Source organism: Equus quagga, chromosome 11, assembly GCF_021613505.1.
Source record: "Equus quagga isolate Etosha38 chromosome 11, UCLA_HA_Equagga_1.0, whole genome shotgun sequence".
Classification (NCBI taxonomy): Eukaryota; Metazoa; Chordata; class Mammalia; order Perissodactyla; family Equidae; genus Equus; species Equus quagga.
In genome coordinates, this window is record NC_060277.1 from 98,518,583 (window position 1) to 98,657,371 (window position 138,789).

At 37.7% G+C, this 138,789-nt stretch overlaps 1 protein-coding gene and 1 non-coding gene across 2 annotated transcripts; both read right to left on the reverse strand.

Annotated features, from left to right (window-relative positions):
- Positions 1-1,423: 1,423 nt before the first annotated feature.
- NSF (N-ethylmaleimide sensitive factor, vesicle fusing ATPase) lies at positions 1,424-114,183 on the reverse strand. Its single transcript, XM_046676850.1, has 20 exons — positions 114,101-114,183; positions 111,936-112,035; positions 109,138-109,177; positions 103,507-103,673; positions 100,575-100,682; positions 100,016-100,091; positions 97,245-97,400; positions 67,055-67,254; positions 53,222-53,387; positions 52,151-52,225; positions 51,777-51,964; positions 43,555-43,650; positions 39,937-40,093; positions 36,491-36,624; positions 25,731-25,797; positions 22,779-22,858; positions 6,992-7,126; positions 5,289-5,402; positions 2,047-2,102; positions 1,424-1,595 (listed from the first exon to the last, which is right to left on the reverse strand). Exons 1-20 carry the CDS (start codon positions 114,181-114,183, stop codon positions 1,550-1,552), a joined length of 2,244 nt encoding a protein of 747 aa, XP_046532806.1. The 3' UTR covers positions 1,424-1,549.
- Positions 57,290-57,392, reverse strand: LOC124248008 (small nucleolar RNA U13). The gene has a single exon (XR_006890894.1). It is a non-coding gene; the product is annotated as a small nucleolar RNA U13 (small nucleolar RNA).
- Positions 114,184-138,789: the final 24,606 nt, after the last annotated feature.

Consider the following 138,789-nt stretch of genomic DNA (forward strand, 5'->3'; position numbering starts at 1 on the left):
CATATGTTGTTTTGCACCAAATAGTGGTCTACAGAATGTTTTCAAGTATATGTACTCTTTATTGCATTCCTTCATTTGCATTAAACAATATAATATTTATATTTTTCAATATAGTTTTAGACAAAACACAAAGACATTAACCTCATTTAACAAGAGACATAAATTAATACAATGTTTGCTTTTGTGGGAAGGGAAAAGATCTAAAATAGATAAGGGAATCCAGGACACTGGTCACCAGGAATCACAGAATTTCACAATACAATCCACTGTTTAAAAAGCCACAAAATAAGCTAGGGATGAAAACCCAAAACAAAGTCAACACGACATCGAAGTCTACCAAAAATATACAGATAGCAAGACCTGGAGATAATTTGCCTTCTACCATGGGGACAAATGACAATGCTACCCCCAAGTGCCCCTGCGGCAATAAGCCTGGCGGGTGGCGGTAAGCACCTTCAGGCGGCTTCCGAGGGCCTGTCCTCGCCTGTTCAGCAGCAGTGGGGAGAGTGGCATGCTCCCTAAATCTCACCACCAAACACGGTGACCTAGTCAAACTCCCTCTAACTCAGTCCTGAGACAAACCACCCACCTCCTCCCCTTTGAAGCAGCATGGAGAGGCTAAAGGAAACGTGTGAAATGCATTGGAATGGACGTTAAAGGACCAAGGGGACAGGGCTAGAAAGAGGTTTATTTTTTCTGTAGAATAGTGTTTTATTTAGATGCTAGATAGTACAGATCATTTAAAATAAAGGAAGGATGCACTCTAAGTAAGCCATTAAGTTAAGGAAAAAAGAAAAGTGGTGATACTAACATGCTTTTAATATTATACTAAGGAATTGACCCATTTAGAGTTGGACACTAATTAGTGCTGAGAAGTGGTAATGATTAGCATATCTTTTACGACAGAGCAAATTAGTTACATTAAGGGGATGTCACAGCCACCAGTTACGATCTGACTTTTTCTTAAGAAAGATCTCCTGATTGAAACTTGGACACATGTCTGAAAATGACGGAGAAGAGCATCTTAGAAATTCAAAGCCCTGTTTCTTCAGGCAAAGGTAATAGACAGTTTTCTGGGAGAACTTCTAACCAAATACCCAGTTCTCTTTAGAGTCAGCATAGGGAAGTTGGGCGATAACCCTCTGAAGCCATGCCCTTGCTCACTCACTGTTCCTCATTTACACGTAGAAAGTCTCCCTTCTAACAGGTCAAGTGTTGTTTTGCAACATCATCACGATTATTGAGAGGTTTCTGGGTGGTAGTGGTCGTGGCGGGGAGCTTAAAACGTGTAGTGTTCACAAGTACAGTATGTCTCCCACACTGAAAGACCGAGGAGGAAGGAATCACCTTAGCTTGCAAGGAAAGGTAAGCACAGCGCTCTAAAGCAAATTTGCACCTTCCACAAAACAGCAGAATATCTCAATAAGCGTAAGGAAGGAAGTTTTATTGCACTAATCATGCAGAGTGAGCACGTGGTGAAGGTCATCCAGTATCTTGAATAAATCGAGGGAAGATCTCAAGCCATCTTCACCTTGGTCATTTCCCTTGGTCACTGTGTGTTTGCAAACAGTCCATTTTCAAAGTCAAGGGGGCTACTGAAAAAGAAATATCCAAAACACAAAAAAGACAGTTGAAGGTCTGCAAAAAGTCATTCATCACAAAAATCACTAAAAGCTTCTTAATGGTTTTTCTACATTTTTCACTATGCATTTTGCTATTAGATGAGCATTTCACAAAAGAAAATGGTCAGCTCCATGCATTCAAAAGCAGGTTCCAATAAATATGTACCATTGAGTTTTTTCCTGCATTGTGACAAGGAAGTTTTGCGAAGCAGGGCAGGGAGAGCAAACCAACAGTACAACCAATTTCCTTGCTTGGTCTCTCAGACCTACAACACAGCGAAGAATTCTAATAAATGGAAGCAAAGTTGTCCAAGAAAGGTTGACAATTCAAATTTATATGCACTGTCTAGCAAGTCTTAGAACAGGCCCTGGGACTCAAGAGAGGCAAGTCTGGCTGACGGTCTTAAGTGTTGCATGTACTTACGCTCCTTCTTCTCTTAAGAGGGCCAAGAATTTTCTCACACGGTATTCAGGATCCATCTAAATACATCAGAAGAAATACAGACGACGTGTTAACGGTGTCTTCTAATAACTATGTGCTCACTGCATGCCGAGGAAACGCTCAGCTTCCTGCTTCTCTCAGCACTCTGCTGAGTCACAGAAGTGTGTTACCTGCTCCTTGACCAGTATTCAGAGACACAGCAAAGGAGATTGCATCATTCAAGGGAAGTGACGGGGATTTTCTAGCACAGGGAATCACTGTGCATGAGGTTCCAAATGACCCAGCTGGCCATTCGCAGGCACCTTAGCCGAGTGCTCCCTTGGCTAACGCTATGTGAGGAGGCAGCAGGCCTGAGAGGACCAGTGTGAGACCAGATGTGGCCATTCACTGGGGTTCAAATGGCATCCAATTCATAGGACTCATCTAAGGTATAAAAGTGAGACCAGGGGCTGGCACTGTGGCCTAGTGGTTAAGTTTGGCGTGCTCCGCTTTGGCAGCCCAGGTTCAGTTCCCAGGCACAGACCTATACCACTTGTCTGCAGCCGTGCTGTGGCAGCGACCCACATACAAAACAGAGGAAGACTGGCACAGATGTTAGCTCAGGACAAATGTTCCTCAGCAAAAAAAAAAAAAAAAAGTGAGACTAAACTTGAAGAAACCAATTGAGGTTGATTAAATGACTAAAAAGTAGCTTGTTAGCTCTTTATGATAGACAATTTAGCTTTTTTTCACCTTGGCCTGTCTTGCATAGTTTCTTCTTTGCAATTAACAAAAAAAATTGTGCTGAAACTGAAAAAACGAACTATGGGGCTGACTCTCTGACATGATCTCTGGATAATCCAGGTCTCCTGTAACTGAGACAGGGACACGAGTCTAACAAACAACAAGAGAGTTCTGGCTCAGGTCATTATTATCACTATTCATTTTCATTTTATATTCGTATCTATACTAATTTGTTTAATTATATTTTATTCTCATTGGTCCACTAGAGATGTAAAGTTATCTAAAAAATGATCATTAAAAGCATCTTTAATTCTTTAAGATGAACTTTTATTGTAAGAAACACACCTAACTTTTAAAAAATGTTCCCGGGCAGGAGCGTGTTTCCCGGGAGGGAACTCCCTGCCCTCCAGGAAGAGCTTCCGGAGGCTCGGCGCAGCTGCGGGTACAGGCGCAACCAGACTGCCTTCTCCAGCCACTTTTTTTTTTAAGATTTCTTCTCTTCTATGTCAGAAAAATATTGGACAGAAATTTCAAATGCATCAAAGTTAGGAGGCCAGACTACAAAGGACTAAGAAAAAGTGTGGATAGCTAACAAGGAAACATTTTCCCTCTTTGGGAATAGAATTACATATGAATCAATTGTCAAGTTCTTTAGAAAAAATGGAACTGGCTGGAGCTCAGCTGTAGTCAGTACTTGCAGGTCTTTGCCCATTAAATATATTTAATATGTGTGAGCAACGACTTACTGACTTGCCTGTAGCTATGGAATTAAAAGTCAAGAGAAAGGGAGGAAAAAAGTAATCTAGATAAATGACTTTATTCCCTCAGGTGACATCCAGTCAGAGCAGATCCTCGGCACTGTGCAAGTTTTAACAGAATCGTATATAGTGAACAGAGAGGTAACATGACTTATATTCTGCTAAACTACATGCCTCTTCACTTAGGCTCAGTCTCTCTAAGGCAGATCTAAAGAGAATTCACTCAGCTGCACGAAATCCATTTGACATGCAGGGGTTCAAACTCAGAGGCCTATGAAGTGTCAGTTGCTGAAGATGAGGCCTGAGTGCCCCACTCTCACTTTCTCCCCACACATACGAGGCATTAGCTTGATCACTGACCTGCGGGCAACAAAGGGAGAGGAAGGGGTAGGGACTGGGGAAAAAAACCCACATGGTTTCTTCTATGCAATTATTGAAAAAAAGTTGTGCTGAAGCTAAAAAAATGAAGAGTAGAGATGACTATCTAACAGATTTATCTTTTTCCAAGGAAAGAGCCAATACATCTGTATACGCACCTTTACTAAGAATAAGACTAAGCAAAGTGATTAGTCTGTAATGTTAATTTACTGCTTATAATGGAAAATAAATAAATTGGCTTAAAAATAGTCCAGCTGAAAGTTCAACAGATTAAACTTTAGGTTTCTGAAAGCCACAGTTTTATTTTAAAATAAATTTACCAGCAAAGATTAAAAAGCATTCACTTTACGTTACCAATTTGTTATTGGTCCAAAGCCTATTTCAGATGTAAGGGTAAAACTTAAACTTCACCTCTGCCAGCACTGCTCACACTGACCTGATCGAATGGTAGGACTGAGCAGTAACACGCAGTGCTTAGAATGCAGCCAGTCTGTCCACCAAGACCTGGGATAGACTCATTCAACCAAAGTCTACCGAGCACCCTACTATGTGTCCGGCTCAGTTCCGGGGCTGTGGATTCAATGTGAGTGAGATCAAGGTCCTGAACTCACAGGGCTGGGTAGGGATACATTTATTATCTAACTAGTATGTCAGGTAAGGACAAGAAGGTACAGGATGGGCACATGGAGGGGTGGAGTTCCCAAAAGAGGAAAGGTAAGTTGCCAGGAGACGTGAGAAAGTCCCAGAAAGTTTCATCTGTCTTTGCCCAGGCAGCAGCCTGGGGCTCAGTTTTCTATGTGATCCTGGATGCTTCAACTCTACAACAGTTTGCATGAAATTCCCAGGAGCCCAGCCAGGAGAAAATATACAGAGCTGAAGTCTAATCTGTGCCACTCAGTAACCTGTCCCTTCACACCGTTTCCCGGCCCCTTTCGGCGTGTGTGCAGCAGCTTCCTCACCTCTTGATGGACAACACCATCCCCCTCCATCAATAACTGTCTGTGACCATGGATAACTCACCGACAACCTGTGGGCATTCAGTACCCTCGTCTCTAAAGAGGGGGCAGCAGGACAACTGCCCTCTGAAGTCCTTTCTAGTTCTAAGATCTAGTGACTCCCTAAATTAATACTTAAAGCAACTTTATAATTTTTTCTTCTATTTTTGAATTTTAAGAAGTGGGAAAGAAAAGTACCAGTAAGTTATTGTTTGATCTCAGAAGCAGGCTACTAATATCAACTTGAGTTCGGAAATAATATAAGAGAATTATAACAAATTAATTAAAATCTTAGCAAAGGAAATAGAAAACTTCTTGGTATATCATGAAACTTCTATGTCTGAATCACATGGAGAAGGGTGCAGCTTACCTGTAGGGACATCTCAATCAACATCAGTAGCTTCTTGATTCCTATCCAGACCTTCCTCCCCTTGACTTGCTGTGCAATCGTGGTACGTTCCTTATCCTTGAAGTTGCCCAAAAGCTACAAAAACAATAAAAATCATGAAAGGACTTTTATGTAAGTGCATCAACATTGGTTGATTCTCCCATTTATCTCTACAGGAACAGTGATAAGAACTACCTGACTGGTTCAAGTTGACAGAATTCCCTCATATTTTGAAATTCAACCTGACCTTTCTAAACCCATTACGTGGGACTATGAAAGTGAAAGCTGGTATCCTAAACCCTGTTTCCTAGAGACCTGCATTAGAATTTAGAGAGATATTTGCTGGGGGGAAAGCAACAGCTCCAATCCATAATAAATATCAGTTGAAATTTTTAACATTCCTTTCTAGGAACAATCTGTACATGTCAAAGCCGACTACATTTAATTCTTTACCCGAGCCCAGCACAAATGCTGTTCAAATGGGTAACCTGGAGACGTTTATCATATAGGTAATTTCTATGTTGTTGGGAGTGGGCCCCGATTGTATGGGTCTTGAGGATTTTAGGAAGCCTTCACCACCGCTGAACAAGTCACTAGATAATATTTTCTAACAGATCTCGTTAACTCATTTGTGTACATTGATAATTAATCAAGTTTAATGAAGGAGACATATATATACATATTTTTTAAATTAAAGACTTTGTCATCCTTAAAAAAATTTAAGAAAACATTTCCATAATGTGAACTTTTTTTTTTTTTTTTAAAGATTTTATTTTTTCCTTTTTCTCCCCAAAGCCCCCCGGTACATAGTTGTATATTCTTCGTTGTGTGTCCATCTAGTTGTGGCATGTGGGACGCTGCCTCAGCGTGGCTTGATGAGCAGTGTCATGTCCGCGCCCAGGATTCGAACCAACGAAACACTGGGCCGCCTGCAGCGGAGCGCGCGAACTTAACCGCTCGGCCACGGGGCCAGCCCCCCATAATATGAACTTTTTAATAAAGCGATTCCTTGGGGCCGGCCCTATGGCTGAGTGGTTAAGTTCGAGCTCTCCGCTTCGGCGGCCCAGGGTTTCGCTGGTTCGAATCCTGGGCGTGGACACGGCACCGCTCATCAGGCCACGCTGAGGCGGCGTCCCACATGCCACAACTAGAGGGACCCACAACAAAAAAATATACAATTATCTACTAGGGGGGCTTTGGGGAGAAAAAGGAAAAATAAAATCTTTAAAAATAAATAAATAAATAAAGCAATTCCTTTTATTTCTGTAGCTTTTTTGAAGCGTCTAAGGTTTTAATCATTGTTCCAATTATTAAATGCAAGTAAATGTGCTGAAAGCTACTATGAATGACCGAATTTTCTATATTTTGATTACTTTACCCTCCCCACCCCCCATTTCAAGTTTCTGGTGCACGTAATCTATATGCATTACTCATCCTGGGCATAGAGTAACACAGACAATCTGGCAGGTTGTACGCTGCCTACACTGAGGAGTGGGAAATTAATTCACTCTCACTTATATTCATCTCTAATTCCTGGAAACAACTGAAGGCATACCCTAGGTCCCATATTCTAGGTTAACATAGAAACTAAACGTGAGGTGTGATGTCTGTGGCACCCCTTAGCGTCATTGCCAGCCTCAATTCCTTTCTTATAAACAGTGTGTAATCCATTAACTCATTTTCACCTCCAAAGCCTCCAGCAGCTGCTCTCCTGTGGCAATGTTGGGCACGTGAATGGTGGTGCTGAAAGCGTTAAGCATTTCCATCTCCTGAAGGACATCTTTGCGGCTAGTGGTCCCAATGATAAGAAGCTTGCGGCCCTGATGAGAGGGAGAAAACCTGTTAAAACACATGGGGTAGGGCTGATTGGGAAACTAGAGGAAGCCTGAGCACTATCCATGTATTTAATCACAGAAATGCAAATGATCAGGCAAAAGAGAAGGAAAAAATTAAGAATTTTCCTCTTAAAATTCTAAAAAAATGTATCAACATGATTCAGAAAGAGCAACACTTTCTTCTCACTCACATCAATAAAAGAACGGATTAGTAAATCAGGGAGACATGGACCCAGAGGAGGATACCTCAGTATATGTTTGTAATTCATTTTTCACAGCCAACGTGGTATATGTATGGTGGCAACTAGGAACAAAAAAGGAGGTGAATGGATGCAAAGTCTGTATCATCCACTTAGCAAGGCTTTAGTATGCATTTTAGAGGGAATAGGGTAATGATAATAGTTTACATTTATGCAACACAACTGTGAAAGGCATGGTGCTAAGCACTTTGCATAATTGTGTCATTTAATATCTTTAAATTTCATTTTTATTTTTAACCCAAAAATATACAAAAATGATTAAAAACTATAGCAGGCCTGTACCACTATTCCTGATGCACCCTCTCCAGAAGCAACCATTTTCAACTCTCTCAGCTTTTCTTCTTGTACTTACTACCTTATCTTTAAACAACAAGCTTACAGTGCTATTTTTAGATTTGTGTTTTCAGCTTACATATTATTTACTGACTTCCTATTATGGAAGATGGGGACTTAGTATTAATTTTGCACTTAGCCCCCCATATGTTCCTTTCCTCAGCCTTCCAACAGTTATTTCATTGTCTGGGGTTAATATATTCAGTATTTATTATAATTAAATAATTATGATTTACAGCTAAGCCAAACAGTAGTGTACTATTAAATTTCCTTTCTTGGGCAACGTTTTGTTTTTATTAGAGTTAACAACTGCCATTTTCCCCCTTTGCTTATTTTACCAGGTACTTATCACAAGTTCATCCCCAAACAAACACAACCATAAATATTCTTTCAATATGTTCAAACATGTTAGAGAATTAAAAAAAAGAAAAAACAAACAAACAAAAAAACACCTAACTTTAAAAAAACCCCTCTCCTGGAGTCCCCTGTCCTCAGAGCTCAAGGTGAGCTGACTGCTCTCTAGGCCTGCTGCCCAGCTGGAGTTCTGGAACTTTCCTCTCTCCTCTTAGATCCCCTGTATCCCAGCCTTCCCTTTTCTTCATCTGTTCCCTCTTTTCTGTGGTGCGTATACTTCAAAAGCTTCCTAAGAAAGGGCATATGGGAGGCAAAAATGTAAAGATGTTGAATTTCTGGAAATGCCTTCACTGCACCCTTAATATTGGACACTCCAGCTCTACTCGATGGTTCGGCTGGGTGTCAACAGCAAGCTTAGAAATGATTCTCCCCTCAGAATCTGGAAGGCATGGCTCTGCTTTCAATTTTCAATGTTGCTGGCTAGAAGACTGGTGCCATTCTGACTTTCTGATTCTTTGCTTCTAACTCGTTTTTTTAAAATATAATTTTTACGGAATCTTTGTTTATCCCTTTGTTCTGTAATTTCAGACTTACATATGTCGAGATGAGTCTTCTTTATTCATTTTGCTGGCACTAGATAGGTCCTTTCTAAACTGGAAACTTCAATCATTCAGTTCTAGAAAGTTATCTTGGATTATTTCTTTGAGATTTCCTTCCATTTATTTTCTGGTTTTCCCCCTATCCTGAACCTCCTTTCATTGGATACTGGCCTATTAAGACTAATCTTCTCATTTTCTCTTTTTTTCCTCCTGGTTTTTATTTCTTTCTCTTCGTAACATTTTTAAAATTAGCATCAACTTTGTCTTCCAACCTTTGTATTAACTTCTCTCTATAATATATATATTTTTTTATTTCTAAGAGCTCTTTCTTGTTTCTTGAATGTTTCTTTTTTATCATTGTATCTTCTTATATTTGATGGGTACAGTACTTTATTTTAGATCTCTGTGAATATTACAACATTACAGATTTTTAAAAATATTTTCTTCTGTTCTCCGCTTTCTGTTTCCTTTCTTTTTCCTAATTGTTCACTGGAGGCTTTCCTCAAGTGTCTGGTGATTGTTGGATGACTATTCATATTTAAGAGTTAAACTGATGACTGGCAGTTCTGAGTCTGTGGGCATCACTGTAGGATGATCAGATACGACTGGGCTGATTGTTAGGGGTCCCTCAAAGGTCAGCATGTGTAAATTTCTCCCAGAGGAGAATCTTCCAATCTCCTTCCTGAGGGCTACAAAGCCTAGTTTCCAGCATACTGGGAGTTGATGGGGGAAGGGGTCTGGGTACCTCACCATTCAATACGGGGACTTCACGTTCTCCTCTTTGTAGTACGGTACCTCTTTAGATCAATCTCTCACTTAATGTTCATTATAATCCTGAGAATTAAGTACTAGTATTATCTCTATTTTACTTATGAAGCTATTGAGTCTCACAGATATAAGTAATTTGTTCAAGGTCAAATAACTAATCATGATGGAGCCAGGAATGGAAACCTGATCCAGAATCCTTTCTTCAACCATTTAAAAAAATGTTTACTTGGAAAATGGAAGAGGAGTAAATTTGAAACTTATGTCACTAGATTTATGATACAGTCATTCCACAGATAAGCCTTTAATACAATCATTAAGCCTATTCACAGATCTTAGAAACTCAGGATGCTAAAATAACTGAGGAAATAAAAAATATTATTATGTGGAAATTAAAATAAATGCAGGAAAAGATTTTAAGAAATTGAAGATCAGATGCCAAAACAATTTCAATTTGGGTTTTGTAAATATTACACCTGTCAATAAGGCATGTTAGCCTTTCTCAATTTTACTCGTTTTTGTCCATCAACTGTGCCAATAATGGATAATGAACCAACATAAACAAAGGCATACCAAAGGAATGCCTTTTGGTATAATCAGTGATTGATATATCAGATGATTGTGCAAAGACAATGGGATAGAAGTGTACCTGTGAAGTATACTGACTAAAGGATAATCATTATTACTCTTCAATAAATCAACTAGCTAAAAATCAAACACATTATCAGCAGACCTTTACCAAGTTGCTAGATGAATATGGAATAGGCCTTGTATGAAGAGAGAGATGGATACAAAAGAGATCATTACAAGACAGTATGGAATGGTGGAGGTATTACGGACAGGATGTCATGGTAGAGGGAAGAGATATGTGGCGGAGAGAGCATCTGTCTCTGGGAGAGAGATACCTGAACTCAGCCTTAAGGAATGACTAGGCTGACTGGGCAGATGAAGGGGAAGGACATTCCAAGCCAGAAGGATCAGAAACACAGAAGTCCCAAAGCAAAACAACAACAACAAAACTGGGGTGTGGAGTAATTACGAACACATAAAGACATACAAACTTCTACTAAAACAAAAAAGTTTGACACTCCAAATATTTCTCAACACTAAATTCTAGTGGTACACTTAGGACATATCCCTGAAGGCTAACACATACCAAAGGCCATGCAGGCTGGCACATCCTCACTACATTTAAAGGTAACTGTTACTTCTCTTTTTTCTTAGGTTTTTAATGTTCCATAGCCCATAATTCAAACTCCTTCATCTTGCTCCTCTCTCATGGAGGACAGTGGTGGCCCTAGAAGAATGGCACTGAGGAAGAAACTTCTTACTCATTGCAGAAAGCTGGAATTACCATTTTCCTAGTGAAATTTTCTCTTACGTTGAGAGTGACTATGCTCGTCAGAGTGTTGAAAGACTGGGAAATGCAGTGCAACTTATAATGAAGGGGATAATTTATGTTTTGCTTTTCTTCTTGTTTTACAAGACTGCAAACACTGCAGAGAGGTCATGACCCAGGCAAGTTCAGGACTTGACTTGTAAAGCATCATCTTTAAAAAAACACCAAAAAACATGACCAAATAATTAAATTGTGCTGGGTCACTTTGTATATTAATTAGTGGTAATGCTCATGAGGAAGTTTTATCATGAAAAAACAGATCTGAATGTATTAACATAAACCACATTGGAGAGCATTCTGGAGGAAAAGCTGCTAGCAGTATAAAATAGGAAGGCCAGCTTTAAAAATAAATGTAGAGCTCAATCCAAGAGGGAAAATCTAACTTGTTAACGTGTGGCTGCTAGTCTTAAGTCTATAGCGCCGAAACATGCCCCTTGATGGAAAGAGAAAAGGTCGAGTGATAACTTATTTGGGGAAAAAAACTGTTCCCAGCATACTCTTTACTGAGATTTGTTAGTCCTGTTGCAATAAAGAAAAGGCCTACATAAAATGACTATCTGCCAATTGGATTATGATAAACATTGTTCCAAGGTTAAATAAGTACTAGTTAACTAATTCTTAGTACCATAAGAAGCAACTCAGGTGAAAACATTACCATGAAAAAGGCAGGGCTCAGTCAGGTGTTGATCCTTCAAAAAAACACTTCTTTACATGAGGAAGAATGAGCCAAGTACTAAGCAGTATCTAAGCCTTTTGCCACACAAAGGACTAACCAGATAATCCACACCCTTTCATAGGTCCTGCCCATTGATTGGCCCCAATAAACTGATTTGTAACAAAAGTTCATGTGGAAGAAAGCTTTTTTTCTTAAATAAAAATGCCACCAATATAATACTGCAGTGAAATGGAAGGCCTGATTTTAACCTGTGAACAAAAGTAAAGTCAGTTATGCAGTAAAGAAAGGCCATTCTTTCCATATCATTCAATGCTGAGCAAGTGTAATACACTCTTGGTAAGAAGAATTAACTGTGAACAATTGGAAACCCTGAAATGGATTAAGAGGTGAGTTTAAAAGTGCAAATCAAAACTGCTGTGTGCTGGAGGCCTTAAACTTTATTTCCTGATTGTTAGAATTTGAGGTTTTTATAAATGAGTGAAAAATTTCAGAACATTAGGAAATTATAAACCTGGTAAATAAAAGATAGATTAGTTGATCACACCATTAACAAGAATTTACTCTGTTCAGGTACTTACGGAATTATGAGATTTGGTTTGTGCCTTCAAAGTGATTACAATTTAGCAGGGAAGGGCAAACAAACATTCACGGACCACTACTAAGTAATACATCAGCAAATACAAACTCATCATGGCTGAGGGGACTGTGTCCCTGGGGACAGTCACGTTGGAGTGGGGTCGTCTAGGAAGATTCCTGTACTACTGTAGAGACACTGACAAAGAGGAGGCCCTGGAGGAGGGAGCGGTCTCTAATGCTACTAAATCCTACGTGGGTGGTGGAGGCAGCTGAGTCCGGGCACGAAGGGCTGAAACAAAGTCTTTTTAGAGAGATGAGGAGTGGGCAGCCAAGAAAAGGAAGACTCAGAATGCTAAACTAAGGAAGGAGATTTAGTATAAAAAGCAACAGGAAACTAAAGAAGGTTCTTGAGGAGGAAGAGCTGTGATGAAGAGAAAGATGATCCCAGCAGCTACATGCAGGCTGGCCTGTGGCCTCGAGAAAGCCGCTGCACTACGACATGCCAGCTCTAAGAGTGAGCAGGCCCAGGAAGGATCTGTGCCCTTCACCAACACCTCACACACCTGGCATCCTTTTCGATGCAAGCCCAGGGCTGGCAGAAAGCAGACACAAGCCTCCTGATGGACAGGCGGCTTGGTGCCATAGAAAAGCACAGGTTCCACTATTCACAGCTGTGTGATTTGGGCTAGGTTATTTAACTGCTCAGCACCTGTCTCCTCCTCAACCATAAAAATGGGATTAAAAATCCTAGTACCTGTGAGAGGAGAGCATGAGGTGAAGAATGCTTCGGGGTTGGGGGCTTTGCCGTCACTGTCAGAGGAGGCAAGAATAAAAGGAAGTGAGAGCTTGAACAGAGCCTGAAAAATCGTCCTCTGCCTAGGATGTCAGGAACCCATAACATTAGGTCTTGTGGGCGAGTGGTGGGGCACCTGAGAATTCCCCTCTTCCCCACAACAACACAGGGCACTGGCAGCACACGGTACGGAGAGAGGGCATTCTCCCAGAGGACCAAGATTCACTCTGTGTCAGGGGAAGATGCGAACTCCAATCTTCAGCCTAACGAGGGTTGCAGTGAGGCCTGAAGCTAAAGATCAAACACCCCCTGAGAAGGAGTCATGGCAGCAGTGAGAGCGAGGGGCCTCAGTCGGAGGCAGTGACTTCTGAGGGAGAAATCAGTTCAGGGCAGACGGTGCAAGGAAGCTTTCTTGCTAAGAGATGTTTTAGTCCACCACTTATCCTAGCTTCATTCTTGAAATGGGAACAATTTCTCATACTTTTACTTAGTTTGTATTACTCAATACAGGTATTTTAAAAATTCTACCTACCATAGCGCCTGTACAACTTACCCCTGCCTTTATTTGCAAGTCTGAATCTTGTTTCTAGCCTGTCAACTCCTTGGGGGTAGGAGCCATATTTTATTCATCTATGTCCTGTCAGTTCTTAGACAGCATGCCTGGCACACAGAAGATACTCCTACGTTCCCTCTGCCTAGAATGCTCTTCCCTTATCTATCCACACGGTTCCTTCCCTCCAAGTCAAGGCTTTGCTTGAGTGTCGCCTTTCCACAAGGCCTACACAACCCCTCCACAAGCGCATCTAAAACTGCACCCCTCTTCATCTTCCTGTATCCTGCTCTTCCCCCCCGACAGTATGGATCACTTTTTAACATACTACATGCCTTACGCATTTACTGTCTTTACTTCTTTGTTGTATTTATTGCTGGCCTTACATCAACAAGGACAGGATTTCTGTCTGTTTGGCTTTATTGATGTATCCAGGGCTAGCACAGTGCCTTATACCTAGTGAGAAGTTAATAAATTTATGTTGAATGAATGAATGGTGATCTCAGTGTAGGTTTCAAGGGTAGCAGATCACTCCTTCCTTTTACATTCTCTCTTCTGGTCCTAGAAAAATGCAAAAAGTGTTCAACGGGAAAATAACTATCTACCCATTTCAGAGTCTTCATATCTGAGCCCCAAGTGTTGAATGGTATGATAAGTTTTAATGGAAATAGAATAAATGGCATGTATGCTTCATTCACAATATAAGTAGATGCAAAGGCTGTCATGTCTCTTTCTTTTATTTAATCAGTTGATCAATAGTCAAGCTATTGATTGGATAATACAGATTTCACTAACAGAGACCAGACCTTACATTAAATCAGCCTTAAAAGAAAAAGCAAGGTTAGAAAAATATCTTACACATAGACAAGCTTAGATGCAAAGGTCGATTGATTTAACTCTGTCAAGCAGCAAGTTAGTTGTGAAGGATTGGAATTAAAGAATTTTGACAGTTACACTACTAAGTTGAAAACAAAACACCTGCAAACACATTAAGTTTCAATTTTTTTCCTGATTATAAAGTAATAAATGCTTATTGTAGAAAATTTATAAAATACAGAAAACAATAAAGCAGAAATCACCTATCTACCATCTAAGATCAGTTGTCTTTAAAGATGGAGAAATAATAGAACTCGCTTTTACTTTTATTTTTAGTTTCATTCTTCAAAGATTTTCCTTTTTTGTGTATGTTTTCAAATGAACAGCGTCTTACAGAATAATAGATGTAGGAAAGCACTGGGAGGATGAGCTCCATTTTTTTACTGGTAGGGGAATGTGTTCAGAAAGTTTAGAGGCCACTGGTATAAAGGCAATCACAATAAACAATTTTGGCATACTTCCTCCAGTCCTTTTTTCCTTATAACTGAAATCATAAGTGAAAACACTATGAGAAAAATTAAGGATTAAGTGAATGGTGATTTAATAGTTATGCAGGCTGCTTCAGACATAGGCCCCGTTTGTACACAAAATGGGTCACTAGCTGGGTGGCCACAAAGCTTTTCACCTCCCTGCTGTCCTCCCTTCCCATTATTACTCTTCTTGCTCCGGAAACAGGCCCCCTCTTCCGCTTGCTCCAGGGCTGGCGAAGGCAAGGTCTGCAGGAGCAAGATGGCTGGCAGCTAGGGGAAAAGGAAGCTGCTTTGCTCTTTCCTGCTAACATTTCTAGGGCTGGTTTCTTCAGCAGCAGCCACCTGGAGCCTAGCTCCTTTGGTATGGGTTGGTTACTCTGTTGGTTTTACATATTTTTTGTGCAAGGAAAGACAGAGGTTTTTTCAAGTGGGTAACAGACTAATAATTGAGTCATGCTTTGCAGTTTACAAAGAACTACAATCAACACATCTTATTTCTCACAACTATATATTCCTATTGCTCCTATTTTACAAGTGAGAAAATCAAAACTCAGAGTTAAGTGACTGGATTCAAAGTCAAGTCTTCTAAGCCCTGAACTCTTATTTACACTGCCAATGCCCATTCTATGTGTAGTTAAGACCCACCAGCTTCAAAATATCCATTCAACAAATATTATCATCTCCATAGCCTAAATGGGTTTTAAAAAAGAAAAAGAAAAGAAAAGAAAACAGGCGGAGCTAGGCACATTGTCTGAAGCTTTCCCTGTGCAAAGCACTCTTTCCATTGCCCAATGTGAGGGATAAGTAGGATTGTTGACACGAATATGCGGTTACAGTCAAGCTGTGACTTAAAAGGATGAAGGCCTGGTTCCGTCTGTATTCCAGTTACTATCAGGAATACTGACGGCTTGGTCTGGACCCTCCGTAAGGTTCCCCTTATTGGTTCTTATCCAACAGCTGTTACGCCACGTAGTATAAGCCCCTAGGAAATCACCAGAGATCTGTGTACTAGTTTCAGGGACAAGAAGGTAGGAGAGAAGCTGTGAAATGCTGTTCTGTTGCACAAGAAGTGAGGAGAAAATGGGACTTTAGTCACCAGCAACAGGTGGCTGCAGGGAAAAAGGCAGTAGGTGGGCCAGTCCCTGGAGGCTGAGGACAGTGTAATGGGGAGTGTCCTTGGGGATCTCACAATGGCCAGAAGCCCTGGCCCTCCCTCTACTCCTTACCCTGAAGACCTCTGAAATTCCTGTCTCTCCTTCATTCTCCCTTTTCTAAGAGGGATCTACAATCCCCAAAGCAGGGTATCTGTCTTACTTGGGATGTAGGAAGCTTCTAAATTTCAGCAAATAGCAGACAGGGAAGCAGGGTGTCCCTATTTCTTTTTCCAGTATTGCAAATGAGGGAAGCTGTGCTTGGGCTTTCCAAGTTGGAACTCTGAACTCACTTTCTAAAGAAATATGCTATCGATAGTAGTTACATTCTTTAAATTTCCTATCTTACAAGCTAAAAAGGTTCTGTGGACTATCTAAAGGCCCCAAGCAATGGGAATATTCAAATGATGCAGGACAAACATTCATTCCCTCTTTGAAGATCTTAGGATAGGACTCCACAAACTCATTCTTTATAAACAGCATTCTCTGTGAACGGTGGCACACTCTTACTTTTCAGTACTCCATGCTTTTCACAATAAGGCATTAATACCTTCTATCTGTGTAGTCTACAGGTTTACAGGGAACTTATGTTACAGAGAACTTCAGTCGGGCCTCAATGGGGTAGGTAAGGCAGGAGGAAATATCTCCATTTTACAGATGAAGAAATAGACACAAAGATATTAAGGGACTAGTTCAAGGCTATGAAGCCAGCAGATGTCTAAGCTACAACTCAAACTCATTCTGATTCCAAGTCCAATATGAAGAATTAAGTCTTGCAGACAGGGTTCTCACAACTATATTCATGGCCCCATGGTATACTATGATACTATAATCAACACTTTTCTAGCACTGATGTCATGTCAAAGTAATGTATTCAAGGCAATGGGGCTAAAAGACATTCTGGCAGTGAGAGAATATTTTATCTCAGCACCATTAACATTTCTCTGATGATTAAAATTTAGATATTTAATTTTGAGTTATCTGAAAATGGTACATATACATATGTATATCTTATACAATTTTTTATTCTTAATACATATTACAGATGTGCTCTACCAAAAAACAAAACAAAAAATACCCCTATTTTGAAGACGTGGTTTTATTCAGCAGATATTTATAGGAATGTTTTATAAAAGGACTCACCAAGTTTTTCACTGTTTTTTGATGTATTTGAAATTGTCCTACATATATATGTATTACATATATATATTTATTTGATTTATATAGAACTTCCTGAGACAATCTACTATTAAGCAAAGTACACTTAATAGAGAATTTTATAAAATATAGTAGCCATCTAATAAATGGGAAAATTGGGGCACTAAACTGTCAATCATCATACAGTTTTTTTTCAGTAAAGAAGTCCAATGCAAAAGTCATCAGTGATTGCAATGAATGTGTCTGGCAAAATGACTAAACCTCTTTCCTAAAGTGGTTATATATCTTATTGAGTCATATTGTAGTCATTAGCCAGAGTTAATTTTGAACAGACAGATGGAGAGATACTCATGTTTAGGCCTGCATGATTTGGAGTCTCTTCCATTATCTGCTTATTTCGCTAAAGCAACCCAAAGCCTGAAGAGTTGCTTAATGTTACCAAGACTTCCTAATAACACACCTGAAGTAAGACTGCACTAAGATGTCGTATAAGAACTACATAAAAAGCAATCTTGTCTAGAGACTGACGAGGTTAAAATGAAACCCATGGAGAAACAAGTATGTCTCCCTGACTCCCCACCAGGAGTTTACTAACGGTTTCTTATTGGTTCACACGTTACACCCTTCTCGGCTCTGAACCCTGCTTCTCTCTCATTAGGTAATATTCCTAGGTGCCAGAGCAGTGAGGAAGTTATTTTTTCAATAACTTTATACTTTAGCTAAAACTCTTAAGAACTGTTAGGTCTGAGTTCTACGTCAGTAATATTGCCATGAATTTGTAGTGATCTTTCGTAAGAGTTTACAGTTTCCAAAGAGTTTTTGAACGGATATGCTGCAAATGAATGACAGGGAGACTAAGATACCAATTCTTGTCAGTGCTTGGGAAGACTGGGTGGTCCCAGGGGAGGCTGCACCTCTGGCCAGCTGTGAATGGCCTCATCCATTTGCCCAAGTACATCATGAGATGTTACCATTTTCTATACGCCACGCCATGAAAAAGGCTGGGAAGCACTGAACTGAAAAAGGAATGGTTCTCCATAAATTAAAAGGCTATTGTGGTACATAGAGATGAGCTTTTCCAGTTTGATTCCCCAAAGTCAAAAAGCCAAGTAAACTCAGCACTAAAGCAGCCAGGCTGACGGGCGCAACTGCTCTCACACTTGCTGAGGAAACTGGGAAGTCACGTCACTTTACAGCCTGAGGAGTTCCTTTCCACGCACTTTATTTTGTCTCCCAAAAAGAAAAAAGAAGGCACCAGAAGAGACCTATGAGGAAGAGAATCATGCCGCTGGTGCTGCGGGTTGCAGGAAGATTTACCTGGCCTTACCGCTTTACTCCTGCTTCCTCCTTGACATTAAGACTAGGGCTTTCATCTTCCTGATCTTGAAAAGCACATTCCCCTCAACTTCCATAAATCTGCAAAACTTGAAAAGAGCCCCAGTGTCATCAAGTAAAAGAGACGGCTTTAGGAATCTCACTGGAAGGAGGGGAGTCTTCAAGCCTCTCACTGCTAAGCCGGACATTTCCTAACACTGGACAAATTGTACGTCCAGCTCAGGGAGGGTGAACTGCAGTGGTCTTTTACCCTCCAAGCCAATTGTTAGCTTTTCACAGGAATCAGCAGGGAAGCACATGTGAAACCTCTGTGGTGACGGTGAGCACCCCCACGCCTTGTGTGACTCTGCATGTAGATGAAGCGGCCTGGGAGCTTTCTTAGCTGCTGCTGCTGAGTTCTCAGAGCAGCCCTTTTCTCCGGCGTGGCTCCCTGCTGGGACAGCCCTTTTCAATTTTTCTATCCCCCCTCGATCTCTTCTCCTGCAGAACACAGGGAAACTTGATTGAAATAAAGACCTAGGGAACATGTTTTATTTTCTCCTGTTCAATCCATTTTAGAAAAGCTTTTAATTGGTTTTAAAAAGATGCTAAACAAAATGTGATGATGTTTTTCAGTCTGCATGAACTACAGATACCACTTTTTATACTTTCAAAGGGCTAATAAATCAATCATGAAATTAACTCTCCAGCTAAATTTAAAGCAAATCCACTGAATAACAGGTTCATTAAAAATCTATGCATTTACTTAGAAAAATTTAAAATTCAAAGAAAATTATCCTAGTAACTGAAATCTGACTTGAATTTTTAGTCCTACACTGAAAATCCAAGACCAAAGTAATCACAAAGGGAAAAAAGGAAGGCTTGTGAACCAGTTTTAATAAGCCAATTTTCAACGAGGGAGGGGAGTGGGGGAGGGGGAGAAGTAGAAAAGAGAATATCTTGATACCTAACAACGTGGTGCCCCTGAAGGGACTCTTTTATTTGAGCATGTGCACACATGCACACACAATTTTTCTGGGTGAAAGCTGGAATTACAACAAACGCAAAATTAAGGATTCTGCGACTGATATGATTACTGTATTGTATACAAGCACAGTTCCTCTTTTTAAAGAAAAACTCCTATAACTTTTCTGTTTTCTTGACAGCGATAAAATAATAGCTTTCTACCAGTCTAGGCAACTCTATATCATTCAGATTCATATACTTTTAATATTTACTTGAAACATCTGAAAAACCTACAGGATGATTGTTTGGTAAAGTGAATGCTTCTACTTTAGAATGACAAATATTCTTGACACTGGATCAGCCTGAAAATTTTCCCAAAAGAATACAAATTATTTTAAAAACCAAGGTGATACAGAGAAAGCATATTTTTATTTTGTTAAATATATGCCAATTAGAAATATTTCAACCATTACTTTCTTCTGCCGCTGATTCATACATACAGCAGATCATCTAGCTGTCCAGGTCAGTCACCAAATTCTGATTCATGACAGAATCAGAATTTTCTTTTAAGAGAATCCCTGCCATTTCCAATCACTAAGGCAACCAGATCTCTCTTTTACTTCTTACATATTCCTGTATTCTTCCTTTTCAGTTCTTAGAGAAATTTGTTCCAAATCCCTTTTTAATGATCCAATGCCTGCTTCTAAGGTTTCTCCCAAGCAGGGTCTGGTGTCTGGGATGCTCACTCCTTCCTTCCAGCTCTCCATATAACCTTTCTTTCAGCATTTCAGTAGCTTCTGAAATCACTGTGATTTTGGGGGTGTTTCATTGAGGTATAATTTACATAACACATAATTTACTCATTTAAAGTGTACAATTCAATGGCTTTTAGTATATTCATAGGTATGTGCAACCATCACCACAATCAATTTTAGAATATTTTCATCAACCCAGAAGGAAACTCCACACCCCTTAGCAGTCACCTCTCATTCTCCCCATCCACCTCTCCCAGTCTAGGCAACCACTAATCTACTTTCTTTCTCTACTGGGGCAGTTCTGGACGTTTGCTATAAATAGAATCACATAATACGTACTCTTTTATGTCTGGCTTCTTTCCCCTAGCATGATTTTAAGGTTTGTCTATGTTATGGCATGTATCAGTACTTCATTTCTTTTCATTTCTGAATAATATGTTGTATGTATACACCACATTTTATCTGATGAACATTTGGGTTGTTTCCACTTTTTGGTTATTATGAATAAGGCTGCTCTGAACATTCACGTATAAGCTTTTGTGTGGACATACATTTCCATTTCTTTTGGGTATCTATCTAGAAGTAGAACTGCTGGGTCATATGGTAACTCTGTCTTTAATCTTTTGAGGAACTGCTGGACGGTTTGCAAAAGCTGCACAATTTTTATATTCTCACCAGCACTGTCTAAGGATTCCAATTTCTCCATTTGCATGCCAACGCTTGTTATTATCTGATTTTTTGATTATAGCCATCCAAGTGGGTATGAAGTGATATCTCATTGGGGCTTTAACTTGCATTTCCCTGATGCCTCATGATGCTAAGTATCTTTTCATGTGCTCATTGGCCATTAAAACTTTACATATTTTTGAATCTTTTCAACCTAATTATACCTTGCCAAATTAAAACTACAGCAATACTAAAATACTTAATCCCACCAAAACGAGAGGATACTCAAAAAATCTATTTTTTTGAATAAGTGATATATATATATTTTCCAAATAAATTATTGATGAAATACTATATATAAATTGCCGTGTCAGATGCTGTAAGATTTAAAAGCATAAGATAATGTTGCTTTCCTCGAGAATCTTACAATCATTTGCACAAAATAGCAACAGTTATTCCTAAGTGTTTAATCAAAATGTTGCAGGTCATTTGTTAACATATTCTCTTTATTTCTATTAGTATCCATTTTGGATTACAAATAATTCTCAGCTAGGGGACGTCTCTCTGTTTAAATCAATGTGTATAGTATTTAACAATGAAAAGGACAAGCAGTTTAAAAAATACCATTGAAAAATTATTTTTTCCTCTCCCAAATGACTTTAAGCAGAAATTCTTTTTACCTAAAAAACTGATTACAAGAAATAAATTTAAATGCCTGGAAAAAGTCTCCCAATCTAAGAAATTTTAAAATGCCGATTTCATAAACAAAGGAATTTTTTGCATGTGATATATATAGATACTGGGGTTATTTATTTTTGCTCCAGCAACTTTAGATATATCTATTTAGATATTTATTAAAGTAATCAGTGAAGGGAAAGATATGCTCACTTCTCTAACTTTAGTCTTAGTACAAGCTAAAACTCCAATTACTGGGAATGATAGTTTATGGAAAGGTGATTAAAAAAATCCTTTCTCAGCGCATATACGTAGTAAAGTTTCAAGGTTGTTGTAGGTCATGTTTCTTTTCACTATCCTAAAAATACAGAAAAACGAAGAAAGAAAAACCCTAGAAAATCAAGACGAGTCCTTTACCTTTAGGTCTGACAACACACACATATAATCTTAACTGTTAAATTAAAACTTAGATTCACCAGCTTAACATTAAATATTTTCCATACAGCTTAGTATCTTTAACTCCAAATATGAGACTCCCATACAGACACTAGAAGGTCTTCAAGTTAGTACTCAAGCCCTTTGTATCTGCCTTTGATTGGCATTTCTTCAATGTGACAGTACACAGAATCAATCATGAGAAAATGTGTCTTGTGTCATAGCCAAACATGCTCTGGCAGCCTCTACATAATTAATATATTTAACCAACTCTCACAGGTTAGTTTTAAATGTGGTAAGCTATCAAAATCCCCAGTCTCCAATAGCCATATCAATAAAAATGCAACCACATGAACCAAGATCCTGGCTATAAACTCACTCCTCAAAAATGCTACATGACACAAGAGAAATAACTCAAGTTCATCTGTAAAAATTAAAAAGAAAAACCAAAAATATCCCTCTGCCTACAGGAAATAAATTTCCCCAAATACAAATTCTTAGGAAAACCTACGAAATGATAAATGAAACAAATGGGAACATGTAATTAATCTCTTCTACATTAATATCATAATTTCTCATGGAAGATGGAGGGGGTAGGGATGTGGAGAATTGTGGGGAACTTATAAAACAGCAAAACAGAATACTCATTGGAACTGTGGGATTTGAGATCTTCAGAAAAGGAATGAAAACCTCTGATTGTTAAGAAAATCATCTCTCTTAAGACAGAAGGCCAGACCAAATGACCTTTCAAACTCCTTTCGACAACAGAATTTTATGTTTATGATAACCTGCTTATTTAGAGAATGCACCATTACATGCAATTTACTGGAAAAAATCTGTGAAAATGTTCCTTATGTTATTTTTACCTGAGGAGGTGCCTTTTTCAGTAACACTAGGAGAGCCTGTAACACCAGATTAGAAAACCGAGGGCCAATAGGGACATAATCTGGAAGAGAAACATTGCTATGTTTAGGGATTTGATACATGTATTTCAAACATTCAGATTTTTCTGCATGAAGAGTAAACACAGTCCTAAATAACAGTCATGTAACTAATGATAATTAGCAAAAATATCTCCAATAACTTAAATGCTTAAAATATTATATATGAACTCTCATCTGTAAACTTTTTAAAAAGCTTTAAATATCCATTTTGAGTTCATGTAGACATTTTGTCTGATATTCAGAGATAGTTGTGGTTTTTTAGGAAGGAAAACACCCCAGGTGTATTTACTAAGCATTTCCAAGACATTACTGCAAACCACAACAATGTAGTAAGTACACAGGCAACAAACCATGATACTAGAAAATGGGTAGAGGGGAAAATGGCAAGTAATAACAATGCATGTAAGGCGCTGCAGTATAACTGAAATGATGGTGGAGCCACTAAGATTGGTCCTCAGATGGTGAAGAACAGAGAACTTCCCACCTCTTAAACTTGTACCAATCCTTCAAGAATCAGCACCAATGCCACTCCTTAGCTTTCTCTGCATACTGCATACGCACCTTGCCCTGTGCCTGGAGCTACCTTCAGGCATTAGCCCTTTGAAGATCCTTCCCTTTGCTGAATATCCAGAACACATGGCATATTCTACTTTGCATTAATTTTTGCCAATACATGTTATAACGACAGCCAGCATCTTACTTATTTTTCTGAGACCCTAATAATTCTAGCACAGTAGTAAGGGCTCAGAATATGCTTGTTGAATAAATGAACAAACAAGTACAGATAATAACTATTCATACAAGTGAAAATATACTCAGAGGGCACACATTCCTGACATAGTAGTGTTGCTATGACCACACATCTCAATTGTGTTTAGATAAAGGAATTTACACAGAGCTATGAGTATGTGTCTAAAAGCTTTTAAAGAAATAATCCTATAAACTGGGCTGAAATGTATCAAAAATAGCAGACCAAAAACCCAGGTCACTAAATAAAACTATCAATTTAAGAAGACCTCACAGATACACTGCTTTGCTTTATAACAGACATTACCTTAGGAAACAGGAAAATAAATACATAACAGAGGACCTAAAGCAAGTCTGAAGATCATGGGGAAAATGCAGTAAGAACGGTTAACTTGAAATCACTACTACACCATTCTGGACAGCTCAAGGAAGAAGGGATTAAACACGTGTTTGGTAGTACTTTCAGATGTCCATTAAGCAACCAGATGGGTTCCACTTCAACAGAGTTTATTACAGCATCCTGAGCCATTGTTACAATGAATTTGTTCCAAATTTACCTAATTTTTGCAAGGAAATAAAATGTAAGAGTAACAACACTTTGCTGCATTTACTTGTAGATTACATCTTATGAGCTGAGTGCAGGAGCTGTCTTATTCATCTTTATATCCTGTGCATGTAAACGTAGGAGATGTTTAATAAATATATACACATATATTTTTTTGTGAGGGAGAGTCACCCTGAGCTAACATCTGTTGCCAATCCTCTTCTTTTGCTTGAGGAATATTAGCCCTGAGCTAACATCTGTGCCAAGCTTCCTCTGCTTTGCCTGTGGGATGCCTCCACAGCACAGCTGATGAGTGGAGTAGGTCTGCACCTGGGATCCGAACCTGCGAACCCCCGGCCACAGAAGCACAGTGCATAGAACTTTAACAACTCGGCCCCAGGGCCAGCCCCCTTTAATAAATATTTTTAAAGATTACTATAGAGCCCTTTTAACTTTTAGAATGTTTTCAACATTGTTATCCCATTTTTGTGGGAAAAGTAAGGGAATACAGTCTTTGTTTTATAAGAGCAGAAACTGAGATACAAAGAGGTTACGACTTCTGCTCCAAGTATCATAGCTAACCTGTAGATCTCACTCTGATCCTAAACCTTCTTTCATTAGTTCTGTCAAAGTTCGCAAGTAGAACTCCTGAGCTACAAGCAGCTCAGAGGTACTAAACAGTAAATATGTCCATCAACAAAAATTACTAATCATCTGAGGCCTGCCCAGTGGCTGAGCGGGTGGGTTCCTGAGCTACACTTCAGCAGCCTGGGGTTTCACCAGCTCGGATTGTGGGCGCGGACCCAGCACCGCTTATTAAGCTGTGTTGAGGCAGTGTCCCACATAGCACAACTAGAAGGACCTACAACTAAAATATACAACTATGTATATGTACTGGGGGGCTTTGGAGAGAAAGAAAGAAAAAAAAGATTGGCAACAAATTTTAGCTCAGGTGCCAATCTTTAAAAAAAAAAAATTACTAATCATTTATTATGAACAGGGAGCTCTGTGGAAGATACAAAATAATATAAGACATGGGCCCTTACAAGAAAGCAGTTTATGATGGAGTTACAGTCATAAGGCATATTTAAAATGAATAACATCATTGACTTCAGATATGAGATAATATTATATTTCTTTTTTTTTTTTAAAGATTTTATTTTTCCTTTTTCTCCCAAAGCCCCCCAGTACATAGTTGTGTGTGTGTTTTGTTTTTGAGGAAGATTAGCCCCGAGCTAACTGCTGCCAATCCTCCGTTTTTTTGCTGAGGAAGACTGGCCCTGAGCCCATCCATGCCCATCTTCCTCTACTTTACATGTGGGACACCTACCACAGCATGGCGTGTGAAGCAGTGCCACGTCCATACCCGGGATCCAAACCAGCAAACCCTGGGCCGCCGAAGCAGAACGTGCGCACTTAACCACTGCACCACTGGGCCGGCCCTGTTACAGTTCTTTGTAAGACAAAGAAAGATATTTCTATTGCCCTATAGTTTATAAATACCCGTTACTTTTCTCTTGTGATTTTTGAGACATTAGCTGTAATCTGGCAAAGACAGTACAATGGCAAATGTTATGACTCACCAAGCAGTCTCTCAATGTCATCCACAACCACACAACTGAGCTGGGATTTGTATGCATCATCAAAAATCTGGAAGAAAGCAAAACCATCTATTATCTCACTGCTCTCCCTAATTATGGCAATTTCCAAGGAGATAAAATTTAGTTAATTCTTGAGCAATGCCTAAACAAAGCATAGTAAAACACCGATATTTCAGACTACACTAAATTAGAATTTCATAATAGCATTTTAGAACTAAAAGGGTCCTTGCAATCTAAAAATGAGGAGATTGAGGCCAAAAGCAGTTAAATGACTTGCCCAAGTTCACACAACTGGATCATGGCTGAACAAGGAGCAGAGTGATGCTGTTTTCAGCCCCAAGAGCTGAATGTGTCACACCTGGGCATGCTGAGGATCAGCTGGTCATTCATTAATCAGTTGACAAATCTCATCAAGTTTAACACAATGCTCTCTCCTATCTACGCCAGGAGTATGAGCTCAGTGTTGTGACTCAAGAGTTAGACGGAGCCACAAGGGATGTGTAGAATAAAATTGGATGTCATTTTATTATCTGTAAGAATTATGGTTCTGTTAAGCAGGAATAACACTGAAAGAACAGAATCCTGTCAACTCAAATCAGACCATATCGGTCAAAGTGTTTACAAAAGAATTAAAGTTGGGTATAAAGGATCAAATAGATATGGTTCTACCTTTAGAACCAGAAAAAAGATAATAGTATACTGTCTTATGACAGCCAAAGAAATGCAAATTAAAGCAAGCAGTGAAAGAAGTTGTTATATCCTGACAAGAATGTAGCAGTTTCAAGCCAGAGAGAATTAGTTTATGAATAAGTTGAATATAAGTGCCCAAGGCCCTGAGACCAGTCTTTTTTGTAAATGTTGGGGGTTCCCATTCCAGCATCTATAATTGGGGTTCAGTGCATCCCACTGGTGTCATCTGTAAGAATTAATTCCTGCAATCTGGCTGAATCTCTCTGGTTAAGTAAACTCAGTGCACCAAGATGATAACCACCCCTCTCATCTTGCTTGGGGTGGCATAATATTCCTTAGTGGGTATCTTTTAACTACAGAAGATTAAGAATTAGGTATAGAAATAAAGTAAATCAAATCTACAATATTAATATTTTTCACACCAAGTTTAAAGATAACCTGTGTATACTTGGTCTTTAAAGTATTTGTAACAATTAAAAAATTTTACCATATTAGATTAATAGATTAGCCTTGCTAGTTCAATTTAAAATATGTAATTGGATAATTAATTTTGATAAATTTTTATGTTGGAAGGTAAAAGATAACTTTAATAGCCTTGCAAATGGTAAAGATAATCTAAGATTCACTACATGTATATTATTAGTTTTAATTTATTATTAGATGTAATTATAGATTTACTTTGAAACTCAGAAAGTTTTGTTTGTTAGACAAACAAGTGAAGTACTTCAAAGAGCAAATATTTTAAACGTGTAAATACAGCTTAAAATATTTAAAGAAATTTAATTAAGTTGTAAAAGTCCCCTTTTAAGTAACTGCTAAACTTTACTAGACTTACAAACAGAATAAGAGATGCAAGTCAACTTTTTTAAAGTTTAAGTTTTCTTTTGTGTTGAAAAACTAGGTCATAAAATACCTAATTTTAGACCTCAAGTTAGCTACACATGGTCTTTTCTATGCTCAGAGATGCAAACAAAAATAAGAACAAAAGCAAAACAAAACAACAACTTGTGTTGACAATGTAGATAGTGAGCTCTTCCCAATACACTGTATGTTCTTTAAGGTAGGAATTGTCTTCCTCAGTGTTACGTTTTCAGGGTCTGATACCTCACTGGTGCTTAATAAACGTTTGCTGTATGCAAGCATGAAAGAATGCACGCGTGAAAGAATGTCTCTGTTGCTTTTCTTCGCACCATCCCCTTGACCTCTCAGTCTTCCCCTAACACTGTATCAGAATCCCAGCTACTCTTTCACCCTTAGCTATGCGTCTCTCCAATGAACTGGGGGAGATTAAAAACTTTATTCATGTTATCTCCAGTACTCAGCACAGAACAGTATTTAGTAATGATATTTGCTTAATGGATTCAATAGTTGCAACAACACAAATTCCAATTCCACCTCACCCTGAGTCACTTGCCTCTCTTCTCCTTTGGTGTAGCATCTTTTATATTATGTATATATTACGGATTCATTGTATTTGTCCCTGTATTATACTAGATTGTAAGCTCTTTGAAGTACTGTATTATTTATCTCTATATCCTCACATCACTTAATGTAATGCCGTACCAGAAAGTAATCAATAAATAATTACTGAAAGAATAAATTTAAGCATTTTAAATTCAAGTAGAAATAAAAAGTGAGTAGTTGGAGATGTGTGATTGTAGTCAGGTATGGAGATCACCCTAAGGGCAGGGAATGCTGGAACCATGAGAGGGGATGAGATCTCCGAGGGGAAACAGTAGGGGTAGAAGGATAAAGGCTAAGCACTGAATCTTGGAGTGTTGCTCTATTTATTCATTCAACAAATATTTTTTAATTCCTATTATGTGTCAAGCATTAACGAAGGCAATGGAGAGAATAATGAATAAGGGAAATATGATCCTACCTTCACAAAACTAAGAATGGGGGAAAGCAGGTCACATGCAGCTATAATAAAGCATAACATTATTAAGCTAGAGGAAATACAAAATGGCATGGTGGTATACAGCAAGAGAGCTGTGGTAGTCATTGGGGATTCCCATACACATCCTGGTTCTCTTTCTGGCACACGGTAGGATTGTACTTCCCTACCCCCTCTTAAATTAGGGATAACTATGGGGCTTGCCTTGATTAATGAAATCTGAGTGGAAATTTATCATCTTCTGAAAGGAGCTTTAAGAGTCACTGCAAGATTCACCATATTTCTTTTACTCTTGGCTATTGTGGAATCACATATGAGATGGAGCCTCTATTATCTATTAGCTTGAGTCTCTGAGAAACTATAATGAGCAGAGCTCCCTCTCTGAGCCATGATGGACTTGTACTGTGAGCAAGAAATAAACTTTGTTGTGTTAAACCACTGAGATTTTGGGGTTGTTCACTATGCGGCATAATTTAGCCTATCCTGACGTAGGGGCTTACGGAGTCAACGAAGGTCTCCTAAATTTAGGGGGTGACCTTTAAGCTGAGACCTGAAGGATGAACAACCATTGGAAAAGAGGGAAGAAAGTATTTTAAGCAGAGAGTACTGAATATTAGGAGGCACAGAAATGAGAAAATTCAGGAGCACTGCAGGAATGGACATATAATCAAGAAGAATTAAAGTGAAGAGGTGTCATTGTCGGCGTAGTGTGTGTGGGGAGTGCTGGGTGAGAGATGAAGCAGAAGAGAAGCAGAAGAGACAATGGAAAAGTTTGGAAGAAGGCCCACTGTGGTTCTTTGCTATTTTTTGAAAACTAGGCCAATAGAGCAGCCAATATGGTATCCTATAAACAGGTGATTTTAAGGAGTCACTGAAATTAATGCTTTGCTCTTCAAAACATTTTTCAGACTTCTCCTAAGGGCTCTGATGCAAGCACGTTAATCCTGTCTGCCAGGCTGTGACATCGTGGGTGAAAAGTCCCAGGAGCCCAGGACATTCCGGATGGGCTACTTGCAGTAGTCCTACATTTTCCCATCAGCCCTTCTCCCTTCTCAAAACAGTATGGGGACCTTACTGAGGACACTGCTGGGGTCTCAATTGAGGGTAAATCGGTATGTAGTCTCACCAACTTCTCTCAGATACTGTGATTCAGGAAGCATTACAAATCACAGTTGATTGCACGGGCTACCTATAACATTTTAGAAGAAAAACACATTTAATGTAAATTAATTTAATGTAAAGTAGTTTTTTTTCACAGACAGCTCTTAATGTACTAATTACCATCAAGGAGAGAGGAGCACTCACAGCTAACTCTCTTAACAACATACTAACCACGAAAAAGGCTGTGCAATTCCAGTTGTAACTTGACCAGTTTCAGTTGACCAGTCAACTGAAACTCTTTGGCACAGCAACTGCTCTAATTTAAATACACACACCCCTTTCACTTCTTACACACACATTCTTTTCCTTATCTAGTCACTAGTGGAATATAAGGTCATCACTCTTCCCCGGGACCCATGTTTTCTGCTAGTCCACTCAGCCCTTCCATTCTTGGCTTCCTCGCCAAAGCCCCAACAGAATATTCACTAAGAAGATACTCAGAGTTGACTGGCAAGTATATGAAATTAGCTGCCAGACCATAATCTAACGGAGATATTTACATACTGAACAAGGAAGTTCTTCCACAACTTTAGGTTAACACAAAAAGGAGAGATACTAGAAGGAAAGATGCAGAAAAAGTAAAATTGTACAAACTGCCCAGCTAGAATACAACAACTGAAGTGCCAAACTTGCCATCAGTAAGAGCTCACAGCAGACATGCCGAGCCTGCTCCAGATCGAATCATGCCAAAACAACAGTTAGCCAGCTGGGCTGAACCTGCGGCTAATGGGTGTATCCTGCAGGCTCTTCAAGAAAAATAATTTCAATTCTGGTCCTCTCATTTAGTAACATGAAAATATGATGCTCAAGCCTTTTCTTGCTAGAGAGGTAGTCAATAGGAGCTAATAGAAGTTATCATGCAAACCAGGACACCTGAAAGGGGAGAGCTGCTGATAATCATGCTGGAACAACAGGTGAAAACCAGGATCGCACAAAGCAAATTGGAGTGTATGGTCATCCAAGTTTTATCCAGGAGTTTCCCGTAGAGCAGGTAAAATTATCAGCATAAAAATACAAGGTCTTAAGACTCAGGTGAGAAATCTGAAAGACAAGGCTAAAGAAAAAGAATGGGAAGAACTGAAGAGAGAAAAAATGTGGAAGAGAGTGGCATCGGTCAATACGGAAATAATGAGAGTTCTATTCTAGAAGACGAAGACTATTTCTAGAAAACACAGAATTCCATAGTCCATTTCTAGATATGGACATGAGATTGTCATCATTAAACTCTGGTACCACTTTTCTTGCGTGCAAAGGTAGACAGTGGGTTGTAAGAGACAACTCAGAATGTGGGGAGCCTGGGTTCAAGGCCAGAGCATCCTGGCTGCACTCTGTAAGCCTGTAGGTGTGGGGCTCCTGCCACAGAGGGCTTAGGGCAGGTCTGAATATAGTCCTCAAGGACGCTGCAAGCTCTCAGCGCACAGAGCCCACTCCTGGCATCTTCAGACAAGCTGGGAGCCACCTGTGTGTAGGGGCGGGGCAGCAGCTGCAGACTCTGGAGTCTACATGAATACAAATGGGAACACGCCAGCATTAGCTCCATGTTAATCCCAGCCTTTCAGAATCACAAACCACAGCAAAGCATGTTCTAAGGAGGTTCTGTCCTCCATTTTCTATAACCTCTTTAGTGTTCTGAAGTAAGTGAAGCCAAATTCCCTGCTTCTTTAAGGGCTGAAAGAGTTCATCTCAGTTCTGAAGTGGTTGGCATGAAGTACCCAGTTAGTGGGAATCTGATGACAGTAGGAATCTGATGACTTAGAAAATCCCTAATGTAGTAAATCTGTCAGCAATTAGTTGAAAGCATACTCTAATCATATTTGGTAGCATATAAAAACCTAAATGAGCAAATTCAAATCGGTGCTATCACTAATAATCTCTAGTTTCTAAAAATAACCTGGGAGTAGACCAAGCAAACATTAGCTGTCTTCTAATGAAAGTGCCTCAGGAAGTGGACCTAAACTCTTGGCAAAGCACTAAAGCTTCTTGGAATGACCTTAAAATCCCTTATTTGTTCTCCCTGCTTTTCAGGAAAAATTCTTACATTTTTCACTTAACATGAGCCACAGAGTTGGGTATTATTAATAATATAAAAAGTCACAAGGTCTGAAAGTTCTATTAAAGATCTCTACCATCCTCCTTTGTGTGCCAAACAGACAGGAACGTCAAAAGATAAAGTGTATTAAACAAAACAAAAGGCATGTCCTCCCCACCCCCCGCCACACAGGGCCTGTAGTCACTTCCGGAGTGTCCACTCAGCTCAGTTAATACACGTACAAACTTCAACAAATCAGCTACATGATATATTAGGATGTTAACCCCAAACATCCAAATTCTGTTGCTTGGTAACTGCTGTCAAAAGATCCAATTTCCAGCTCTGCTCTTTGTATGGACTAAACCATGAAAAGAGGAGGATTAGGCACCATGATTCTGTTCTGTGCAGACTACAATTTGCAGTGGGATTTACAGGAGGATATTCAAAGAAGATTATTTCTTTCTTACAAAGCTAGCGGAAAGGAAATTCTTTTTCCATTAATTTTCAGTCCTTTAAAAACAAGCCTATATTATGTTATTAATGGGTATAGTTTTATAAATCACTGATATTTTTACTTAATTCGGTTCAAACAATTTAGTCACATTAGATTGTTCTATTTCATCTCTGCATTGATTGTGTACTCAGAAAGCATCAAGATTAGGTAATTATTTAAAATCAAATTCTACTGCTTTGTTTATTTGTTTATTTAATGCCATTAATAGAACTAGTAAAATAGACTTTTTAAAAAACCATAGATGCAAAAATGGATAAGGAAATGAAAATTTTAAATTAGAATGAAGTTGGGGAAACAAACATAAATGAGGGAGAAGAGGAAGATCTCCAAATACTTCAAATATCTTAATGGAACATATGGTACCCCCCCAGAATGCAAGGGTAATGCCTCACACAGACTTTGGCAGTGCAGAGGAGTTTATCTATGGAGAAGGATTTATTAAGCAAATAAGAAAAGTACAAGGTGAATTTTAAATTAATTGAGAATAAACTACTTTCATATATATATATATATATATATATACACACACACATATATTTTTTAGAAGATTTTATTTTTCATTTTTCTCCCCAAAGCCCCCAGTACATAGTTGTATATTTTTAGTTGTGGGTCCTTCTAGTTGTGGCATGAGGGACGCCACCTCAGCATGGCTTGATGAGTGGTGCCATGTCCTTGCCCAGGATCAGAACCTGTGAAACCCCGGGCCACTGAAGTGGAGCGTGCAAACTTAACCACTTGGCCACAGGGCCAACCCCATACTTTCATATACTTTAGCACTATCTATATGTGAACAAAAAGCAATAGCTTAATTACAATTAATTCTTAGATACTCATTAAAACAAGACTAATGACCCCTCCACTGACAAAAACTCTTACCTCATAGTTTAAGTAACAAAGTGGGCTATAAAGATATTCTATGAATTAACTATTCAGACCACCTCTCTTCAACAAAAATTAATGTTATAATATTTTTGAGTTTCATGAACTATTGCCATTACAAAATGTTTTGAAAATTCTTTAAAATCGAGCATTTAGTAGTCATTAAAATGTAGCTGAAGAAATAATTAAATACCCATCTTTTACCTATCAAACTGGCAAAAAATATTTTAATAACATCAAGGGTGGGTGAGAGTCCAAAGAAACCGACACTCTCAAATGATGGGTTCGCAAGCATAAATTGGTACAAGTCTCTCAAGAGGTGGGCTTTATAAAACATTAGTATTTTTACATAAGAGTTTTGATAGCAATATTTATTAAAATATTAATATTTTTACCTTAGCAACCCCAATTCTGAGAATTTATCCTGAGGAAATACCCAGAAATGTATGTACAATAATAATGATAAGTAAAAATAGACATTACACAATATTTATTGAGCATATATTATATCCCAAGGCACTGTGTGATACTTTATATAAATTTTTATTTCATTTAATTCTCATAACAACCCTATGAGACTGCTATTAATATTATCTTCATTTTATAGATGAGAAAACAGAGGATTATAGGTTAAGTGACTGATCTGTGTGCTGGAGCTGGGATTCAAGTTCAGATCTATTTGAAACCTAAGCCTAAATTCTCCACCAGTAAAATATGATGCTACTCTAAGAAAAATCTAAAAAGAAAATGAGGGCAGTAATTCCCCTAGTTTGGGGGTTCTACAGAATATTATTTATAATTGTGAAGAAACCTGGAAACAACCTAAATGTTCAACAAGAAGAAAATGTTTAAATGGATATTATATAGCTATTAATTTAACATAACATTGAGATAAATTTTAATGACGCTGAAAAAAGTTCATAATATATTAAATGAAAAAAGCAGGTTTAAAACAGTATGTCGAATGTGATCCCCAACGCATAATGTGTGTGTATGTGTGTCTGAGTAGAGAAAAAAATCGAAGGACAAATATGAACTCCTTATTTTCTTCTATGTTCTTTTCTGTAGTTTCTAAATTATTTTTGTAATTAGGAAAAGCTACACTTTGGGGTGGATGGTGGGTGAGAAGCCTTTAAAAGGAAAGAAATGTCCTCTCCACGATGATAAAAAATTATAAATTATTTATACTCTGAAAAAAAAAAAAAGAAAATATCTTCTTCCCATCCTCATAGTAAAAATGAAGGGCAGAGAACAGTGGTGGGAGGTAGATGAGAACTGCTGAAGAATGGCATTTATATTCCACTTCCAAAAGCAACCTGGAAGACTTCGCACCTTTAGACTGGTTTGAACCCTCAGGCTTTTGTCAACCTATCATTAGGCAACAATGTGAAAAATATTTGCAGGGAAAGATTTTGCAATATTTCTAATATATTTCTAAGACAACTATGCTTCATTCTTTGTTCTGTACTTTAGTTACAGGGAATAATATTTTTTCCCCAAGGAAAACCAAAAAGTCTAATATGAATTTATTACATTGTTGAAGCAGAAAGAATTTTTGTAACTTTAAGGGTGCATGGATGATCCAGACAGTGAATCACGAATCGAAACAATTTTGAATAAGTTTGTACAGACATTTATTTTTATATTCCTTAGGGTTCTACTCATCTAAACTCTACCTTGAAAGGCTTCAACAATTTAAAGATTAAATCATAAGTTATTAAGCCATTAATTTAACCATTTAAGCCTCTAAAATCAGCACATATTACCTTCCCCCCTCAAGTCAATTTGCAAGAGATTAAAATAATAAAAATGATAATATCTCACACTTACAAAGCAGCTTTGATCTGCAGGAGACTAAACTAGTTTTTAAAACTTTATAGAAAAACTAGGACCATCCACCCACATCTCCGAGTACATCTGAGGTAGAAGCTGGCAGCTGGCGAAAAGCAGTGGAGTAATTTGCCATCTGCACAGAAGACTACTACTTTTGAACAAGTACAAGGAATAGATGGAGTTAGAAAAATGCAAACAGAACTGGCTGTTTAATTAAATGGTAAGTTCAATGGCCACAGATGCCAAGGGCTATTATTTAAATTTTCACCGGAGGAAGTGGCTTTAAGGATTCCCTTTAGAGGGCAAAAACCAAAGAATAGCAACCCCTACCTACTTTAGGGAAGTCACTGGTCCTAGAGATTCTGTCCAGATTTTCCTGGGAAGGACAGATACTACTGGTTTCACCTCAGACACAGAATGCACTGACTATGATATTTAAGTTCTTTTTGTGTCTCCTTCTCTTTCATACTCAATTTCAAAGATCCTTACACAGAATATTTATCGTGACGTCTCAGTGTGTAGGGCTGGAATCCTGCTCCACGCTCTGCATCCTCCATCCATTTCAAGTACCCCACACAATTTTCTGCCACCTGCATAAGCAAGAGACTAACTTCTCAAAGATATTTTTTTAGAGTCTGCTTCTTTTTAAATATATTTTTCCTTTCAGTCTCTTCCCCAAAGAAAAACTGAAGTAATTCTATGCTACATCTTCAAAGTGAGGGCCCAGCTGGAAGGTAAAAGAGCACCTGAGCTGTCTTCACTAGGGAGCTCTCCAAATTCTCAAGATTCTCTCCCTGATTCTGATTTTCCCACATCTCTTTAACTCATAGTCACTTCTTATCTATAAAAGATCAAGCATGAAAAAAAGCACTGAAATAAAAGAAATTCTTCAATTAGATATACAAAATAATTTCTTCACTGTTTGGGAGTATAGAAAATTAGAGTATCAATGGCAATACTGCCTACTAAGTGAGCTGAACGGCCACTGGGATCAGGAGTCTTCATCATTGACTCTTGTTGTCGTTTAAAAAGCAGCCACCTACTATCCTAGATGCCTTAACATGGCACTTGCTTCAACCTAAAGAGATGGACCAGATGATCTTGGAGTCCTGTCAGCTCTAGGAATCTATTCTACGTTGCTCTAACTTTCAGCGATGGTTCAAAGCAGCCATATTGAGAAGGTGACAGATGGCACTTGGAGAAAGGAAGGAGGATGAGGACTGCACTAAGTCACCATTATCTAATACACCACATTCCTTTTGTAGGAGTTTTGGGGGATATCTTTCCAATGATATGCCTCTGTTCTTTCCCAAACTATACAGTCAACTTAACTGACCCCAAACAGTTTGACTCTGTACATTGATGAAAGAACTTAAAAAAAAAAAAAATCCTAAATGAATTTGCTCCACTCTACTCACTCTTAACTAAGACCCTTCTTTTAATCAAGTTGATACAAACTTAAGAAATGAAAACTAATTCTAATATGTACTAAACAAAGCATAATTTGGAAGATAAAGATAGTCTGATAAAAATGTATTACAAAGTCAAATATATCTGAAACAGTCACTGTTTCTCCCCAAATTGTGCTGATAATTTAGTTCCACTTGAGAAGAACATAGTTGCTATGGCTTGTGTGTGTGTTTATATATATACACATACAAAGATAGATAGATATGTACATGTGTACACACACACATCTAAGAGATAGAAAATTAAAATGAAAGTAAAAATCTTGATACCTTCTTCATGGCCTGACACTTGGCTGTCTCAGAAAAGCCAATCATCTTATCAGGAGAACAGATCTTGATGAAGGGGAAGTTGGATTCCTCTGCAATCTTCGCAGCTAAAGCCGTCTTCCCACTGTGAGGAGGGCCTGCATAAAGACATGAGCAAGTCAGGGGAAAAAAGCCAACCTAAGCAAAGGGGAATAAAACAAGTTTAAACTTTCATCCACAATGTACTGAGGTTTCAACTAGTTGCTCATTAACATTTCCTGACACAATTTCATGCAGACGTGTTTTCTCTTATTTATTAGCAACTAAACTTAATGAACTGATTAGCATTTCTCAAAAGTATGATGAAATACATTCCTTCTTTCTTTCTCACACAGCCTTAATCTTTCAAACTTCTGGCTAAATATATAAAATGCAAGGGTTTTGCTTCTTAAAGAAAGAGAATGCATTCAAATGCATATCAGTACTTATATTATTAATTCCATCAAATCGTTTGTCTAACAAAAAAAATACAATCTTCTTAGATGATTTTGGGGGCAGGGAAAAACTGCCTTATAGAAGCAAGTGTGGCTTAAAAAGCTAGAATTCCTGGGGCTGGCCCGGTGGCGCAGTGGTTAAGTTCGCATGTTCTGCTTCTCGGCGGCCCGGGGTTCGCTGGTTTGGATCCCGGGTGCAGACATGGCACCGCTTGGCAAAAGCCATGCTGTGGTAGGTGTCCCACGTATAAAGTAGAGGAAGATGGCCATGGATGTTAGCTCAGGGCCAGTCTTCCTCAGCAAAAAGAGGAGGATTGGCAGCAGATGTTAGCTCAGGGCTGATCATCCTCAGCAAAAAGAGGAAGACTGGCAGCAGATGTTAGCTCAGGGCTGATCTTCCTCAAAAAATAAATAAATAAAAAAAGCTAGAATTCTAAAGACTCAAGCCTTCTCACAAAGGTAACCAAATCTAAAAACTTGTCTGTATTTAGACATCTCCTCCTTTTTTACTTCTGTGTAATGGAAGATGTGACCTCTTCCATCCATAAACCAACCAATTCTTCCTTCCCATCTTCTTAGGAACCTGACATTATTGATTGTACCCCTCCCCTATATGTTCCATCTCTTCCTCTTTCTTGAAGGCTTTCTTACAGCATTTAACCATACTCTAGTCTACCTGACAGGTTAATAAACAAAACAAAAAAAACTCCTGGATTTCACACCCCTCAACACTACTCTTTCCTCTCCCTTCAAAATGGAACTTCCCTAAATAATATGCTGGCTGCCTTCACTCTTTCCATCCGTCTTCAAACAAACCCCATGGCTTCCATTCCCATTTGATGGAACAGGCTCCTCACAGGGTCACCAATGACCTCCATGTCACCAAATCCAACACACACTGTATCTGTTGGCCTCTTAGGGATATCTGATACAACTGGTAGCCTTCCTCTTCCTTTAAATACTTTTCTTTTCTTGGCTTCTGAGGTAGCACATTCTCTTTTCTCCTTCTTACCTCTCTGGTTACTGTTGCTCAGTCTCCTTCGTCAACTCTTCCTGCTCTACTTCGTCCTTAAATGTTAACACACCTCAGAGATCAGCTCTAGGCCTCCTCTTCTTCTCAACCTACCACCTTTTTGTAAGTGACTCCTCCACTCCCAGGAATTCAGCAACAGTCTATATACTGACAACTCATAAATGGCTATTGCCAGCCAGACCTCTCTTCTGAGCAACAGACCCACATGACCAATGGGCTACTCAACATTTCCATCCAATTATCCTATAGGAACCCTGAACTCAACATGTCCAAAAGTGATCTCATGATCTTGCTTCCCGAAATCTGCTTAACCACTAGTATTCCCAATCTTAGTTAGTAGAAACCTGGGGATCATGTTTGATACCTCTTCCCATACTCAATCTAGTTACTTAATATTTCTAAGCTTCAGCTTCCCCATCTACAAAACAGGGATAACAGCAGCATCTACCCTCACTGGATTGAAGTGGGTTTTAAATGAGATAATATGTGTAGAGTGTTAGTAGAGTGACTGGCAAAATAAGAGTTCAAAGAATGTTAGCTTAATTATGTTTAGTAATTAATTAATAATAATTTTAAAGTCTCTTTTACTCTACCTGCTAAACATTTCTCAAAATGGTCTACTTATTTTCATCTCCACTCCCACTATGTTACTTCAAATCAAAATTAGCTCTCACCAAGACTAATGCAACTGCTTCTAACCATTGGTCTCTCCCGTATCTTTTTTGCCTCTTCAGTCCAATCTCTATCACAAAGCAGTCATGATGTTTTGAAAATACAAATCTGATCACGTCACTTCACTGCTTAAAACCCTACAAATGGCTTCCCATTGCTCCTCAGACAGAGTCTAAATCATTAACATGGTCTACAAGGCTTTGCATGAACTGACTCTTGTCCACTTCTTCAGTCTCAGGTCTAGCCAATCTCCCTTTCTGTTTCAATATCCTTCGTGCCCAGGGCTTTTTCACATGTTGGTCCGTCTTTCCCAGTTACTTTGCCTGGACAGCTTCTCCTCATCCTTTGGGTCTTGGCTTAATGTGTTTCTCTCAAGGAGCCCTCATCCCCAGACCTTTGGAAGGGGTGGGATTCCCTTGTCATGTGGACCCACTGTACTCTTCTGTTGTTGTACTAATCATAATTGTAAATAAATAATTTGTGAATAGAATGTTCTTCCCTTTTAGTTTATTTGGTAAAATCCTAACTGATCCTTCAAAGTCTCAATTAAACACCTCCTCCAGCTTTCCTTGGCCACCCCCAGGCAAAATGATTTGCATTCACACACACCTCCACACACATACACCATAGTTAGGAATTTGTTTACATATCTTTTTTCAAAACCAGATTGAACTCTGTGAATGTCTTTGTATTCTCAGCAACTAGTTCAATGCCTAAAACATAGTAAGTACTCAGTGAATATTTATTTAATGGAATCGAGTACTATGTATGTGGTATCATTCAGTCTACTAAGTAACACAGAAATTTAGATAACAATCCTATAAGAAAACTAGTTGCTGTTAGTTATCAGTAACATTTTACCCCAGGAAAATTTTAATTTGTGCACAATATTGGTGTGTAAACTGGATTACTATTTTCAGATCATGAACAGGTTTAGAACAGAAAATAATTCATGTTTTTGGAATGTGCTAAATGGCTTTATAAAAGTGCTGCTTTTTTTTTAAAGATTTTATTTTTTCCTTTTTCTCCCCAAAGCCCCCCAGTACATAGTTGTATATTCTTCGCTGTGGGTCCTTCTAGTTGTGGCATGTGGGATGCTGCCTCAGCGTGGTTTGATGAGCAGTGTCATGTCCGCACCCAGGATTCGAACCAACGAAACACTGGCCGCCTGCAGCGGAGCGCACGAACTTAACCACTCAGCCACGGAGCCAGGCCCCAAAAGTGCTGTTTTTTTAAAAAACTTTTAATGCCATCTTGTCATTCTTTCTCACCTTCCAAAAGGACGCTAACCAATGGAGTACGGTCACTGTTTTTAGTCTGCTGAACCAGCAGCTCCCCATCGTCTAGAACTCGAGTAACTGGATCACCCCATTTGATGATACCATTCATAATGTAACTTGCATAATCCTCTTGGTTTGTGCCAAATGCCTATGGAGGAAAAGGATAGTTTAAAGCATTTCGAGCATTACTTTTAAAAACTAAAATATTTAAAGATATAAAAGATGAGTAATAATTCCTACAGGCTAAAAGTGTAATATCCCATATTAATGTAAAAAGCCTGACAAGCCAAAAATAAAAGCTGTTTTACAATTTCTCATTTAACTTTTTACCCACTGGGGGTGGGGGCTGCTTTGGGTGACTTAATGGAATAAAGCAATAGATTCTAGGCTCAGATTCTACTAAAGGCCAAGCCCTTGTAATCCCTGAGAAAGGGTAGGTTCCAGTGTGCTTGTTTCTGTAAACAGTAAGCAGGTTGTGGTCCTCTGTTAAGCACAAAGAGAAAAAGAGATTACGGATTTAGAAATTAGAAACAGTTGGCTCAGCAGACAAAGATACTGTTCTAACACTGACTGTACGTGTCATGGATTAAAATGGGAATATGAAATGGTAATGAGGAAATCTTGGTATGGTATCTTGAAATGGTAATGAGGAGGTCTACATCAGCTTGGTGGTAGGTTTGAAATGGCACCAAAAACATTAAGTAAATAAGTGGCACCAAGGTGAGCATATATGTGTAAATACAAGATTTAGAATGAGGTAGAAATGAGCAGCTGTAATAAAAGATTTAAGGGTTAGAAAAAGGAAATAAAAGCAATTATTATATATAATAATTTTATTTGTGCTCACTATATATTGGAGCTTAAATCACATCCCTCTTAATTTTCAACTTCTAATCTTAAATTGTAACTCCCAACAAACCAGCTGCTAAAAGTAGTCAGTAACGTTAGTACTTAGTTACTTAACTGAATTGTATTTTCATAAGGTTTACAGGAGAATAAATGAGTAGGAAAATACAACCCAATGTAACATAGCAGTCACATATCTTGAGAATTTCAAACTTTTAAAAATTATCACATCCCTCAAAAAGTCAATTTTTCATTACGTGACATACGGAATAATTGTAACAGTTCTCTAGAAGCTGCACCTCACAGAAAGTCATTCTTTGTAATACTTTCTCTAAACAGTATACAGTGGTCTCACTACTCTATTACTTTGCCACCAAATCATTTTTCAGACCACTCTCTGGTCCTTCCATACATTAGTCCTTTGATTCTTGAGTACAGAGGAAAGTCCTATTCCCTGGTCTGGATATGGTAAATTCAGTGGTCCTGTAAAAAGTTATAAAGGAGGAGCCTAATAAATACTGGTTGAATGGCTGTTGTAGGAAATATGTAGATTGGCTGGCTTTTGTCTTTAATTATTTCAGGTATACACTCTAAGCCTCCCAGCAGCAGCTTTAAGATGCCTGAACCAGGAAACAGTGACCCTACCAGGCTACACAATATGTATGAATCTTCCCTATTTATCCTGTCATTTCATTTTTAGACCCTTGGAATAAATAAAATAAGTTATTACTTACTTAAGTTATTTTAGTTTCCCCTTCCTCGAAGCCAAATTATTATTTATTTACTTGATTTAATTTTTTTGAGGTAACATGGATTTATAACATTATATAAATTTCAGGCGTACACCACTGTATCTCGACTTCTGTGTAAACTATATTGTGTTCACCAGCAAAAGTCTAGTTTCCATCCGTCACCATATGTAGCCCTGTACCCCTTTCACCCTCCCTCTACCCCTTTCCTCTCTGGTAACCACCAATCTGTCTCTGTATCTATGTGTTTATTTGTTGTTGTTGTTGTTATTTATCTTCTACATATGAATGAAATTACATGGCATTTGTCTTTCTCTGACTTATTTTGCTGAGCATAATACCCTCAAGGTCTATCCATATTGTCTCAAATTATTTGTCATTAGAAAATCTTGGAATAGATCAGTTAGACTGGGCTCTAATATTTTGGTAACTCTTACAAATGACAACAGCAAAAGATTAAACCATTTCCATTTGAAAGTAACTATTCTATATTTCAAAGTCACAATAGTCATAAAGTAGACAGGGCTAAAACAAATCGATTTTTGTCTTTAAAGGAGATACTGGCAACAAATAATTATTGTCAAGAATATATATAGAACTTATACATATCAAATAAAAATAAAGAATAAACAATACAACAGAAAAACAGGCAAGAGACATGAACAGCATTTCAGAGGACACTCATATGGCCATTAAGCATATGGAAAAAAGCTTAACTTCATAAGTAATCAGTGAAATGCAAATCCAGACCAAAATGAGATCCCATTTTACATCCAACTTAAGGGGAAAAATTAAGTCTAACAATAAGTGTCAGTTCTAGAGGACGCAGAGTAACAGGATCTCTTTTACATTTGGGGACAGTGTTTATTGATTCAACACTGGGAAAGCAGTTTGAAATTCTTCAGTCTGAAGCTGGACATTCATATACCCAACAACTCAGCAATTTTATTCCTAAATATATATCTAAGAGAAACTCGTTCAAGAATGTTTATAGCAGCATTTATTTGTAATAACAAAAAACTGGTAACATTCCAAATGCCCAATGATAGGAAAATAGATAAATTGTGGTAGTCACACAATGGAATGCTACTAAGCAATGAAAATGAAAGATGTACAGCTACAGGAAATCATTTGGATGACTCAGTAATAAAATATGTAATAAAATAGCAAGTCCCAGAAAATTACATACACCATATCTTATTCTAGACACCTTGTGGACTAATGACAACAGTGTGTCAAGAACTGAAGATTAAGATTAATCCAATTCTGTACACCCGAGGTCCATTTAGGAAAGAAAAACAAACATACACAGCTCTTTAAGAGGCCCTTCTACAATTTGTTTTTGTACTGATATAGGACTCCAAACAATGGTTACTCAAACATTAGTGGTTGTTTTTATAGGAAAATGGGTTAATGAACGTAAACTGTATTCTAAAGTTCCAACTATGACTGTTGAGGTTTGAGTACATTTTAAGAAAACTGACATCTTTTTCTTAAAGGCCACCTAGGATTGTGAAGAGTCTTAGAAATTATAGCAGTTAGAAGAACTAGAGGTATTGAGAAAGAAAAAGGCATGCTGTAGAAGTGGTTGAGGAAAGAAAGAGAGAAATGAGAGTTAACTTTAAATATCATAATAACTAACATATGGAGGATGGATGAATTAGGATGAATTTAGGTTTCCATAGCTTCAGACTGTATAAGAACTAATGAGAAAACTAATTTGAGTTCAATATAAAGAACTAATAATTAGAAAGTCTCAAAATTGAATGGTCTGCCTTATAAGATGGTGACTTTCCTATCATGAGAAATATTTCAGTAAGTATTGGTTAGTTACTGCCATCAGAGTTACTGTACAGATGTTTCTTATATTGGACACTTCCAATACTGAGATTTTCTGATTTTTTAAAACTACATATGATATAACCTTCCATAATACTAGGTGAGATGGCACTTATTTTTCTCCTGAATTATTATTGGTTTTTTGGCTTATACATCACTCAATATTCATACTCACTGGTTTGATATCATTCTCCAAAGAAGCAAGGAAGTCTCCTCTTGTCACCTGCAGGCTCTCTGCTTTCTCCATGTCCACTTCCACTTTAGTACTGGCCTAATTAGAAATGAAAACAAAATCTAAGGACTTCCAAGATTTAAGCATATCTTCAGCCGAGGAAATAACACCTGAAGACTTAAAAAGCATAATTTTGCAGACAAAAAACATCTCTCCCAAATTCACAAACATATATTCTCTTTGCCTGAACAACTGCACTTCTATGAACTTATCCCATAAATATATTCACAAATGTACGCAAAGTTACATGTACCAGGATATTGGAATAGCAAAAGACTGGAAGCAAATTAAATGTCCAGCAAGAGAGTACCAGTTAAGTAAATTATGACACATCTGTACCAAAGAACATTGGACGGCCATTTTTTCAAAATGAGGCAAAAGGAGGAGAAAATACATGCAGACGGTCTCTTAAGAACAGTGGTTCTCATCCTTGGCTGCACATCAGAATATCCTCTCGAGCCTTTAGAGCTTATTTAGGTGCCCAGCCCCACTCCCTTCAGGATTTTGATATAACAAGTCCAGCAGAGGGTCCGGACACTTATATTTTTATAAAATGCTGCAGGTAATTCTGATGCTCCATCAGGTTCGAGGACCATTACTCTAGGAGACTAAGGATCTAAAACTTTCACTTGTATTCATACTTTGTACTTGAGAATCGATGTGCCAGCTGCAAATATTCTGCTACTGCACCTGGCGCTAACACTCAGAACAGACATCTGGAGAAGCATCAAGGCTTTTATCAGCACTTGGAGCTGCCTGGACCTGATGAGTGATTGAGACACCAACACATTTTTTAATGCGAGTGGGCTCACTCCCAATACCATAAGGCAAGTGAGTCTAATTTTTAAAATGGTACTTTAGTTTCCTAAAAAGTAGCTTAAAAAAATCTGACTACAAAACAAAAGTATGTTAAGCAATATCAACCTTCCATCGATTATTATAAAACATGAGTCATGTTCCTTTAGGAACAGACTGCTGAGACAAACAAAATAGACATTTTTTTAAAAGTCAGCCTTATGGGATAACAATAACTGTGTCAGGAAACTGGATCAAGATGGCAAACAGAACACATTTATTTATCTTCCTTCCTGTCCCAAATTTCAAGAAATGACAGAAAGTGAGAGAGAAAAGTTAAAAAGCATGGAAGATATATCCAGAAGTTTTAACACTGATCTAAGAGGAGTCTCAGAAGGAGAAAAGAGAAAGAATGATAAAGAAAAAACAATAAGACAGAAGAAAAAAATTTTTCCACTGCTAAAGAAAGGTATGTCTTTGCAGTTTAAAGTGTTCAATGAATGCCAATGAGGCTAAATGAAAAGAAACCCACATCTGTCTAGACACACTGTTGTAAACTTTCTGAGCACCAAAGATAAAGAGAAAGTCCAAGAATATTTTTGAGAGACAAAAACAGGTTACCCTGCAAAGGAACCAGAGGAAATCTGGCATGGTACCTCTCATGGTAACACTAGAAACTAGAAGACAGACGTAACCATGTCTTCAAAAATACATCTGGCTATTTCTACCCTAGAAAATGATTCTCATATGTACACAGGGAGCACAGGCGAGCATTTTCCTAACAGTATTATGCACTGTTCTAGGCGCTAGAGACATACCTGCAAGTAAAACAAAGTTCCTGCCCTTATGGATCTCACATTTTAAATTATGTTGTAATATTCTAGAATACTATGCATTTGTCCAAAATAGTGAAGACTTAAATATACTAATATGGAAAACTATCCAAGACAAATTGTCAAGGGAAAAATATAAATTGCAGTACAATTCCATTGATGTTTTTGTTTTTTAAAGCACATATGTATATGAATGAAAATGTGAAGGAAACAGACTATAAAGGTATATCCCAACTGCTGGTGACCTCTGGAGAGGGAAAGGCAAAGGGTGTCAGCAAAGGTCTTTCCCACTTTTCCCAATATACTTTAGAATCCTTGAGTCTTCTACAAAGAGAATGTGTTCATGTATGATTTCTATATTTTTAAAAAGAAAGTTAACAAGTAACATTTAAATAGACAAAATATTCTACCTACATAAAGAGACAATTAGCATTTAAATTCTTAATAGGGCTTTCATTGGCACATATTAGCCATTCAATAAATATTAATCACATGTATTTGACATTTCTAAGTAAAAAAAAAAAAAAAAAAAAGGAAATGGTGTTACAGGAAACACACAAACTCCACGAAAGAATTATGATGCTCTGTTCTTAATATATAAATTTCTACAGTGCTTTGCAGTTTATAAAGTATGTTTATATATATTAGCTCCTTTTATCATACCCATTATCAATCACTTTATCTGTATATAAGCCTGGAAGTTTTTTTAAATTAAGAATAAGGGTAATTTAATTAAGGGTAGATATACGATTTAGTTTTCCAGGTAATCTTATATAAAGATTTTAAAGTCTGATTAAAACTTTTTGACACATCTAAAAGGTGTAAACTCTCAGGTGAAAGTGAAGTGAGCTCTGACAGAATCATATTAAAACCCCAATGAAGCTACCTGCCTCACCTCTCTATACAGCCCTAAGCTTTTACTATAACTTTTTTTGTATTTTGATTTCCTCTTATAGTGAAACTGAAATCAAATGATAAAAACATATAGCAATATGAAGGGAAAATCTTGTCTATATTTCAGTGTTTGCCAAAAAATATGACAGATTTCAGGACTGAAGCTGGTGTGAAACTTGTCTTTTTACTATCAGGAAAGGACTCATTCAATGAATTAAAAGTGAATTATGATGGGGGCTGGCCCCGTGGCCGAGTGGTTAAGTTCGCGCGCTCCGCTGCAGGCGGCCCACTGTTTCGTTGGTTCGAATCCTGGGCGCGGACATGGCACTGCTCGTCAGACCACACTGAGGCAGCGTCCCACATGCCACAACTAGAAGGACCCACAACGAAGAGTGTGCAACTATGTACTGGGGGGCTTTGGGGAGAAAAAGGAAAAAAATAAAATCTTTTTAAAAAAAAAAGTGAATTATGATGGCTGGGGGAGAGTTATTTTACAATAAATTGATTTTAGGCACTCCAGGAATTTTAGAAATTAGCTAATTATAAACAATCAATATTACAATTGTAAATTATTCCTGTCTATTCATTAAAATATGTTTTCTAAGGACTTCTCTTAACTTTTTACTATTTTATCAAAATCATAAAATCTTAAAAAATCTACAATTCTCAATTTTTGCTCATTCAGAAACCTTTTCTCATTTGTCTGAATTAGTGCAATTTTTTCATTTTATTTATAATGGCTAATCAATATAGAAGAGGCAACATCTTTCACCTTATACCTGCAGAAACTAATAAACTTGTATTTCAACACCAGCAAATATCAAGTGGTCACCCTTAAATTTCATAACCTTTTAAATCTGACCTTTCAAAGTTCTTATCATTCCTCTTAAATTAAGGGTAGAATGACTTTAATCAATCAAAATTCTATACAAATAAGAAATAATTTTATTGAAATTCTGCAAACATAAATCAGAGCTTTGATTCAGCTGTCAAGTATTTGTGTGTGGGTCCTCAATTTATTTCCTTATAATAGGTTAGAGTAGAAGAAATTTGGGTTATGAATCTTTTCTACCTGAAGCAGAAATTCCTTTCAAGATAAAAACAACCAAATGTCACATGAATTTTAGTTGACCACAAACATGGGCTCAAGTACAAATGACATGAACATCAGGTGTTTATGACTGGATTTTTCCACTTGTCTCAGAAAACCTGAAAAAACAGTTTCACAGGGAAGACTAGTTTAGTCCACTGGACTCTGTTTAAGCCTACGTCTTTTAAAAAGGAAGCAAAATAATACTAATAGTGGCTTTTTATAATACAAAGAAAGAGCATCATAACAAACAGTTGAATGTTGGGTATAAGTTCCTTAAAAATTTTAAATCTTAAGTTTCAAATTACATACTTATTCATCAATCTCTACTACTAAAACTATGAACATCTACAGCAATGGGAACTCTAAAACTGTATGCCTTTTGTTCACCGGATGAGGAGTCTTGCTGGGAAAACAGTGTTTAAAGACCTCCTGACAGGGGCTGGCCCGGTGGCTGAGTGGTTAAGTTCGCGCGCTCCGCTGCAGGCGGCCCAGTGTTTCGTCGGTTCGAATCCTGGGCGCGGACATGGCACTGCTCGTCAGACCACGCTGAGGCAGAGTCCCACATGCCACAACTAGAGGAACCCACAACGAAGAATACACAACTATGTACCGGGGGGCTTTGGGGAGAAAAAGGAAAAAATAATAAAAAATCTTAAAAAAAAAAGTTAGTGATCAACTAACTACATTTTAAAGACCTCCTGACAATGCAGTTTTTAAAAATGCAGAAAAGGAAATAAATGTTAGTACTATTTCTTTTTGGGGGGTGAAGCTAGTTTCTTAGACATCTTTCCTTTATATGTACAGAGTCCCTTGCATTAGGTATTCCACAGATACTGTAAAAAATAAAGTTATTTGGTATAAAAGGAGTTGATCACAAGTCAATATGCATCACCTGAAGTTTAAATTAAAGATAATTCAACCACACGGAAAAAGTGAGGAAAATAATGTCCACTATTTGCACTACTTCTTACTTGCAAATTTGAAAGATAATATATTCTGCACAGTGGTAATTAATATTTTAGCTTTATAATTAAAAAAATTATAACTGCAAATAGTCAACAAAGGTCAGAAACTGAAAAGTCAGATGTTGAAAAGGATGTCTATGGTATCCTCTCAAATCAGCCAATAATAACAAAAATGGAAATGACTAACATTTATATAGTTTGTAAGGTACTTCCACGTACAGTATTTGATTTCATTTTCACAAAAACCTGATGAAATAGGTAGTTATTTCCCCTTGACAGATCAGAAACAAAAAAGTGAAATAACTGTAATGCATAACCACCCTTTGTGACTATAAAATCCATGATCTTTCCACCATTCCTCACTGCCTCATGTGTAGATAAACCCAATACATGCTTAAAGAAAGCAGGTTTCTTAGTGAGACAATGGCTTAGAGGCATTTTGGGATAAGATTATGGTGGTAAAGATGACAAATGACTAAATAAGAGAAAAATCTGGTGGCTAATGCATTTGAAAAATCTGATAACTAATAAACTTTTGTGGATTATATCAAGAGCACTGATGTGGTCTGAAGTGAAAGATTAGGATGGTGGGGAGCAATTTTCACACCATTTACACAATTTCTTTTTTGAAGTCGCCATCACTTCTTACTAAGACATTTCTCATGGCAAGGAGAAAGAATGAATGAATGAAATGAGTGGATCCATTCTCTAAAGCATCCAATACTATATTCTCATACTACCCAGATCTTTGGCATTCTTTCTTTTTTTATGCAGCAGTACTAGTAGCCTCCTCCCACTGGGTATCCAGTATTTTAAAGAGGTTTTTCTTACCATACTGTCCAAAGTGGCTTCCTCCAGTATGGCACTTTTGAGGTAGAACAAAGTCACTTCTAGTATGTAGGGAATTTATGACCTATGAATACAGTTTGATTCAGAAACGTCTATCAGTTTACTAATTTAAAAAATATTCACTAACCATCTACCATGTTCTCAGCATTTAGACTTATTTGAGATACTGTGGGAGATTCAGAGATGAATAAGACACAGACTTAAAGGCTACAACAGGGGTTGACTAACTTTTTCTCTGAAGGGCCAGACAGTAAATATTTAGGCTTTGTGGGTCATGCAGCAGGCTCTGCAAATATACTCAACTCTGCCACTGTAGCACGAAAGAAGCCATTGACAACATGTAAATGAATGGGTGCGGTTGTGTTCCAAAAATAAATTTATAAAAATAAAAGTAAAATAAAAAAATAAAATAAATAAATAATAAAGTAAATAAATTCATGGGGTAGAGCAGCTCTTGGTTTAGACTCTTGACTGTTGGTTTAGAGCCACTGATAGGAGGTACCCAAACAACTAGGACATACTCAACCTAATGGTTCAGCTTTTATTATTTCCTGCACGACTTGTTATACTACACGAACTGTTGTATCCCCTCTCTTGCGTCGCCAGCTCCACTCCCCTAAATACTCCACTCGATACAGCTGCCAGAGCGAGCTTATGTTTTAACACTGTCGCTGCTATTCTTAAAACTCTTCAATGGCTTAGCACTACTCACAGAAAAGAAGTCCATACTTCTTCAAACAGTATAAAAGCCTCTTTGTGTTCCATCCCTCTTTAGTCTCCTGACTTATCCCCCACAATGTCTCTCTCTACCTCCCCTCCCCTACCTTTTATGTTGAAGCAATACTGAATACCCTAACACACCATGCTATTCTGTGTCTGTGTTCCTTAGCGTATGTTTTTCCTTCTACTTAAAATGCCCTACCCCACCAAGAGGTACATCTACCCAGAAATTCCCCTGTTTGTCTCTGCTGACAAGCTGACCACATCCGACACATTTTCACTTCCTTACCTTGCATATACTTTCTATGACTGCATGTGGAGGATTAGACTGCGAGCTGCTCAAGGACAGGCAATTGACTCCTTTGCAGTTGTAGCATTAACCCCTAGCATAGTGTCTGGCATATAGTAAGTGCTAAATAAATACATTTGCAACCAAAGTCAACTGAAGGTATCATAAATGATACTTAACCGTTTCAAGGAGAAAGAGAACACATCATTCTCAAACGGGAGAATCAGAAAAAGTTTGAAGAAAGTAGCAGCATATGAACCAGATATTGAAAAGATATGTAAACACAGAGAGTAAAGGCTCTCAGTGAAGTGCGGGAAAAAAAATAGCAACAGCAGAGAAGTGAAAAAATAAGCTAATATCTGATGACCGGTGACTATTTCACTTTGGCTAAAGTGTATGGAGCACAATCGGGAACACATCTTGAAAGGCCAGTTTACAGTAAGATCAAAGAGGACCTTAAAGACCAGGCTAAGAAGTTTATACTTTGTTCTGTAGACAATGGTGAGTCACTGAAAGTTTCTTAAGGGTAGAATGGTATGAAATAGGAAGACTGATCAAACAGAAGGTAGGTAATGGCAATGAGAAATGAAAGATACTACCAACACAGAACAGGCAAAATTTGGCAAATAACTTGATGTAGGACACAGCAGAGTGGTAGGAATCAAAGAGAATCCTGAAATTTTAAGCCTGGGAAATTGGGATAAACAAGGAGATAGGAGCAGGAAGGAAACGGGGGGGGGAAAAAAGACAGAAAGAAATAGCAAGTTTTGTTTTGGAATATTAAATCCGAGACCCGATAAAACATCCAGGTGGAGGTGTTTAGTATACATCTGAAAGTGGGAGAAAGATGCTCTCAAGAGATGAGATGGGGGCCGGCCCTGTGGCTGAGTGGTTGCGTTCTCGCGCTCCACTTCCGTGGCCCAGGGTTTTGCCAGTTTGGATCCTGGGCGTGGACATGGCACTGCTCATCCAGTCACACTGAGGCGGCGTCCCACATACCACATCTAGAAGGACTCACAACTGAAAACATACAACTACGTACCGGGGGGCTTTGGGAAGAAAACGGAAAAATAAAATCTTAAAAAAAAAAAAAAAGATGAGACAAATTTCTGGGAGTCATCTATCTACGGGTGAAACCTGAAGAGAAGAAGGAATGGTAAAGGGTCAAATGCACTTTATCAAGCTTTATTTACCAAAATAAAAGTATCCTGGTATGTATTTCTACCACAGTATCAATCACATTATTGTACTAATTTGCAAACATGTCCATTTCCCTGACTCTGAATTCCTTGAAGGAAGAGGTCTGTTTTATTATCTTTGTGTCTCCAGCTTAATACCTTGAAAACAGCAGGTATTTTTGCTGAATGAAGCAGCCCCCATAGTTCTAGCATGTAGAAAATCTAACTTTCTATGACATGTTACAACTCCACACGATAAGACTTAAGAAAATTCTGCAAAATCTTCATCTTCACATGTCTGTTATCAGATGGTGGCAACTTAAGGTAGATGTGTCAGAAGTTACCATGGGGCAGATGACACCATTACCTTTTTTCTGGTTACTCTGAAGATTTAGCAGTTGACAGTTAAATTCCTATTTCTTTTACCATGTCTCTTCGTCAAAAGTTAGCATTACCCTAGCCCTTGGTATGCTTGAATGGGAAGAGAAAGAATACTGGCAGAGATTTACAGGGCTGCAGACTCCTCATCTGTTGGTTGCTCTTACTGACCTTTATGTGTCTGTTCATAGCAGTGGACTGTGCTGCTCGCACCAGACCCTCCAGTTCAGCACCGCTGAAATTCTTGGTCTCTACAGCCAGCTCTTTAATGTCTACGTCAGCAGAGAGTAACTGATGCCCTCTCATCCTTGCTGTGTGGATGTGAAGGATCTGTAGTCGGCCTTTCTCATCTGGTAAGCCTGATAAAATTGAAAATAAAATGGAGATTATTCTAATCCTAATGCTTCTCTTATAGGTACTGAAGCATGTAAACATCTGCGTCTCATGATATACAACTTTTCTAACAACATTAAGTTATATGACTTTGCTCCTGCTAATGAACTCTAAACATGCCCGCGCGCCCCCTCAGTGACAGATCTGCTTACCTATCTCCATTTTAACTTCCAGTCTTCCAGGTCGAAGGAGAGCCTCATCTATCAGATCTGGTCTGTTGGTCATTCCTGAGCATGGATGTTAAACCAAAACAACATACCAATGATCAGAGTTCAAAAATAACATAAAATGTCCCTTAAGTATATGTAAGAATAGTAATTTCCCTGATAAGCTAAGAGGACATTTTATAAAAGTCAGTAGAAATGGAAATAGAAAAGTCAATAGAAAACCAATTATTCTCAAATAAAAACAACATTTGTTCTTTTTTTTGTTTCTACATGGGACTTGATCATTTTTTTATTAATTCATTTTTTTCAGATGCACATCATAATATATTTCGAATTCTGTTGGATTGCATCATGTTCACCACCTCCCCTCACGTGTGAGCCTAATCATCACTTTTGCCCACCTTCCTCCCCCACATCATTCGTTCTTGATCTGTTCTAACGAGAATACCTAGAGACTTTGCTTTAGAATTTCACTACTGTACAAGCCAATGAAACATAAATGTAATGCAAACTTCAAGTATTTAAAAAGAAGATTTAAGGTTCAGAGAGGGTAGGTAACCTGTCAAAGCGAGAGAGAGGCAATGTGAACATGATCTGTCTGATCCCAAAGCCCCTTCCCTTTCTCGTAGGCCAATGGTTTTCAACCTTCACAGACACAAGAAGTTTCATGTTTTTTTTTTTTTCAAAAGCCATGTTAAGAAAAGCTCAGTACATAAAACAGCTAAAAGAAGAAGTTATAATCGGATGCGTGATCTGAAGCTCACTCCTCGGCCCTCAGAGACCCTGGAGGCCTACAGGACCAGACTGAAAACCACGCATCACATCGTGCTGCCTTTTCATCTGTGAGCTATAAGCTTAAAGCCATAGTCACTAAAACCCATCTTCTATTTGTTCTATTAAGGTTAGACGTTAAAATAGTCAAACTCTTTAATATCACTTGATTCTAATTTGGAAACATTGGCAAAATAGTGTAACTACAACCTACATAGATCTTAATTCAGAACCTCTGTGTCTAATGTTCTTGAAATCATAGTAGTTTTCTTAAAGCAAACATACCAATGACTAAGATGTTGTTCAGCTGCTCTACCCCATCAATTTTGGACAGTAACTGGTTGACGACAGTGTCATGAACTCCTGTGCTACCAGCCATGCTCCCTCTCTGCTTGCAGATGGCATCAATTTCATCAAAGATGATGATGTGCAAACCACTGTTCGCACCAAGCTAATAAGGGAAAAAATTATATTAAAGGTCATAATTTGAATATATTATTAAACAAACTAATCAAAAAAGCAAAACAAAGCTTTCCACAGATTGACTTTGCTCCATTTTGACTAATAAATATATCAAGTATAACCACAGTTGTTGCCCTCTCAAAGGTGTTGGAACTGCATTCTCAGAATTCTGGAAACTGAAAAGGCATTCCAGAACCTCATATCTAATAACCATAAAACAAAAATACATGTTATGTGCTGATGAAAGTGAAGAGGCCATCAAATAACTAACTGTTCATTTACATACATTTCTTATTTCACTATTTGAAAGAACTCTTGCACTTATCAGATCCATTTCTTAAGTCAGTGAATGGCAACTCCCTCCCATTTTCCCTGAGTTTTGGTGAAAGGACTGCCCTAGAATCAGTAGGTTTAACATTTGTTTGTCATATTATACAGCTAAATGGTAAGTCCATCCAGAGATCAACTGGGAATTGGGCAAATGCGGGAAGGAAATGAATCTGATTCATATTTAGTTATATCATATGGAAAGATTACTTCTTAACAGTAAAGTGAGAACAGAGAGACAGTTTATAAAAAGAACACAGTGGAGGGGGTGCTGTTTCTTCTGCCTCATGATTTCTGTTTTAGTTTATTGGATATAGAGTCATCATTAAAAGAAATTAGTTTACATATTTTGAACCTTTAATAGAGGCAAATACTTTTAAAGGCTAATAATTCACTAGGTTAAGTTAACATGGACCTTCTAACAATTTAGATAATGAAGTCTCTTCTTAGGAACCAAAGGGGGAAGTGCACTCTATAAATTTTCTTTTTTATTAATAACAAAGAACATTAGGGATTTACAAAACAAAACAGGTGAAAATGAACATAACCTAAGTATGACAACATACGGATAAATGATGGGCATAGTGAGATTCAGGATTATATATGGTTGGTATTCATTAAAACTCTGGCAAGGATATAATCTTTTTTTAAAAGAGTCTTTTTTTTCACTTTATTATAAAAGTATTACATGTTTACTGAGCAAAAGTTGTAAAACAAATAGAAATAAGCCAAAAATGTATTATACTCCATAAAGATAAATGCTGTTAATATTCCGCAGATTTATTTCTGTACTTTTAATTTATTTTACTTAAAAAACTCTCCACATCTTATATTCTCTTGAACACTGTTATTTGAAAACAATTTAAAATTGTTATTTTCGTTTCTAATTACAAAATACATGATCATTAGAGAAAATTTGGAAAAATACCAAAAAACGTAAAGAAATCAGTCACCCAAAATTCAACTAGCTAGAAACAACTAATATTATTAACTTGATGCTATCTAAATAGCTTGTATCCTCTTGTTCAGTCCAGATATTATCTTAAATGCTTTCCCATGCCTATAAATACAACTATACACTACGGTTTTTAATGGCTCCATAATACCTCCTTGTGTGACTGATTTCACAGTTTAACTCCCCTACTGCACAGCAATTCCTTACTTTCAAATATTCAAGAATGTCTAAGTTTTTAGTATTATATATGTTGTTGCAACGAACATTTTTATACTCAAATCCTTGACAATATATATGATTACCTCCTGAAGGCAAATTGTTAGGTTAAAAGGTATGTTGAGTATTTTAAGGCCCTTGAAATAAGCTGTCAAATACTTTTCCAGAAAGGTTTTATACTTTATTTCTCACCACAGTATATGACAGTGCATATCTTGATATATCTTCACAATGAATATTAGAAAAATTTAAAAAATAATTTCCAACTTGATAGATGAACAATGGTATTTTTAAATTATTTTTAAAAGGTATTTGTCTAATTACTGAAGAGACTGGCACTTTTTTAAATCATATTTTTTACCATTGGTAATTTTTCTTTTATTAATTGTTCATATCCTCTGCACATTTTTCTGCTAGGATTTAAGAAATTTTCTTATGGATTTATAAAATAATTACTTATATATTATTAAACTTGTTTTAAATATTTTATCCCAGTTTGCCATTTGTCTTTTATTTATGGTAGATTTTTGATAAATGGAAGGGTTTTTAAAATTGTGTTTTTACCATTTAAATAGCCAACATTATCAATTTTTATTTTTATGATGTTTTCCACTACTTTTACCCTTAAAACCCTCCCCCATTACAGACACTGATGGTCACCTATATTTTCTTCTCTTTCAAATTTTTACTTTACATGTAATTGTTTAATCTATCTGGAGTTTATTTTTACAAGTAAAGTAAGAATCCAAGTAATTTTCCTTCAAATAGTTAACTAACTGACCCAATCCAGTTGACTAAATTATCCTTTCTTCATTGATTGAGATGGCACTTTTTTCAGGCTTTATATTTTTATGTATGCTAGATTATTACCAGTTTTGACTGGAATTAGATTAAATCTCTGAATTAGTTTAGGAAGTACTAATATCTTTATAACATCTTCAGTTCTTAAGAATATGTCTCTCCAATTAGTCAAGTCCTTTATGTCTCCCAATAAAGTTTTGTAGTTTCTGTCATATAAATTTCTTCATAAAGATTCTTAAGTATTTATGTTTTTTGTTTGCAACTGTGAATGGAATTTTTCCATTATATTTCAGAAACAATATGTATGAAGAAACTGTATTAATTTTTGTATATTTATTTCATATCTGGCTACTTTACTCTCTTATTTATAACATCTAAGATTTTTTAGTTGATTCTTTTGAATTTTCTAGGTTCACAATCATATCGTCTACAAATAGAACTTTGTGTCCTCCTTACTAACAGGTGTACTTGTTTTTGTGTGTGAGAATTTCTTCCTGAACAAAGACATACAGAAGGAGAGAGACAGGGCCTAACAGATAAGAATTTAGAAGCATGGAGGGTCACCTGAACAAAAGGCTCAGAGGCAATCAGGGTCCTATAATAGGGATAATAAACAGAACTTACAGTACTATCACAACAGGGAATAAAATCCAGAAGCAGGCCTTTCTATTGAAACAGAGAAGATCACCAAAGGATTTGCAAAAGGAGAATGCTCTTTATGTAAGATGATTTTAATCCTGACTTTAGGATGAACAAGGAGAAGTATGGAGTTGGAAGGTAAGTGAGAAATAATGGTACATAAATGAGGTAAACAGAATCTGTAAGAGAGTTTTTACATACTGTGTAAAACTACGTAGAGGGTGACCAACTATGATCCCATTCATACGACTTTCTCAAAAAGACAAAACCATAGGGATGGAAAACAGGTAAGTAGTTACCAGGAATTATTAGCAAAGGAGAATGACCATAAAGGGACAACATGGGGGAATTTTGGGGGGTGAGGTAAACGTTCTGTATCTAGATTTTGGTGGTGGTTACATGAATCTATACATGTGTTAAAATTCATAAAATTGTACACCAAAAAGTCAGTTTTACTTCTTAATAAGTAAAAAAACAGACAAAATATCTTATAATACTTACACTCTATTATGCATATTTGGATTATTGTTCATTCTTTAATGCAATTCTATGCAAGATGATAGTCATGTGTTCATCAAAGTTTCTAAAATTTAGGGGTTTTTTTAATGAACATTACATACAAATTGTTCTCCTTCTACAAATGTTTTAAAATCTAAATTCAAATCTGAAAAAAATTAACAATTTCTCAATATCATATTTATTGAACAGATGTCTGATCTGTTCAATAATCAGCTTGCTGCTTAAAAAAAATTCAACACCAAAAACTATTCATCTTTCTATCTGTAGAAAAGACTGAGAATGAGGAATCAGAACTACAACCTTAGCTTTGCAAACATATCTATATAGTAGGATATTAATTCTTGCCATCTTCAGTCCAAAACAAGGACATTCCTGTTTGCAACTGAAAAACTGTGAGATTCTACATTATTTTTATTATTATTTTTTCCCTTTCATGTCAGATGGGTAATGTGCCGATGTTGTCACAATGGCTGAGGGGGGCACATCTCACACAATAGTGTGAATCCCCATCATCACGCTTATGAACTACAAAAGGATCTACGTTATTTTTAAAAGACATTTTAATTCAAGGTTGTCTACCAATACAGCATGAAACAAAAAGCTGCTATAATGTATGAATTTTGCTGTGAATGTGCCTTATGTTGCCACTGGAGTCACGACTTCCTTCTCAGTCCAACCTCAAAAATCATCTATGTGGAAGGGAAGCCAGAGACAATAACAACACTGTGTTTGATTAAATGATCACAGGAGCAATCTGTCCTAAACATAATTCAGTACAATTCTGGCCTTTTCAGAACCTTACTAATCTCGTGACCTGTCATCAAGTCCCTTCCTCCAACCTAGTCAGTACAATAACATCAATTTTTACAGGCGTCTTACTTAAATAAAGGCAAGTTCTTATAGCAATAAATTAGGAATTAGGTAAGGAGGATGTCAAGATTAATGTTCACAGATTAACATAGCTGAATCATCAATAAACCCTTTCCCAAAGAGTTTAAATTTCCACAATGCAAGCTTCTTCAGTTCACTGGCTTCTAGCTCTGCAAAGTCTTCCCCCATAGAAACAGAGCTGATGCTGTTGAGCCCCTGGCAACAGCCTTCAAAACAGCTGTTCTATATTTAACTAGTGTGACCTATATGCAAGTGTTCATCTCTGTTAGCCTGGACTGTCCAGAATCATAGAGGTGATGCTTGTCTTTATTATGCAACACATAAAACCTTCCACGGGGTCGTTAGCTGAATATATCAAGCTACTTCTGGATGTAAGGATTGAGAAAGGTGTAACTGCAAAGACTGGCTATGATTAATATCTACCTAGAAAGTCTCTGCCAACTCAGTTTTATCATTAATAGTGTCATATTTAAACTGTTTGCAAGTTTAAAGACAGCACCAAAGACATCTTTGCAGCCATGTGGAAACTATCACAACAGATTTTATAAAATGCTTCGTTATAGGGCATTGTAGCTCACCCGCACCTAGTGTTTAATCCTCAGTATACCATTAGGGTCCATTAGACACAACTTCACTTTTTACGTTTCTCTGTTGAGCACTTTTAACTGTTTATAAAGATAGATATCTCAAGAGTTTTTTCTTTCTTAGAAGTCTTCCACAGAACAGAAAGGAAAATATATTTTAAAAAATAGAATAAAACTCATTCTAACTTGCAATTACCATATGGGTCCACTGGATCTTTTTTATAGATCTAAGATCTATTATGCTATTTCAATATTCTAGAAATTACGTCATCATTACTCATCAATTATTCCCAACAATGCTAAGATTAAAATAATAAGAAAATGCAAGAATGATGAAATTGCTTAGAAGAATGATGCAATAGTGAAATAAATATCACTATGACATCATCCTTCAGTTTTCTTATTGTGTTGCCCAAAGTTCTGTCTCACCTTTCAAGAAGGTATAAAAGAAGTCTGGAGACACCATCTACTTTTGCCTGATTCGAGCTTTAATTGAACACAATTGAGAAGTCAGATTTTTTAATTTCCTGGCCATAATGGCAAAGAAAACAAAATTGACAGAGGAAGATATTTCACAATTATTAGATGAATCCAAAGTTAAATGCAAAGCATGAGATAGCAGCACTTGAGACTAATGAAGATGGTGAAATTTATCATTATAAGTAAAATCTCAGACTATGTGCCTTCAGATGATGCTATCTTACATAAATTTTCTCAAATTCAAGAATGAATGAAAAATATATTTCTAAGGACAAAAAGAAAATAGAGCATTTTTATACAATTACTTATTCAACAAAAAGTCTTCATTGTACAATACTTTGTGACAAGAAACTAGGCCATCTCATTTTTCTAAAAGGACACACGACAGTATTCTTTCATGTTTTTATTTCACTTGTGCATCAAAATTTCCTTGATATAGTTTTTAAGTTAGACAGGTGCTGAAGGCTGGTATCAAAGAGATGACCAGAAGAAACAGATGATAAAGACATTAAAAAATTTGATTGACTATTCTAAAAAGTATATATAAATCTAAAAATAAAAAAATGTTTTGCAATTATGGAGCTTTTTGTGACCATCCTCTCTTCAACAAAATTATGAGCCAAGGATTTAAAAAAAATTCTTCAAGTATTGTGTCTTGACAACGCAAGCATAAGAAGAGGAACCAGGGGCCTGGCCCCATGGCCAAATGGTTGAGGGTGTGCACTCTGCTTCGGCGGCCCAGGGTTTTGCAGGTTGGGATCCTGGGCACCAGCTTAGCACCACTCATCAAGCCATGCTGAGGCGGCGTCCCACACACTATAACTAGAAGGACCTACAATTAAAATATACAACTATGTACCGGGAGACTTCGGGGGGAAGAAGAAGAAAAAGACTGGCAATAGATATTAGCTCAGGGCCAATCTTAAAAAAATTAAAAAAAAAAAAAAAAAAAAAAGAACCAGAGGCAATGATAAGCTAGAATGTATTACAGATGTATTTGAAATTTAGAATAAGTATGTTCAAGTTCATGCATGACAAGTGATGAACAGTTAGTTACATTCAGAGGTTTCTGCTAATTTTGGTTATATATATGTGTGTATATATATGTTTATGTATATATGTGTGTGTGTGTGTCTGTTTAAAACCGGGAAAATATGAAATAAAAATTGTTTGCTATATTTAAGCTCTTATTAAATAATTGCATAGTCTTTCACTTCCTTTTATTCTTACATTCGTAAATTATTTGTAAAATAACTTTAAAGTAATTTTTAAAGAGAGTTCTTTCAACCCAGATAGTAAATGGTGATGACTATTTTTCTTGGTATACTGTATGTTAAAAAGATACTCGAGGCAGGAAATATTGTAGTATTAAGGATGACCTGTAAAACTGAACTGCTTCTGGGACTGTCTGAAGAGTTGAGATCGGTTATTAGACTTGCACCAATCCAACAGGAAGCATGCCTGCTAGAACCCATGTGGCTGAGATGGCCGAGACTGGAACATGAACAAGAACTTAACGGGATGCAAGGAAGCAGGGGAGAAAACTACCTTGTGTAAAACTGAACCAATTAAGCACCCAAGAGCAGACTTGAAGCATTAAAAGGGTTGTTATAATGGCAATGTTTAAAATTTATTTTTACCGTCAACAAAACTATGAAAAAGTAGGAAATGACAGGGTAAATTAGATTTAGTTAAGCTTACTAGATTAATATATATATTTGATGTTATTATGTTTCTGAGTGTTACTCATATTGATCCATGTAAATCTGTTGTTCATTTTAATGTTTGTAAGATATACCATTTCCTACTGAGGAAGAATCAAGATGTTTCTACTTTTTCCCCATTACAAATAGTGCAGCAATCAACATCCTGGTACACGTCATTTTATGCACAAGTGCAAGAGTATTTCTCCAGGGTTGCTGTCTTGAAGTAGAACTCATAGGTCATGGGGTTTGGGCATCTTCATTTTTGTAAGATGATGTCAAATTAATCCATAAGATATCACCCACTTGGTATCTTCTTCTAATTTATACATGCTATGATTAGTAATGTACATGAGGCCCTGTTTCTCCACAACTTTTACTGTTACTAGTCTTTGTAAATTTTACCAGGTTGTTTATAAAACAATGTCTCCTATCATGCATTTTCCTGAGCATCTTTTCATTTGCTTATCTTCAGTTGGAGTCTTCCTCTGAAAACCGCCTGTTCACATCCTTTGTCAGTTTTTTTTTTAAATTGTGTTTGTGTTTTTCTTACTTATTACAGAGAATTTACTATAGAAGATGCCAATTCTTTGTGGATTATATGCTTTGCAAATATCTTCTCTAGTTTAAGAGATTTGTATTTAGTGTAATTTGTAAGACAGAATTTTCTTTATATTAATGTAGCCAAATTAATATTTTTATCTTTTATGGATTTGATTTCTATATCTTAATAAAGAAATTCTTCCCTAGAGTCAATTCTTAAAAGATTTTTGCTTACTTTTCTTCTAAAAATGTTTTCTCTTGTAAGTTTTAGTTTTGTTTTTTGCAAATCCACTTTGCAATTCTGTATGATATGAGATAGGGACTGCATTTTATCTTTTTCCAAACAGAGAGCCAAAGATGAAATGGCTTATTCTTCCCCCTCTGATTGGCAACCTCACTTTTCATATAGCAAGCTCTTTCTGTGCTCTATTCTGTTTCCTTGGTCTGTTTTTGTGAGTATATATTATTGTTCTCATTTACGACAGCTTTCCAGTAAGTCTCGATATCTGATAAAATAAGTCTTCATTATTCTTCAGAATTTTCATGGCTCTTCAAGAATCAAAAAAAAAATCAGAATCAAGCTGTCAAATTTCAAAAAAAAACCCTGTTAGACTTGATTGGAAAAGCACTGAATTTACAGATTGATATCAGCAGGAACTGTCATTTTTATGATATTGTGAGTATTCCCACACATGAACATGTTCTATCTTACCGTTTATTAGCTCTTGAAAAATATTTTCAAAAATGTTTATAATTTTCTCCTTTAATTTTCCTATTCAATTTAATCCTAGGTACTTATCATTCTGACTGCTGTAAGTGAATTTTTTTTTAAGTTACATTTTCAGTATCTTCACATTTTCTTTGAGTCTTATGATTCCTTTCTCGCCTTTTAAAGTATTTGAGTTTTCTTTATTCCTTCCCCAGTTCCTCCTCATGCTTTCGGAAAGCTTGAGAGTTATACACAATTTTCACATACACATTTGACAAAGTTTTATGTTAATTAACATTACCATCTTCTTTCCAAATAACACAAGGATCTCACATGGATTTAATCCACTTCCCATATGTTTTGTTCCATATTTTAGTTCTATCCTTAAAAAAAACCCATATTTATCATTATCCTTGTTGTTTTATACAGTGAATGCTTATTAAATTTACCTTTGTTAAACTTTGGGAAGTATGGCACACATAGAGGGAGAGTTCACAAAATGTGAATGCATGCCTCAATGAATTGACTTGAAATTAACATTCACATAACCATAATGAGAAACAGAACAGTGTCAGCTTCCTGGGGACGCCTCCTCACAACCCTTCCCCAACACCCCTCCCCAACCATTCCCCATGGGCAACCACAGTCTGATTTTTACAGTAATTCTCACTTTCTTTTATAGCTTACCAACTAAGTATGCATCATTAAACACTATACTTTAGTTGAACTTTATAGAAATGGAATCATACAGTATGTATTCCTTCTTGTCTGGTTTCTTTTCCTCAGTATTTAGCTGTGAGATTCACAACTGTGTATAACCATAGTCTGTTTATTTTTATTACTGTGTAGAACTCCACTGTATATTTATATGACAATTTATCCATTTACTGGATATAAAATTCTAAGTTGACACTTATTCTCTTTTAGCTCCTAAAAAATGGCATGGAACTGATTTCTGGTTTCCATCATTCCTGTTGAGAAGACAGTTGCCAGCTAACTGTTACTTATTTTAAAGTAATCCTTCTTTTTTCTCTAGCTGCTTTTAAGATTTTTCTCTTTGTTTTCAGTTTTCAGCAGTTTAACAATGATATCTGTAGGTGTAGACTTCTTTGCTATTTCTCTTGCTTAAGGTTCACTGTACTTCTGGAATCTAGGAATTGCTGTTCTTCATCAGTTTTAGAAAGAAAGTTCTAAACTCTTTTCTCTTCAAATATTGCTTTTGCCTCATCTTCTTTCTCCTGACTTTCTGGAACTTTAAATACATACACTAGACCTTCTCAAAGTATTTTTCCTGTCTCTTCATTCCTTTCATCCTTTGTTTCTGGTTATCTTCACCTAACATCTTCAGTTCACTAATTCTCTCTGTGGATGTGTCTAATCTGCTGCTTAAATCCATGCACTTGAGTTAATTTCAGTTACTGAATTTCTCATTTCTGGAATTTCCACTTGATATTTTTTTAACAGTTTCGGTGCTCTGACAAAATTCTCAATCTTGTCTCAATTTTATCTCCTTGAACATGTAGGGGATTGGAAGTGGCCACCCCAAGATATGTCTCTTTGGCATGATGATTATTTCGGGCTGGTTACTTTTAAAAACTGCAGACATGAAAGAGACTCTGACAAGTAGAAGTTACCCTTTGTAAGAGATATTTATATTTCTAAGGGAAATCTCCATCTGTAAAGGTGTCTCCTTCTTTGTACCAGGAAGAAGGGGGGATAACCTTATCTCTAAATACTCTTATCAATGCTGAAGGCAAGGACTTAAATCTGCATAATAACCTTACTCTTGCTTCCTGTACTTTTCTGGTAATCTCCCACAACTGACTCCCCCCAACCTTAACATCCTCCTTTGCAGCTGAAGATGGTATTTAAGAGGAGAACCTCCACCATTTTGGTGAGTTGCTCAGTATTCCTGAGTCTCTCCCATGTATACATATTATAAAGCTTTGTTTAATTTTCTCCTGTTATTCCATCTCATGTGAATTTAATTTGTAGCCCAGCCAGAAGGAACTCAAGTGGGTACAGGAAATGTCTTCCTCCCTTACAAACATGATAAGCACAGTTATTTTAAAAGTCTGTATCTGAGAATTCCAATATCTGAAGGCCCAATTTCTATTATCTTTTGTTTCTCTTTGTTCATGTTGTTTATGTCTTTGTGCATCTGATTGCTTTTGTTTATAAATAAGACACTACATTTGCAAACTACAGGAATAATCTGTGGCCCTGCACAGTATTACCTTTCTCCAGGAGGGATCTACAATTCTGCCAGATGTCTGTGGGCACCAATCTAATTTTAGAGAATGATATGACTCAAAGCCGACCTGCAGCCTCTGGAAGAGCATGTCTAGTTTAGTTAACCCTTGCTCCTATGGTGCAGCCCTTCAGGGTCTCAACTCAAAATGAGGCATGTTCATCAGGTATCTCTTCTCTGTGGGCCATGGGCTCTAATCTCTGTCCCGCTTAGGCCCACTAGCCTGTCAAAACGGCTGCATAGCTGTTTAGCAGCTCCCTCCAGAAAAGCCTAATATCTCCAGAGGAACACTGACCCCATACACTAGGACCTTTTTTTCTGGGACCCCGTTCTCCTCCTAGATCTTGTAAGCTCTTTGAAGCCTTCAAGCAAAAAATTTTAAAACACTTTGTTGAGCTTTTCTGATAGTCTTCAGTGGCAGGCACGATTCAATTTACCCCATCTGCTACTACCAGAAGTAGAAGTCCCAGATTTTACCTTTGGTTTCAACAGTTCCATTGCTCATCATTGTTTCTTGCATCCACTGTTTCCTTCTGGGTTCAATTTCCTTCAGTCTCAAGTACATCCTGCATCACAATCTTCCAGCAAACACCTGTGACTAGTTAATTCTACTAGCCTCTGCCTGAAGAGATGTCTTTATTTCACTCTTATTCCTGAATGAGAATTGAGCTGGGTATAAAACTTTAAGTTGACAGCTATTTTCACTTAGCCCTGTGGAGATATTACTCTACTATTTTCTATTATCTCTTGCTCTTGTTGAAAAGTTTGCTGTCAATGTAACGGCATCTCTTTGTTTGTCATCATCACTTCTTTTTTGCTGATATTAAGATGTTTCTCTTTTTTCTTTGGCATTCTCCAGTTTCACTACAAAGGGTCCAGATATAAATTAATTTTTACTTATCCTATTTGGGCTCATAGTGACCTGAATCTGAGTATTTATGTTTTTTATCAATTCTAGAAAATTCTCAGCCATTCTTTCTTTGAATATTGCCTCTATACTATTCTTTCTATTTGGACTTCCCATTTTAACTCTGTTATCTCAACTTCTCTTGCATATTTTCCATCTCTTTATCTCTCTGTGCTAAATTCTGAATGATTTCTAATCTGTTGTTTTGTTTATAATTTGTTTATCATTTCTCTCTTCGGCTGAAACTTATTAGCTTATTTAAAGTTTAACCTAGTTGCTGACCTTTAAGTTTTGAGGTCTACATTTTCCATTTCTTGAAGTTATTTTAGCTTTCCCTCTGAGAATCTCTTGGGGCCAGGACTGTTGTAGTATCCCTTGGGGTTTCCTTATATCTGACAACCTGATGGTATCATTAGCCCAGGATTAATTTTTAAATTAATTTCTCAGCTTCAGAGCCCCACACCACATAGGTGGGTGTGTGTGTGTATAATTTTTTTTTCCACATCCTAAATAGCATGAGTCAAGGATCCAGGGTTTAGAATTCCCATGGGAGATGCCCCAGCTTCTACTCCAGAACCCAGGCAGATAGTTAAATGTTTTTGTTATTTCTCTGTGTTGGTAGGCAGATATTTTCCAGTCTACTCTTTTCATTGAGGACACAATCCCTTTGAAGGTTCCAGTTCCTAGTCTATACGTTAAATGGGTTCAAGAGATCACTTTCTACCCCCTAGTGGATGCTAAAACCTAAACTCATATACTACCAAAACCAAAAGCTGTAGCTCAGATCTTTACCACTGTAATTTCCAGTTTCCTTTTCACTTCTGGAGATTTCCTTTTCTTTCCTGAGAGCTCAATTATGCATTTACAATGATTTTAGTTATATTTTACCCAGCATTTGAAAGTGTAGCAGAAGAAAGGTTTTTAGGCTACCTAGTCTACTGTATTGCCAGAACCAGGAATCCTATGGCATTGTTTTTAAACTTTGTGTCAATGAAATAAATGTTAATATTAGTTAAGGTTCTCCAGGGAAACAGAGCCAATAAGATGGAGATATATATATACATATATATAGCTCTATATGGATAAAACCAATTGGTCACCTAAAAATGGATATCTAGACATACAGCTACATAGATCTATCTAACTATATATAGAGATTGATTGATTGATTGATTATAAGGAACTGGCTAACACAATCATGGGGCTGACAAGTCCCAAGGTCTGCAGTCAGCAAGCTGGAGACCCAGGAGAGCCAATGGTGTAGTTCCAGTCCAAAAACCTGTAAGCTCAAGATCCAGGCAGAACTAATGTTTCAGTTTGAGTCTGAAGGCAGGAAAAAACTGAGATCTCAGCTCAAGACAGTCAGACAGGAAAAAAATTCCCTCTTACTCAAGGAAGGGTCAGCCTTTTTGTTCTTTTCAGGCCTTCAACTGATTGGATGGGGCCCACCCACATTAGGGAGAGCAATCTGCTTTACTCAGTCTACTGCTTCAGATAGTAATCTCATCCAGAAACACTCTCATAAACGTACCCAGAATAATGTTTGACCAAATGTCTGGGCATCCCATGTTCCAGTCAAATTGACACACAAAATTAAGCATCACAATTAGTAAACTCTGATTTGATTTTTAATTTAATTTTTTTCTAAGACCCAAATTAAGCTTTTCTTTGAGACCTAACAACTCATACCTGTCATTCTGCAAGTGAGCTGACTTGGTGGTAAGTAAGCTAGCTTTCTACACATGGACCTTGCATATACATAATTCTACAAGTCTCTTTATGGATTTAATTTCCCCCTTTTCCAAAGGATAAATGAGTTCAAGTCTCTGGAAGTAATGTGAAATAAAAGTGTCACTTCAAAACATATTCACGATCTGTTTTTGAAAAATCTTTAGCTTATACAATCATCCCTCTTTGTATTGTGAACATGTGGATAATGACATCTGCTCACATCATGTAAATCCCCCATAATCCCTGATTCAGTGATATACATAAACTAGGTACTAAATAAATTTTACCTGCAAGTTTTTCAAAATATAGATCACAGTAACAAGTTTTCCACCACAACTCTGGATTTCCTTCCCCATATAAGTGACAAACTTTTACTAAATTATGTTTATATTAACATTACCCTCCTTTGCTCCTCTTCAGCATCAGCAAAGAGTTTACGAATGTTAGCCTCTGATTCTCCCACATATTTGTTAAGGATTTCTGGCCCATTGACCACTTTGGGCTCTCTTGCATTCAACATCTTGCCAATCTGTCGAGCCAACAGAGTCTTACCACAACCTGGGGGCCCATATAACAGGATGCCTTTAACATGTTTGCAACCTAAAAAGGAAAAGAAAACAGTCTTACACCAACTAACTAAAATCCAAGTATGACATCTAAAGGAAAGTTTTCTTTCTTCTTCATATTCACTTCAGGAAAAACACAATCATGCCATTAACATATATTAATATCCAGGTGCCATGAATAGAACAAGAATGAACAACAGAAGCTCTTTTTAAAATAGAAAATCCAGAAAAAATTCCTACACCAGTACTAATATTTGAGGGGGAAAAGCTGCCAACTAAAGGTCTTTGGAAAAGTATATTTAAACTATCATTTAGAACAAATACTTTTAACTTTGAAAATGTCTCTTTGACCTAAATACCTAATTAGGAACTACTACTTATTTTTCATTATCCTTTGCTTTAAGGTCAGAGAAAAAAAGAGATCTGTCTTTAGGCAAATTTAATCCAACACAAACCTGTTATGATACGGCAGGCTATGGAAACTATATCTTAGTCATAGAAATTACAGGTCTACCTGTCAATACAAGCATTTGAAGAAAGGGCAGACACGTCTGAGATAGATGAGTATAGAACAATCCACAGGATACAGATGGATGTTACAGACTTTGTGGATGAAGCTGAATGTCTTATTTCATGTGACTAATGCCAAGCGAGGCACATGCTTTCTTCAAAGCCACCCAGATGAAGATGAGGTTTCGAAAGAATAGCATTCAATTCTTTTCTAGGCAAGCATTGCTAAATGCCTTAAAGGTATCATTAACAACAGCGAAACAGCAGGACTGATGACTTAGACTCCTCAGGATTTCTTTAGCCAACTCCACACAAGCATTTACTTCATTTCTTAAGATTAAGATAGCCTGTGGTTTCTGTTTACTCACTCTGGGAATTCTCACGTTTCTAGCAGTTTCACACTTAAGATGCATGACTCTTTTATGAGTTTTTTCTTTAAACTACACCAAAAAAGCACTCTGTGAAATAATGAATTATTAGATTTCAGTGTTACACTTGAAATTACAGGTGAAAAGAAAATTTCTGGAAATGGAATATAAATAGTGTGTTTTTTATGGAAAATAGTTTGTCCTCATTTGGAATGAAAGCCTTAAAAATTATATCTTTTAAGAAAAAATTATGACAATACATTTAATAACTCATGTGAAAGAAATCCCAAGATACAACTAACTCTAACAGAAATTTTAGATTCTGAAGAGGAAGAACCTTTGAGTTGCCAGTAAGATCACTGCTTCTATCTTGATGTCAAGAAGACTCTCTTTCAAATCCTTAAAAGTAATGAGATCTGTGCCTATGGTTAGGCTTGTAGAGACAAGGGGAACTAAGTGTAAACCCTTGACGGCTTAGAGTCTTAACCCTTCTCATCAGAGTAAATTCCTGTCCTAAGAACGGTAGCCCAGTAAAATGTCCTGCCCTTAACCCACTCTTGGAGCATGAGTGAGTGGTAGGGAGATAAGGGGATAAGCTTTGAGCTTCTCCAAGAGGACAATACCATCAAGCACAGCCAGCGTCCAAGCCCTGGGACACATCTGACAAGGACTTTGGAAACTGGCTCCTAATCTTCCCTTCCAAGTCAATAGCTATCAGGATTTGAAATTACTCATATGCACCATAGCAGAGGCAGATGGCAGTGGTAGTGGTGGTGGTGAAACAAGCACAAGGACAGGGGAGATAGAAAGGAGAAAATGAAGACTCGCTGCGCACCTACAAAGTACCGGCCTTATCCTCTTCTCCAGTTTCTTAACTTTCTCCAAGTTTAACAACTTCCTCCTATTTGTACTTCTTTCCATTTAAGCCATACTTTCTTTCAAGGACTCTCAACTCATTGGCCATTTTTGTTTTTTGAGGAAGATCAGACCTGAGCTAACATCTGCTGCCAATCCTCCTCTTTTTGCTGAGGAAGACTGGCCCTGAGCTAACATCCCTGCCCATCTTCCTCTACTTTATATGTGGGACGCCTACCACAGCATGCCTTGCCAAGCGGTGCCACGTCTGCACCTGGGATCTGAACCAGCAAACCCCGGGTTGCTAAAGCGGAACATGTGCACTTAACCGCTGCGCCACTGGGCTGGCCCCATCCTTGGCCTTCTTGTACTTCTCTTATACCAATCCCACGAGGCCTGAACACAATACGGCTTTCCTGCACCTATAAACTGGCCACAGAGCACGGCCAGAGAAAATGCCGTCACTGTGCCGACCGGTATCTTCAGTTTCATGCTGACCAATTCCAGTGCTACTCTCACTGCTTTCTCAATACTGCATGCCACCCTTTACTTGTTTTTGTTAGTTCCTCTCCCATTCTCCTTAGCAATTATCCAGATCTTCACCTTCTCTTCTCAAGCGCTACCCCATGCCATTCATTCTTAGAGACGATCTAGATTCCTACTTCGCATATTTAAAAACAAAGACTATCAGGTATGACCTCCCTTTAGCTCCCTGCTCCTCTATCTACAAATTTATCTGCAGATACATTCACTCTCAACTTCAGCACTAGTTCTCAAAGGAGGAGTTTCCTTCCTCTTCTCCAAGGTTTAAACTGCAATTACGTGTTTATATACTTCCTTCTCTACTAGACTGGGAACCACTCAAGGGGAGGCGCCACATGTATCATCAATCCTGAATCACAAACACCCAGCATAATTCCTAGCACATAATATGCACTCAGTAAATGGGTGAATACGTAAATTGTTGATTCTTTTCCTACAAAACCCAAAGAAAATGAGGGAGAGAAGACTGTCTAAAAAAATTACTTAAAGCTCTTAATTTATTGAACACTGTTTACTTTCATAGCTGAACTAATTTAAATACCCTAAAAAACACACTTACAATGACTAGGACTTCACAAATTTAACAAACTGGTGATATATAAATGCTAGATATATAAATGATATATAAATACACGATATATAAAGATTAGAACCTTAACTCTGTAACTCTGTTTTTGTATGTGGAAAATGCTCAATTTAATGTGTTTTGAATAAACTGACTCAGATCTTCTAAAATAAATAATTCACAAAATATTACCATGAAGTTTGAAAGAAAGAGATAAATACATATCCATGGCACTTGTTACATATAATACAGATCTCTGAAATGACAGATCTATTCAATATACATCAACGGGAACGTCACAGAAGCTCTAGTTTGCATTAGAACTATAATTCTTTTAGGATCGCAAGAAAACACATCAAAAATATACACTGACATGTCAAGATTTTCAAAATCCACTTCCACAAAGGAAGTAGTTACTTGAATAAGCTGTGGAAACGGGACTTTGTTATTACTATTATAGCCTATTCTGACTTATTAAATAAGCATTGGTCTCTAATTTTAAATGACTCATAAAAACTCTTCATAAGTAATTCCATTCAACAAAAGTGTACTAAGCTCCTGTTTGGACTAGGCACGAAATAGGTGTTAGGGATACAAACATGAAAAAGGCAGTCCCTACCTGCAGGGCATTTCTGGTTTAGTAGAAAAGACAGAAACAAAAATAGGTTATCTACAATATATTATGACATTATCAGAGAGATGTGTGAAATGTTTTTGGAACCTAGCCAAGAGAGACTGCTTCTGTCAGGTTGATGGCAGCACATGAGGGATGGACACAGGGGAAGAGGTAACATTCAGTCTTGGCCTTGAAGGACAGGAGGCTCCTGGCTGGGCAAGGGAGAGGAAACGGCACCTAAAGAGACAGACTAGCATGATCAAAGGCACAGAGGTATGGATGTAGAAGCTGTCCTCTCAAAACAGCCAGTAGCAACCTGTTGTGGCTGGAGCCTTGGAGGAAAGGAAAGGGGAGTGCCTGGAGATGAGGCTGACAGATTCTCAACTATGGAAGGCCTTCACACCACACCCAGGAGTTTTTCATTTGTTTCATAAAACCCCTGAGGTTTTTAATGAGGGAAGGTGCACAATAAGATTTGTGTTTAAAAACTAACTCTGGAGGTAGAGTGGAGGAAGGACTAGAAAACAAAGAGGCAGAGGGTGGTAGTCTAGTTGGAGGAATGTTCTCAATCTTTTTCTGGGGACACTGCCTCACTGGCTGGCTCTGCAATTGACCAATTAAGCTTTCATATCACTCCAAGTCCTTTGGAAGCGGAGGTTCAGAGGCCTCACGAGGACACTTCCCTACTGGTGCCCCTGCTGATGCCCCAGCTTTCTCCTGAGCTTCTCCAGGACATTAAAGCACGACTCTGATGTTAGGGAATCTCTGATCTCTGGCGGCTGGACTGTCTGACTGCTGAACTGCATTGATTGCTGTTACTTTTTTTTTCCTCTATGTCTTACATGCCCCCTCAGTACTCAGAGATCAGTGCCCTGGGTTAGGGAACTAAATAGCAAGGGAAGGCATGGAAAAAGGAGAAATCAGTGAAACTGACTCGTGTAAATTGTCATATTCTCTCATTCTCTCTCTCTCTTTCCCATGGAATAGTCAGTCAAATGTGCCTCCCCAGAACAATGCACATGTACCAAAAATCTGCATGTTTTGAGGGAATTCTTAGATCTTCTGAGGTCCATTCATAGAATCCAAAATTAAAAACTACTGAAATAATCCAGACAAGAGACTAGGAATCGAAAGAGGTAATAGGTGTAGGAAATAGTAGTAAGAAAAGAAAGGAAAATGTGGGAGAGATTCACGAGAGCTTAGTGACCAAACGAAAATAAGAGAAGGAGAAGACTCAAGGATGACCTTAAGCTATCCAGCCTGGGCACACAGGTAAAATGATGACAACCTCAGAAGGTAACCAAGAAGATGGCAAGAGGAGAGCAGAGGAAATCATAACTTTGGTTTTAGCCCCAAGGCATTCAAGATTCCAGCAGTAATGTCCATTAAAAAAACAGGCTGAAAGCTCAGAAAAGCTATCAGGACAACTGGTTCAATATTTTTGAATGCCTGCTTTGGGCACAAGAAAAGCCACAAAAAGTTTTAAGCAGAAGAATGTGACAACAGGGACCCATGCTGCACAGAGAGAGGATGAGGCCTGGAAAGAGAACACTAGATTTAAAAATCAGGAAGTTCATGCTGATCTGGGTCACAGGGTCTCAGATTGGGTCAGACCATTTGGGGTTAAGGTATGAGAAAGTAGTTAAGCAGTATAAGGAGAGACAGACAAAGATCATACTTTCAGGAAGTCTGGCAACATAGAGGAGGGATGTAGGGAGGCAGAGTGGAAGGACACCTCTTTCTGAGACTAGTTAAGTAAAGAGGAGAGGAAGTAAGCTGAGGTTATGCCTGTGTTCTGTTTACTATGTAAAGTAGGGGCTTAGGTCATCTACAAAATGAGGGATGAGGAGGTGATATTGCGAAACATGGTGAAGGTTAGGAAAGAATGTGGGGAAGTGGAAAAATGTGTGGGGAAATGTGCCTGAGCAGGCAGATACCATTAGGTAAGTGAACTTGGCATACGAAATTTAGGTCACTGAGGAACTCTCCTCTCTGTTGGAATTACATAAGCAACTTACGGTGGTAGGTAAGATGTGGATTCTTACTTAATTCTATAAATACAAATTCATCAAAGCTGGCATAAGAATCTTGACTTCTTTGGTTTTAACCGTCTCTTTTTTTCAAAACTGAATCTATTTTTTTTGCTGAAGAGATTGGTCCTGAGCTAACATCTGTGCCAACCTTCCTCTTTCTTTTTTTTTGGCTTGAGGAAGGTTAGCCCTGAGCTAACATCTGTGCCATTCTTCCTCTATTTTGTATGTGGGACACCACCACAGCATGGCTGACAAGTGGCATATGTTGGTGCCTGGGATATGATCTTGTGAACCCACCAAAGTGGAGTGCACGGAACTTTAACCACTAGGCTACAAGGCTGGCCCCCCAAAACTGAATATTAAAGTTTAGCAACATGAGATAAACAACAGCATTAAGTTAATTTAATTTGAAATCAACATATTTATGGCTCAATTCTATTATCTAATTTTCTCATCCAAAGTGTGAGGTCAAAACTATCACATGACTTGTTCTCAACATTTTCCCTCCATTATCCATAAAGTTTGAGGCTATAATCTTCATTTCTAAATCATTTGCATACTTTTTCCTTCTTCTATAACTTAGATAAGTAAGAACTACTGTGGGCTAATAGTATAATCAAACATAGTTCCAAAAGCATTTCTTCTTTAATTTCCTGCGTTCAATTACTTAACTGCTTGTTTTTCTAGGTGCTCCTGTTAATCATCTTCTTAAAAACATCTAATTTTATTTGAATGAGGCACAAACATATCAACAACTCTTGGTTATAGTAACATAAAGGAAGGTGGTAGTGAAAAGCATAATCCAAAATGACCAAAAACAGATTTATATATATGGTTTTGGAATTTAAGTTGCTAATTATATTTGAATATAGGAGTAAATGAAGTTCCAGGATATCATATTATTTCACCCATTAAACAAATGCTACATTTGGTAGTAGGAAGATGAGGAAGTTCTCTTCTGATTGGTTCCATTTTCTTAGTGAAATAAAGATTCCAAGTTATCAGCTGCTGGTGAGAATGGAAGAAGGGAAGAGGTGGTATTGGAGGTCTGAAGAGAATGGAGAGGAGAACTAGTCATCTCAGAGAGTAGGAGAGTAAATTGACTAGACTAGGGAACCACAGAAGGAACACCAGGAAATAATGATTCCAAGAAATACTGAAGACCCACTGGAGATTTGATTCTTAAATTTAAAGTGAGATCAAACACCACGGTTTTGTGTTTTTCTTAAGTCATATTCAACAGCCTGGGTACTGTTAGAGGAGGCAGATGGCTGAGACACATTTGGGGCTTTGACACATGTAGAAGATGAGAAGCGAGGCCATCAGGGGTGCATGCGAGGAAGATAAATGTGATAGACCATAGAATTTAAGCTCAGTAAAGAGAGAAGAGAGGACAAAAAGGCTGGGAAGTGACAGAGTAAATTAACTAGAAAGTCCCATGAGATCAAACTTGCTGGAGCTGGGGTGAGGGGAATGCTAGAAGTAAGCAAGGAACAAGCAGGAGGTGGCTAGAGAGCAGGATGCTTAAAATGGAAATCTCAGAAGTGGTGGTTACTGGTAATGGCAAAGACTTGGGTATGAACAAAGAGTGGGTGGCTGAGATGGAATGAAGGAAAGTTCAATAGAAATGAGGCAGTCAGAGAATTGTGAAGATAGACTGTTGAACAAATCACCAAAACAAGGACAATAAAATCAACAATGACACATAGATAAATAAAACACAGAGAAGATTAGTCAGGAAAAGCAAGTAAGCCAGACAGCTTCTTCATCTGTTCATTCTTCTCTAGCAGAGCTATTCTTTTCTCTCATTTTTTTTCTCCAAATGTTAGTGACAATGAAAAGTATTAATGTTTATTAATACGTCATTAAGTAATAGCTATTACTAAAGGTATGAATAATATAAAATGCCAAAGAAATAAACGTAGCAAATGACAGTGTTATTGTTTACTAAGGATTTAAGTGAATGAGACATTGGAACCCCTCTTTAAGACTATCTTCTGTAAAGAATTTAATATAACGCTTGTTTGTATCTCGTTCTAGACACCTTGTCATAAAGTATTTTTAATGATTTCCTAGAATGTGAACCACGAAGCTCCATTTTAATTATGTTTCACAACAGATATATGTCAAAAGGATGAAAGTATGATTTGTGGTCAGGTGCCAGATAGGTGAGGAGTGACTGGATAAATGCATTAGGAAATAAATCAAGTGAAAAATCTCTAGAGAACATTAAAAATCACTAAGAGCCCCACTTTTCTGACTGGTGGTTCTCAGACTTAGATATCACAAACTAGCAAAAGAACTTCTTAAAAAAAACTAGGGAGGAGTCCTGTCATTGAGTTGCTTGGTTTTATTTTGCAAGGTAAAGATTTCTTAAAAACAAATCAAACCTGACATCATCTATCACCACGATCTGATATAATAAAATATATTTTAATATCAAAAGGTAGGACGGACATAATCTCAGAATAAAGGACGGCCTTTTGTGTTAAATAAACCAAGGTCTGTGTACATTGTGTAAAATAGGGGCTCTGGAGTCAGCCTGCCTGGATTCAAATCCTGGGTCTTCTACTTGGTAGCTAGAAAAAAATAACAGCAACTAGTTCAGAAGGTTATTATAAGGATTAAATATAATGCACATAAAGCACTTTGCATACTTCCTGGCACATAGTAAGAGCCCATAAATACTGGCTTTAATTAATATTAGCTTATTTTTTATCATCTTGCTGTAGAGGAGTGACGAAATGGAACCTGACTCCCAACTGGCATGTGAGAATTAGATCACTGTTAGTTGATCGTAAAGTTTGAAAATAAGTGACTATTTTGCTTATGAAATTTTTTCTGAGACTATTATGACCATCCGGCCCCTTAAAACTTTATCTAAAACTATTGCCACTTGAATGTTGCAAAATTATAGTATCCATTTCATTGATGAACCTCAAGCTCAAATGAGCACAGCAGTAAATAAATTGGACCACAGCAAGTTCATACAGATTTTACTCTCTCTTCCAGGTGGATTACTATCAGAGTCAATCCTGCCTGCTTCTCTTATGCCTCAGGCAGAGTCAATTCATACCTATTTCTCAAGCTTTCCAAGCTCATTTAGGGTCAATATGTAGCTCATCCATGAAAACCAAGCTACCATGCTTATCACGCACACATCCAATCATCTTTTCCTGACTGTTCTATAATAAGTATGTTTGTTTTCTAAAGTTCCCCTTATCTCTCCATTTGCAACCACTCTTATAGGCCCTAACTGCCAGATATTAGAAAGCTGAGATTCCCCTTTCTTAGGGAGCAAACACCTTGCCCCACTGGCATTCACCTGGGATGATCTGGTTCTACTGGGAGGAACTGGGGCCATTTCTGGGCACTTCACCCAAAAGGGTATTTGCAATGCTAGGTTACCACAGCCCATCCTTTACCTCTTAGTTTGAGGTAGATTAGTATGACATGCCTTCTCACTTTACTTCTAGCTACCACTCTCTCAGCTGAATTAGCAATTTTCCACATTATACAAAATTGGGAATACTTTTTGAGCCCCAGGTGTTGATATCCAGTGATTATAATCCCACAAATTTTGATGAGGAGAACTTTAAGAGTCTTTAAGGCATGTGCTTCAAATAGCTTGAAATGATTTCTGATCTAGAAGTCTAAGTAGAATAGGACTTTATCCACCATAATAAGGCTTATCCAACTCCTCTGATGAAAACGACACATGAAAAGATTTATAAGATATCTAATATATTCATTATAATCTTTTTTCTTAAAATAGCTCATTGAAAAATACGTAGTCTTACTTCTGTAATAAAATGAATAAACCAATGTTTACTGTTTACAATCTTTCAAAACACTATCAAAAGATAAGTTTGTATTTGCTAAGCTCTTCTATTTTAAAAAAGTGTATTTTCTTTGTTTTCCTGAGATGGTATCAGGGGCAAGCTGCACTGAGGAAAAATTATCAGTCAACTTTTAGGTATCCAAAAGGGAAAAAAATTATAGCAAACACTAATTTTACACAAGAAAGAGCAGAATGATAATAAATTAGAAGTGATATCTGTCAAATTAGCATCAGGACAAGAAGCGTTTAATTCATTTTGTGGACAACATAATCTATAAAGAGAGAGAGAAGAGTGAAGTGAGTTTTGAATGATAAATGATGTTTAAAGGGAAAGCCCAAGTAGCTTCCAGTTCAAATGCAGACAGATTCGCCATGTTTGCCAAAGAGGGAGGCCATCAACAGGCTAGCGGCAAGTCAGGACATATTCACAAGTCTTGCAAGCTTCTCTCTGCAGTTGTGCAAACCAGATTTGACTGCTTGTTTGTAAATACTGCATGCACTTGTAGAAAAAACAATCACAGATTATTATTATTTGATCTTTTGTTTCAAAGTCTGCATAATTCCAATTTCTCCTAGAATCATGAGTATTTTCTTAGTTCTGTTCAACTTATCATTTTAATAGTATGCTATGATTATTTACTCTCAGAAACAGTTTTGAATTTTCCAGCCATGCAATGAGGACTTTGAGCATAACTTCCATCAACTCATAATACAGGACAGGCTTTTGTTTGTTTGTTTCAAAGACTGTCAATCACCATCTAAAACAGGTTATCATCTGTATTTGCTTAGCTGTGCACTTATCAAATCTTTCAGAAAAGGAAATACTTAAGACTAAAAATACAACTTCTGACCCTATTTGAGCAGTCAGGTCTTTGATCATCCATTCCCTGGATATCATTTTGTCTAGCAGAGACTTGCCGTTGCCCTACCAACTTTAAAATACCAAGATCACTTTGAGTTCCGTTACTATAAAGTGAAAAGGCCTATTCCCTGAGCAGCAAGCAGCTGTGCAAGATATCTTACCACCTGACTGGTCCACATCCAAATTAGTCAACTGAGATTTAATATAGATCTTCTTACTAGATAGCCTAGAACTAAAGAGGGGGTATGTGTAGCAACTCTCCAAACTAATTTTTGCCGATGCCCCCACCCTCTGACACTCCCTCCTAGGGTGTGGCCTGGTATTTCATGAATTCTTGATGACAAAGATCACGCTTCTACTACAGCAGGTCCTGCCTTGCTGCCATCTGGCAGCATGTATCCTTATAGGTTTTAGAATTTTTTCAGCTTTTCCTTTCTTCTTTTGTCCTCTGTCCCTTAGCTTTAAACTCATTTTACTCACTGCTCTATAAGGCCTCTGATTCAGACTAGCAAATATCTTGTCTTCTCTAGCAGACAACTTACTTTTTCTTTTCCTACCCCTGGAACTCATACTCACTTTATCAGTTCGTGTTCCTCAGAAATCACCTCCTTAATTAATGCCACTTAACTCTGATCACATTTAACTCTGTTAATACCACCTAGCTCTGAGCACATCTTTGGGTTCTATTCTTCAATACTTACTGTAGCAGTCATCAAACTTTAATGTGTGCTAACCTCTAAAGGAGTTTGTGAAAAAGCAGATTTCCAGGCACTGCTCCTAGAAATTCGAATTCATTAAGTCTGGAGTGGAGTTCAGGAAGCTGAATATTTAACAAGCCCCTTCAAGTGATTCTAACGCAAGCCAGAGACACCTTGAGAAACATCATTCATAGTTACAACTGACACTATATTAAGTTGCCTTCTAAGAGTTCTTAGTCTTTTATTTTATTTAGTGTATATGTTCTACAGCCTCAATTAAATCGTAAGCTGATAAGGATATATTTTTTATTCTTTGACAAGTTGTAGCTGTAGAACAGCAAAGAGCTATTCTAACAAGATAAAAGGTATCAAGAATTAATGTAAGATTTCTGTACTGGAGTACAACTGGGGGAAATATGGCTTTGTGAGAGATGACTTGGGGGTTTTACTCAACAGTAAATTCAATATGAGTCAGGATAGAATGTGGATGTCAAAAACGTTAATGCAATTTCAGCCTGCATTAAAAGAAGACTGATGTTTTGAACAAAGGATGGATAGTTCTGGTCTATTTTATAACAGGGACCACACTTGCAGTACTCCACTGATTTCTGGGTTTCACAACTTAAGGCGAATATAAACAAATGTTAAAGTTCAGAGAAATGTGAATAAGATAGTAAAGGGCTAAAAATCAAGTTACAAAAGGATTGGCTGGAGGAACCAACAAGACTGGGAGATTTAGCTGAGAAAAGATAAATCTCAGGGGCGTTTATTCTGGACAGAGTAGCTTTCTTCACATACCTCAAGAACTTCCCTAGCGAAGCTGGATTATCCTTGTTCTGTATAGTCTTGGGAGAGAACTAGAGCTTGTAGTAGAAGCTACAAGTTTATACCTCTCACCTTAACGTAAGGAAGACTCAACTTCAACCTACGTTGTTCAAAAACTGGAATGCAGCATTCGGAGAAAATCAGTTTCCTGTCACAGGAGGAATTCAAGCTTAGCCTAAGGAACTTGGCAGAAGTTATTCAGCAGAAATGGAGAGAAAAGTAAAACAAACAACAATCTGTGAACTAAATGACTTTAATGATCCCCTGCAATGCTGAGATTCCACAAGTCCTTTGATATTCCCTGACAGAACCAGGTAGTTTTGCAAAGAGAGTGAGGTTTGGAATAAACATTCCAGGATGGGAAGGAGACTGAAGAGGAGGAAGATAGTAAGCAGGATATTGCTGTAGGTCAAGTGTAATTTACTGAAGCTGTGAAAAAGATCCAAAAACAAAGCAGAAAAAAATATTAGAAGTATTCAATAATGGGTTTGAAAAATACATGCACATAAATATAGCCAAATGATCTGTGACAAAGGAGCAAAAGCAATACAATGGAGCAAAGATAGTCTTTTCAACAAAAGGTACTGGAATAACCAGACATCCACACGCAAAAGAAGTTAATCTAGACACAGATCTTACACCCTTCACAAAAATTAGTGCAAAATGGATCACAGACCTAAATGCAAAATGCAAAACTATTAAACTCCTAGAAGATAACATAGGCAAAAATCTAGATGACCTTGGAAATGGCGACAGCTTTTTAGCTATAATACCAAAAGCATGATCCATGAAAGAAACAGTTGATAAACTGGACTTCATTAAAATTAAAAATTTCTGCTCTGTGAAAGACAATGTCAAGAGAATGAGAGGACAAGCCACAGACCGGGAGAAAACATTTGCAAAAGACACATCTGATAAAGGACTGTTATGCAAAACATACAAAGAACTCTTAAAATTCAACAATAAGAAAACAAACAACCCAATTAAAAAGGGGGCCAAAGATCTTAACAGACACTTCACCAAATAAGATATACAGATGGCAAATACATACGAAAAGATACTCTACATCATATGTCAACAGAGAAATGCAAATTAAAACAACAATGAGATAACTACTACACACCTATTAGACTGGCCAAAATCCAGACGATAACACCAAATGCTGATAAGAATATGGAGCACAGGAACTCTCATTCATTGTGGGTGGGAATGAAAAATGGTACAGACACTGCAAGACAGTTTGGCAGATTCTTTTTTTTTTAAATGATAGGACTCGTAATTTTTCTTTTTTAAAAAAGTGGCCCTCAGCTAACATCTGTTGCCAATCTTCCTCTTTTTTTTTTCTTCTCCCCAAAGCCCTCCAGTACATAGTTGTATATTCTAGGTGCAGGTCCTTCTAGCTCTGCTGTGTGGGACTCTGCCTCAGCATGGCTTGATGAGCAGTGCTAGGTTTGCCCCCAGGATCCAACCGGAGAAAACTCTGGGCTGACGAAGAGGAGTGCATGAACTTAACCACTCAGCCACAGGGCCGGTCCCAGTTTGGCAGATTCTTACAAAACTAAACCTATTCTTTCCATATGATGTAGCAATCATGCTCCTTGGTATTCACCCAAAGAAAGTGAAAACTGATGTCCACAGTAAAACCTGCATGTGGATGTTTATAGGAGCTTTATTAATAATTATTCATAATTGCTCAAACTTGGAAAGCAATCAATATGTCCTTCAGTAATAGATGTCCTTCAGGTGAATAGATAAATAAACTGTAGTACATCCAGACAATGGAATATTACTCAGCCAAAAAAGAAATGAGCTATCAAAGCCATGAAAAGACATGGAGGAACCTTAAATGCATATTACTAAGTGAAAGAAACCAATCTTAAAAGGCTATATACTGTATGATTCCAACTATATGACATTCTGGAAAAGGCAAAACTATGGAGACAGTAAAAAGATCAGTGGTTGCTTGGGATGGGGGGGACACAGAGGGTTTTTAGGGCAGTGAAAATACTCTGAATGACACCATAATGATGGATACATGTCACTGTACACTTGTCCAAACCCACAGAATGTACAACACCAAGAGTGAACCCTAATGTAAACTATAGACCTTGGGTGATTATGCTACATCAATGTAGGTTCATCAATTGCACCAAAGGTACCACTTTGGTAGGGGATGCTGATGATGGGGGAGGCTGTGCATGTATGGGGACATGGTTTATATGGGAAATCTCCGTACATTCCCCTCAGTTTTGCTGTGAGCCTAAGACAGCTCTAAAAACATCAAGTCAACAAAAAAGAAAGAAAAAAAGCATGCAAAACAAAGAAAAAAGGGAAGCAAACATGACTCCAAGAACCTAGACAATAAAGGTAACTAGGAAGAGAGAACTATTTGTGACATGGGGAAAAATGTTTAATAAATGTAACAAAGTTTTGAACATTTCAAGAATTCATTTCAGTAAGAATTCTAATGGGAGATGGTGAAAGCATTTGGCGATACAGCTATATATTACATATAGTAAAGGTAATCTAAAAATCACCATTACATGCTTGGATAAAAGGGATTAGACTCCAGAAAATAGTGAAGCTTATTCTAGAGAATGAGACATATGGTTTCACATCCAAGTTGTGAAATCCGGAATAAAAAAAACTCAGTAATAAAGCAAATCATTTCAAGTGGCTAAATCAAGAAGCCTAAAGGGCACCAGACAGGAAATAAGGCAACTTGGATTCTAGCACCTACCGTGACTTTAGCTTAAATAAATTGCTTGCCCTTAGAGGGCCCCAATGTCCTCATTTATAAAATAAGAATGACATGGACAAGATCAGCATTTCTCAAATTGGTGTTCCCTGGAATGTTAATAAGTATATCTATATGTAAGTATGGTTTTAAATAAATGTAAGTAAACTGGAAAAGTGTTAGACCAGATAATTTCTAAGGTCTCCTACTCTAACATGGTCTAATTCTGATTCAAATATACAGCTACCTTAATGTAGTTATATCTACTTTTATCTCATAAAGAGGACTATTAGATAATGCAAAATGGGTGCCAATCCTTTTGAGTAAATTTCATACCTTGACAGCGGCAACTGAGAGCAGAAAGCAAAGGGTCTAATAACAAGACAGGCAAAAATAGTGTTTGAGAAAGAACTAAATAACTAAAGTAATACATTTAAACAATGTCTTTCACTCTGTTTCTGTCTATCCTTCTAAATGATCTTTCCCTTCAAATTCTTATATGAGTTGATAAAAATAGAATTACTCAAATACAAATTCAATCTATTTTTTTAATTCTTTTTTTTTTTTTTTGAGGAAGATTAGCCCTGAGCTAACTACTGCCAATCCTCCTCTTTTTGCTGAGGAAGACTGGCCCTGAGCTAACATCCAAGCCCATCTTCCTCTTCTTTATACGTGGGACGCCTAACACAGCATGGCTTTTGCCAAGCAGTGCCATGTCCGCACCCAGGATCCAAACTGGCGAATCCTGGGCCGCTGAGAAACAGAACGTGTGAACTTAACTGCTGCACCACTGGGCCGGCCCCTTAATTCATTTTTAGATAAAATGGAGAAAAGGATTCAATCTTTGGACTGTGGCAATAAACTATCATCTTTCTCTCCTTATGTTGACACAGTATCCCACCTGGAGTTATTTCTACTTATAAGACAAATCTGAAATTTGAACAGCTGAGTTCTATGTCATCCAGTATCACACATGGTCAGTCTTCCACAGACAGATAAAGATCACACTACAGAGAATTTATAATTCAGTAAAGTAAGTCTTCCCTATTGGTTGCCAAACGAAGAGTTACAAAGGAAGCCAAAATAATCAGGGAACAGACAGAAAAGCAAGAAGAACCAATAAAGAGAAGTTTTGTACAAAGAAAAGTCCAGTAACACAGGAAAAGTGTCAGGCAAAAAAGTGGTTGTGGATCACCATGGAAATGTCCCTGGAATGCACTAATAATCTGCAATTTGGATAATTCTCCTATGTATACCTGAGATTTTTTTTTTTTTTTAAAGATTTTATTTTCTCCTTTTTCTCTCCAAAGCCCCCTGGTACATAGTTGTATATTCTTTGTTGTGGGTCCTTCTAGTTGTGGCATGTGGGACGCCACCTCAGCGTGGTTTGATGAGCAGTGCCATGTCCGCGCCCAGGATTCGAACCAATGAAACACTGGACCGCCTGCAGCGGGGCGTGTGAACTTAACCACTCGGGCACGGGGCCAGCCCCTATACTTGAGATTTGATTGAATATATCTAACATGTGGATTAGCAGCATACTAATTATAGGTTTATCCTATGGTAACCATTCATTATCAAAAGGCTCTTAAGTCTTGCTAAGTTTTCTCCCTCATGACAGGATTCTATGCAGAATTTTAAAAATCAAAGCACTTTTTAAAGAAAAAATCATATCATTGTGGATAAATTTGAGTAAATACATGTATAAACAATATAGAAATTCAAGCTATTGATGTGTATATCTTTATACAACAGTTTTCAGTCACTCTGGAATAGGTCTCAAACTACTACTTGCCCAGAGAAAAGGTACTATATTAAAGCCAGAGGTGTTAGTGAAGAACTTAGTCACAAATAAATCTTTGAGTATTGAATACATTATCCACAATAACTTTGATATATGGAAGGGATTCACTGCTGTCTACTCTAACATCTTTGAAACACTTGGAAGAACACCATGCTAATTATTTAAAAAGCAAAACCTAAGTTTCTTGCAGGGCTGTTTTTTTTAAATTATGAATATATTATCAAAGGTAGATTGCTCCCAGTAACAAATCACATGGAACTGAGAAAAGTCTTGTTTGAATCATGGTAGAAGTATTCTCCTAAACAGTACTGTGTTAAGTTCTGGGCAGCTTTTGGCCAACATTATTGCTAATTCTTTCTTCCACTTTCCTTCCTGCAACATCCTATTCTCTATTGTGTCTATCAAGATGGCTGCTGTTTATCTCAGTTAGTACATCACATGTAAGAAACTGACAAGATTTATAGAAGGCGTAGAGCATTTATCAACTCTGATGGAATGTGATAAAAAGTAAATATAAATCAGCCAAAGTATGAGTTCACAAATAAAGAAAAAATATTTCTAAGTGTCCCCTTGACTACCTTATCAACAAACACTGTTCAAAATGGGTAATTACAAAACAGCATAAGAGGATAATCTAAGGCGTGTTAGCTATTTTCAACAGCAACAAAAGTTTAAGATAAGGAAATATATTTAAACATTTGATTAAAGGTAATGGATTAAAGATTTTGCCTTTCACAGAGCTATAAAAGTAGCTTTTGGCAATATAGTAATACCAATCACCTTCCATCTACAGAGTGTTTTATAGTGAACCAAGTACTGTGTTAGAAAATTTATACACATTAATGCTACCCTGACAATAACATACAAAGTAAATAACTTTGCAGGTGAGGGTACCAAGGCTCAGAAAGTTTAGGGCCCAAGGCCCTTAGCATTAAGAGGACCAGGGCCACACAAGTGATAAGTGGTAGTGGCAGGCTCATAGCCAGCTATGTTTCGCTATGCCCAAGAGCTTCTTCCTGCTGAGGAAGAGATGCTAATCTACCATTACAGGGTTTATCTAGATATAATTTTGCTAATGCTATTTATCTTTTTGAAAAATAAAATGTTATCTATATGTTCTTTCATAGAAAAAAGTCCAAGATACACTATTAAGTAAAGAAAAAAGCATAGAGCAGTGACTAGTACGATCCTATTTCAACAGAAAAATAAATCTATACATGAATACACAGAGTCATAAACATATATGTGTACAAATGTTTAGGAAAAGGTCTGAAAAGATTCATACCAATCACTTTATCATGACTACCTCTAGGAGAGGGAGTAAAATTGGGATGGGTAAAATTCACTTTTTATTATTCTGCATATCTGTTGTTGTACAAGGATGTATCACTCTTCTAATTTGTAAAATAGAAAACACACATGTGCATGCCTACATGCACGCACACATGCACGCACACACACAATACTGACCTGATGCCCTTAAGTTTGAACACTGTTGTTTAGCACCCTCACATAAGAATGGCAGTTCCCAATGAAGCAGATGGCAGGTAACAAGTGCCTAAGCAAAACACTTTTCCCCTTCTTATCCCTGGAGCCTAGTTCCATTTGGGACCAATACAAGAAGTCTTTCCTAGATTAAGAAGGAATCTGGGCCGGCCCTGTGGCCGAGTGGTTAAGTTTGCGCACTGCACTTTGGTGGCCCAGGGTTTCACCAGTTTGGATCCTGGGCGGAGACATGACATAGCTCATCAGGCCGTGCTGAGGCAGCATCCCACATAGCACGACCAGAAGGACCTACAACCAGAATATACAACTATGTACTGGAGGGCTTTGGGGAGAAGAAAAAAAAAAAAGAAGATTGGCAATGGTTGTTAGCTCAGGTGCCAATCTTTTTTTATTTTTTTAAAAAGAAGGAATCTAAGAGGACCTACACAGATTTAGGAAAAAACTATAAACATCACATCTGCTCTGACTTTTAAAGACATGGCTCAAGTCTTTACTTCTTCAATGCTTCTGCTGCTTCCCCATGTTCCCTGCTTTGCTAATTTTCACAATATACCTTACGCTTTACACAATACTGGGATGTTTTGAAATGAGCAAATATAGCATTATTCCCAAATACGCTGTAAGCATGATGAGAACAGGATTTGGGTCTAACTGTCTAAGTGTTCTACAACTGAGATCACTCAAGTTCTTGGCATTTATTCATTTCTTGAAAACTCACATTATGAGCTAGGCAGCACACCAGGAGCAGAAGATACACTAGTGATCAAAATGAACAAAACAAGGTCTCTTCCTTACTGAATTTATATTATGCTTGTAGGGCTACAGACATGGGGGTGGGGAGGGTTGGAATACAGACAGGTAATAAGCAACTATATTACAAGGTAATAATGTATAAATAAGCAACTATATTACAATGTAATAATGTATAAAAGAACATACGAAATTATTGGAAAGCACAGGAGAGGCAGTAAAGCCAAAGCATTCTGGAAAAAGCGAGATCAAAGCTGAAGCCTAAAGGATGAACAGGAAACAAATAAAAAGATGGTGAAAAAATACCCTTGGATATACAGGTAAGAGACAAGAACATGGCAAATTAGAGGAACTGAAAATAGCACAGGTTGGCTGGAACCCAGAGCATGGGGGAGGGGGCACAGACTGAGAGAAAAGGCGGGAAAGACTGGCAGGGGCCAGACCACATAGGGCTTGTAAGCCACGGAAGGAGTTAAGGAGGGCTACTAAAGAGTTTAACCAGTGGAGTGACAGGATCAGACTTGCCTTTTTATAAAAATTGCTCCAGTTACAGTGTGGAGAATGGATTAGAAAAGGGCAAGGCTGAAGGCTTAGGGAGCAATTCAGGCAAGAGATAATAGTGTCCTGAAGGAAGGCAGTGGCGGGGGAGATGGAGAGAACGGGACAGATCTGAGATCCTGAGGAGACTGCAGCGCACGGTCTATTTTGTGACCGAATGGAAATGAGTGGTGAGGGAACGAGAGGAGGTAAAGAAGGTGCCCAGATTTCCAGCTAGAGCATTGCGTGAGACAGAAAACAGAAGTAGGAGCATGTTTAGGGAGGATGGAGGCGGCACTGAGCAAGTTTAACTTTGAACTTACTGAATGATCATGAGATAGCCACTGAGACTTAGACAGAATACGCATATTTGAGAGTTAATGCCATTAAGATACTAATTGAAGCTATGGAAATGGATGCTATCAATTTGGAGGAGAACAATTACAGGGCGAGGAAAAGAGTAGGTTTAAGACAGACTCCTGAGGAACCTCAAAATTTTAAAGGACACAAAAAAGACTGAAAAGGGACAGAGAGGTATAAGGAAAACCAGAAACCCTTGGAGTGAGAGAAACAACATAAAGAGGATATTTCAAGAAAGACTGCTCAACAGTGTGCATCTTGAACATATGTACGTAGACTGATTGACGCTGGCCCTCAGGAAATAAAAATATCAGCAATGCTTCCTCTCTAGCTTCACTTCAGGTTCCAGTTTCTTTTCGTGGTAATGAAAAGAGTGCAATATATTCTCCACACCCCCCAAACTAGGTCCTCCTGATTTTCTTATTTCTAACATTTTCTCACTGAGACCTGAGTCTCATGTCCAATTCTGTCACCCACAATAACTAATCACCAAATTCTGCCAATTTCGCCTTTGTAATCCTTTTCAAATTTTTCTTCCCTTTCCATTCTCATTGCCACCATCCTAATCCAGGTTCTAAGTACCACACAACTGGACAATTCTATTCTACTGGTCTCCCAGACTATTCAGTTTTTCACCTTTTCACACAGAAAACCAAATTAACTATCCTATAACGTTAATTTTAATTGCTTTATTCTACTGCTGAAAATTCCCCAATGACTTCTTGTTATAACCATTTGTTCAAAAATTTTATTCATGTAGCAAATATTTATGAAGGTCAGCGCTTCTCAAACTATCTATGCTAAGGTCCAGGGGTCTTTTTCTTTTAAGCTTCCAATCCATTGCAGACCAATATATATATTTTTTTATCTTCACACTCTTTATATCAGCTTCATTGAGATATAATTTCAATACCATACAATATACCTATTTAAAGCATTCAATTCGATGTATAGTCACAGAGTTATATAACCATTACCACAATCAACTTTAGAACACTTTCATCCCCCTAAAAGAAACCCCGTCCCCATTAAGCAGTCACTCTCCATTCCTTTCTACTCCTAGGCAACCACTCATCTACTTTCTAGACATTTCATAGAAATGGAATCATATAATACGTGGCAGACCAATATTTTTGTAAAATACAATAAAAAACATTGTGGCAATGTCAAATTGCTAAAAACTTTCTAAATTCTTACTCTCAATTTTATTATTTATCTTATTGTAGGCTGGTAATAATGGTTCACGGTCCAGCAATGGTCTGTTGACCACATTCCAAACAGCCCTGATGTTAATATGTGGATAAAAAGACATTACAGTTTGCCCTCAAAGGCCTCAGAGCAGTGGTTCTCAATGCAGGGCAACTTTGCCATTCAGAGAAGACAGTTTTGATTGTTACATGGGGGGAAGAAGGGAACCACTGGCATCGAGTGGATAGAGGCCAGAGATGCTGCTAAACATCCTACAATGAACAGGGCAGCCTCCCCTGCCCCAACACAGAATTATCCAGCCTAAAATCTCAAAAATCCTGAGGTTGGGAACTCTGCCTTATGAGTATAATGCAAATGAATAATTATAATACATTAAGAACAGAGCTAGAGTCTAAGTACACAAAGGGTGCAGGGGAAGCTTAAGAGAAGCACCTGAGTCTGTCTGGAGGGTTAAACAGAACAGTACTTGCAAAAGAATGTCCTCATCTCCTGAATCATAGCTTTCCACAACCGAAGCCCAACCTAGTTTTCTTTTTTTCTTTTTGAGAAAGATTAGCCCTGAGCTAATATCTGCCGCCAATCCTCCTCTTTTTGCTGAGGAAGACTGGCCCTGAGCTAACATCTGTGCCCATCTTCCTCTACTTTATATGTGGGACGCCTGCCATAGAATGGCTTGACAAGCAGTCCGTAAGTCCACACCCAGGATCCAAACCGGCGAACCCCAGGCCACCGAAACGGAATGTGCAAACTTAACCGCTGCGCCATTGGGCTGGCCCCCCAACCTAGCTTTTAAATCTAATTTTCTGCTTCTTCCCAACCACAGTTCTGGTAGACTGGGCTAAGTTGTGAATTCTACACCCTGCTTAGTCTGTCACTCTTCCCAGGAGATGGATAACCATTCCTTCCCCTCCTCCTATCCAAAATCAGCCAGCATTTAAGGCCTCACTCAAGCTCTGCCTCCTCCACGAAGTCTTCTGTGATTCTCTCTTAAAATTCGTCTAGGAGCTATCACCTATGCCACTCATTTGGCACTTTATCATAGTGACTTTTTTTTTCTAGTGAAGCACGTTAACTTTTATTGTTTTTTAATTTAATGTTTATTGAGTTAATGATAGGTTACAATCTTGTGAAATTTCAGTTGTACATTACTGTTTGTCAGTCATGTTGTAAGTGCATCCCTTCACCCTTTGTGCCCACCGCCCACCCCACGTTTCCCCCAGTAGCTACTAATCTGTTCTCTTTGTCTGCATTTTTAAATTCTTCATGAGTGGAGTCATGAAGTTTTTCTCTATCAGGCTCATTTCACTTAAGATAATTCCCTCAAGGTGCATCCATGTTGTTGCAAATGGGATGATTTTGTTCTTTTCTATGGCTGAGTAGTATTCCATTGTGTGTGTGTGTGTGTGTGTGTGTGTATACACACACCACATCTTCTTTATCCAATCATCTGTTGATGGGCACTTAGGTTGCTTCCACGTCTTGGCTACTGTAAATAATGCTGCAATGCACATTGGGGTGCATGGACTTTTGGAATTGCTGGTTTCAAGCTCTTTGGATAGATATCACTTGTTAGGTCATGTTGTTTAACTTCTAAATGATTGTTTAATTTTAACATTTGTGGTCCATCTCTAAGTTGACAGTTCACTTAACACAGCTTCTGACACACCCATAGGAACTTCCTTCCTGTATTATGCTACAATAGGTGCCAAAATACATATGAAGAAAGTGGACTAGAGTTATTAGGTATCAGACATTACAGTCCTACCACCAACTCTTCATGTCTCTTGAGCTCATGACAATTTGAATGTCAGGTTACTGGAAAAGTAGTTTATTTATAAATTCTCAGTGTCTTAGAGAGTTCATTTACTCTCATATATTGAGCACGTATACTTCTTACTCCAGGCCAAGATAAGTCCACTGCTTTTTGCCACATTCAAGTTCCAGAAAATCTGCCAGAAGCAAGAAAATTAAGAAATCCCAGTTGAGAGTTACTCCACTCAAATTTTAAAACCCGAACAGATAAAGTGATCGTTGCGCTTTCAGTCAATATATTCACTGCCATGACAAAAATCTGAGATTTTGGAAAATGCCTCCAATCTTAAGAAGAAGAAGAGGAAGAAGAAAAAAGCTGGGGGAGGAGGAGGAGGAGGGAGGGGGGAGAAGAGGAGGATGACGAAGAAGAAGGAGGGGTTTAACTCTAGCAGAGGAAGAGAGGCTGGAAAAGTTCAAACAATAGTCTTGTAACATCTAAACACAAAGGTCAGATTTCTGTAGTTTATAACTATCTCTATAAATACTCAATGTGTAGAATTCTACCGAATTACTAAAGCACTGAATAATTTCTGAATGCTAACACTGTCATTTATAAATGCCTATAGGAAACAGTAGGGGTGAGGCCAGACCTGTTGATCTTCAGTGTTTTAATAATTCCTCTCTTTCTTCCCCCATCAAACCTGTTATGACTGAGTTCTTAGAACTTTTATATATGGAAAGCTCTATAAGTTTCTTTGAGAATTACGTAAGGAAGAAAAGCAAAAGTGGAACTTGTTTACTCATCACTGGATTTTTTTTATATAAAATTCAGGACTTTATTGACTACTTGATTCTTAGCTCATTTCTCCAATATCGAGAGAGACAGTTCAGAATACAGACTCTGGAACCAGACATCCTGATTTCCAATCTCAACTCTGCCCCTTACTAGTTCTACAAATTCAGGAAGTCATTTCCTTCTCCTCCTTTAAGGATTCCCAACTCAGGAGAAGCAAGTTCTAGTCCTAGCTCTGCCTGTGACTTGCTTCGTGACCTCGGGCCACAGTTTCTGCATCTGTACAGAGAGGGCGCCAGGGGACTGTACTACATCAGTAGTTCTCAACCAAGGGTGAATTTTGCCCTGCAGGGGACATCTGGCAATGACTGGAGATATTTTTGGCTGTCACCACTACAGCGGTGGCGGCGGGCATCTGGTATCTAGTGGGTACAGGCCAGTAAAGTTGCTAAACATCCTCCAATGCACAGGACAGCCAGTGCCCTGCGCCAAATAATTATCTGGCCCCAAACGTCAATGCTGACACAGCTAAAAGACCCTCGACTCTAACTCCCTCGAAGAGCACCTTGGAAGTAGAGTTGAAAAGGCCAATTTTGATGGTTCTACATGGGGGCTTTTGTGGGAGAAGAACAATATAAGGGTTAAGGGCATGGGCTCTGAGGCCAGACTGCCTGGGTTCAAATCTGACGCCACCACTTACTGGTTACTTGGGGATAATACAGATATCTACCTCAGAAACTTGTTAGTTAACTTATTAACTAAATAAGTTGATATATGTAAAGCACTTAGAACAGTGCCTGGCACCATATAAGTATTAGCTACCACCACCATCATCATCACCACCAATCTAAATATGGGAGTAAAACAGGAAAAAACACCAACCGTTTCACTGCAGGAGTTACGTGAGTTAGATTCCTCAGTGGAAAGGTTTCGAAGACTGACCAAATTCAAGCGCAGTTCCTCGCATCAGAAACTCTGCCCTCCCTCAAGTCACTCTTCTCCCACTCTTTCCTCTAACGCTGCCACGGCTGCTTAGAGGCCTGCATGCAAATGTTCTCACAGTCTGGAGGGAACACAAACTACTTATACCCATTACTACAATGCAAAAATGAAGAAATCTTTATCTCTTCAGTAGAAAAGGACAGGCACTTCTGCATTCCCTCTGTACGGGGCTGCCATGAAAGCCCTCGGGACCCAGGCCCCTGCCCCAGAGCTCTTCTCCTCCACAGAAACTTCATGGAGTCAGTTGGACACACCTGTTCCCCTGCTCCCTCGTTCTGCTGACAGTGGAGCCACCAGGAGAAAGAAACAGCCTGTGATACTATCTTTTTGTTTTTTAATTACACAAGGAAAAATATAAGATCACAGTAAAACATTCAGACACAGAGATACATAGAGTAAAACAACAAAAATCTCCCTGTATTTCCCATCCTAACTCCCCTTTCATAGAAGTGAACATTTTTTTCAATTTAATATGTATCTCTATAGATACATATTAAAAAACTACATACACACATTATAAAACTCTCTATAGAGTTTTATAATACATTTACTTTGTTTCATATTTTTTTATTATAACAAACATGTCTACATTTAGAGCTATCTAATTTTAAGATCTGCTTCACTGTATTCCCTAATGAGGACAGGAAGATGCAGCATAGTTTGTTTAAGCATTTCCTTACTGGTGGACATTTAGGTTCAAACTTAGACTTCAACCTTAGAGTGACCCGATTATTGATCTGTAACTCAACTGCAGTTGCCAGCAAACCCACTAGTGACACTACCGACAGCTCTGTCTTCCCAAAAGACTTATTTCTAAAGTCTGTCTATAAATAAAAAATGCTAACTGAATTTATACATAGTTTGAGTTATAAGCACAGCTACATTATTTCTATTCAAATGTAAGTAAATTTAACTTAAAAAGTTAAGACCAATGGAAAAATTAACTCAAGGTTAAAAATTTCAGCTTGCAAAAACGTACCTATGGTATTTTTTAGGGTGGGTGCTTTATCTCTAAATCCTGCTCTAGAGATTTTGGAAATCACACAGTCAGAAGCTATTTTCTTCTAATTAAAAAAAAATTATAAATTTCCCAACTTAAGGCTAGAATCAGTAAATTACTAAATAACTACATTTCTCATATCCAAGTATTATCTATAAGTACTTTGTGGAAAAGCAGAAAGGGGAAGTTTTGCATCTCTAACTAGTGAGCAAGGGCTTTCTTTTCCTTTCCTAATAAATTACAGGCAGACTTGAACAGATGTCAGGTTGGCATTCAAAACCTAAAATATAGCTGAAAAGCAAGTTATGACTAATACAAGGGAAAAAGATGAATGTCAGAAAGCTTCATTTTTTTTTTCTTTTTTTCAAATTTCAGATAAGCTCTTTAGCCTTAGGGTTCCTTTTACAGAGCCCTGGAGTTCTGCTAGATGTCTTAACCCCCTTTTAAATTGCAATCTCTCCTCATGAGTGGGGGTGTGAAAATGCATTTCAAGAGTGTCAGTGTTTATGTTAATCTTAGCAAGAACTCCCTCTCTCCCAAATATGGCATGTACAAAATCTTAGTGCCCTTTCTGCTCCGGTATTTTATTTGCACTGTTCTTAGCGTGTGAAAGATGTCTGCATGTGACTGAAAGGCCCCTTATCTTCCCGGCAGCTCTACTTCATAGAGTAACTGCACTTTCTCTTACGATGGCAGAAAAAGAGTTGCTTTCCTCTAGAATTTCAAAAGAAATCTTAAAAATACAATTGAAAATAGGCTTAGAGAGGGAGGCACAGGGGAAAGGGGACCAAAAAGAACACAGTGTCAGTTCCAAAGAATGGGGGCACAAGACCATAACAAGTGGCTTTCCTCCCACTAGGTGGCCTAGATATCGACAAGGTGTAGATCCACCAAAAGACAGTGTGAAGCTAGAGGCCTTAAGTCTCTACATCCTTTTCCTCCTAGCTCTAAAACAGATAGCTCCTGCCAAAGCCCCTTTCCTTGGATAAACGTGGACCTTGTCCTAAGAGACGCTGACTAATTCTTTAACAATTACTCTACTGTTCTTTGAAAAGATTTTGTTTTTTGTTTTTTTGCTCTGACATTTACAGTTTAGAGGTAATTGCCAGGGATGCTGAAAAATGAAGTTTCTTTGCAGAAATACGATCTTTGCCAACAAAAGAGCTACAAGGAGAACTGAGATAATCAATCAATCAGTTATCCTGAGCACTCCCCACAGAACTGCACACAAGGGAATAAATGTGGCCAATGTCTGAACAGAGCATATATTCAGCCGACACCTGAGCATGCTCAAGGACAGCAATCAGCTGCTGAGTTTATTCCAGATACCAGTTTTTGATGGCCACATTTCTACCCTGGGAAGAAGGTGCTGCTATTATCCCACAAAGTAAGGATGTAAGGTCATTCCGTTTTTTTTTTTTTTTTGAGGAAGATTAGCCCTGAGCTAACATCTGCTGCCAATCCTCTTGTTTTTGCTGAGGAAGGCTGGCCCTGAGCTAACATCCATGCCTGCCCTTCTTCCTCTACTTTATATGTGGGACGCCTGCCACAGCATGGCTTGTCAAGCGGTGCCATGTACACACCTGGGATCCGAACTGGGCCGCCAAAGCAGAATGTGCGCACTTAACCACTGCACTACCGGACCAGCCCCTAAGGTCATTCCTAACTAAACGTCTATCATCATGGGGGTTTGAGGACATTCTAACTAACAAGCTATTTGGTATCCACTAAGTGCAAGGCAGAGGTCTAGTTTTCTTTGTGAATGCTTCCATATACTTCCAAGGAAGAGCTGCCCTGCCCAGGTTTGGGTGTCCCACTGCTACAGAGAAGGAAGAATTAAAGAGCTACACTGATTAAAACAACAACAAAAACAAAAGTCCAAACTGATATTTCCCCTAAGTAATTCCTTTTCCTATTTCTGCACACAGACTTTCTACCTCTGTAGGGATGTATGTGACTTTCTTCCCCCTTAAGGCTTTCCTTAATTTTAATTCTATAAAAATTTACTATTATAAAAATAGGAAGGTATATACTATGTACTTGAAAGTACTTCACGAAAGAAACTAACACACTGGAAACTCTAGGACACTTATTTCATGTATACTACCTCATCTGAGCACTCATTTTACTGCATAATTATGTGCCTCTGGTTAGTCCTGTAGTCTTCTTATATTTCATCAGCAGCATTCTGTATGTATCTAAACTACATTTTTAATTTTGAAAAGCAACATGAAGTTTTACAAGCAAAAGGAAAGAACTGTATTACCTAGAAGCATCATTATCAGTCTTATAAAAACGACAGAAAAGAATTCTAAATTTATCACTTTGTGAACTTGAAACTTTGATATATAGGCAAAAAGATCCATTTAGTTAAGATTCCTGTTTATAAAGTAGATATAACTTTAGACTCTATGGTAAAGATAATGATTTAGTCTCAAGCCAAAAGTACAAAAGTTCTCTGCTTAAAACAAAACAGCCCCATAACCTACATAAATTATTCTTTTCTAATCACTATTTTTCTTCCATTTGAACTGATTTAGCCAATCATACCCAGTGTCCAACTGAATCCCCAAACTATATAGGTTTATCTATTTTGTTAACAGAGTGAGGAAAAATCAGCCAATTTGTTCTCACCTGGCAGGGAAAAGAACACGGGGTATATACAAAAAGGACTCGTGGAATATTATTTTATATTCTATCCAAATGTAGTAATTTATACCTTTATCTGCCTTTACCAAAGCCTAATAAGAACTTTAAACCACACTGTACTTGCAGTACGATGAAGTATTTTCAAAGGAAAAAAGGAGCCCCTATTGGAAAACAGGGAAAGATACATGCATAGCAAGAGAATTATTTCTCAGTCATTTTACCATTAAAAAGTAGCTTCAGGACACTGAGAATCTTCACTCAGAATAAAGAAAATAATGTGTCTCAATTCAGCTCAAAACCTAAGGTAGCCTTAAACTTATTATCTTTTAAATCAAATTGATAACATACTTTTTCATAGCAAAAAGCCATAAAAAGAAAAAATATATTGCTCTTTAAAAAGGACAGAAATAATTTCTGCCTAATTAAATTAGTGTAAAAATATTAGAAAAATAAATCCATAAAAAAGGTCCTGGATAATAGCACTCACAAACAAAATTCAAATCCACGGTCCTTAGTCAAAAAACATGTTAACAACAACAAAAAGCATACTATTATAACTCAACTAATTTCAATATGGATTATAGAAACACAGATTAAATTCACTCAGAAATTCCAAATCTGTTTTAATATCAAACTCTTAAACAGCTGGAAAAGTCACAAATCGACCAATGTGAATCTTACTCCTTTACACATCGTCTCCCCAAGCCGACAGAAGCCCTAATGAGCAGGGTGTGGATCACGCAGCAACAGGAATCTAGCCTCTGAATAACCGAATCCTCAATACTTTCCAAACTGTGAGAAAATCCTTATAATATGATTAAAAAATATGGCTTATTACAGAAGCAGTTATTTTTCTACCTGTTGGCTGAATAATATAAATGTTCAAAGAAACAGAATCATTATACTCTTTCTGCACAGAGCTCAGTCTTGAAAACCAGTAAAAATATTCCACAAGAATAACTTAGAACATTTGGAATCATCCTTTTATCTCTGCTTAGATCCAAAATATATGTAAATGATATTTCTATGTCTTGATCAAAAAGCTTTAAGGATTAATTGTATATCAAAACACACATTACCAACACAGTGAACTACCACATTTTTTACTACTTTCCAAATTAAAATTATGTTTTTTTATGAACTTGGCCTTTGTATCTCTCAGATTAAAAAGTATGTTGTTGCCATTTCAAGGTGTATAAACCTCAGGTGATGAGGGTCTCTGTCATTTTCTCTTAATCCAATTCCAAACTCGACCTTTACCCAGCGAACAGGTGTGTGCTGTGCCGGTAATTTATCAGTAAGTGACCGGGCAGAAAAGCTCCCAACAATAGAAGGCTAACAGAACCAAGCACTTAGCGCCTAGAAAGCAGCTCTTCCCCCACCATGATGAATATACTTTTATCTCCCAGTAGCAATTTAACTATAAAGAATGATGGAGGTGAGGAGAGTAATAGATTCGTCTTCTTTCAGTTTTTTGGATACTGTTTTTATACTAACAGTCTGCCAGAAGCTGTTATGTTATAAATTCCTTTCTCAGATATTCTGTTGCTCACATTCCAATCCAACCTGTGATATGGATATGAAAACAGACATGACAGCATTTCCAGTAGGGCAAATAAAGCCACTTCACACACAGATAAATTAAATAAACCTTCAAGAAGAAAGCGATAAACGAATAGCTAAATGAATAGCGCAATTCTTTGTATGCGATATGGAAACTCCTATGCATATCCTGCATTTGTCTGTTTGGATCAAACTTATCTAATTTAAAAACATGCTAACTATCCATTTACTAGGTATGAAGATATACTAATTGGGTAATGCAACAGCACAATAAAAAGCAGCAGCAGCTAATATTAGAACAATGCCCACAGTCTAACAGATAAAGATTATTTAGAAGGGTAAATCTGACTCAGAGTGGATCTTCAGAGTCAGGTGAAATTTCTAAATATGTCCTGTAGAAAAATATACTCGATTAAATAAATAAACAAAATAGAGCAAACACAAATATTTCTATGACTTTCCTGTAAAATTTAAGTGTAATTTTAAGAGTTCTAATACTTCAAAGATTTCTTAGAAAAATCTATTTTTTAAAGAAGTTAAAATACTTTGGCAAGTCTGAAAAATAATTTCAAAATATTACTGAAAAGAGACTTTCATTTTTTTCTAACAATACAAGATCTTATCAAACTGTCCTTTTTAAACTCACCCATCTGCTCCACTATCTCTGGAGGAAATACTCGGGAAGCAAATGCTCGTCGAAAAATGTCTGAAAATTCCTTGTCCAGGCCTCCTATTCCCATCTTTTCAAAGTTCCAGTCAGGATTGATGATAGACTGGCGATTTTCCTTGGTTTTAGCTTTGCCTGTGTCAAACAAAGATAATCAATGTGAAACAAGAGCTTCATCACTAAGTGTAAAGAGACAGAACTCCCTGGGCATCCTCAATGAAGAAAGAGAAGCTACCCTGATAGAAAGATGAACACCATGCTCTCAGCTGATTTTCTAACAAGAAGGATGAGTTTTGCTATGATAAATACTTTGTCTGGTCCCCATTTAGAGTCAGTAAAACACTTTCAAAACGACTTGCTAAACTCATGCTGTAGTCCACTTGCAATCAATCCATAGAGCTTGGTTTTATTAACCTCTTAATCCTAACCAAGTTAACTAACTTGGCTGATTAGAAGAAACACCATGTGCCTATCTGATGAAGACAACACTAGTTGCCAGAAATGCAACTGAAATCTAGCAGTCTCTCAAGGCTCCTAAAGCAAGTGCATTTAAAAGTGCATATATTTATCTAGATTAAGTTCATAATTGGGTACATAACCCTTCAGCCTGAAAAGAGGCACTGAGTAAGTTTGATGTCTTATGTGCTTTTTCTTTACTTGCACACAAAAGTCTAAAATCATCCTAAATCTTTAATGATTTCAAAATTCATGTTTTCAAATTCTTTCACAAAGATGAAAATTATCTAACTTAAATGTCATAGTGCCACCTAAAGTAACCCAAGAGAACCACAATAACTATCTCAAACACAAAGAATAAAAGTGCCTTAGTATACTCTATTATAAACAAACAAACAAAAGAAACTAATATTATAGCTTTTTAAAAACTAGGGAAGAAAAGGTCATCTTAGAAAATGTTTATCCTAGACCGTAATTTTATCCTTAGACTTTCGTGGACTTAAAATTTCCTTTAGAAAGCTATCGAAAATATTTTTTCTTACACTCTACTGCCCTCTTGTGGCCATATTTACTGCATACTAAATCACCACACAATTTTATTTTCCAATAGAAAAAAACCTATCAATTATCAATCACACATTCACATGAATTACTCAGAAATACTCACATTATATGAAACTCATGCAACTCCCTTGGGATAAGATACCTTACTTAACAAAACTACATTTTATTGTTTCTATAACAAAATAACAAAAGTGTATTTTATGTTCACGTATAAAATATAAAATACAAAGAAATCACTTTAGAAATGGATCAATAAGAGGAGATTATGATATATCCTACATCCATAAAATCACATATATAGTAATTAAAAATTATGTTGCAGAGGAGTATTTAGGATGCTTGAAATATGTCAAACAAAAATAAATGATAATAGTATGAAAATAGAATGAAATTTAAAAATTTTAGTGTGTGAGTTGTTGAGCGAGTGCCTAACCATACTTTATGAAATAAATATTCTATTTTATAATTAAGAAAAAATCATAAGGGGAGAATGATAACTTATGGATCAAGAAAAAAGGCTATACATTCAAAGTTAAATAATCTTGGATATGATGGTGTGCAGCCAATGAAAACCGCCTACTTTCTACTGGGGTAGACATCAACATAGTTAAATCAACAGAAAACAGGAATTACTGTACAGTTAATTGCATCATTATTCTGCTGAGTTACTATTCTTAGAGACTCATCTGGATTATTTTAATATAATAAAAGTAGGGCTAACGTACAAGAGTAGAACTGAACTATGAATCTACTGCAAAGACTTTCTTTACCTGCACATTCATCATTTAACTCAATCACAGATAGAAGTAACGACCATGTGAGGGATATTCTACAAAATAACTGACCAGTTCTCACGATCACGAAGGACAATGAAAGTCTGAGGAACTGTCGGAGACTGGAGAAGACTATGGAGGCTAAACAACTAAATGCATGTGGGATCTTGAATTACGGCCGGGAACAGAAAGAGGATATAATAAAAAAACTGGGGAAATCCGAATAAAGTCTATGGTTTAGTTAGCAGCAACGTAACCACATTAATTTAGTTTTGGTAACTGTACTATGGTTATTTAAGATGTAACATCAGAGGAAGCTGGTGAAGGGTATACAGGAACTCTCTGAACTATTTTTGCAAATATTCTGTAAGCCTGCACTTACCTCATTATTAAAGCTTTAAAAATTAATTTTATCTCTTTTTCCTTATTTTAAGGTGGTACTAGGAAACTGAAAATTACGTATGTGGCTCACACTATATCTCTATAGGACAATGCTGATCTAGTGAAAGCTTTAAACTTTTCTTCTATATCAGCACATCTGACAGATATGAAATACTCTGTGATTCTGTAATAAGCCTTCTCAAGGGAGGTGCCCCTATTCTCCTTCCCCACCTGAAAATCACAATGGTTGAGTCACATATAATAATAGAGATAGTTCCACTTCATTCAGAATCTTCTAAAGACTGTAAATCTGGGGCCAGCCCGGTGGCGCAGTGGTTAATTGCGCATGTGCGCTTCTCGGCGGCCCGGGGTTCGCTGGTTCAGATGCCGGGTGTGGACACGGCATGGCTTGGCAAAAAGCCATGCTGTGGTAGGCGTCCCATATATAAAGGAGAGGAGGATGGGCACGGATGTCAGCTCAGGGCCAGCCTTCCTCAGCAGAAAGAGGAGGATTGGCAGCAGGTAGCTCAGGGCTAATCTTCCTCAAAAAAAAAAAAAAAAGACTGTAAATCTTACCAATAAGGTTGAGTGATGAATTTTCTGCTTTTTCAAATGCAACTTGACTGTTTCCAACAACCAGTCCTATTTCGATCTGTATAGAAAGACAATAATTAGTAGTTAGTCTAACAGCAGACTTCCAGACTTCTCAAGGCAAGGGCAAAAATGCAGGGGAAATGAGTCTCTCTGAGCAAAGCAAATCTTCCAAACCACCACCTAAGTTACATTTGCTTTTGTCATAACTACCTTCTCCTATTTCTATTTTATTTCAACGCATGTATCTTTTGATAATGTTTGTCTTATTACTTATTTACAATAAATAGCTGCATTCAACCAGAATTACAAGTATATATACAAATTTCAAGTTACTATTAGGTTTGCAAATAAATGTGTTTTATGCTTATTTTTATAACAGTGATAGCTATAAAAGGAATTTTTTCTTCCTACTATCTTAAAAGAAAGAGTAGGTTATATGAAAGAAATCACTGAGCAAGAGAGCGGCTGGGGAAATTATATTAATCTGCACATTTCACATCATAATTATTATCTAATAAAGATTATTAGAAATAAACCATACCTTCTGTCTTTTACCTGTCGCAGGCTCTCCCTTCAGGATGCTAGGATCCATGGCTTCAATATCCTTTACCAGTAAGCCAAAAAGCTTTTCATTGAAGCTAAAAACAAGCTATGTAGAAAAGACATAAGGGGAGAAAAACCACTTCATGATATACAGCTTGATTCTCACATCATCACCAACATTCCCCAAATGCAGGCAAGCAGCTGCTCCTGTAGATCCCTCTCAAATCAGCTCCACAGGCAAACCAGCCACACAGCCAATGAGAGGAAAAGGGAACCAACATTTTATGGAGCATCTGCTATGAACCAACAAACACTACAGGAGATTCTGTAATTAATACGCACAAACTCTTGGAAACAGAAATTATTCCTCAGTTTTACTAGTAAGGAAGCTGAGATCCAGAAAGTCTAAGTAACGGGACCCAGAGTCACAGTAAATGATGGTGCCACGTTCAAGCTTGAGTCTGTGGCTCTAATATTTATGCTTTTCTACTGTCAACATAAAACACCTGCCATACAAATGCAGAGATAGCTTCTGAATGCTCACTCATTCACCAAATAGTTACCAAGTGCCTTCTACAAGCTAGGCCCTCTTCTACGTGCTGAGGTATAACAGTAAATATAACAGGCAAAGCTGACTGTCAACCCTGCCAGTACTAACTACTGTGAATGGGAATAAATACTAAGAACGATGATTTGGGGTAAGATATTTATGTCTCCTCTGTATTATGGAAGATTTTCTTTCACGGGTTTACAGATATCTGCACGTTACTGGTTTTTAAGTTATTACAAATACCAAAGCATTTTTTAGTAAAATATTAAAGCTAAAGGAGAAGGTAAAAACAATGAAGTTTAGCTGGGCAATTTGAGCATAACTATAAGTCAACAAGTGTAGGAATCCAGAAGGAATATAGAATAGCCTCAAAACAATGGACAGGCAGTCAACAAATTATCAGCTGAATGTCACCTTGGGGAGCCTTCTAGGACCATCTAATCCAAAGTAGCACCTCAGTGGCTCTCTAGTGCATCATCTCACTTTACTTACATTGAAGTACTTAACAATATATGGCATTTCTTTCTTATTTTCTGTCTTCCCCAACAAGAGAGTAAGCTCTACCAGTAGGAATTGTGTCTGTTTTGTTCACTGCTGATCCGCAGGGCTTAAAATAACTGCTGAAACATAGTAGGTGTTCAATAAATATTTGTTCAATTAATTAACTGATCAATTGACGAATAGGTTCTTGTCTTGCTATGCCCGACTGTGTAGCCACGGGCACATCATTTACCTTCTCTGGACCTAAATTCTTCATTTGCAAAATGAGGAGATTAGGCGAGATAATCTCTGAGGTTCATTTCAATTCTAGTACTTCTAAAAATAATAATAAATGCACTGTATCCTTTTCCTGTCTACCAGTAATTCAGTTTCCACTGTGAAAGTTTATCATAATGGATGAATCATCCAGATGCTTAGTTTTGTTCTTCCAGATTTATGCCATTTTCAGTTAGACAAGAGAATCAAAAGAATGACACTCCTTCACTCCAACAGCTCTTTCCTTCTACCACTTCTCTCATTGCCCACCTTACATACCTTCCCATGTGAGAAACCACAAGGGCAGTCTAGGTAAGTCACTCGAGATCAGAATGCTATAAGCAGAGATTCTCAAACACTGTGGTCTCAGGATCCCTTTATATGCCTAAAAATTTTTGAGGACTCCAAAGAGTCTTTGTTTATATGGATTATATCTATTGATAATCACCATATTAGAAATTAGAACAAAAATTTAAAATTTATTAATTTAAAAATAACAAATCCATTATGTGTTAACATAAATAACATATTTTTAATTTACAAAAAACTTCCATCTTCCAAAGCAAAAAATGAAGTGGGAAGAGCGGCACTGTCACATTTTCACCAACCCCTTCAATGCCTGCCTGAATGGAAGACTGCCGGGCATTATGTCTGCTTCCTCAGTTGACGTGCTGCGCTAGCAGCCAGCACGTGTCTGCACAAGGTCACTGCATGCTTGTGAGAGAATAAAAGGAAACGACACATCATGTCTTGGTATTAATATGACAATATTATGACTCTATAAACCCCCTGAAAGGGCCTCAGGGACCCCCAGGGGGTCTCAAGACTACATTTTGAGAAAATTTTGAGTAAAATTTTAAAATAGAATTTCTTTCTAGGAGGTCAGAAATATGATACCAACTGAAGTGCAAAAAAGGAGGCAACATCAGCAATATCATTTTAAAGGAGACAATATCTGGGCTCCAGAGGTTCCATAAAAACCTGAAAATACGTATTACATAGTTTTCTTAAGCTTCTTAAGAAGTTCATAACCAAAAAAAGTTAGGAACTACTTTTCCATAGAAATGTATCAGTGAAAAAGAAAGACATCCAAAGATAAAACAAACATCCCACAAAAAGAAAAGAAGTAAGAAATTTGAGACATATGCCTGTAGTGTTTCCAAATTTACAGAGGGAAAAGCTGCTGTAATTATATATGACTTTGTAACCTAAAAGCTACTTCAGAATTTTCCTCAACAAACTCCTAGAGGTTCAGCAAATACATTTCCCTCAGTTTTTATCACTCATCTTGGATATACCTGTTAACATGCAAAGCTCCTCTCAGTCTAGTTTTTTGGAGTTTGTTTGGTGAGGAAGATTGGCCCTGAGCTAACATCTGTGCCAGTCTTCCTCCATTTTGTATGCGGGATGCCTCCACAGCATGGCTTGATGACCGGTATGTAGGTCCGTGCCCAGGATCCAAACCTATAAACCCTGGGCCACTGAAGCAGAGCACACGAACTTAACCACTATGCCACAGGGCTGGCCTCTCCTCTCAGTTTTTAAATGGTAGAATCAATTTTGGACATCTGCAGAAATTAGAATGCCTATAAAGTGAAAGGAATGACAGAAAATTTAAAACTACCTGCTGTCCCACTGAGAATGCCTGGTTGTTGAACTGTTGAATAAATTCCGCAGCCATCTTGTCAGTATCATAAGGGTTGGAGTCGATGCTTTTTTTCTGCAGGAAATCAATCTCAATGGTCATTGTGCCAATACATTGTTTGGCCTTGTCAAATGTATATAAGGACACTAGGAAAAAAGAAGCATTTTTTAAATCACAGGGGTACCAAATATTTGCTGTGTTTTGAATAACTAAAAGTTTAACACAAATGAATCATAACAGAACTTGACGAAAAGGGGGCTTTACATGGCCTTCATTGGAGGGACACGTAGGTACAGATTTTAAAAAATAATAATACTACTTTCTTCCCTTCTGAATTAATTAGAACATATTAAACAGCACTCTCCCCCTACTTTTACCCATCACCCAACTCTTACGGGGAAATCACAGCCCTCTCAAGATGGTCCCTGCATCTTCTTCCCTCTCACTTAAAGGAGGACGAAACGACAGCATGGGAGTCCCAGTGGAGTTGGCATAACATGCTGTTTCCAAACAGATTTTTGTTTGACACAAGAATAAGCTAAGGTGAGAGGTGAGTGGACTCTTCTGCCCTAGCAAAGTAGGATGCAGGACAAAAAAGAGAAGGCTTGAGAAGCAGTGTTTACTAGGATGATTTCCTCCAGAGCATTTCTTTTTTAATACTACTAAAATATTTACTGAGCACCTACCATATCCAAGGAACCAGTACGTTCTTCGTGTGCAACATGTAGAACAGGGCAAGGACTGTGTTTTTAACTCATCTCTGTATTAACAGCACCTAACAGTCTGTTAGATGCTTAATATATTCATGAATTATTTAAATTAAACAACAACAGCAAAAAAGCTATAGTCTCCATGCTAATAACAAAGGGACTTTGGAGTCTCTGTTTCAATAGATTCTGTCAGTAACTGGAAGAAACTACGTAAATCATCTAGCTATGTGCCTCGATTTATCACATTTGTAAAATAAGAAAACTGGACTAAATAAATCTTTACGGTCCTTTCATACTCTAAATTCTGGTCTAAGCTTGCTTCTTATAGTCTAGCCACTTGAGTTATGTACAAGGATTTTCCATAAATTCTTTGAATGAAATTGCTTCTGTAATCATATTTTTATATTTTGGTTTGCTGTTGTAAAGGGGGACACACATATTTTAAAGATTAACATTTTCAAAAGCAAAAGAACAAAGAAAGCCAGGATGAGGGATAGAAAATTCACTGAAGTTCAAAGAATAAGTTCAAATCTCAGCTGAAAGTTTCAGAATACTCTGCCTCCACTTTTGGGTGTTTTGCTCTTTCTTAATGTTTCCTAGAAAGTTCAAGGTATATGCTAAGTAACTTTCATAAGCAAGAGAGCTTAGTTGTTTCCTCACATAGTGAAGCTATGTACAGTATGAAATACTAAAGTAAAAATGAATAAGTTGATTCAGCAATTCCATCTCCAGGTGTCAGTCCCAGAAAGACTTGAACATTTGGCAAAAGAGATCTATATGGAGGTTCATTGCAGCATTATTTGTAACAGTCAAACATTGAAAAAACACTGAGCAGGAGGAGAATGATGAATGAAATGTAGCATATTCATAATGCGGAATACTGTACAGCAATTAAAATAAAAATGATGTACATTTGATAAAGATGGATAGCCCATTAAAACATCATATTGAGTTTAAAAAGTATACTGCAGAAAGACTTGTACAGTGTGATACCATTTTGTGAAAAGACTCCAAAATAATTCCCTATCATAATGCATATATATGTATGTATCACCTTTATATCAAGAAATTGAATAAGTGTATTCAAATATCATCATTACTGACTATAGTTTCAAATGCATTTTAATTTAAGCCAATGTTCTTAAATAAAAAATACCAAGTTGTTACAACAGTTTCAAATGCTGCAGGCAGCACCATGGACAGTGTCACAGGCACCACCAAGGTCAGCACCATGGTCAGCCCCAAAGGGACAGATGCCCTGAAGGTTTCATCCAGGAGCAAAGAAGAGCCAGAGGGTTGAGAACGTTTTCTTATTTTATGGTTAATAAAATTTAATGTAAAAGACTAATAAAAAATACTTGTATAAGAAAAATAATTTACAGCCATTACTTTGAATAAACAGACATTACAATAATAGGTATACTACAATGGTCAAAAAACATTTGTTATTGAACATCAGTTATAATATTTAAAATATGGCATTTCCAGATGGAGAGAAGACTAAATGATTCTTTTAGAAGATTCCCTCAGACTAAGATCACTTACTTGACTTAAAAATTATCTCACCTTACAGACAGAACTCCTGTTCCAGAATCTCTGAATTAGCACTCTCCATACTACCTCCTGTCCTATCTTTGCCTACATCTCTACTTGTGCTGAACCAGCTTTCTACCTTTTATGGCCACATTGTCCATACCATTTAGGCCCCCAAACTTTTCCATGCCTCAACTTATTCCACCTTAGTCCCACCTAATCACTTAGTTTTATAATCTTGCCCATTAAGTCTACTTTATTCATCTTTTAAAGAACTGCCTTTACAATCAAGATAAGCATTTCTGGTAGCAGGAGAATGCTTTAAACATAATTTAAGCTACAAAACACATTTCTCAATTCATCAAAATTTTTAACTTTGAACTTTTATACCTTTTCACAACAGAATTTATCTACACTAAAAGTTAAATTTAAGCACACTCTTAACCCTATATTTAAAAAAATAAGTTTAAGGAAATTAGAAATCTAGGCTATATACATACCCATTTTCTCATTAGGTTTAACAGTGTTCATTTTTATGAATTAAGTAATTAAGTTCATTTTAAGTAATAAGATTTTAACACACCACTCTCAGTGCAAGACAGGTCAAGGGACCAAAAATAAGTAAGAATATAGAAGATCTAAATAGCATAATCAATAAAGTAGAGCTTATAGGTATATACAAAACACCACCCTCTGACAGCAGAGAATATATCTCCTTTTCAGTGCACATGAACCTTTTTCTCTACCCTCTTAGCATATTTTAAGTCTACAATACAGTGTTAATTACAATCACCACGTAGCAATTAGAGCTCCAGAACTTATTCACCTTGCATAATTGAAACTTTGTACCTTTTGACCAACAACTCCTCATTTTATAAATGTCATCTTCAAAAATGTCATCATTATGAAAGGAAAAAATAGCTAATGATTCGAGAAATGATAACTAAGTGCAAACACGATCCTGAACTGGATCCTACCCTGAAGGGGAAAATGCTATACAGGAGATAACCAGGACAATTGACAAAACTGGAATATGAACTATAGATTAAAGTTTCAATGTTTAATTCTATCAATGTTTTACTTTCCTGAATTCGATCAGTATAAGAGCACATCTTTGTTCATAGGAAATACCCACTAAAGTATTAGAGGTAAAGAGGAATGATTTCTACAACTTAATCTCAAATGATTCAGAAAAGAAATGTGTGTGCACATGTTTGCATGTGTGGAGAGAAAGCTAACGATTAAAAAAAAAATAAGACAATTGGCAAATCTGGGTAAAAGTAGTATACAGGAATTCTCTGTATTATTTATTTATTTGAGGAAGATTAGCCCTGAGCTAACATCTGCTGCCAATCCTCCTCTTTTTTGCTGAGGAAGACTGGCCCTGAGGTAACACCCATGCCCATCTTCCTCTATTTTATATGTGGGACGCCTGCCAGAGCATGGCTAGACAAGCAGTGCATAGGTCCACACCCGGGATCCGAACCAGCCAAGCCCAGGTCGCCGAAGTGAAACATTAGAACTTAACCACTGCACCACCAAGCCAGCCCCTCTGTATTATTTTTGCAATCTTTCCATAAATATGACGTTTTTTAGGTTTTAAAAGCAACCAGGGGCCGGGCTGGTGGCGCAGTGGTTAAGTGCGCACATTCCACTTTGGCAGCCCGGGGTTTGCAGGTTCGGATCCCGGGTGCGGACATGGCACACTTGGCAAGCCATGCTGTGGTAGGCGTTCTCTATAAAGTAGAGGAAGATGGACACGGATGTTAGCTCAGGGCCAGTCTTCCTCGGAAAAAAGAGTAGGATTGGCAGCAGATATTAGCTCAGGGCTAATCTTCCTCAAAAAAAAAAAAAAAAGCAAGCAGAAAAAAAGCTGGCTTAATTACAATTGCATTTTCTTTTCTTCCCCTACAGTACCCATGAAGCTGACGTGAAATTTTCTGACAAGAAGATCCATATTCTATTTCTCCAACTTTGCCACACTGCTTAAGAGACAATGCCAATTCTTGCTTATAATCCACAAGTGGCTTAGTCCTTTTATTCCCCTTAAGTCATAAATTGCTTTCCATGCCCTTCCCTAATGAACTATGACGACTTTATAACACATTTCATTAAAAAAAGTACACCATTTGTTTAAGTATTGCCACCCTTTCTTCCCCTTAACCTAAATGTGATTTATCTTTCCAAACAAACACAGAAGAAAACATATCTCATATACAGTAAAATGGAATCACCAAGTAATATCAATTATTCCTCTTCAACATAACAGAATTTTAACAAAATTTTCCACAGCTGTAATTTCACAAAGCCCTATTCAACTAATTCTAGGCAAGTCAAATAACTTCTGAGCTATTTTCCTTGACTCCTGAATTCTCCCAACTCCTCACTACACTCCACACTGACATCAGAATTGTTTTCTAAAGGTACGATTTTGACGGGCTCATTCAGAAATCCTTAGGAGACGTCAATTGGCTTTGTGTAAAATCCAAAATTTTCAGTATGTACTTCATTGCTAGGCTCTCCACTAACGGCATGGCTCTCATCGCTTACTACAATCCAGTCAGGCAAATCCCTTCAACCAGGCAACATCTCGGTGAGCACTGCCTACGGTTTGCCTGCTCCCATCTCACTACCTTTATTTATATTATTTCTCATCTTAAGAGTCTTTCTTCCTTGTCTCTACCATGTAATGACTTCCTCCTACTTCATAATCATGCTTAAAACTCCAGTGCCTAGAAAGATTTCTCTGGCTAATTTTCCAGTCTCCAGTCAATTCATCCACTCCTGTTCTATCTTAGCACTTTTCACAGAGCTCCTAATGCTAATATTTGTGCACATATTTACCTTGTAAATATTATGTAAGCAACAAATATGTGGATATTCTTCCCCCATTAGATTATAATTTCCAGGCAGAAAGAAGAGCAAGGAGGGGGCCGGCCCGGTGGCGCAGCGGTTAAGTTCGCATGCTCCGCTTCTCAGCGGCCCAGGCTTCACCAGTTTGGATCCCGGGTGTGGACATGGCACCGCTTGGCACACCATGCTGTGGTAGGCGTCCCACATATAAAGTAGAGGAAGATGGGCACGGATGTTAGCTCAGAGCCAGGCTTCCTCAACAAAAAAGAGGAGGACTGGCAGTAGTTAGCTCAGGGCTAATCTTCCTAAAAAAAAAAAAAAAAAAGAACAGCAAGGAGATAAAGAGGTAGGTACCATAACTATTTACTTTCCATTCTCATAGATCTAACCTGTAATATGAATAGGATGAATGTTTAATGGCCTGACAACCAGTAACAGAAAATCGTACGGATCTCCATAACTATGAGAAAATCATAAAGAAAATTTACCTCAGGTAGCTAAAAAATATACCTACCTTCTATTTCTTGCCCAATAGAAAGTCCAGCCCATTTTCGCTATAAGTAAAAGAGAAAAAAAAGACATTTAAAACCACATCAAACAAAATTAGAGAAATGAGGAAAAGAGGAATTCCTATGAGTTTCAGGAACACATACAAAGACCAAAACATGGTACGCTTTTATTGAGTTGTGTTCCACAAAAAGATATGTTGAAGTCTTAACCCCTGGCACTTGTGAATGTGACCGTATTTGGAAACAGGGCCTGCAGATGCAATCAAGTTAAGATGAGGTCCTATCGAATCAGGATAGGCCCTAGGCCAATATGACTGGTGTCCTTATAAGAAAAGAAGAGACACACAGACACACAGGGAGAAAGTCATCTGATAATAGAGGCAGAGACAAGTGATACAGCTACCAGTCAAGGAACATCAAGGATTGTCAGCAACACTGCAAGCTAAGCTTGGCACAGATTCTTCCCTAGGGCCTTCAGAGGGAGCACGGCCCTGCTGACACCCTGATTTCAGACTTCTAGCCTCCAGAACTGTGAGACAATAAATTTCTGTTGCTTTAAGCCATCCAGTTTGTGGTACTTTGTTATGGTGGCCCTAGAAAATTTATAGGCTATAGTTTATATTTGCACACTTGTCCAAAAACATACAAAGTTTGCCTTTTTACTGTAAAGCCGGCACCACTGAGTAGCATGAGCCTTTGCAAAATACAATGCTCCTGAAGGCCTTCATAGTATCAGAGAATATTTCAGTGTTGTAAATGTACTGTGGTTAGTTATACTGTTTGTTACAGTATCACAAAAAGAGAAACATTCAATTCATGAAAACTAAATTAATAGATAATCTATAATGAAGCCCAAGTAGGAATTCAAATCACTAAATGGTCATCACTAAAAGGATTTTCAGAAATTTGCAACCAGATTTTAGCTTCTCCCCAGGCCCTAACTAGTTACAATGGCAAGAACGTATGGAGGCAGGCAAGACTGTGTCTAGGCAGGAATTCAGGATTGGCTTGGTATAGATTCAAAATTAGTAATTACTGGTAACACTTCCAAGAACAGTGAGAAAAATAATTTTTGGCTGAAAATCAATAGTTTGTCTACTCATCTGAACACTGTGGATTTTGCGGTGGAGAGTTAAAAGATGCTGCATTGTGAGCATTATTCACCATAGCCAAGAAGTGGAAGCAATCCAAGTGTCCAGTGACTGATGATTGGAGAGAGAAGATGTGGTAGATATATACAATGGAATACCACTCAGCCATAAAAAAAGACAAAATCGTGCCATTCACAATAACATGGATGGACCTTGAGGTATTATATTAAGCGAAATCAGCCAGACAGAGAAAGAGAAACACCGTATGATTTCACTCATATGTGGAATATAAACTAACACACGGACAAAGAGAACAGTTACATGGTTACCGGAGGGGAAGGGGGTTGGGAGTTGTGAAGGGGCACATTTATATGGTGACTGACAAATAATAAAGTCCAACTGAAATTTCACAATGTTATAAACTATTATGACCTCAATAAAATAAAAATTATAAAAAATAAAAGACGCTGCATTTTGAATACGTGCAACGTCAAGTGTTCTCCCTTCCAACTTTCTCACCGTAGGTCACTTCTCCCTCCTCTCTGCCCTTCACCTCCTTGTTCTGTAATATCCCATCCCACTTCCAGCCAACCTGAAATTTAGCAGCATGCTAGGTAAGCCCAGACTCTGAGTCACAAAGCAGCCACATTTAGGTTCCATACTTCAATTCCAAAGAGAGCCTCCAGGGATGATAATAATAGTATCCATCATATGGGGTTGTTTTGAGAATTAAATGAACTAACACATGCAAAAGTACTTAGAATAGTACCTGGCCTCTAGTAAATGTTTCTTTAAAAAGCAGAGAGACAAGGAGAAATAGTCAGCAACCCCATTTCTGACCACCAGAATCCCAAATGTAGCTCTGTAAAAGCTGGCAAACTCTAGAATATCCCAAACCTTTGATCTATAAAACAAGTGTGAAAAGTAGTCTTGATAATGGAGAGGCATCCAAACAGAGAACAGGGGACTAGTGAGAGAAGATTTCCCATAATCTTTGAGGGTTTCAAGAGATCTTTAACAGTTCCCTAAGGAGTGTTTGATCTCTCTCCCTGAACTTCCGTGGGAGTAAATCAATGCTCACTAGCATAGTAGAAGGAGGTAGGGGTTACATTTACATTGCTTAGGCCTGTGGAATCAGCAGCATGAGCAAGATGATAAGGGAGACAAGGACCCAGATTAGCAGTTGTGATGCTCCCAAATTATCTGTTACGTTCCTGCGACAGTGCTAGGCCACTTTCCCTCCACAGAATCCACCAACAGTTGTAGACGAAATCATAATTCTTCCACTTGTTCCAGAAGCCCAGCAAGTTAGGTTGTAATTTGAGATAACAACTACCTATATCATATTCTTTTCTTTAGTCTCACATCATGGCATCTTAAAATCACTATTAGATGTCAATTTTACAAGCAAATGCTATTTTTATATATTTTCTGGTTACCCTTTGAGTTAACATTAAAATAACGTGATATTTTATCTCATAGCTAACCAATATTACAGCAGAATTTTTTAAAATTAGAAAAAAATCAAGGCAATAAAAGGCAGACACAGTAAAAACTGGCAATTAAGAATATATCTTTAAATCTCTTGTATAATGTCTAGATTATTTTCTTCAATGTCAATCAATATAGCTATATGGTAATACTCGCTTTAAATGAATTGATTCTTCTACACCTTTCAAGAACAGAAGAGAATGCATTCACATCTGAGTTACCTGAGGTAAGCTGAATGCAATGCTCCCTGGAACCACTGATGGATGGGTCCTCAGAGTAAACGTGTACCTGTGGTTGGGAGAGGTCCTCACAATCACATGCCTAAAAGACAGAAACACAGTCAGTACTCCACGTCAAATGTGTTCACTTCCAACAACTGATGCTTGTTGAGTACCAGGTGGAAACATGGCATTACGAGAGTCCTGAAGGAACAGAACCACAAATTTCATTTCCAAAGAATGTCAGCAATTCAAAATGTTTTCCAGGCATAAGGAGCACCTTGGGCCAAACACACATCAAGCAGAATCAGGACCAAGTTAAACAAAGTGCATACCATCCAAAACATCAACTTCATTACATTTCCAATTTACATAAAACTGAAGATAGTGATTTAGTGTCCTTGATATTAAGCAAAAATTAGATGACTTTCCTTTCCTGAGAATTATTTCACATCCTAAACAGAATAAAGGGAGGAGAACCCAGATAGAAGAGCCAGGATATAACCGTCAAAATAAAGTTAGTTTTTAGGACTATTCATTAAATCTTTTTGCACACTCTCACAACAGGTTAAAACAGTAAAAATCCGTAAAATTTAAAAATGAAAAATTTTCACAAAATACATCAGCTTTCATATAGATATCAATATCTACTATTTCAAAGCATTTTGTGCTAATTCACCCTGCTCAGAAGTTATTCATAAACAGATAAAATACAGTCATCTCATGATTATTTTCCACTGCGTCTGAGATGGAAGCTAACAACTGTTGCCAATCTTTTTTTTTCTGCTTTTTCTCCCCAAATCCCCCAGCACGTAGTTGTATATTTCAGTTGTGCGTCCTTCTAGTTGTGGCATGTGGGATGCCGCCTCAGCGTGGCTTGATGAGCGGTGCCATGTCCGCGCCCAGGATCCAAACCGGTGAAACCCTGGGCTGCCGAAGCAGAGCGCTCAAACTTAACCACTTGGCCACGGGGCTGGCCCCAGAAGCTTCAAACTCTTTTACGCAACAGCACCATCTTTTTGAAAACAACCTTTCAGAATGCTCTAATTTTTTAATATTAATGGCAATGCTTCCATATGTATCATTTGCTACTAGAACACACATTCCTTCTATCAACTGCATTTTAAGTGTCTCTCCGTGGGTACAGTGAACCTTCAGCACATATAAAAGAATTCCATGAGCAAATTCTCACACTGATTATCCATACTCCAGCGTATATATGGAAAGTCCCGTGTTCAGCTTAGCACCACAGAATTTTTAGGACTAGAAACAATACAATCATGAAGTACAGCCCCTTACTCTGAAGCTGAAAACTGCAGATGATTAGCAATTCTACCTCTGTGAAACTCATGTATTTCACAGTTGGCTTAAAAAAACAAAAAAAGGCTCAGTTAAAATCCTGCCTCTCTGCTCCGTATTTCCTAGCTTGCCTGCTGGTACAGTCCCTTCATCACCTTACCTCTACCAACCTCAGAAGCATGTGGAGGGCACTGCACTTGGTAGCAGAGTCTTTAGAAGTTCTGGCAGCAGGTGATATGAATCAGTTAAAATAAATGACAAGGAAAAATGCTTGTAAACATTCTGCATTTGTTATGCATCTTCCAGTTTTCACATCCCTTAGATTGTCATAGTAATGATCAAAATAGCTAATATTTATTGAGGGCTTATTAACGTGCTAGGCACTGTTCTAAGTGCTTTCTTTGTGTAACTCACTCAATCTTCTCAGCTACCCTAAGGAAGACATTATCATCACCACAATTTTACAGATTAGGACACAGAGGTATACAGACAGTAAATAAGTAACCCATGGTCACCCAGTTTGTAATTGGCAGAACCAGGAGCCAAAATGAGACAATCTGACTCCAGAGCCAAAAACCTAATAATTATGCTATATATTATTCATACAACCAGTATGTCAGTTTTGCTAAGAAAATAGAGAAAAAATAAAAGTTATATAGAAAAAGCTATGTATGAATTAAAAAGCATTATATTTATCAAAGTTAAGACAGTAAAAACTGAAATATATAACTCATTTTCATCTCTTCCATTCTCCAACTCAGCAAAAGGAATAAAAAAATTATTCTAAAGTTTCCTAAAAAATAAGGGCTCTCTAGAAGTTTCTAACATACCACTTAGCAGGTTAGAAGAAAATAAAGTTAGGTACTCACTGGCCAGACTGGAAATCCTTTTCATTCACAACTGCACAGTTAGTTAAAGATAATTCATCTGTAGGACATCTTGCAGCTTGCATACTCTATAAAAATCAATGATATGGAAAATAAGATTGTCATCTTTCATAACCTTACAGAATAGTTTATGCCTTCCTGTCCTCTATTCCTCATCACTTAAGTAACACTATTGTTTTTGACTTCAGGCATCCCTTTACCTGTGACAACAGCAAACCCTTCCTTTGGGAAACTGTTCCTTCCCCATTCCCCATGCTTCTGAGGGCCTGCCAATCACAGCACACACGCAACCACACAGAGTCCTATTCCATCCAGGGGATTTTATATAGACAGGTGCTATAAGAAAGGCATTCTCTTGGAGCCAGCCCCATAGAGTAGTGGTTAAGTTTGGCACCCTCTGCTTAGGCAGCCTGAGTACACAGGTTTGGATCCCAGGCATGGACCTACACCACACATCAGCCATGCTGTGGCCGTGACCCACATATAAAACAGAGGAAGACTGGCACAAATGTTAGCTCAAGTCTAATCTTCCTCAGCAAAAACAAAACAAAACAAAACAAAAAACCAACGCATTCTCCCTTGCCTCATCACTGCATGGAGGAAAATTTTCTGCTTCCTCTGCTCTAAAAGAGAGTAAAACCACCACAGAGAAAGCAAAGGAGACAGACATGGCAAACAAATACACATCTTGAAACACAGACCTGACAACCAAGTTAAAGTGCTTGAGACCACTCCTGAACACTGGTTATGAGCTAATAAATTCTCTTTTTTTGTTCTAGCTTATTTGAGTTGGTTTTCCATTTCCTCCAAAGGAAAAAAAAAAAAAAAGAATTTTAACTGATTCAAATGCAATGAAGTAAATTCAATGAGTTTGATAAAGTGTCTCATGAAAAAGTATGTTTTTATAAGAGATCCCAAGTGGCTATGAACCATATCTCCTATAGGTTGGAAAAGCCATCTTCCAAATATCTCCAATAAAGATAATTACAGGGTTATTTTTTAAAACAGCAATTAATCTTTTTGATCAACAGCTACTAGCAAAACATTCCTTCACAGAATGTATTTAACCAACATCCCTTCCACCAATCTCTAGGGTTTCCTAGTTAGTGAACTATGACGCTTGTCGTCCTAGTCTGTTACGACTAAAGTGCTCGTTCTTCAAACCTGAAGTCAAAGCTGATTCTTCTTAAATTTGTCTCCCAAATACAAATTTAGAGAGGAAAATAAATCACTTTTTGCCTTGTTTTTGTTTTAACTAAAAGGCTAGTTTCAATATAGTTATCTCAGCTGTTTGGAGTAGTCATCTCTAAAGTGGGATATGTGCACCTGAAGGGTTTGCAAGATAATCCAAGTACCAAAACAAACTGAACTTAGAGACAGACCTCCAAATAGATTTTAAAGAATAATGAAGCATCACTTTGCTTTCCATATTAATAAGTAAAATAAAAATGAGAATATATTTTTCATCTTTAGTTCATCCTTTTTCTTTCTTTTTGTATATGTTTTACTATGTATATAAACTATTAATATATCACTTATAAATAAGTGTGTATGTATATTGGGGATACATGAACAAAACATTCTTTACTTACGGGATTCATGATAAAATGTTTAGAAATTACTAATCTAGAACATGAGATGAATGAAGTCTAGGTCCTAAATTTGCTTTCCAAATGAGATAGTATTTTGCCCCCGGTCACAGTCTGACCAGGCATATGACAAAAACGTACCAAACTTTTTTAGTTTCCCAACTACCCTGGGGTCTCTTTCACCTACAAGCTTCTTCCTTTTATATTCTTCTCTCTCCCCTAACCCTGAGGCCCCTTGCCTAGCCAACACCTACTCATCCTACAATTCTTAGCTTAGACATTACTTTTTCTAGAAGAACTTCCTAGACATCTTCCTCTCCCACTAAACTGATAAAATTAACTTCAAGTGGAAGCACCCGACTATATTTTTATTGTCTGTTTACATGTTTGCATTGCATAAAAGATGTAAGTTTGTCAAGGACTGAGAGAGTATCTTGCTCACATCTATGCTTCCTGGGCTAGTAGAGGGCCCGGCACACAGTGAGTGCTCATCAAACATTTGTTGAATAAATGAACTTACATATCAATACAAATCTATCTCAACTGCAAAATAAGCGATGCAAAGATCATGTACACAAAGGACATTTCAAGGTTATTGAGGAAGTGATACAATTTAATAAAAATGATCGAATAATTCAAAATTACACAGAACTGATATAGCCTAAGTACTAATAAAAAATCTACAAAATGCTAAGTTAACCTTTTCATTTGTAACTTCTTTACTTGTCAAAGAGGTGGTGCCCTTCAAAAAAGAGTGAGAAAATATGTAGAAGTCATCTGGCTGGCCAACTAAAACAGATGCTGTGAGCAAAAGCCCTCCCTACTGGAATCTAGAAGCATCTGTGTTTTTATGGTGAGCCAAGCAGCGTGTCTCATTTTCTCATAAAAATATAAGTCCCTATAAATAGTAGCTGTTAACACAACACAGTAATGCCAAGGGAAAATTCCATAATTTTTCTAACATTGACCTTGCTTCTAGGAAACAATATTAAAAGTCCAGCCACTACAGCCATGCAACTGTTAAGAAATGAAAATATAGAATTGATGGGCAATTTTATATAAGTTTAATTATCTGAGTTACTAGAACATTTAACTCTCTGAGGGCTGTAAAGTTTTTTCATTAATAACTTGAAATGTAAAAAATTATTAACATTACTACTCAAAAGAATAAAAATCTCAAATGGAAACTTTACTGGAAGTAATTATATTATTATTTATTTGAAAGCCTTTAAATGAAGAAAGAGAATTTGCTTCTCTTCGTCAAAAAAATTGGGAGGATTTACCAGGACCCCACTGGCAACATTATACAGTTTCAGAATATAAATAACACACTTTCATCCAAAAGTCTACTTTAAAAATTGGGTTATTTAAGCATATGCATGCTGTTTTGGTAAGGAAAAATAAACAGTGTAGTACCTGACTAGAAGAGCTCATGACCAAATAACTGCCCCACCCTAACAAGGGCAAGAACCCTCACGAATCCACTGGTTCTCCTTCTGTGGTGCCTCAGGCCGTGGTTACAGCTCTCTAAAGACACGTGAATCCCCCACAGGAACGGGAAGTATGATAGAAAAGATGAACATGCCCGAGAGCCAGTTCAGCCACCAAGTCTCACTCAATTACTTCTTGTCAGATGAATGTGTCTAGTGCTTACTTTATTGAACATTGCAGTTTAATAAAGTAACCACTAGACACATACGGTGATTAAAATTAAAATTAATTAAAATTAAAAATTCAGTTCTTCAGTCACACTAGCCACATTTCAAGAGCCACATGTGGCTAGTAGATATCAATGCAGAAAGCTGCATGGGATAGTGCTAGTCTAGAACAATGTGAGAAAGGCCATCAGGAATACCTGTCTTCAGGCCTATAGAATCACTCCGTGCTATACACTCCTGTAATAATAATTTCTGTTAAAATGTTGAAGTCATAAAAACAAAACAAAACAAAACAAAACAAAAATGTTGAAGTCATGTGGGACTAGAAGTGATGAGGTAGAAATAAGTTAAACTTGCATGTCCTATAGCTATCTTTTTTTTTTTTTGAGGAAGATTAGTCCTGAGCTAACTACTGCCAGTCCTCCTCTTTTTTGCTGAGGAAGACTGACCCTGAGCTCACATCCGTGCCCATCTTCCTCTACTTTATATGTGGGACGCCTACCCCAGCATGGCGTGCCAAGCGGTGCCATGTCCGCACTGGGGATCCGAACCAGCGAACCCCAGGCCGCCGAGAAGTGGAAAGTGCGAACTTAACCGCTGCGCCACCGGGCCAGCCCTATAGTTATCTCTTAAAAGAATCTGTAAGGACATCTTTCACATTATCCATCTCAGACCATTAACTATTCACATAAATGAACCTCCTGACATCTCTGAAGGCCTTAAAATTCCCTTACAAATTGTTATGGGAAAAGAAAAAAGTATGTTCCTATTTTGTTTTTTTGGGTAAAAAAAAAAAAACACAAAGAAAAATGTAAAAGGCTGACAACATTAAATATTGGCAAAGATGTGATGCAGTTTCTTATAAAGTTAATGTGACCTAGTCAAGAGAAATGAAAACACAGTCATGCTTGTACACAAATGTTTGCAGCAGTTTTATTCATAACAGCCAAAAATTGGAAATAACACAAATATCTACCAAGAGGTGAACAGATAAACAAATTGTGGTATAGCCATACAATGGAATACTACCCAGCAATTAAAAAGAAACTAACTACCGATATACGCAACAACATTGGCAAACCTCAAAAACATAATGCTGACTAAAAGAAGCCAAATGCGAAATAAGAATTCATCTTATATTATATAAAATTCATCTCGTATTTAGAGGAATTTATAGAAGAGGCCAAATTAATCTAGGCTAACCAAAAAAAAAAGGCCAGTGGTTGCCTAGGTGAAATGGACAGCAAAGAAGCATGAAGTAATTTTTTGAGACGACAAAAATGTTCTATATCTTGACTGTTTGTATTTTATTATATATAGGTTATACCTCAATAAAGTTGAGAAATGATGCTGTGATTTTTTAATGGCTGGGCAATCTCTAATAATTCCCATTGCAAATATGGGATAAATGCTGAGACTATAAAATATAGTTCAGGTACAAGGTCAAAATGGGGCCCCAGACTCACGCAACAAAGCCCTACACCTTGGCACATCCCCACTCAGTACGCTGACTGGAAGGAAAGACTACGTCTGCGGAACAGACTCAGTCCACTCCCCAGCCAGTTCTCACGTCTGCGGAACAGACTCAGTCCACTCCCCAGCCAGTTCTCACCTCGGCCGGAGGAGTAACAGAGAACTAAGAGAATGGTCAGATCTGCCTCTAAAAGGCCAGTCCATGGTTGCTGACTCTATTGGCCTTCTAGTCCTGGGTACAGGACGTGAAAAAGGAAGGATAAAACTTACAACTCCTTCTGGCACAAAAGTTCCATACGGACCAATAGACTGGCAATTCTTCCTCCTAAGAAGAGTAAGTAAGGGTTTTTTTCCCCTGTAATAATTCTTCTCTTAGGAGTCAAGACAGTTTGAGCTAAAGTTCTACCCTCCCTATGGGCAGGGATGGAAACATGAGGAAATAGGAAGAAATGCACATCCACCCATACATATACAACAATGAAACAACCTTCATTTACTTGATACTCAATAAATGTTAGTTATTATCACTATCATAGAGAAAGCCAATAAAGAATTATTTGTAATAGCCAAAAAACACCCCAAAACCCAGACAACCTAAACCTAAATAAATGCCATAAATAGAAGCATAGATAAAAGAATCACAACTACGCAGCCATTTAAAAGGTCAAGGCACCTCTGTATGTACTGACAAGGGGAAACATCCACAATAGAGTGCTAAGTTTTCTAAAAGTTACAAAATAGTATGTAGAGTAAGTTTTTTTTTCTGAGGAAGATTTGCCCTGAGCTAACATCTGTTGCCAATCTTCCTCTATTTCGTATGTGAGCCACTGTCATAGTATGGCCACTGATAAGACGAGTGGTGTAGGTCTGTGCCTGGGAACCGAACCCGGGATGCTGAAGTGGAGCGAGCTGAACTTAACTATTAGACCCCCAGGGCTGGCCCCCAGAGTACGTTTTCTTTATTAAAAAGATCCACATTAAATTGCTAACAGTAATTATCACTGAGGCAAAACAATAAGGTGTAAGGGAAACATTTTCACTTTGCACAATTCTGAACTTTCGAACTGTTTTTGAAATAAATAATCCGTGTTTTACGGAAATAATTTTAAATACAGAAAAGTTTACGTACAAAGTTGTTCTCTACAGCATTATTTTAACAGTGATGAAGTAGCAGCAACTTCAAAGTCCTATTTCAAAGTAATGGTTACGTAAACTATAACAAATTCACCATATTACATAGCTTCAAAATCCTCAGAATACATTAAGGAAAGGGCTCATATCACAGGATTTTATAGATATATAAATTTTACTTTACAGCTTGATTTTTTTTAAGTATAACAAACAAAATAAATGGAAACACCAAAATGTAAAAAACAATTGTGACTGGATAATTGGACTATGGGTGATTCAATTTCTTTTCTGCATTTTCCAATTTTAGAAGTATGGATAAGTGTTATTTCACTAACCAAATTAAAATTTCTGTATTAAAGTTAATTGACAGTATATTTCATTTCAGACCTCTCTTTGCTTCTGTACAGACAGTGATGACCACACACATTAAGAAAATAACTTGGACATGTTTAACAAAAGAGTATTGTCATTATTCATGAAACACAAGACAAACGGTTTCATCATTTGTGTGTATCTTTCCTTCATAATCAAATCACATTGGTTAAATCTAATTTTCTTTGTTAACAGTGTGACAAGGATTTTTGTAAATAAACCCAGTAAGAAGATATGAAATGTGGTCTGAAGCATAGAACAATTTGACAAATATACAAAGAGTTAAAGATTTATTTATACTGGGCAGGTTAACCAATGACTCAGGTCAAAATGAGCACTAAATCATAAGCCAGTTAACCAAGCCCTTGGCTCAATGAATAAATAATTTCCTCTCTAAGACTCCATTAATTTGGGAAAGTTCATAAATGACTTAAAATAAATTACTTTAAAATTTGGAGAAGTGCCTGAAACAACATCTAGCACATAATAGGCACTCAATAAATATTTGTTGAATTAAAAAAAACTTGGAGAGACTTATCTAGAAAGTTGAAGAAAATGCCTGTCTTAGCAGACAAACCAAAAACTTTGCTATAAATAGGAAATATAAATAGGAACTAGACAACAGATTCCATTTAAAACAGAAACAAATTTTTTTTTTTTAGGAAGATTAGCCCTGAGCTAACATCTGCTGCCAATCCTCTTTTTTGTTTGTTTTTTTTTTGCTGAGGAAGACTGGTCCTGAGCTAACATCCGTGCCCATCTTCCTCTACTTTATATGTGGGATGCCTACCACACCATGGCTTGCCAAGTGGTGCCATGTCCGCACCCGGAATCCAAACCAGCAAACCCCATGCCACCAGAGCTGAATGTGCACACTTAACTGCTGTGCCACTTGGGCTGGCCCCAAAATTTTTTAAGTACTAGAAAAAAGTTCAGCGCAAATATGTAAGACTCATATGAAGAAAACCAAAGGAAGTACATAAAAGAATATCCAAATAAATGTAGAAATAAATGATGTCATTGCATGCAATGACTCAATATTGTAAGGATATCATGAACTCCAAATTAACCTATAAACTTAATGTAATTACAAGCAAAATCCCAATGGGTCTTTTGTAAATTCAATCTAAACTACAACTGGCAAAGTAAATGTTGCAGGAGAAATGGAAGGGAAATTTTTTAATTTGTGGAAGTGGCCAAGAAAAATTTCAGGAAGAATGAGGGGCACTGGCCTTATTAGACACTAAAATATGCCATATGCAGTAACTAAAACAATGTGGAATTGGTATAGAACAGACAAATAGTTCAACGGAGTAGAACAAATAACCCAGAAACAGAACCAGATACACATGAGAACCCAGCACATGAGATTTAGAATCAGTGAGGGAAAGCTGAACTCTCAACAGCTGGTGCGGAGACAACTCACTACCCACTTGCCGGGGGTGGGGGGTAGTGTTAATAACAACAGCTAAGATGTTTGGAGAGCCAGGTGCCAGGCACGGATTCAAGAGTTTCACATACCTGCAAGCACCCCAGCCCACAGTTCTCTTTCCTATTGCCAAAATTTAAATCACATGATTTGCCTCACTCGAGCTCACATTTTTGTTTCTCATAACACAAGAAAACTACTTCTCTCTAAATGATTTTTTAAGTGCAACTCATTCTGAATACCATATACTTAGAATAAAAAAGCTAATCTTAAGGTGAATAAACTGAAGATTGCGTGTTTTTATCCTATAGCTACCTCCAATTTGATTCAAGCACATAAAGTGGTTTCATTTCATCACATTCAAGGATCACACTGTTCTGTTCCTCCAGAACAGAACCTTACCGAAGCATCCTAAGGCACAGGTCTCAAATGTATAGAGGCAGGGTCCCTCACCTGTAGGGCTGATGCCAACCCCTCATGCAGCCTTTGTTTTTTGCATCTTGGGTCCACGCCTTTCATAGAGACTTAAACAGCAAAAAGTCCTTGACTCTACTCTTACCTCAAATTATCAACCATTTCTCTCGTCACTTCACAACCAAACTTCTCAAGTCTCCCTCCTTGTCGCATGTTTCCTCATCCTATGGCAATCTTCAACTATCCTTTGAAGTCCTCTCCAGCAACCACTTTACTGCAATTGCTCTTCCGAGTCACAATGACTTTCTAATTGCCAAATTCAGTGGTGTCTCCTCTCCTCAGTATTCACTCTTTTGTTTCTCTTGCTGTCCCTCCTTATCTCTGTTATTACCATCATTATCCTTTCAACTCAAAGTCACTCAAATTCACAATGTCAGGGTCATTCTTTCCTCCACCACTTAACACCCCCTAGACACAAACTTGTGGGCCAAGACATATTAATTCTACTTCTGCACTGTCACTTGCATTTGATCCCTCCCTTCCATCCTCACAACCGCTAATCTAGTTCAGCCCCCATCACCTCTCTCCTAAAAAAACTGCAATAGGGGCAGGCCCGGTGGCACAGCGGTTAAGTTCACACGTTGTGCTTCGGCAGCCTGGGGGTCGCCAGTTCGGACCCCGGGTGTGGACATGGCACTGCTTGGCAACCCATGCTGTGGTAGGAGTCCCACATATAAAGTGGAGGAAGATGGGCACGGATGTTAGCTCAGGGCCAGTCTTCCTCAGTAAAAAGAGGAGAATTGGCAGCAGACGTTAACTCAGGTCTAATCTTCCTCAAAAAAAAAAAAAAGCTGCAATAACTGAATTGGTTTCCCTGATTCTAATTTCTCTTCTCCAATTCAGTCTTCCCTCTGCCACCAAACATGACCTAAAACCAAAAAGGTGATTCCTAAATAACAAAGCCCAAATTCTTTAGCATGATATTTATAACCACTTATGCAAGATCTATCCTGGTTTTTCCAGATCCACCTCAGTGCCCCACCTCAACTTCATGTACTTCACACTTCAAACTCCATGCCTTTGTTCACACTATTCCTTCTGCCTGATTTCCCTATTCCAAACCACTTTCACTCAGGGAAATGCTACCCATCTTGCAAAGCCAAGTTTATGAAACTTCCTGGTTCCCAGTAAGACTGAATATCTCCTTTATTTGTGCTTCTGCAACAGTCTTAACACTACTTATCACCAGCTGCCTTACACTACTTAGTTGAGTATGATTTTAAGCTGTGACATTCCTGTGCCATCCAATAAATATGCAATACGTTAGTTGAACTTTTTATTAGCATTTTTTCAGAAACACTTCTGCTATGGTCTGAATGTCTGTGTCTTCCCAAAATTCATGTTGAAAACCTAACGCCCATGGTGATGGTATTAGGAGGTGAGGCCTTTGGGAGGTGATTAGGTCACGAGGGCAGAGCTCTCAAGAATGGAGTTAGTGCCCTAATAAAAGAGGCCCCAGAAAGTTAGCTCACCCGTTCTGCCATGTGAGGACACAACAAGAAGTCTGTGACCCACAAGAGGGCCCTCACTCAACCATGCTGGCACCCTGATCTCCGACTTCCAGTGTCCAAAACAGTGAGAAATAAATTTCTGTTGTTTATAAGCTCCGTGATCTGCAGCCTTTTGTTATAGCAGCCCAAACAGACTAAGACAACTTCATAAAAAATAAAATCCATCATTTTAAACTGTACACTTCAGTGGCTTTTAGTATATTCACTATATTGTGCCATCATCACCACTATCTAATTCCAGAACATTTCCAACACTCCACAAGGAAACCCTGTACCTATTAGCAGTTAGCCCCAATTCTCCCCTCCCCTCACCTCCTGGCAACCACTCCCTGTATGTCAACTCTGTCTCTAGGGACTGCCTATTGTGGACATTGCGTATAAACAAAATCATACAATCTGATCTTTGTCACTGGCTTCTTTCACTCAGCATAATCATCTATGTTGTAGCATATGACAGTACAGTAGTCCCCACTTATCCGTGGGGGGGACATTCTAAGATCTCCAGCGGACACTTGAAATCACAGAAAGTATCTAACCCTACATTTACTATGTTTTTTCCTACGCATACATATTTGAGGTGCGACAGCAAAACTAGCATGAATTTCTGTTTCCTTCTTCACAATTTCATAGATAGAAAATTCATTCTTACGGTAGATCTTAACAATCTCAGCATTTGACTTTTTTCTTTCTTTGTTCATTTGAGAAATTTCACCTTTTTTCACTTAATGGAAGCACTTTACAGCTTCTCTTTGGCATACCTCAATTGCCAGCATGACTACCTTTGCACTTCGGGGCCATTATTAAGTAAAACAAAGGTTACTTGAACATGAGCTCTGCGATGTCAGGAAAGTCAATCTGAAGGCTACTAAGTGACTGATGAGCAGTTAGCTATACAGCATGGATACACTGAACAAAGGGATGATTCACTTCCCAGGCGGACGGAGCATGACAGCACGAGATTTAATCACGCTACTCTGAACAGTGTGCAATTTAAAACTTATGAATTGTTTATTTCTGGAATTTTCCATTTAATATTTTCAGACCATAGTTAACCACAGGTAAGTAAAACCACGGAAAGCAAAATTGCAGATAAAGGGGACTACTGTATTTCATTCCTTTTTATGCCTGGATCATATTCCACCGTACGGATAAACCACATCTGTTTATCTATCCATCAGCTGATGGACACTGGGTTATTTCCACTTTTTGACTACTATGAATAATGGTGCTATGAACATCCATGTATAAATTTACGTATGAACATATACTTTCAACTCTCTTGGTTACATAGCTAGGAGTAGAATTGCTGGGTCATTCTCTATTTAACTTTTTGAAGAACTGCCAAACTACTTTCCACAATGGCTGCACCATTTCTCATTCCCACCAGCAGTTGTTTGAGGGTTCCAATTTCTCTACATTTTTTTTTTAACACTTTTTTTTTAGCCTGAGCCATCCTAATGGGTATGAAGCAGTATCTCATTGTGGTTTTGATATGCATTTCCCTAATGACTATGATGTTGAACATCTTTTCATGTGTTTATTGGTCATTCACACATTTTTCTGGAGAGATGTTTAGTCAAATCCTTTGCCCATTTTTAAATCAGGTTGTCTTTTTTATTGTTGAGCTATAAGGGTTCTTTATATATTCTGGATACTAGACACCTATCAGATACATGATTTGCAAATATTTTCTCCCATTCTTTGGGTGATCTTTTCAGTTTCTTTCTTTTTTTTTTTTTTTTAAAGATTGGCACCTGAGCTAACAATTGCTACCAATCATTCTTTTTTTCTTCTTCTTCTTCTCCCCAAAGCACCCCAGTACATGGCTGTATATTCTAGTTCTGAGTGCCTCTGGTTGTGCTATGTGGGATGCCACCTCAGCATGGCCTGATGAGTGGTGCCATGTCCGCAGGCCGGCCCCTCAGTTTCTTGATAGCGTCCTTTGATGCAAGAAAGTTTTAAATCTTGATCAAGTCCAATTTACCTATTTTTTCATTGACCATGCTTTTTGTGTCGTATCTAAAAAATTCACTGTTTAATCCAAGGTCATGAAGATTTTCACCTACGTTTCTTTCCAAGAATTTTATAGATTTAGATCTTTGATTGATTCTGAGTTAATTTTTGTATGTGGTATGAGGTTGAGGTCCAAGTTCATCCAGGTGTCCCAGCATCATTTGTTAAAAAGACTATCGTTTCCCCATTGCATGGTCTTGGCACACTTGTTGAAAATCCGTTGATCATATATGTATGGGTTTATTTCTGGACTCTCAATTCTATTCCATTGGTTTATATGACTATGCTTATGCCACTGCCACATCATCTTGATAACTGTAGCTTTGTAGTAAGTTTTGAAATCAGGGAGTGTGTCCTCCAACTTTGTTGTTCTTTTTCAAGACTGTTGTGGCTAAAATGGCTTTGCAACTCCATATGAATTTTAGGACCAGCTCATCCACTTTTGGAAAAAAAAGCAGTTAGAATTTTGATAGACATTACATTGATTTTATAGATCAATTTGGGAGTATTACTATAATAACAATATTAAGTCTTCCAATCCATGAATACAAGATATCTTTCCACTTACTTAGATCTTTAATTCCTTTCAACATGTTTTGTGGTTTTTAGTGTACAAGTCTTGCACTTCTTCATAAGTATTTTATTCTTTCTGATGCTAGTATAAATGGAATTGTTTTCTCTCTCTTTTTTTTAAGATTTTAGCTTTCCTTTTTCTCCCAAAGCCCCCCGGTACATAGTTGTGTACTTTTAGTTGTGGGTCCTTCTAGTTGTGGCATGTGGGATGCCACCTCAGCATGGCTTGATGAGCAGTGCCATGTCCGCGCCCAGGATACAAACTGGCGGAACCCTGGGCCGACCAAGCAGAGTGAGAAGTTTACCACTCGACCACAGGGCTGGCCCCTGGAATTGTTTTCTTAATTTCATTTTCAGATTGTTTATTGCTAGTGTAGAAATGCAACTAATTTTTGTATATTGATCTTGTATCTTACAACTTTGCTGAATTCATTTAATAGCTCTAACAGGTTTTTTTTTTTTTTTGGTAAATTCTTTAGGGTTTTCTATATATAAGATCATGTCATCTGCAAATAGAGATAACTTTCTTTCTTTCTTTCCAATCTACCTTTTTTTTTTCTTGCTTAACTGCCCTAGCTAGAACCTCCAATATCTTGTTGAATAGAAGCGGAAAGAGCAGACATCCTTACCTTGTTCCTGATTTTAAAGGGGAAAGCTTTCAGTGTTCACCAGTAAGTATATTGTTAGCTGTGAGTTTTCCTGTTATTTGAGTCTTGTTTGTTAAACTGGATTTTCAGAGTGCCAACTCATAAGATTGCTCTGAGAATCTAACAAGAAAAGCTCTGTGAATGTGTTTTCAAAACTGTAAAATACCATTCAGTTTAAGATACTCTTATTCAGTAACTTAGTGCTCTTACTCTGAAAAGTTTACTCCAAACGTTGTCAAAGATGTTTGTGAAGCTGTTTTTTTAAATTCCCAACGTCATGATGAAAGTTTAGCACCTATGTTCTTTTGAAGGGTGAAGAAGAAAAGAAGCATCTTTGGAAAAGAAATGGAAACAAAGATCCAAGGCCTACAGCCTCTCCCTAGTCCCAACCCCTAAGTCTTGTACCTACGTACTCTACCCTTAGCAAGACACAGGGCATTCAGGAAAGCAGAAAGGAGATGCAAGACAGGCAAGAAGCAAGAGGCAGCACGGTACAGAGGAAGAACACAAGATTTAGTAGAAAAAGTTAGCTGTGATTCCAGTTGTTCAGAAGCAAATGGAAAAAAATTGAGACACCTGAAAACATGAGAAGGACTAATAAACTTCACATCTTCACAGCTGCAAAACCTGTTGACTTACATCCCTGAGTCCACACTATACTTATCTAAATTGTTGATGTGACTCTCAGTCACTATAATTAAACATAATATGCTAATATTCATGATGTAAGTGCTTGTAATATTGAGAGGTTTCTCATTTTATAAATTCAGCTTGATAATAAATATAAGCACAATATAATTGTATTTATATCTTTGTTATTTAAAAATAATTATTTACAAATAATTGAGTAAAAACTTGGCTGTTAGAAGGCCAAAAAGAACTACTAGCCTACTTCTGGTTCAATGGAACAAATATTTAATGAATATCTTCAATGTCCCAGGGACTGTGCTCCATGCAGGAGATGCTCAGTTAACAATGAAGCAGCGACTAATTTTTATACTTTTTGAATACTTAATAAGAATAAAATATATATAAAATATATGTAAGATATAAAACACCATGTACCTACCACCCAGTTTAAGAAAAAGAACATTACCATTTCCTTAAATCAACTTTTTATTGAAAAAAACATACATACAGAAAAGTACGTACACTGTGTTTGGTTCAATGAATTTCTATAAAGTGAACACACCCAGAGTAACCAACACCCAGTTAAGAAGGAGAAGATGACCAGCATCTCATACTGCCCCCTCCTAGTCACTAGCCCTTCACCCCCAACCATAAATATCCACTATCTTGTTTCTATCACCAGAGATAGAAATCATAGACAGAGTAGTTTCACCTGTTTTTGAAAACTTTATAAATGGAATCATACAGCATGTGTTACTTTGTATCTGACTTCTACCCCTCAATATCATGACTGAAACTCATTCATGTTGTTGCATGTAGCACTAGTTCATTCATTTTCATTGCTTTTTATAGTATATAATTATATAAATATACCATTATTTATTCGAGTTGCTTCCAGTTTTTAATTATGAATACTGTTGCTATTACCATGTTTGCACATGTCTTTTGAATAATATATGTATGCATTTCTATTGCATATATTCCCCCCCACCCAACCCCTCAGCCTCCAGCAGAAGTGCAGGGTCATAGGCATACACACATATGTTCAGCTTTAGGGAATTTTGCCTAAGGTGTACAATGTGGTGTTTTGATGTGAGTATACTTTGTGCAATGATTACCACAATCAAGCTGATTAACATATCCATCACTAACATCATAGTTATCATTTTCTGTGTGTGTGGTGAGCACACTTGAGATCTACTCTTTTGGCAAATTTCAAGTATTCGATATCTTATTATTAACTATAGTTACCATCTATCTAGCATTTTCAACTGTTTCTATGGAAAGGTCAGTCAGGGTACCAAATCCACTATAACTGCAAGAGATGACTAAGCTTTCTTAAATGTTTGAAAACTGGATATAGGTGAAGGTATTAAAGGGAAGAACAGAACACTGAAATCTAGAAATAACAAGGTTGAGTATACATTTGGAAAGAAATCTGGAAAAAACATCTTCAACAACGTGTAAAGAACTAAATTAGAGAACTCAAAATACTAAAGTCAATGGTTCTCAACTTTTCAACACCAGAATCACCTGGTGAACGTGTTAAAAGTGATTGCAGCCACAAACTAGCCCTCCCACCCCGCCCCGCTGTCAGTGTTTCTACTTTAATCATCGGGGGGTAATTTGCATTTCTGAGAATTTGCATATCTAACAAGTTCTCAGGTGATGCTGATGAGCTGGTCTGCAGATTCCACTTTGAGAATCACCGTACTAAGGAGAAACAAACTTCATAAAAACAGAAATACTGACACGTTCCTTTCCTTCTACAATAGAAGAGAAAAAAATGTGGAAAAGAAGCTTCAATAATGCTCTTAGTCCACTTTATCACTTAATTTGGTAAATATAATTAAGTTTATTTTGATGCTTGATAAGTAGTAAATTGATTGGAATATATATATATTTCAATATATATACACAAAAAAACAGTTATCAGACTCAGTATCTGCAGGTGGAGAAAAAGGACTTGTATTGGAGTCCAGCAAGTTGTTTAGTTAGATCTATGCTATATTATCAATGATCTGGATAACAGAACAACGAGTATTCAGTAGCTTGGCAGAGAATATAACGTTAAAATTCAAACTATAGATATTTTCCAAAATGATAATTTATTAAGGTATTAAGAGACAAATGTTCATTCATTCATTCAACAATCATTTACTGAATACCTCCAATGCCAGGCTCTGTTCTAAGCAGTGGGAACGAAGTCTGCTATCATTTCACAAAATTTTGTCAATATTATTCTTTAAGAGAAAACTAACTAGGATAACTAAATTTTTTTAATCCCCCACATAGATGTCTTTGGAAGACCCAGAATTAGTGATAATTGTTATTTTTATTACTTGTTAAACCAAGTAAGAAGATGTTTGTTCACATGCATGTAACACTAAAAACACTTTACAATTTTAAAAAATTCACCAATGAAACCCTACATACTCTTTATTTAATGATTTTAAAAATAAGTGAATGTTGGATTTCAAAAATGACAACTTATTTCTTACTTTAATAATTTTCCCATTTTCTCCATTACCAAAGATCTATATGGCTAGTACAAAATACATCAAAACTTTAGCACTTCATCTTAAATTTAGCAAAGCACCAAAACACCCTGCATTACTCATACACAGCTGATGCTTATTCATTTGGTTTCAAATCTAGAGAGCACAAAGTTGTGATAAGTATTAGCACTTTTTGGCTTAATTTCAAAAAAAGGAGAAGAAAATCAGCTTCCTAGAGTAATTCAGCTAAATTTTATTGAAATGATCTTTCTGTCTGCCCTTGTAAAATATACGGAAAAAATATAGGTCAAAATCAACAGCGATAGATAAAGATAAATTTAAATTTAAAGATAACTTTTTTAAAGGAGGAGGGATTAAGTTCTTCCTAAAATTTATATGGAAAAGGGCCAAGAAATGCAAAATGAAGAAAAATAAGGAGGAGGCTTACCCTACCGGATAGCAAGAATAATTTTACAGCTACAGTAATTAACACAGTGGTAGTGGCGCACATACAGACACACAGAATAACGAAACAGAAGGGAGTCCAGACTCAGACTGGACATCAAACAGAGACGGCATTACAAATCAGTGAGAAAAAATGATGAACTCAATAAATGATATTGGGACAACTGGCTATACATATGAAAAGGATAAAATTAACTTCCTAATTCACACCAAACACAAAAATAAATCCCAAATGAATTAAACATCAAAATGTGAAAAGCAAAATTTTAAACCTTTTAGAAGAAAATCTTTCTGACTTCAAGATGGAGAAAGATTTCTTTAAAAATACACAAACACACTAATCTAGAGGTAAAAAAAGGGGTAATTATAACTATATAAAATTTAAATCTAAAACTCTATAAACACGAAAAAAATCACCACTGTTTGGGAGAAACTATTTGCAACTAACAAAGAAGTAGAATCCAAAGCACACCCTACGCCCCACAAAAAGGAAAAAACTCTACAAACCAATTAAAAAAAAAAGCTAACAGCACAACAGAAAAAATGGGCAAAGGACATACAAGGGTAACTCACAGAAGAGGAAATCCCAATGACCAATATTAAAAATGCTTAATCTCACTAGTTATCAGGAAAAAATGCAAATTTAAACAATAAGATTGTTTTATACCTATCATATTGTAAAAATTAAAATGTCTGCAATATTAAGTGCAAGAGGACATGAGTAAGAAGAACTTATATACTGCTGGTATGAGCACAAACTGGCATAACCAGGTAAAGACAAAGGTAACTCATCGCCCAGCAATTCTACATAGCAATTCTACATAGTGCATACGTCTAGGTCTCTAGACAATATCCTAAAGAAACTTAGACATATGTACGTAAGGAAACATAATGTGCACTCCGGGAAAATCAAAATCAGAAACCACCTAAATTGTCCTTTGATAAGAAAACAACTTATAGTGGTATATTCGCAAAATAAAATACTACACAGTAGTTAAACAGAATTAACTGGCTCTCTACGTATCATCAGGACTAAGTCTCGAATGCCATTTGAAATGAAAAATGCAAGTTGCAGAAGGAAATATATAGTACGACACCATTATACACATTTTAAAAACACACAAAACAATATATTATCTATGGGCACAAATATATGTAGATGTGAACAGGAAGAATCTATACCAACTTTACAATAGTGGTTATTTCTGGGAAAGGTTAGAGGAATCAAGAAGCGATACAAAGGGGATTCAACTGGATCTGTAATGTTTTATTTCTAAAAATTAAAAGATCTGAGGCAAATAGCTTTTTTTTATTTTTTAGGAAGATTAGCCCTGAGCTAACATCTGCCACCTCTTTTTGCTGAGGAAGGCTGGCCCTGAGCTCACATCAGTGCCCAACTTCCTCTACTTTGTATGTGGGACACCTGCCACAGCAAGGTGTGCCAAGCGGGGCCATGTCCGTACCTGGATCTGAACCTGCGAAACCCGGGCCACCGAAGTAGAATGTGTGTACTTAACCACTGCGCCACCGGGCCAGCCCCCAAATATATTTAGACTTAAGACTTCTTAATATATTAAGACTTCTTAAATCTGGATGGTGAGCACATGGATATGTTACCTTATTTGCTGTACTGAAATCTCTTAAAGTGTATATGAGTCATACCTGTTCAAAATGCATAGAGCTTCTAGAAATACTTATAGCCACATGAGGAATATTTAATTTTCATCATTAAAAAATAAGTCGGAAATTATGAGATTAAATCACTAGGAAATTGAAGGCGGTAATTGAAGTGTAAGGTGGCATTCAGAGCCCATTCAAGGTTAGTAATACTGATGTATGAAAAAGGATCCCATTAAGAGATTTTTATACCTAAAATTCCATACCAGAGTACGCACCCTTAAGAACAACATTATAGCAAGTGTCTAGTGTATTGCCAATGCAGGTGTTTCCAAGGGCTCACTGTTCTACCACTTCAAAAATTTTCAACAGTACAGTAACATACTTTCACCTTACACCTTTGCACCTTGATTTAAATACCTGAAAAAAGAACGTAAGCATATATTCCTCTGGTTTTCAGAAAGAAGCTATTTAATAGTGCTGTAAAGAGTTCAATTTTATTTTCTAAAATGTATTGCACTTGAGGATACTTTTAAAACTCTCCACTAAAGTAATATACAAAAACAATACCTACTGCATATAAGATTGCAGAAAGCTGATATGCTTTGGATAGCAAAACACTGATTTAGGAAATAGGACTACAAAACATGTTAGATTGTTTGACTTGTGGTACTGCACTTTAGGTAAATTTTACCTCTAACATTTTTCTACATCCCTTTCAACTCCTAAGAGAGTTCTCTCCCTTAGATTCCTTAACATCATCTTACTCCTATTTCTTTTTTTTTGGTGAGGAAGATTGGCCCTGAGCTAATATCTGTTGCCAATCTTCTCCTTTTTGCTTGAGGAAGAGGGTCCCCGAGCTAACATCCGTGCCAATCTTCCTCTTCTTTACATATGGGACGCCGCCTTGAGCAGTGTGTAGGTCTACGCCCGGGATATGAACCTGCAAACCCCAGGCCGCTGAAGCAGAGCACACAAACCACTACGCCACTGAGCTGGCCCATCTTACTCCAATTTCTTCACAGCACATTACCTCAACTAGGTGTAAGAACTTATGAAGAAAGTGATCCATTTGTTTTATTTGTATTAATGTGGGTGTATTTTCAGAAAGGGACTGCTGAAACTCCAGTGAGATTTCTAGCAATTTTAAAAGATAGAGTACAAAAAAGTTTAGGCAACGTGGAAAGCCTTTCTTCTTTTCTTTTCATTAGTGGGGCGTGGTAATATAAGGGGCATAGAAAGCAATACCAAACAGAGTAGCTTTCCTAAGGAGCCTCTCCCTGCCTAGAGGCAGCTGTCTTAAGCTATTAAGTCTGCACATCAGATTCTTTCTTTCCTCTACTTTTGATTCCATGATTCCAGAGCAGCTGCAGCACGAGCGTTCTGAAAGACAGAGTGCAGGCCTGGGGCAGTGGTAGCTATCTGTATGTGGAGGTCATTTATAAATAAGTCTGTATTCAGCGTAAGCAATAAGAATTATAACTCTAGAATCTGCTTTATTACTAGCAAAAATTTAAAATAGCTAAGAAAACTTATTACCTTATTGAATCTTTTTGAAAGGCCAAAAGGAACCAGACAAGTTTAAATCAATTGATCATTTTATAAAATGTATCCAACTTACCACATATTTTTTCTCATATAGCAAATACGCTAAAACAATGATAAAAATTATTTTCTTTTAGGTTCCTTACTTTCCAGATTACGGGCTTCAAAGTATTTTATGGATGAATCAAGTTCTGATGACCTAAATGCTATATACTGAATAACATCGCATATGTTATTCTTCAGCCAGTTTCCTAGAAGAACTAAATATGATGCTTTCTTTTTTGGCCAGGAAAAGCAACAGACAAGGAATACAGGTTACTGATGCCACCAACAACAACAAGCGATAACAACAAAAAAACTTCAACCACATGGTAAACATAAATACCGTTCACAAGATGATGTCATAATGCCAAAATTAACTAAACTAATGACAAATAAAAATGGCAAGCAATAGGATATATTGGAGAATATGAGGAAGCCATTTGGTATAAACCTAATTCGGCCTGACCTTGTCTTTCCAAAAGGGCCTGACCGTGGCTGTTGAGCATGCATTGTATATCTGCTTTAGATATTCCCTATGGCAAGAGCAAAGGCCCTTGAGATAAAGGTGCAACCTCCCTCCCCCTCCCAACGTTGGCATCTCCTTAAGGATTAAGCATCTTTCCTTAGGCTAGGAACTGACTGCTGTGCTCACCTGTGACCACCCAGCTCGAGACAACAGACTTGCCTCCTGCTGTGTCCATCAAGTGCTGTGGTGACAGGGCAATCTTGTGACTATTGTGGGAGGGACATTTCAATCATATGTGAAACACCCTGTTTGGGGGTATATAATCACTCTGTGCACCCCACTTCTTCGGTGCCCTTTCTTCCTTTGGGAAGAAAGGCCCCAGGCCATGGTCCTCAGATTTCAGCTCAGAATAAACTCACCCAAATTTTCATTTATAGATTGGTTATGGATTATTTTCGTCAACACTAACCAAAAGCAATAATAACTCAAACAGCTTTTCTCCCACAAAAAGGAAATACAGAACCCATGCTAAGCATACTGCAACAAGACTAACTCTATTTGATAACCATCAGTAAGTAGTTACTGGGAAATTATGGCTATCTGAAGAAATGACAAGACAATCCAAGATGGGCCAAAGGTGTTTAGCTATTCCAAAAGGTAGAAGATAATTTTTGAAAAATAAACTTTAACAGTAACCTCCAAAAAGCTCTAGGTAAGGTAAATCTACTCTTCTTTATACCCTAGCAACTAAGTTGGTAAACTAGGTAACAGCATTGAACTGACCTGAGTTCCAATCCTGACCCTGCTTCTTGCTGCCTGTGAACCTGGCAAGTTACTGAGCCCCTCTCTCTGAACAAAACAAAGTTAAGCTAATACTCCCCACCGTGCAGGGTGATTTTGTCAGGATTAAATGAGATACATTTGTAGTTAAGTAATGGTACCCCAAGTGTGTTGATGTGTGTCAGCCCAGAGGAGAGTGGCTAGCAGCATGTTCAAGGGCTATTTCTGACCCATCTTATTCTACCTTTTATCAATGACTTGAATATAGACACAGCAGTCATGATTATTAAACCAGAAGAGACAGCTACTATTTTGGATAACATGAAAAAATCAAGAATCAAGAAGACCTTCAACAAGTAGCAGACATGCTCTGACCTAAAAAAAAGAATTGTAAAGGGGATAAATGTAAGGTCTCACACTTAGGTTCAATAAAACAATTGTGCAATACCTAGACTGGGGGTGGGGGTGTTGATTTTAAAAGAACGTTAAAGTTTTAATTGATTGTCAGCTCAGTATGAGCCAAGAGTGTGATTTACTGCAGAAAAAAAGCGAGCACAATTTTACCCAGTATTAATAATGGTGGTATCCAGCTCAAGAGAATGAGTTCATGGATATTCTTCACTGATCCCTATGTTCCACCCTGGGCACATTTTAGAAAAAACACTGACAAAACAGAGCATTTCCAAAGGAAACTAACCTAAATGATGAAGGGTTTGGAATACAGCCTATTCAAGGAATTGGGGATGTTTAACTTGCAAAAGAGAAAATCTGAGGGAATATGTAAGCTGTCTTCAAATACCTGAGGAGCTTTCATATAGAAAAGGAATTGTGTTTAGTTCTACGTAGCTCTAAACAGCAGAAATAACATCTATGTATAAAAGTTACATGGAACTCCAAATAGAAAAGACCCTTCTGACATGACACTAAAATGGGCTAGCCTGATGGCAACGTACCTCCATCACCAGAGGATTCGAACAGAGATTGGATTCATTTTCAACAAGAATGTATTGATTACCCAGGTCCCAGGCAGTGTGCAAAGCACGGATGGGGACAGTGAGTAAAAAACTGACCTGGTCTCTGCTTTCAAGGAAGGTAAAGTCTAGTGATAGAGGCAAATAATCGCACTAATAAATTTAAAATGACAAACAGAAAACTCTAAGGAAAGGAATTACAGTTCTTCAAGAGCAATAACAAAGGATGCTGACTTGTAGTCTGGGATCCGAACAGGCTTCTCTTGAGTAGCTGAGCAATCCGTGAGTAGGAGGTAAATGGCTGGGAGCAGAGCATTTTGAAAGGAAACAGCATATGCAAAGACCTTGCGGTAAGAGAAACTGGTAAGAGAAACTCCGGTAGGTTCAAGGGCTTGAAAGGCTTACATAACCTGAGCATAGAGCGTCAGGGGGTGATGGAGAGAGGCAGGAGCAGAGCTACAAAGGGCCTTAAAGGCCCAGGTGAGGATGTGGTCTTCTCCCAAAAGTAATGGGATACTATTGAGGGAGGGGTTTAACTAGCAGTGGGCAAGGGAAGGAACAAACAATGTGCAGAATACCACAAGGAGACCCCTTGGGAGCTTCCCGCAGGTGTCCAGACCAGAAATGACAGGAGTTTGGGAAAAGGAGGTAGAAAAGAACATGTGGAGAGGTGGACAGATTGGAGAGATTTTTAGGATGTTAAAATGACAGAACCCATGTGACCAGTCCAGCAGGTGATCTGGGTATAGTTTAAATAAGCAATGTCCCAAGCCAGATTCTTTGGCCCTAATAACATCCCTCAAAGGACGGGGGGGACAGAACTCAGTGACGAATTTTACTGGGGGCAGAGGATGTGGTGAGAGAGAGGAGGATATAAAGGATGACCCCTCCTGCCCCCTGGTCCCCCCAGGTTTCCAGCCTATATAAGCAGATGGAGGGTGATGCCATTCACTGAAATAGGAAATACAGGGATTAGGTGGGCTAAGATCATGGGTTAGGATTTGAATAAGTTGAGTCTGAGGCACTTTTTTTTTTTTAGGAAGATTAGCCCTGAGCTAACATCTGCTGCCAATCCTCCTCTTTTTTGCTGAGGAACACTGGCCCTGATCTAACATCCATGCCCATCTTCCTCTACTTTATATGTGGGACCCCTGCCATAGCATGGCTTGTGAGGCAGCTTGTTTTTAAATAGGCAATATGACATATTGATCTGGAATTTAAAGAATAGGTCTGGACGGGGAGTAAAATTTGAGAATCTTTGGCATATAGATAGTAGTCGAAGCTGTGGGCTTAGAAGAGACTGCCTGAGGAGACAATAGAGAGCGCGAAGAGAGCCTGGAAGAATATCTGCATCGAAAACAGGGTAGAGGAGGGTGAGTCTGCAAAACAGGGGTATGAGTAAAAACAGGAGCAAGGCTTCACAGAAGCCATGGGAAGAGCATTTTCCATTAAGGAGGCAATGGGTCAACAAGGTCAAATGCTGTTGAGGCATCAAGTAAGACAAGGAACGAAAAATGTCAGTTAAGTCTAGGGACACATTTCAGTGGGATGACAGGGCTAGAAATCAGACCGCGGTGGGTTGAGGGGTGAGTAGGTGGTAGGGAAATGGGAGACAATAAACGTGGACAACCCTACCAAGATTTCCGGCTGTGAAGTGGGAACAGAAAAGGTGACAGCTGTGGAGATGGAAGGAGAGTTTGGTTCAAGATGGGAGAAGCCTGAATATGTTAGGAGGGAGCCAGTGAATACACAGGAGTGGGGTTCGTGACAAGGTGGGAACAGACAGACGCTGAAGCACAGGTGGATTGAGTGGCCTTAGATAAAAAAGAGAGGCTATGGGAGAAAGGAAGAGAAAGAGGCCGAATCAAATGACCTTTAATTAAGGTCTCCTCTCACTCTAGAATCTCATGACTTACAATTTCCTTTTGGAAGGATATTTGCATGTATGCATAAATCTATGCAAACTTATTCAAATATTCCGGTATAAATACACCAGTCAAGCACATCCTTATCCCCTAATGACGCAGTTCATGTCCCCAGGTTTATGACCAGTGTAATCTCTGGGCAAGACCCATCCCTCACAGAGCTTTCGGCTCAACGCACGCTGCAATATAGCACAGAACCGGTCCTATCTGCCCTCGCCAAACCCACACCGCACCGCGCTCCGAGAGCTAGAGGAGGAAGTAAAATTTAAAACCCTGAAACTATAACACATCCTGCTGCATTTGAAACGACTGTCATTCATAAAAGAAAACCATCGCCACTCCAAGCGAAAAGCATTCCTGCCTGGTCCGACAGCGACAGGTCCCCCAGATGGCGGGGGTTTGACGCTAAAAGTCATTTGCACCCCCTCCTCCGTCCGCAAGACCTCTTATCGTGAAGAACGAGAAATGGGTTCCTGATGATCCTTCCCACAGCCCTCGCCCCAGTGCAGCAGACGGATCCCCCGCAGACGGATCCCGGAGGCTGCATCTAACAAGCTCTCGCCAGGAGGTGCGGAGAAACCCCCAGAGCCCGTCAGACGGGTCTGGGACGGCCGCGGTCCTGCGGCTGCCTCAGGGACGCTAGGAACAAGCCCCCAGGGATGGAGAGGGAGAATCAGGGGAGACGCAGGAGACTCGGGGAGCGAGGGGGTCACCTGCCCTCGAGCTTCCTCGGGGGGATGGAGTTTCTGAGGAGGGCTCATCCCTGCCACCGCTCCCCCTTCTCACCCTCAAGTCCTTCTCTGGCTGGCCGCCCCCTCCACCCTCCATTTGCTCACACTCACTCCCCCGCCCCTGGGACCTC

Bases quoted from the DNA above. Each gene is read 5' to 3' on its own strand.
- NSF (XM_046676850.1), bottom strand. From the start codon at position 114,183: ATGCAAGCTGCAAGATGTCCTACAGATGAATTATCTTTAACTAACTGT. The intron at 97,401-100,015 runs GTAAGATTTACA...TGTTTGACACAG, and splicing joins TTCATCACTCAACCTTATTG to GCAAAGCTAAAACCAAGGAA. The intron at 53,388-67,054 runs GTAATGTTAATA...TTCCCTTATTAG, and splicing joins CTGAAGAGGAGCAAAGGAGG to CTTGGTGCGAACAGTGGTTT.